Here is a 144,179-nt window from a genome sequence, read left to right as displayed (position 1 = left end):
CCTTCCAAAGTATAATGTAAAACTTGCTCAAATCATCCTAAATGAAGCAATAGAGTACATTGAAGGAAAGAGTAAAGCTTAGTCTGACTGAAAAGCTGATGTATACAGGTTTACTGACAAGCTCTCATGATGTTTCAGTTGTTTTTTTTTTTTTTTTTACAAGACTAGGTTGCCTCATTCTGTCTCAGCACATGCTTCTGGCTATTGAGGGTGAAGCAGAAAACTCAGATTTTTATGGCCAGCTCTGTCACATGCTGATTGATATTTTAGTGATATTGCACATTTACCTGGAAATGGTCTTCCATACTCAATGTTACATTAGATGTCTATTGTCAATCTGAGCGTTGCTGCCTGCTTTGTACTACTCAAAGTGGCTGTGGGAAATCAAGCTTTGGTGTCTAGCTGCGCCGTTCACACACACTTTCAGCCACATATGTATGCAATAGAATGGCTTTTTGTTAGATTCAATGGGTTTGTCTAATCTTCGGGCTGTTTTGCACCAAGAATGTTTTTCAGCGATTTTCCAGTAGCTAGCGTTTTGGAAAGCGCTTGTTTAATGTAATCAAATGGGCTATATCACACTGGAGTGATTCGCTTTTAAAAAGAAACAAACAAGCAAAACAAAAACTACTAAAGCGCTACATGTAACATTTTTGAAGCAATTATGATTCTGTAGAAAGTATTGGAAATCTCTTTTTAGTGTGAAACAGCCCTTACGTCTAAACTTTTGAAAATATTCGATAGCGTCACACAATGGCTGTTAAGCCTTGTACACACCATAGATGATATTCAACCGAAGTGGACAGTCCGGGGGGGGCGCTTCTGCCCTGTGTACAGCAGCCCTGATGCGTTAAGGCTGGAACACACCTTCAGTTTGTGATGAAACGCGGAAAAGCCGCTGTCTCTCAAGGCGAGGCGGCTGTTTCCGCGTCCAGCATGGCGTCACAACGCGGAAAAAAACGCCGCATGCCGCTTAGGCAGAGCGGCGGAATCTGCATTGGGAACGGCGGAATCCGCATTGGAGGCGGCTCCCGCACTCAGTTCACTGGATACATTGCAAAACAGTACTGGTGTGGCTGGGACTGATAGTCCACCAAGATTCAGACTTACACGTGCGCGAGCACAGAGGCAGAGTTTAAATAGCAGTTAGAAGGGTGTCGGCTGACCAGCTGGGTCAGCTGACAAATTCCACTGCTCCTATTGGACCAGCAATTAGGGAGGTCCTGGAAAGGTCCTAGAGTATATATACTGCTGCTTGTTCACTTGCTCTTTGTCTGGCGTGCGATCACATATGTGGGAGCACCCAGATCCGTAGTCAGATCCGCAAGTGTGCCGGGACCAGCTGGAGCTGTAATCCTACACTTAGCTACATTCTGTTGATAGCTAAAGTACTAGTTTGATTGTGATTATTTGTTATGACTTTTGCCTGCCTTGACTACCCTCCTGAACTCTGATCTTGCACCTCGATATTTCTGATACTCTGTTGCCGAACCCCGGCTCATTCCTTGACTCTGCTTCTGCCTCCTGATTCTGTACCCCGATATTTCTGATACCCCGTTGCTGAACCCTGCCTGTACTTTGACTCCGCCTTTGCCTTCTGATCTTGTACTTTATCTGTCCGTGTGTGTACGACCTGGCTTGTCTGACCTCGAGAACCGACCTTACTGTTAGAGGCGGTTCCTCGCTCTGTTAGTGATCCTTCCTCCTGAAGGTTACTTTCAGTCTGTCCTTCCTACTGTCAGTCTGACTCCTCCCGTCTTGGAGAGCTCAGGTCTGCGGAAGGAATCTGTGCAGTACTCCTTGCTGCACTGAGGCCTAGTCCTCAAAGTGTTACTGTTACACCAAACACTACACTCTACTCAGGTGAACAGAGGTTAGCTAGTATATCGGATTATCAGTGATACTGCAGATCACGTATAATCTGGTATACATCTGTATTCCCAGTGATTCTGCAGATCACTGGTAATCAGGTCCTCTCTGTGCTTCACCGATCGTTACAGAACGCCAGACCAAAAATACTGATGGACGCACGAGCTGACCCTCTGTCTGTGCTTGCCACTTCGGTGGATAACATCCATCAAGCACTGGGCCAGCACAAAGCCTTAATTGATGCTCTTAAAGGCTCTGTGCAAACCCTTCAGACGTCAGTTGATTCGGTGCGATCCCCTCCTAGTGATGACATACGTATGCCCGTACCTGATAAGTTTTCCGGCCACAAGTCTGACTTCCGGAATTTTAGGAGTAGAGTGTAGTGTTGGGCGAACATCTAGATGTTCGGGTTCGGGCCGAACAGGCCGAACATGGCCGCGATGTTCGGGTGTTCGACCCGAACTCCGAACATAATGGAAGTCAATGGGGACCCGAACTTTTGTGGTTTGTAAAGCCTCCTTACATGCTACATACCCCAAATTTACAGGGTATGTGCACCTTGGGAGTGGGTACAAGAGGAAAAATTTTTTTAGCAAAAAGAGCTTATAGTTTTTGAGAAAATCGATTTTAAAGTTTCAAAGGGAAAACTGTCTTTTAAATGCGGGAAATGTCTGTTTTCTTTGCACAGGTAACATGCTTTTTGTCGGCATGCAGTCATAAATGTAATACATATAAGAGGTTCCAGGAAAAGGGACCGGTAATGCTAACCCAGCAGCAGCACACGTGATGGAACAGGAGGAGGCGCAGGAGGAGAAGGCCACGCTTTGTGAGACACAACAACCCAGGCCTTGCATGAGGACAAAAAGCGTGCGGATATAGCAGCAATGCTTTTTGCCGCCATGCAGTCATAAATGTAATACAGATGAGAGGTTCAATAAACAGGGACCGGAAACGCTAAACCATCCCAGATGTTCATCGGTCATGTTACTTGGTTGGGGTCCTGGAGTGTTGCGTAGTCGTTTCCAATCCAGGATTGATTCATTTTAATTTGAGTCAGACGGTCTGCATTTTCTGTGGAGAGGCGGATACGCCGATCTGTGACGATGCCTCCGGCAGCACTGAAACAGCGTTCCGACATAACGCTGGCTGCCGGGCAAGCCAGCACCTCTATTGCGTACATTGCCAGTTCGTGCCAGGTGTCTAGCTTCATGCCCGGTTTCAGGTCCAGCGGTGCCAGCCACAAATCCGTCTGTTCCTTTATTCCCCTCCAAATTTCCTCCCCTGTGTGCTGCTTATCCCCAAGGCAGATCAGCTTCAGCAACGCTTGCTGACGCATGCCAACAGCTGTGCTGCACTGCTTCCACGATCCTACTGCTGCTGGTGCTGGGTTAGCATTTCCGGATGAGGTACAGCTTTGAGATGCGTTGGAGGAGAAGGAGTCAGAGAGGTAGGTGCTGCTGTTGTTATCCAGTGGGAGGGACGGCGGTGCAGCTGTTTGCGGCGTGGGCAACACCCGCGCCGTAGCAGGTGAGGAATCGCTGCCAGGCTCCACAAGGTTCACCCAGTGCGCGGTAAGGGAGATGTATCGACCCTGGCCGAACGCACTCGTCCAGGTGTCAGTGGTGAGGTGAACCTTGCAGGCAACGGCATTCTTCAAGCTTCGGGTTATTTAGCTGACCACGTGCTCATGCAACTCAGGCACTGCAGAGCGCGCAAAGTGGTAGCGGCTGGGAACCACGTAACGTGGGATGGCCACTGACATCATGCCCTTGAAGCTGTTTGTCTCCACCACTCGATATGGCAGCATTTCGCAGGCCAGAAGCTTGGCTATGCTGGCTGTTACTGCCACGGCCCGGGGGTCATTTGCTGGCAATTTCCTCTTGTGCTCAAACATCTCCGACACAGACAACTGAACCGTAGCGCTGCACACGGAAGGGCTGTTGGTTGTTGTGTTTGATGAACACTGGGAGACCTCAAGAGCACTACTCCGGAAAGTGACAGTGTCAGCGTCGTCTGATGTTTGTGAATGTTGTGAACCACGCAATGGCTGGGCTACTGCTGCTGCTGAGGCGGGTCTGGTGGTGAGTCTGGTGAACCCAAGGGAGGCAGTGTTGCTGGTACCCTGTCCTGCCGCGTTTGCCCACAGAGTGGGATGTTTGGATAGCATGTGGCGGCTCATGCTGGTGGTGGAGAGGTTGTTAATACTTTTCCCCCTGCTCAGGCGGGTCTTGCACACCTTGCAAATCGCCATGGTAACATCCTCAGTGCAGTCTTCAAAGAAAGCCCAGACTTTAACTGGCTGAGGACTCGGACCTCGTGCGTGATGTGCTGGTGCTGCTTAACCCACTGCTGGACGCTTGAGAGGTCATCCAAGTAATTATCTGGTCCTGTTCTTTTGGATCTGTGAGGGTTGTTGTCCTGGACAACATGGGCAGTATTGAGTGGGTTTTCTTGGGTGCTCCCCTGTGGCCTGTACGTGAACCGTCAGGGGAAACACCTCTTCCCTTGCCCCTCCCTCTTTCACCGGATTTCTTCCTCATTTCACTTATCCTTAAAGTACACGCTGACTGGCAGCAGTACAGTGGCAGTACAGAAATGCTATACAGTGGTGGGTGAGCGGTGTACCACTATTGTCAGCAGCGACACAGAGCACAATGCTATACAGTGGCGGGTGAGCGGTGTACACAGAGTGTCAGTAAACAATGGTATATAGTCTGGCTGAGCGGTGTACACAGAGTGGCAGTAAACACAATGCTATATAGTCTGGCTGAGCGAGCGGTGTACTACTGTTCCCAGCAGACACAGAACAGTAAACAGAATGCTATATAGTGTGGCTGAGCGAGCGGTGTACCACTATTCCCAGCAGACACAGAACAGTGAACAGAATGCTATATAATGTGGCTGAGCGAGGTACACAGAGTGGCAGTAAACAGAATGCTATATAGTGTGGCTGAGCGAGCGGTGTACTACTATTCCCAGCAGACACAGAACAGTAAACAGAATGCTATATAGTGTGGCTGAGCGAGCGGTGTACCACTATTCCCAGCAGACACAGAACAGTAAACAGAATGCTATATAGTGTGGCTGAGCGAGCGGTGTACCACTATTCCCAGCAGACACAGAACAGTAAACAGAATGCTATATAGTGTGGCTGAGCGAGCGGTGTACCACTATTCCCAGCAGACACAGAACAGTGAACAGAATGCTATATAGTGTGGCTGAGCGAGCGGTGTACTACTATTCCCAGCAGGCAGCGACACAATGACAGGGGGGACCCTGGCTAGCGTGGCTGGAGCGCGAACTACCCTGCCTGCCTACCCAAAGCTAAACCCACAGACAAATGGCGGAGATATGACGTGGTTCGGGTATTTATTTACCCGAACCACGTGACAGTTCGGCCAATCAGAGCGCGTTCGGGTCCGAACCACGTGACCCGTTCGGCCAATCACAGCGCTAGCCGAACGTTCGGGGAACGTTCGGCCATGCGCTCTTAGTTCGGCCATGTGGCCGAACGGTTTGGCCGAGCACCGTCAGGTGTTCGGCCGAACTCGAACATCACCCGAACAGGGTGATGTTCTGCAGAACCCGAACAGTGGCGAACACTGTTCGCCCAACACTAGTAGAGTGTTGTCATATTTCGAATTGAGACCCCGATCATCGGGGACTGAGACCCAACGGGTCATTTTTATTAAAACATTGTTAACCGGTGACTCCCAGACCTGGGCATACAATCTGCCTCCCACAGATACAGCTCTGACCTCAGTTGAGGAATGTTTTAAGGCTATGGCCGTGATATACGACGACCCTGACCTTGCGGCAACCTCTGAGCGGAAGCTCAAACTTTTGCGTCAAGGCAGAGGGTCGGTCGAGGATTACGCGGCAGAATTCCGTAGGTGGTCCGTCACCGCTAGATTTGACAACTTTGCCCTGATAGATTACTTCCTGTCTGGGTTATCGGAGGAGGTCTCCGACCTAATGTTAACTGTACCTGAGCCCAAGACAGTTGATCAGGCCATATCATCGGCCATTCGAGTTGATCGCAGGCTACGTCATCAGAGGCAGGCTAGGGGCAGTCACCGTGTCAGGGTGACTTCGTACGCGGCACCATCCGCTACTCCCCTAGTAACACCTTATCCGCCTGTCTCAACCTCTCCGGCCTTGCCTCCGCCCGAACCAATGCAGATTGGTCGAGCGAAACTGCCCGAACAAGCCGGGAAACGAGTCTGCCTAGGAGTAGTGGGGGGTGACACCCTAGGCACGCCATTCTCACCCCAAAAAGAGAAAAGATTGCTTCTCCCCTGTACTATTACATGGGATAATAAGTCTGTAGCCACTGAGGCTTTTATTGATTCGGGCTCAGCGGCTAATTTTATGAACACTGAATTTGCTCAGGAGTTGGGTATTCCTCTCACTCCAGTGAGTCCCCCCATTCAGGTCACGGCAGTAGACGATTCCCCTCTGCAACGGAATCGTTCCCTGTCACAGACACCGCAGGTGAAGGTCACCTTAGGGGTACTGCATGGGGAACATCTACAGTTTTTTGTATTGCATATGTCAACCTCCACTATCATCCTAGGCATGCCGTGGTTACAAGTCCATTCTCCACAAATAGACTGGGCTACGGGTCAGATAACCAGATGGTCCGATCATTGTCACCAGCACTGTTTAGGGAGGGTGACTTTGGGCCAAACCAGGGTTCAGGTGGAGGGGGTTCCTGAACAGTACATGGAATATGCTGACGTATTTTGTCCCAAGGCAGCGGATAAGTTACCCCCACATCGCCCTTTCGACTGTCCCATTGATCTCCGTTCCGGTTGTGTACCTCCCCGGGGTCATTTGTACAATCTGTCAGGGCCCGAAAAATTGGCCATGCAGGAGTACATCCGTGAAAATTTGGCCAAGGGTTTCATTCGCCCGTCCCGGTCCCCTGCTGGAGCAGGGTTCTTTTTTGTCAAAAAGAAAGATGGAGGCCTGCGACCCTGCATCGATTATCGCGGTCTCAACAAGATTACTGTAAAAAATCGCTATCTGTTGCCACTGATAGATGATTTGTTCACTCAGATTACGGATGCTAAAATCTTTTCTAAGCTAGACTTGCGGGGCGCGTACAATCTGGTGCGCATAAGAAGGGGCGATTAGTGGAAAACGGCCTTTAATACACCAGACGGGCATTATGAGTACCTGGTGATGCCCTTCGGGCTATGTAATGCTCCGGCTGTTTTTCAGGAACTCATTAACGAGGTATTCCGGGAGGTGTTGGGGAAATATGTTCTGGTTTATCTTGATGATATTCTTATCTTCTCCAACAACCTCGCTGAACATAGAAACCATGTGAGGTTTGTGTTGAATCAGTTAAGGCAGAACTCGTTATACGCAAAACTTGAGAAGTGCATCTTTGAAGTAACATCTGTCGCTTTCTTGGGGTACATAATCTCCACCACGGGCCTATCTATGGATCCTGCCAAGGTCTCCGCTGTTCTGGAGTGGCCACAACCGGTTGGGTTGAAATCCCTTCAGCGCTTTCTTGGCTTCGCCAACTACTATAGACGGTTTATAAAGGGGTACTCCACGGTCATTGCTCCCCTTACCTGTCTCACTAAGAAGGGGGCAGATACCACCCACTGGTCTCCTGAGGCTTTACAGGCTTTTGCCACCCTGAAGGGCCTATTCTGTTCAGCACCCATCCTCAGACATGTGGATGCCTCTTTCCCATTCATTGTAGAGGTGGATGCCTCGGAGGTTGGGGTGGGGGCTGTGCTGTCTCAGCGGTCAGGCTTGCAGGGTAGATTGCACCCGTGTGCGTATTTCTCTCGCAGGTTCTCCCCTGTAGAGAGGAATTATGATATTGGCAACAGGGAGCTTTTGGCCATCAAGTTGGCTTTCGAGGAATGGCGACATTGGTTAGAAGGAGCTGAGCATACCATCACGGTTTACACCGATCACAAAAACCTAGAGTATATCGAGGGGGCTAAGAGGTTGAGCCCGCGCCAGGCTCGGTGGTCGCTGTTCTTCTCCAGGTTTAGTTTCATTATTACGTACACTCCAGGTAGCAAAAATGTTAAGGCGGATGCGTTATCCAGGTGTTTCGAGTCAAAGACAGCACAGCCCTCCGTTCCAGAGACCATTGTTCCCCAGAGGTTGATACTGGCAGCAACTGGAACTTGGGAGGACTGGAAGGAGACTTTGACTCCCTTTCAGCAGGACATCCCGGAAGGGAAGCCCACAGGGGTTTTGTTTATTCCTCTGCCATTTCGTCTCCAGGTACTGGAGATGTTCCATGCGCATAAGAATGCTGGCCATCCAGGGGCATCTAGAACACAGGATCTGGTGGCCAGATGCGCCTGGTGGCCGTCACTGGCAGCAGATTGCAAGGAATATGTGAAGAGTGTACGATATGTGCCAGGAGCAAACCCTCCCGGCTGGCACCTGTCGGTACCTTACAGCCTTTGCCCACCCCGAGTGAGCCGTGGACCCACCTGTCCATGGATTTTGTGGGTGAGCTTCCCAGATCTGAAGGCATGACAGTCATTTGGGTCATAATTGACCGCTTTAGCAAGATGGCCCACTTTGTGCCATTGAAGGGACTCCCCTCGGCTCAGGAGTTGGCCGAGTTATTTATTACACATGTATTCCGATTGCACGGCATTCCTGAAGACATAGTTTCAGATAGGGGAGTGCAATTTGTTTCCCGATTTTGGAAGGCTTTTTGCCAACTCATGGGCATAAAGCTATCATTCTCGTCTGGTTATCATCCTCAGACAAATGGCCAGACTGAGAGGATAAACCAGTCCTTAGAGCAGTTTTTGAGGTGTTATGTTGCAGAGGCGCAAGACGATTGGGTCAGATTCTTGCCCTTCGCGGAGTTTGCTCAGAATAATTTAAAAAATTCGTCCTCTGGATTTTCCCCCTTTCAGGTAGTGACAGGGAGATCACCCAAATTTTCCCCATTGCCTGTGGTCTCCACTCCGTTCCCAGCCCTGGAGCTCTGGCAAAGGTCATTTATGAACCTTTGGGGGACGGTAAGAAGTAACCTGGAAAAAGCATTTCTGAGTCAGAAGGGTCAAGCTGATAAAAGACGCTCAGTGGAGTGGAGGTTCAGACCAGGAGACTTGGTCTGGGTATCCACACGTCACTTGACCCTGAGACAACCTTCTGATAAACTTGGTCCCAGGTTTGTGGGTCCATTCCCGGTTGTCAGGAAAATTAATGATGTTACATATACCGTTGACCTTTCCACCAGCATGCGGGGAGTAAGGTCTTTCCATGTATCCCTTCTTAAAGAGAACCCGAGGTGGGTTTGAAGAATATTATCTTCATACAGAGGCTGGATCTGCCTATACAGCCCAGCTTCTGTTGCTATCCCAAACCCCCCTAAGGTCCCCCTGCACTCTGCAATCCCTCATAAATCACAGCCACGTTGCTGACAAACAGCTTGTCAGAGCTGGCTGTGTTTATCTCTATAGTGTCAGTCTGCTGCTCTCCCCGCCTCCTGCAGAACTCCAGTCCCCGCCTGCATCCCTTCTCTCCCTGCTGATTGGAGGGAAGGGACAGGGGCAGGGACTGGAGCTATGCAGGAGGCGGGGGAGCAGCTGAGACTGACACTACAGATGTAAACACAGCCTCACAGCATGGCTGTGATTTATGAGGGATTGCAGAGTGCAGGGGGACCTTAGTGGGGTTTGGGATAGCAACAGAGGCTGGGCTGTATAGGCAGATCCAGCCTCTGTATGCAGATAACATTCTTTAAACACACCTCGGGTTCTCTTTAAACCAGCAGTCCAGGTGGGTCCCACTCCTCCTCCTCCTGTATTGGTAGATGCCCAACCCGAATATGAGGTGGAGAAGATTATTGATTCACGTACTGTACAAAACTCGGTACAGTATCTCGTTCATTGGAAAGGGTACGGCATTGAAGAGAGGCAATGGGTACCAGGGAGGCGTATGCATGCGGATGAGTTAAGGAGGGAGTTTCATGCCTTACACCCCGAGAAGCCTGGTAGGAGTTGTCCGGAGTCCACTCCTCGGGGGGGGGGGGGGGGGGGGTACTGTGATGAAACGCGGAAAAGCCGCTGTCTCTCAAGGTGAGGCGGCTGTTTCCGCGTCCAGCATGGCGTCACAACGCGGAAAAAACGCCGCATGCCGCTTAGGCAGAGCGGCGGAATCCGCATTGGGAACGGCGGAATCCGCTTTGGAGGCGGCTCCCGCACTCAGTTCACTGGATACATTGCAAAACAGTACTGGTGTGGCTGGGACTGATAGTCCACCAAGATTCAGACTTACACGTGCGCGAGCACAGAGGCAGAGTTTAAATAGCAGTTAGAAGGGTGTCGGCTGACCAGCTGGGTCAGCTGACAAATTCCACTGCTCCTATTGGACCAGCAATTAGGGAGGTCCTGGAAAGGTCCTAGAGTATATATACTGCTGCTTGTTCACTTGCTCTTTGTCTGGCGTGCGATCACATATGTGGGAGCACCCAGATCCGTAGTCAGATCCGCAAGTGTGCCGGGACCAGCTGGAGCTGTAATCCTACACTTAGCTAGATTCTGTTGATAGCTAAAGTACTAGTTTGATTGTGATTATTTGTTATGACTTTTGCCTGCCTTGACTACCCTCCTGAACTCTGATCTTGCACCTCGATATTTCTGATACTCTGTTGCCGAACCCCGGCTCATTCCTTGACTCTGCTTCTGCCTCCTGATTCTGTACCCCGATATTTCTGATACCCCGTTGCTGAACCCTGCCTGTACTTTGACTCCGCCTTTGCCTTCTGATCTTGTACTTTATCTGTCCGTGTGTGTACGACCTGGCTTGTCTGACCTCGAGAACCGACCTTACTGTTAGAGGCGGTTCCTCGCTCTGTTAGTGATCCTTCCTCCTGAAGGTTACTTTCAGTCTGTCCTTCCTACTGTCAGTCTGACTCCTCCCGTCTTGGAGAGCTCAGGTCTGCGGAAGGAATCTGTGCAGTACTCCTTGCTGCACTGAGGCCTAGTCCTCAAAGTGTTACTGTTACACCAAACACTACACTCTACTCAGGTGAACAGAGGTTAGCTAGGATATCGGATTATCAGTGATACTGCAGATCACGTATAATCTGGTATACATCTGTATTCCCAGTGATTCTGCAGATCACTGGTAATCAGGTCCTCTCTGTGCTTCACCGATCGTTACACAGTTTTAATTAACCAATGATTTTACAGTTTTACCACCTCCATGTAGTATAAGGGTCAACAGATTTTGAATATTATGAGCAGATTGTATAGGTAAACTCTCATACAACATGGTAAAATTAGTTAGTAATTAATCAGTGATTGGCCAATCGAAATTGAAGGTGTGAACCAGGCTTTAGTGAGTGATCATCTCATCTGAGGTCAGGCCAAAACCTTTATTCTTCTCCTTACTCCTCCATTTCCATCCTGCACCAAGCTGTCGTCCGCCTGGGCACCTCCATAGCATCAGGACACATCACTAGCCTCTGGCTAGCTACATGTCTGCATAGAACTCGGCCCCAAACTATCACTTATCATTTTTCATGTCCATTTCCAACAGATTCAATCAATGTGATTGAATCTACCAGAAATAAATTGATACAACATGTCCAATTAATCACATTTTGGCCGATTTTCACCTACAATGGATTATTGAAACTATCGATCAGACAGAGACAGGAATCAGCTCACCGGTATGAATAAAACGTCCATTCTTTATTGTGAAAAATGGAAAACTCAGCAAGAACAGCTCTGCCGTATCGGAGCAAATGATGCCCTGCTTAGTTATTGATCAGACAATGACAAAAACACTTCTGTCGATCAGGGTGCAGGGGAGGACTGGCCCAGGGGGACGGGGGGCAATTGCCCCCCGGGCTGCCCGAATCTTAAGTAATTAGGGCTGGCCGCTGCTATACGCAGCGGCCGCAGACATACCACAGGTGACAGGTTCGCAGTGGGGATCGCAACCTCGCGCGATATTTCCCGGCAAGTTGAAGTATCCAATCAAAGAAGGGGCTGAGGCGGCCGGCCGTGGTGTGCCCTTGTGCGTGGCTGCGCCTGCGGTGGATGTGAGCGGCACAAGGACACAAATAACTTAGGTCCTCTCCGGCCAGGTGGGTTGAAACTGCTTGACTCCGCACCCCCCCTGGAGCCATTGCCGCCCGCAACGTGCTGCTGTGCCTGCGGTGTCATCGGAGTGAGCTGTCTCACTCTTCAGCTTTCTGTGCTGGGGGGGCTGGGGGCCTGGAGCTGTGGCTACGAGTGGCTGGCTGGAGGAGTCGGACACAGTCCTCCCCTGTGCTGCTGTGCCTGAGGTGTCGTCGGAGTGAGCTGTCTCACTCTTCAGCTTTCTGTGCTGGGGGGGCTGGGGGCCTGGAGCTGTGGCTACGAGTGGCTGGCTGGCTGGAGGAGTCGGACACAGTCCTCCCCTGTGCTGCTGTGCCTGAGGTGTCGTCGGAGTGAGCTGTCTCACTCTTCAGCTTTCTGTGCTGGGGGGGCTGGGGGCCTGGAGCTGCGGCTACGAGTGGCTGGCTGGCTGTCCTGGCTGGAGGAGTCGGACACTCTTGGGGCTGGGAGTTGGAGATGCCACCTATAGCTGCTTGCTGCTGTGGAGGAGGAGGAGGTGTAGGACTGAGGAGACAGGAGGATAGAGGAGGTCGGGTCCAGGTTGCCAGAGGAGAAGGTGTTTTTTATAAATTTTGTTTCTGTACTTCTTCTCCCTTCTTGTCACTGAGTTACTCACACTTTGCTGCCTGCCTGCTACTGCTGTCAAATTCAATTCTCTGCCCAGGCCAGTGCCCTCTGAGTTTTTTTTTGTGTGATAATCATCCCCATTCTGACCCTGGCCTGAGGGGAAATGTTTTTTCTTCTTGTGGTGTGATTGGCGGCAGGGGAGGGGGGAGGCAGGCAGTTAGGCACTGTCAAACAGGTAGTTGGAGGGGGGGGGGGAGTAGGTGTCAGACAAGTAGTTTGTATGGTGGGTGGGCAGGAGTGGGGTTAGGCATCACCAGGTAGGTAGGTTTGTGTGTGTGTGTGTGGGGGGGGGGGGGGGGGGGGGTTGTTTAAAGGAGTTATCAGGCATTTTTAATGAAATAAATGCTACTTACCCGGGGCTTCCTCCAGCCCCACGCTCCCAGCATGTCCCTCGCCGCAGCTCTGCAGTCAGCCATTCGCTGCCGCTGCCTCCCAGTCCTTGGCGATAGCACCAGTCCGACCTGGATGTCGGCCTGTACTGCGCCTGTGCGAGCAGCACTGTCAATCACCGCCACTTGGACCGGAGTGTACTGCGCAGGCGCAGTAGTTCTGCGTCTGCAGAGTACGCTCTGGTCCATGTGGCGGTGATTGACAGCGCCGCTTGCACAGGGGCAGTTGGCCTGACGTCATCGCCGGGGGCTGGGAGGCAGCGGCAGTGAACAGCTGACTGCAGAGCTGCGGCAAGGGACATGCTGGGAGCTTGGGGCTGCACGAGCCCTGGGTAAGTAGCACTTATTTTCATTAAAAAAAAAAAAAAGCCTGATAACTCCTTTAAGGTTAGGCATCAGACACAGACAGGTAGATTGTGCGGAGAAATGGGGTTAGGCATCAGGTACATAGTGTGTGTGTGTGTGTGTGGCTGGGGCTGTTAGTCATCACAATTTGAAGATTTGCACACAAGAAAGATATGGCTTTGGGCTGGGGATGCCGTGAAATGGGCCTCTAGTTTGTGTTGTCCCCCCAGGCCAAAAGGTCCCAGTCCTCCCCTGGGTGGGGGGTAGAAAGTTGATCAATGGGGCATATCATTCTATTGTTTTGAACAGGGCAATCCTGCACCTCTATCAATTTTCAGTTGATATCCCTTTGAAACATTAAGATACACAGTAGTCATTCAAAACATAACATACACTAGATGATAGCTTCAAACAATAGAAAACAAACTGTGAGTGAAGGGCAGTATAACCTTAGTCATGGCAGGATCATCCTCCACAACCTAGGCAGGTGCCTTGGGCCTAGTGGGTGTAGCATTTGTAATTTATATGTTATAATGTGTTTGTCTTTCAACAGTTATCAACTGCAAAAGTTTGAACATCCCTCAAACTCCAGACAAAATATTAAGCTGTTGAATTTCTCTAAATCCTGTACACACTTCAAATATTTGTACCCAGCAGCATACATATAAAAAAGTAAAATGTTAGCATTCTGATTAATTAACTATTGGATGGTATATTTAGATGTGTGCCTGGAGATGGCGTTTAAAGGACAGCTAAAGCGAGAGGTATATGGAGGCTGCCATATTTCTTTCCTTTTAAGCAATACTAGTTGCCTGGCTATCCTGTTGATCCTCTGCCTCTAATATATTTAGCCATAGACCCTGAACAAGCATGCAGATCATGTGTTTCTGACATTATTGTCAGATCTAACAAAATTAGCTGCATGCTTGTTTTTGGTGTTATTCGGACACTACTGCAGCCAAAAAGATCAGCAGGGCTGGTATCGTTTAAAAGGAAATAAATATGGCAGCCTCCTTTCTTCTCACTTCAATTGTCCTTTAAAGAAAAAAACATTACACAAATGTGATTACATTGTCATTTTAACTGTTGAGGAAAATGAACACAGAAGATGTATGTATATAAATAATTGTTAAATCCAATTTAAAAAAAAATCAAAGTAGTATGTTTAAATTGAATACGATTATAATTTTGTTATTTTTATTTCAGGGTTAATAAAACATCATTAATCCTGTGGCCATGTCATTAAGGAGTTCCAGTCTTCGATGGTTGATCTTTTTATTAGCACTGTTCAGCACAGTAATCACTGGTCAGCGGCTGAAACAAGCCACATCCCCTATTCTGCGCAATAAGCCCTTCATTGCCATCTGGAACGCGCCGACACAGCAATGTAAAAACAGATATAAGATTGACCTGGACCTCAGTGTCTTTGACATTGTTGCAAATACAAATGAAACCTTGAGTGGGCAAAATGTAACAATATTTTATCATACTCACCTGGGGTATTATCCGTACGTCACTGATGATGGAGAGTCTGTGAATGGGGGCGTACCACAAAATCAAAGCCTAAAAAGACACCTGCTTAAAGCTACAGATGATATTATGAGACTTATACCAAATAAGGATTTCCAAGGCCTGGGAGTCATAGACTGGGAGAACTGGAGACCTCAGTGGGACAGGAATTGGGCAAGTAAAGCCATCTATAGAGATAAGTCGGTTGAATTGGTGAAGAAGCTTCATCCAGACTGGCCCATTGATTTACTCAAGAAAAAAGGCAAAGAAGAGTTTGATGGTGGTGCAAAGAGTTTCATGACTGAGACTGTTCTTATGACTCAACAGGTGAGACCTAATGGCCTCTGGGGTTACTATCTCTTCCCAGATTGCTACAACTATGATTACAAGCAACATCCTGATAAATACACAGGCAAATGTCCGGATGTTGAAATAAAGCGGAATGATTACATTCAGTGGATGTGGAAATACAGCACTGCTCTTTTCCCCTCTATTTATCTAGAAGATGTTCTTCAATCAACCCAAAATGCAAAAAAATATGTCCATCATCGTCTGAAAGAAGCTACAAGAGTTGCTGCAATGTCAAGCAGAACTTATGAACTGCCAATATACGCATACGCAAGACCTTTTTATTCATTTACTCTCCTTCCATTGTCTCAAGTAAGTAAAACAACTACATATGGAAACAGGGTCTTGTGAGGACACACAAGGAACAGATTGCAGGTCTGCCTTTAGAGGGCGGTCTAATCGCCAGGAGCCCAACTTTAGCCATTCAGTACTTACTATATGTATGGCCAATGCTATTTGCAATTTTTCCCCTTATAAATAACGTAACCTACAATATTTAAAGCTTTATGTTCTAATGAGTAGCTTATTGCATAGCAGAGGCTGTTTCACTGCAGCACAAGGAGGCACAGAATGTGTGTTTTGTGTGCCAGGTACCATATGTTGCTGTGCTGTGGAAGGCTGGCATCACGATACGCGCCAGGAAAGAGTTTTACATTTCAGTTCAGTGCTGCATAGCCCCTACCCAAATAAATGTGTTGGATTTCCTGTGTGTGGATACAGAATACACAACAATATTTTTGCATGCAATTTGCTAGCACACTGGCTATGTGCAGTTCTCAAGAGAAAATACAGTAGGGATAATCAATGAGATGCAAATCATTTCTCTTTGCATTCAAATTCCAAGTAAATGTTATGCAGCTTGAACTTCAACCAATAAAAAAATGACAGGACGTTATTCTGATTGGTCCAGTTTCAAGCTGCTTATGATTTACATTAAATTATTAATTGATCATCCCTAAAATATAGCTACAGGACTATTAAATAAAAATATAGCTTTACTAAACACAGTTACCTAAGGGCACTTGATGTATAGTTCTGATAGACGCAAAAACAGCTGGCCTATCATTCCTGTTAGTAGTTTAATATAAAACAACAAAAACAATGATACAAGATTTTACAAAATCTGACTGTTCCTCTTTATTCCCCCCAGGCCCCGCAATGGCTCCTTTAAAACATGACTTTTAGCTAAAGTCAAATTGTCAGACAGGAAGAGACAGGCTTCCTGTGATGTTCCAAATCCCTTCTAGCAGCCTCCCATTCCCTCCTCTTAAGGGGAGTAAATGGGGTGCGGGGAGGAGGGAATAGGCGGGTGATGGAGGGGAGGACATCATAGCAAGCCTTCCTCTTCCTGTCTGACAACTTGACTTAAGCCAAAAGAAGAAGTGATTACGGGGAGCCAGGGGAATGAGGAGAGGAATGAACAATGCATAGAGTTACATGTAGATCCAATACGAATATACCTCTGTGCTTATCATAGGTAGCTTTTCCTCCGGTTAGGTTTCCTTTAAAAATACCAGGCACTGTTTTACACATTTTACGCTACAAGTCTCCCTTCTCATTCAACTGTCCTTATAACAGATGTGCAAATTGGTTTGTACAGCATGGTGGCTCACTCGAAGGAAACCTATGAAATCTCCAATGTTAAGGCTTCAACATTCAGATAATATTTGTGTGCCACTGTATGCAAGTACATTTTATTTATTTAAGTATTTATATAGCGCCGACATATTACGCAGCGCTGTACAGAGTATATTGTCTTGTAACTAACTGTCCTTCAGAGGAGCTCACAATCTAGTCCCTACCATAGTCATATGTCTATGTGTGTATCATGTAGTGTATGTATTGTAGTCTAGGGCCAATTTAGGGGGAAGCCAATTAACTTATCTGTGATGTGGGAGGAAACTGGAGTGCCCGGAGGAAACCCACACAGTCACGGGGAAAACATACAAACTCCTTGCAGATGTTGACCTGGCTGAGATTCTTTCTAACCAGCGTTGCAAGGCAAGAGCGCTAACTACTACGCCACCGTGCTGCACCAAGTACATTCACTTCTTCATAGTTATTATACTAACTGTTCATGGAATCTGTAGAAAATCAATATGCATGATACACTTTTTAAAAAGTATAATTATATCTGACCTGCATAAAATAGAAATGTTCTATTTAATAGTGCCGATATACTACATTTGTTAATGCTATCTATATCTGTTTAATTTATGGCCACTGTCCTAATCCCTCTTTGCTACATAGCAACAATCATAGTTACGCTTGGGAAAACCTTCTCACCTGCAGCAATGTCACATTTCACTATGAATATATTTTATGGCATTCTGAATTGTAACGGAAATCCTATTTCCTTTGTTTCCAGGTTGATTTACTTCATACAATTGGAGAAAGTGCTGCACTAGGGGCAGCAGGAGTAGTGTTGTGGGGAGGCAGTGAATACTCCAGCACACCGGTAAGGTATTAAGCGACTATCTTGGTATTTACTATACCCTGAAGCACAGCTTGAAAAAGCATAGTCAAGCCTAATGGTTTACATTTTACAACTACTGACCATAGGTCTTGTGGTAGCAGAGTGTTCCTAAACACCAGTGAAGGATTTCATAATACTACATGACCAGGAGAATTCTAGAGTACTCACACTTTAGCTTAATCATTGAGTGCAGAAGTGCTGCAGGTAGGAAGAAAGGTGATAGTTTAATGTCTAAATTCCCTCACTGTGGATTAGAGGCATACCTAGAGCTCTGCGGGCCCCCAGCAGAATTGATCTAGCCGGGCCCCCTGCAAAACCCTGACATGCAGGGGTGGAAGCCACAAGCAGATAGACATAGCAGTGCAGGAGGACGTCTCATTCTGGGAAGTCGGTAATGTATCACACCCCACTTTACTCATAACCAGGAGTGGGCCCCACCACAATAGAGTCACACAGGGTATTGTTACATCCATGCTAGGGACTATATACACCTGGTTTAGTACCTGGATTTAGCTAAGCAGCTTTAAACAGGTGTATAACAATAAGGGAGGCCGAGGTTGTGGCTGCACCAGAGCCCTTGAACCTAAGGCGGCTCCACATGGGGCCCTCCCCCAGTCACTGCACTGGTTCTTTATTGGTGCTATAGTAGTAATGATTGATCACCTCTATATGAAATCATAATAGCTGTAATAACAAACGATTCCCATTCCTCTGCTTCAGAGCCGGGACAAGGTCCTCCAGCACCCAAGGCTGAGACACCAAAGTGCGCCCCTCCATCCCTGCCACCCCAGCCGTCACACACTGATTTCTATTAGACTAAGAGGTGCCACAGGGGCCACAACCTCCCCAACACCTTAATATCTAGTTATATGGCTTGCAGTCACTGCCATGTATCCCCTTTTCTTATTTATTTCTGCTTCAAACACAATTAGGAATGACAGCTGAATGAATTGTGTGCCCCCTCCTGCACTGCGCCCTGAGGCTGGAGCCTCTCCAGCCTATGCCTCGGCCCGGCCCTGCTCTGCTTACATCTCTCTCACACATTGAGTGTTCTTGGAAAGCCGGTTTTGGTGGTCTGTATCCTGCAGTTTCTATGCATACAGTGCAGGGTGACAAGGGGTGGGGTCAGAGTACTATTTTCACTGGAGCACATGGTTCTTTAGGTACGTCACCGGCTAGAAAGTACCTTTTGTATAAATATATGTATATATCTAATCCAAGGTTTTCTTATTTTTTTTCAGGGCAACTGCAATGTGGTGAAGAAATATATTGACGGGCCATTTGGACACTACATTGTTAATGTAACTTCAGCTGCTAAACTTTGCAGCAAAGTCTTATGTAGGAAAAATGGGAGGTGTGTCAGAAAGAATCAGAATTCAGATGCATACCTGCACTTAAATCCTAAAAACTTTAAGATAAAATCCCATCTGAATGGTAAAGGCTGGTATGTAACTGGCCACCATGGAAAGGAAGACGTCTTGTACATGAAACACAAGTTTGTATGTCAGTGCTTTGAAGGATGGACCGGGATATTCTGTGAATTCCCAGATTCTAGTGAGTTACAAAGGAAGGCCCCTAGACTAAAGAATGCTGCAGCTATACCATCAATTACTTTGAGCTTTGTGTTTTATATACTTTTTCACACTGGTATTTTCATAATGATTTCCACGTAATAAGCACACTCCCAGTGAAGCTATGGTAGATTATGCCTGCAAAGTTGAAAGGCCAACAGTATAGCTTGTTAACTGAATTTAAAATAAACTGTCATCTATAGCTATCAGGTATTTACCATTATGTGTCTATCAACATTCTTAGAGCATAGTGTACTGGTTAAGGGCTCTGCTTTTGACATGGGAGACCAGGGGTAGAATCCTAGTTAAGGTTGGTACCTATTCAGTAAGGAATTCTCGGTCAAAACTCCCTTACACTGGAGTGAGGACTCTTGAGCGCACCCTTAGTGGCTGCAGCTCTTGAGCGCTTTGAGTCTGACAGGAAAAAAGCACTATACATGTTAGGATTATTTTGTACCCATTTATGAAAGATGGTGTTTGCCAAGTACCCCTTATTGTGAATAACGCCATCTCAAGTACCTCTTGAAACATTTGTTAGGAGCACTCTATATTTGTGCATAACTGCTTTTTAAAACATTGCCTTATGTTTTTAATTAGCTAAAATACTTATTCAGGTATCTCTATGTACAATTTATAATTTTGATCTTTCATTATAATTTTGATTTATGCCAAAATTCACTGTAATAGACTGAATATAATAGATTTCAGTACCCCCCTAAACCCATCCCAAGTTGGGAACCTAGGGTATTGTAGACACTGACATATATACGAGGGTCATCCAGAAAGTAACAGCCATTTTCAATGAATCAATTAAGAAAACATTTTATTTATTTTATTTTAGACACACTGTATATTCTGATTATTATTTATCCACATAACCATCTATTTAAGCACTTATCATTTCTTTTTATGAGGTTTTCAATCCCTTCTTTGTAATAGTATCACAATCCTCTTCTATAGGTTGGAGGACTTGGGGATGGGGAGTTTTATGTGAATGCTGCTGACCAAACAGTTACCTACGTTCTGAAGTGAGGTGCCAAGTGGCGCAGGGAGAGAACAGATTAACATGACAAATGCAAGTTACATTGCACAGAAATAATACCTTGGATGGCAGATAAACGTAAATGGCGGTTACCTTCTGGAGGACCCTCCAGCTGCATAACAATAGCCCCCACAGCCCACATCATCTGTTCTGCTTTTTTATAACTCCTTTTTAAGCTGCGTACCCACCTGGTGATTTTCCCCACGATTTTCCCGATGACCGGCGATTTTCGAACAACGTCGCAAGGTGGGTACAGACGCACAATCGCGAACGTCGCCTAGCGTCGTGCCAATCACGACAGACCGACGCGGGGGATCGGTTCTTTAAGATCCCTGACGACACAGCGCAAAGTACAGCGATCGCGGAAGTCTTGCTTGCGCCGTCGTGTACGTCGAGTGACATTGTGCTTTAACCCGCCGACAGGAAGAGGCATCGCTCACGACCGTCATCAAGGGGACATCGCGGAAGCCGTCGGATGGTGAGTACGAAGCTTTAGAAAGATATTCCTTGATCTTCTGTCCTAGGTATACCTAAGGAATTGCTGTGAGTTGAATTTCCTGTTTCTTTTTCTAGAAGTGTATTACAAATTCAATAAAGCACCACTAACATTATCACAAGCATGGAGCAAATTATTCAAAGAGCATATGAAAAATACACTCCAAAGTGGAGGATCAGGAAGATCAGCTAACAGCAATTTGTTGCTAGGGCAGGAAGTGAGAGAAGTATCCTGATGGAAATACATATAGGAATAAGAAACTAATGTCTTAAGCCATCCCAGTTGCAATCCAAAGTTTAAAAGGACAACTATAGTGAGAGGTATATGGAGGCTGCCGTATTTATTTCCTTTTAAACGATACCAGTTGCCCGGCAGCCCTGCTGATCTCTTAAGCTGTAGTAGTGTCTGAACAACACCAGAAACAAGCATGGAGCTACCGGTAATCTAGTCAGATCTGACAATGTCAGAAACACCTGATCTGCTGCATGCTTGTTCAGGGTCTATGCCTAATAGCATTAGAGGCAGAGGGTCAGCAGGACTGCCTGGCAACTGGTATTGCTTAAAAGGCAGCCTCCATATATCTCTCACTTCAGTTGTCCTTTAAAGTACACCTGAACTGAGAGGTATATGGAGGTTGCCATAATTATTTTTTGTTTAAACAAAACCAATTGCCTGGCCTCCTGCTATTTCCCTGGCTGCAGTAGTAGAGCAAATGTAAATCAGCTTTTGTTATTCTTGATGTATAAAAATAAAATGTGTTTCCAGGATGTCATTCTAGTGTCAAAAAATCTTTTCTTGGAAAGTATCAAATGATATATTGCATAGCTATGAAGTTCCCTCGCAGGGGGTGCCAATGTTACTTTAGAACTATATGAAATCAATAAGTGAATATAACATAAATATAGAAATAAAAATAATGACTAAAACTGTTAAAAGAATAATTATCAAAAAGAGAATGACTGGATAGTACAGAACGGTAACTCAAACAAGGTGGTTAATTGTACATTGGCCAAAAGGGCATATGAAGAATCAAGGCCTAGCAAAGTAATGGAGGAGCAAGAGCTTAGTCATGGGTCTCAAACCATAAATCTGAAGTCCTAGGAATTAATTTATTGATATTATTGATGCAGAAAACTGCAGTAAAGTTGCTGTGCGCACAGCAATTTTACCATTACTGGCACCAGAGGAGCAGGATGTTAACCCATTACCAACACGTTGCCACGGTAACACACACACTGCTAGTTTAATGGGTTAACAGATGGTACTCCCCCAGCACAAGTTACTGTAAAATCCCTGTGTACTCCCTGCATCACAGTGGCACAGTGCTGATCCAGCGCCTGTCAATAGCACCGTGTGGCTCCAGTCACTTTCAGTGTCAAAGAGCAGCCCTAGTCACTGTTGGAATCCCCCATCCAGCTTGGTTATCCCATCAGGCTAACATATGTTTTCTGGGGAGAACAGAAGGCTGTAACTTTTAGCTGCTCTAGAAAAAAAAAACCTTTAGGACTGCTTTTTTCTTTTAATAGTTGTTTCATGAGGTTATAAGCGTTCTGATGTAAAATTCTACCTAACTTGCATCTAAAGAATAGAAACTTAACAGGTTTCAACCATTCCTTTTTTCAAAGGCCTCCAATTTTTTTGGCCACATTTTGCATCGTTTCTAAAAACTTATGAGAAGGCTGATTCTTTGTAAATAGACTGGGCCTGATTTCTGAGAAGGCTGCAAAAGCCCGGGCAGCTGCTCATGGGGGCTGCTGGAAATGGAAAATGGGCTGCTACATATGGAAAAGGAGGTTGCAAATGTGGAGCTACACATGGAAGAGAGGAGATGCTGTCCAAACGAGCTTTACATAAAGGAGAAGGGAAGTTGTACATGGATGTTACACATGAAAGAAGCGGCTGCACATGGTATGGGAGAGCAGCTGCTGCATTAAATAATACATTTGATCTGGGGTGGAAAAGGTATAAATCAAGCGTTGATCACAGGTTTGGCTTTATATAGGAATGTGGGCGATCTTTATTAGCTCAAACCTGAGCAGTTCAATGTGTTTCCAAAAAAACTTCAACTTTCAGTTCTCAATACTGATAATATTAGCAATTCTTACCTTTTCCAAATCCCAAACACAGAACATTTAGGCCCCATTTCTGAAGCAAACCAATGAGTGCACAGAACAATTATTTGTTCTTCCTGTGTGCTTGCTATATGATTCTTGGTCCACAAAGACCCATTTGGTTGCATTCAATAGGAAAGTGATCTGCAAACTTTGCTCTCCAGCTGTTAAGGAACTACAAGTCCCACAGTGCATTGCAGGAGTCTGACAGCCAGAGTCATGATTCATAAAGGCAAATGCATTGTGGGACTTGTAGTTCCTTAATAGCTGGAGAGCCAAGCTTGTAGATCACTAGAATAGGACAATGACGCCAAAAACGCAGCACACAGTCCATCACATCGCACTAGTGGGAGTAGCAATTTGAGCATTCCAGGAGAAAGCCAATGTCATTGTGATTCGCCAATTGCATGCGTTTGGAAAATCGGACTGGAACACAGGCACTGGGAAGAAGGCCTCATTCTTGCTCAGTAGAACTGTATTGTGTTACCATGATTCAGTACAGTAATTTGCTAAGTAGAGGTTTTTATGGTTTCATTAAAATCATTATGCATATGTTATGCTACTACTAGATGTGACATAATGATTTTAACAACGTAGTTAAGCCCTTTACTCAACACATTCCTATAACCAGCAGCAGAAGCATTTTATTCCTTTGTAGTGCTAAACGTCATTCCACACACACATATAAAAGTTTAAAATTTACTACAAATAGTTTTTAATATAACTTAATTACAATATGTAATTACTTTGTTTGATGAGCATTACCGTAATTATACCGTATTATAGGAAAACTTCTAGTTGGAATTCAGTGCGTCATATTTTGCTGTGAAAATGTACCTTGATGGTACCTGCCATAGGACCTTAACTCTGCAGACGTCTAAAGGTCACTAATACAACACTGATCAGTCCCCTTGCAAAAGGTCAGTTTACCCCAAACTGTTTCTGCCTTGAACATATGCTAGCATGTACAGTCCACAGTTCTCTTTCATCTCTTAAAGCAAGTGTTGTGACCTAAAAGAAAAAGTTATATACATACATAAGCCTTCCCAGAAGTAGTAGACCAGGGTCCAGCGGCAAAGAGTGTCCCCATGTCGTCCTTTGTGTCCAGCTGTGTCCTCCTTTGCCCCTGTGGTCCCCGTGTGTGTCTCCCCATGTCCTCCTTTGCCCCTGGGTGTCCTCTTCTATTCCCGTGTGGTCCTCCTGTCCCCCATATGTAAAAACAATTAGCGGCAGCATGTCTAACCCCATCCAGCGGCTCCCGCAGCGAACGCAGAGCTCTCATCTCCGGCGCTGCTCCTCTAGTGTCGGCTTCTGCTGATCGTGTCATCAGCAGAAGCCGTCACTAGGGGAAGTCATGCAGGACATGAGAGTTCTGCGCTCACCGCTGGATGAGGTGAGCCATGCTGCTGCTAATTGTTTTTACACACGGGGAGCGGAGGAGATATGAATGTGCATACTAAACTCTATGCTGGAGTGTTGGCAGTGCTAGTACCTTATAGTAGGTAGACAATTACTGCCTTTTCTCTCCCTCTTTGGGCTTCAAACTTCCTTAGTGTCTTTAATGCCAGTTTTATCTCATATATCACATTTTTCCAACTTCACTTTATCTCATGATTCCGTAACATTTAACACCCATTTAAAAAGTTTAATGTCAACATTTGGCATTATTTTTCACTATTAAGCATATTTGCAAAACTTTGCATGCATGTTCTCAATGGTTTTAATCCATGATTCATTACAACTTTTCATGCATGACAAACGTACTAACACATGCCCCGCCTAAAGCATTGCTAACTGGTAATACACAGATGAGTGGAAAAATAAACATAGGTTCAGCTTGGACTTTTGTTTATTAGATTTAAAGTGATAAAATTATAAAAAATTGTGTGTGCTTTCCCAGAGGTATATTAGCCCTCAGTCCCCCAGGCATAGAAACCAATAAAAAGTGAAGAAAGACTCTGTGAGCACATACACTGCTGCAATGCAGTGGCGGACAGGTATCAGCAGTCTTAGATACAACTACACATTTAAATACAAAGATTTTGAAATAAAAGACTTGGGGTTAGGACTCATAACAACGTCTTTTATAGGCCTTCAGCTGTCTACTGGCTTATACACACCATGCAGTTTTCCCATCAAATGGACGGGTCCACCAATAATTTCTAGCATGCCCAATCTGCTTCCAATCAAGAAAAGGATCGATTTCGTTCAGTACTGATCTCAAACTCGATCCCTTTCTCAATCGGAAACAGATTGGACATGCTGGAAATTATCAATAGACCCACCATTCTGACAGGTAAATTGAATGGTGTGTATAAAGGCTAACTTGTATGTCAGATGGAAAGCCTAAAACAATTCAGGCCTTTCTAATGCCTGATACACAAATCAATTTTCCATCAGATCAACGGGTTGAATCAATAATTTCCAACATGTCCGATCTGCTCCCAATTAAGATCGGAGTTGATTTTGTGCAGTACTGATTTGAAAATTGATCGTGTTCTCGGTCTGGAGCATATGGGACATGTCAGAAATTAGCTATTTGACCCATGGATCTGGCGGTAAATTGCTTTGTGTGTACCAGACATAAAGCAAAACACTATACTACAGCATACTGTTTTCATAGCAATTGTATAGATATACAAACATTTATTCATGGTATCCACCTTTTTTGTACCCGAAAGCATGTGTAGCCAGACATTGCCCCATGAGTTACCCCACTGCTCTTAAACATTGTAACTATTGTGACCGTGCTATGACAAATCTGTGTGTACTCACAAACTGTTCCATCCGTTTCCTTATCCTTGTGGATGCATTATTCTGGTAAACACTGGATAAATATATAACTGTCAGAGCAATAGACCAGATCCTAACATGGATTCACTGCCTGTCTTCACCGACATAGTGACATCATTTCCTCAAGTCCTGCCTACCTACCCCGCTTCCGTAGTGGTAAAGGTGGGTAAGGTTTCGCAACATGGTGTGGGTGGAGAGAGCTTGAGGTTGGCACTGCATCTGTGTTAAAGGATACCGGAAATGACATGTGACATGATGAGATAGACATGTGTATGTGCAGTGCCTAGCACACTAATAACTATGCTGTGTTCCTTTTTTTCTTTCTCTGCCTGAAAGAGTTAAACATCAGGTATGTAAGTGGCTGACTCAGTCCTGACTCAGACAGAAGTGACTACAGTGAGTGTGACCGTCACTGATAAGAAATTCCAACTATAAAACACTTTCCTAGCAGAAAATGGCTTCTGAGAACAGTAAAGAGATAAATAGGGTCAATTGTTCATAACTTTTAGCTCTGGAATACTTCAATTAATGTATCATTGAGCAAAAACAATAAAACAGTTACAACTTAAAAAGTAGATTTAAACAAAATTAAATTGTGGACTATCTTCAAAAGCCATTTTTAGGAGAAGGAAGATAGATACAATCATTTATTTCCTTAGTTTATTTTCGCTTTGGGTGTCCTTTAAGCTCTAGCTGACTGCCATGTCAGACTTGCTCGAAGCTTACTGGCAGGCAGGGGTCGACTCGACGTGAACATGGGGGGACGACGTCCACTCACTTTTTTGGGAGAGTGGACGTCGTCCACCCTAGCACCCTGGAGGGGAGCAGCACAGTGGAGAGGAGCATTGTGCACAGCGTGGGGAAGGGCGGACGTCTCCCCCCCCTTCCCTCACCTTGGGGCTCCTCTTCCTGGCTCTCCCCTCCATAACGATTGCGGCAGTGGCTGGTGGTGATGGCTGGCAGTGGCATCAGTGGGCGGGACTTACCTCCTCCAGTGTTTCGGCGAGTTGACACTGTGCGTGCCGCTGCTCTGGTCTTCACTAGACCAGACTAGCTGCACGCACAGTGTCAACTCGCCGGAACACTGGAGGAGGTAAGTCCCGCCCACTGATGCCACTGCCAGCCATCGCCGCCAGCCACCGCCGCAATCGTTATGGAGGGGAGAGCCAGGAAGAGGAGCCCCAAGGTGAGGGAAGGGGGGGTGGAGACGTCCGCCCTTCCCCGCTGCTCTGCCCAATGCTCCTCTCCACTGCGCTGCTCCCCTCCAGCTGGGGGGACACCTGGCTACATATACTGGGGGCACCTATACACCTGGCTACATATACTGGGCACATATACACCTGGCTATACTGGGGACACCTATACACCTGGCTACATATACTGGGCACATATACACCTGGCTACATATACTGGGGACACCTATACACCTGGCTACATATACTGGGGACACCTATACACCTGGCTACATATACTGGATACATATACACCTGGCTACATATACTGGGGACACCTATAAACCTGGCTACATATACTGGGCACATATACACCTGGCTACATATACTGGGTACCTATACACTTGACTACATATACTGGGCACATATACACCTGGCTACATATACTGGGCACATATACACCTGGCTACATGTACTGGGGACACCTATACACCTGGCTACATATACTGAGGACACCTATACACCTGGCTACATATACTGGGCACATATACACCTGGCTACATATACTGGGGACACCTATACACCTGGCTACATATACTGAGGGCACCTATACACCTGGCTACATATATTGGGCACATATACACCTGGCTACATATACTGGGCACATATACACCTGGCTACATATACTGGGGACACCTATACACCTGGCTACATATACTGGGGACACCTATACACCTGGCTACATATACTAGAGACACCTATACACCTGGCTACATATACTGGGCACATATACATCTGGCTACATATACTGCGGACTCCTATACACCTGGCTATACTGGGGAAACCTATACACCTGGCTATACTGGGGGCACCTATACACCTGGCTACATATACTGGGGACACCTATACACCTCACTACATATACTGGGGACACCTATACACCTGGCTATACTGGGCACACCTGAACACCTGGTTACATATACTAGGGACACCTGGCTATACTGGGGACACCTATAGACCTGGCTACCTATTCTGGGGACATCTATACACTTGGCCACCTATTCTAGGAATATCTATACACCTGACCACCTATTCTAAGGACATCTATACACCTGGCTACCTATTCTGGTGACATCTCTACATCTGGCCATCTATTCTGGGGACAACTATACATGGCTACTTATACTGGGGACACCTATAGACCTGGCTAGCTATACTGGAGGTACCTATTTTGGGGAACTGCTGTCAGATCTGTATTTTTGGGGAACCGCTGATGCCAGATTACATGTATTTTGGGTGTTACGTGTATTTTTGGTGATCCACTACCAGGTTTCACGTATTTTGGGGAACTGCTTTCAGATTATGTGTATGTTGGGGGAACTGGTGCTGCCAGATTGTCTATTTTGGGGGAACCACTGCCATATTACCGGTATCTGTATTTTGGAGGAACCTCTGCCAGATTGTGTATTTTTGGTGAAATGCTGTCAGATTATATCTACTTTTTGGGGATACACTACGACAGAGCTCAAACTTCCCCTGGCAGACCTTTTATACCACTGCTAAGGCCATGTATATTTGGCCCCACCCATGACCACTCCCACGCTATGCTTAACCACGCCCATTTTTTGGGTGGCGCAGAGGTTTTTAGGGTCAGTCCACTCACTTCTTTTTCCAGGACTAGACCCCTGCTGGCAGGGATCACTTCAATATGCATGGAGGTTTGTTTGGTTTAGAAACTTTGGGCTCTCTTCATGTTACCTTTATAAGCTGAGTGGATGTTTAGAAATGGGTGACAAGGACATACATTTTATCTACAGTATTTTTTAATTTGTGTTCTGTAGATTTTCTAATGTATATTTTCGGACTCTCATAGGGAACAAAAACACTTTACCTCATTTGCTCTCCTCGGGGTAGGTGAGAATGACTTCTGGTTCCCCTGAGACCAGAGCCGGGACAAGGTCCTCCAGCACCCAAGGCTGAGACACCAAAGTGCGCCCCTCCATCCCCCCCACCACAGCTGTCACACACTGATTGCTATTAGACTAAGAGGCGCCACAGGGCCCACAACCTCCCCAACACCTTAATCTCTAGTTATCTGGCTTGCAGTCACTGCCATGTATCCCCTTTTCTTATTTCTTTCTGCTTCAAACCCAATTAGGAATGACAGCTGAATGAATTCTGCGCCCCCTCCTACACTGCGCCCTGAGGCTGGAGCCTCTCCAGCCTATGCCTCAGCCCGGCCCTGCCTGAGACATTTGCCCTACTTCCAATTGTCACTCTTCCAATGCTGATTTGTCACTGAAACAAGAAATATGACTAGTTGCTAATTATAGGCAGGAAGCAAAACACTCCTCACTCATAAAGCCCTGGATTAGTTTCCTGTCTCTCAGAGGAGAAGCTGCTCTAAGTTAAGAAAAACTGATAACTAGGGGCATTTCTGTGTACATGAAAAAAGGGTGCAAGGGATTAGCCAATTGTAGAAAATAGGTACATTAACCAATATTCTACTATTTACAGTGCTAATTTTCGACAGTAAAATATTGGCAAATGTTAGCGATTTTTTACTACAGCAAAACCCAACACTACTCTCTCCCCCTTGACGCCTAAACCTAACCATTCCCTCGCCCCAGCCGGTGCAACCCCCCTTTCTGACACCTAACTGTAACCGCCTCCATATCCCCTCCCCCCTTGCAAACCCCCCTTCCTGACATCCAACTTTAACCCTCTTCTCTACGCAAACCCCCTTCCTGACATCTAGAAACCGTAACCAAGAATTGAACTTCATTCCAATCAGTAGCTGATACCCCCTTTCCAATGATAAATCTTTTCCTTTTCACAAACGGATAATCAGGGGGTTCTGTATGGCTGATATTGTGGTGAAACCACTCCCACAGTGTGATGTCAGCGCTTCACAGCACTGAGGTACTGACATCACACTGTGGGAGCCCTCTTGCATTGTGGGAAATAACAGCTGTTTCCAACTGTCGAAAAAACAAGCAACATCCCCTTCCAGTGGCATCACCTACCAGCAGTAAAAATGTCACCATGTGATAAATGTCAGAATGTAAATCAGGGAGAGGAAAGATTTTACAATGGGCAAACACTGACTAAATCATTTATACATTATTGTTGTAAAAATTAAGCACTCTTTTAATTATTTTTACTGGAGTTCCTCTTTAACAGCCTCCCACAAACACACCGTAGAAAATGTAAATACCAGGCACCGCCATAGAGATATTGGTGAATAAAGTAAACTTGGGTGCCAAAGATGCCTGATAAATTGCAGGCACCCGGGGAAACCTTTAGCACCCAAGTTTTATTCACCAATATTTATGTGGATGCCTATGGTGGCTCTGTCTTTGTTATTCCATGTCTCTGTTATTGCTTCAGTGTCATTGCTTTTGTTGATAAATGTTCCGTTCACGTTTTCCCACTGTCAATAATGGTTTCAAATTACAGTTTAACTAGCTCCTTACACTGCCCCCCACCCCATACTCTAGAAGGCTAGTATTATCATTTTGTTGTCTTTATTTCAGCTTTAAAGTGTACCCAAGGCGACATGTCACAGGATGAGACAAACTTGTGTATGTACAGTGCAAAACATTAATAACCAGGCTATTTGTCTTGTTTTATTTTACAAAAGTACTCACTGGAATTGATCTATACAAAGATGCAGGTAGCCAGCCCAACACACACATACACACACACACACACCTGTTTGCACACAATTCTGGCAGCTGGACTGAACAACTGCCAATTCACTAAGTACTTTTGAAAGTAAAGAAAATCCAGAGAATCCTTCACGAGCAGATGGACTAGTCCAAAAACCTGTCAGTTCTGTCAGATTTCTACTACCTACTGTAAGTTACAGCAACATAAGAGTTAAGTAACTTCTAGAACATTTTACTTTGGAAAAAAAATGTACTTTTTATTTATGTGTTTTACATTTTACAATTTTTTGCAGAATTGGTCATTTAACAGGCTAGACTAGATTCATCCAAGATAATTTCAGACCTGTGATTTCATCCTGATTCATCTTCACATAGAAATCTTTCAATCTCTTACTGCTGACTTATTGGAGTGAATGATTCTAAAATGACATCATAGGAGTGGGGTTAAATGAAGAAGGCCCATCGTCATCAATCTTTGTAATAGGTCAACAAGGACAGTAAGCAACAACTGGAATAAAAATCAAACTGCAGTAAAATCTCAGTTCTTATTAAGGCATCAAATTGCTCAAAGGAAAGAAACAGCCATAAAGAAGGCTTGCTCAAACTACAAGTCATATACAAGTCACAGTGCTGAGTCATAACACAGATGACTGCATCTAAAGTTATTTGTATATTTGATTATTTTATTAAATACATCAATGTAAAATTAAAAGCCATTTTTGTTAAAGGGAACCTTAACTGTAAACAAAAAATGAGTTTTACTTACCTGGGGTATCTACCAGCCCTCTGCAGCCATCCTGTGCCCTCACAGTCACTCATGGCTCCTCTGGGGCCCCGTTGCCAGCTAGTTTCGTTTTTTGCCGACTGGGAGTCAGCCGGCCGCCATGCGTACGTTTTTACGCATCCATGCTGGTGCAGGTAGCTATTGCAGACATCAACAAGTACATTTTACGTGTCACGGTTGTAATGTTGTATCACGTAAAAATGTACTTGTTGATGTCTGCAATAGCTTCCTGCACTAGCAGGAATGCGTAAAAGCGTATGCATGGCAGCTGAAACGAAACTAGCTGGCAGCGGGGGACCAGAGGAGCCATGAGTGACTGCGAGGGCACAGGACTGCTGCAGGGGGCTGGTAGATGCTCCAGGTAAGTAAAACTCATTTTTTGTTTACAGTTAAGGTTCCCTTTTCGTACATTTAGGGCATAACTAATTAACTTTTTCTCCTGAGTTTTTTTTGGGCGATTATTTTTCATCTTATCTTTAAAATATATTTTCTGCACTCTGCAATTAAAAAAGAACCATATAGTAGGTGAAAAAGTACTGTCAAAATTATTCTGAGTAATTTCTTGATTGCTCTTGATTTAAAGGGACTTTGAGCTCTGAATAAAAACAAAATTGGTACTCACCTGGGGCTTTCTGCAGCCCACCGTAGGTCGGGAGGTCGCACGGCGTCCATCCGGCTCTTCTCCCAGGGTATGGTCAGAAATGACGTCACCACGCCGGCCGCCTCATCACGATCACGGCGGCCGGCGTGACAGAACGGTGCATGCGCGATTAAACCACACATGCGCCGTACTGTCACGCCAGCCGCCGTGATGCGGCCAACGTGGTGACATCAGACGTGACGTATGAGGAAGAAGGAGCTCGACACTCGGGTCCAGTGTCGCCGGGAGCCGCCGGGCAGCCATTACTAAACAGGCCCTGGGACAAGAGCCGAATGGACGCCGTGGGACCTCCCGACCTACAGTGGGCTGCAGAAAGCACCAGGTGAGTACCAATTTCGTTTTTATTTAGAGCTCAGAGTCCCTTTAAAAGGCATTTTATTGACAAGTTGTAAAAATATCACATGGAAGAAACTCAGGAGAAAAAGTTTATTGCATAGTGTATTAAAGTCTATCTGTACAATCAGCCCTGAGTTTTCTCCAAAGAGATCATTTTTCAACTTTAAAAAAAAATAAAATTACATTTTTATTGGCAAGATTTCTTCATACAAAAACACAGTGAACATTTATAACAACTGCCATGAGTATTTTAACTTCTTGGTACAATAACTATTTTAACTTCGATTTAAAATAACTTTTCAGCACTTTGCAATTCAAAAAGAACCAAAAAGTAGGTGTAAAGGTACTGTTAAAGTTATTTTAAGTATTTTCTAATTTGCTGGTGGCTTAAAAGGCATTGGCCCATATGCAATTAAAGCACCTGCACTGCGCATGCACGGGTGCGCAAGAGAGCAAGCTCCCACATGTGCAGTATGCAGCGGATTTGCCCAAGTCTCCACAGATCGCCAAAGTCTCCACAGTGGCGAAAGTGAGCAGTCTTCGACCTATCGGTCAGAGACTGCAAACGTGGGATCCAGAACTGGAACACGGGCACCGTGAGGAGAACGGAAAGACTCTATAGGACCCAAAACCTTACCTCTCCTTAGGTGAGCATATGTTGTATTTTTAATTTTCGCTGCAGACTTTCTTTAAGTTTTTCTCCTGAGTTTTCTCCTAGGAGATGGAGCCATGATATTTAAAGAGACTCTGAAGCGAGAATAAATCTCGCTTCAGAGCTTATAGTTAGCAGGGGCACGTGTGCCCCTGCTAAACCGCTGCAATAGCACCGCTAAACGGGGGTCCCTTGACCCCCAAACCCCCCACTGCGACACTTGGTCGCAGACTTGGCCGCTCCTGGAGGCAGGGCTAATGGCTGCAGCCCTGCCTCCAGTCGCGTCTATCAATGGCGCATCGCCGCCTCTCCCCCGCCCCTCTCAGTGAAGGAAGACTGAGAGGGGCGGGGGAGAGGCGGAGATACGCGCTGACAGACGTGCGTGGGGCAGGGCTGCGGCGGTTAGCCCTGCCCCAACCAGGAAGCGCTCCCCCGCATTACGGAGGGGATTTGGGGGTGAAGGGACCCCCGTTAAGCCGCGGGATAGCGGCGGTTTAGCAGGGGCACACGTGCCCCTGCTATCTATGAGGTCTGAAGCGAGATTTATTCTCGCTTCAGACTCTCTTTAAACATTTACATGCTAGGGTTAGGTTTAGCTGTTGTAAAATATTGGTGTCATTTATCAATATTTTACTACTGGAATAAGTTCTGTACAATATTACCTTTTGCATGTACGTGGTCATTACGCACTACATACTAACCACCAGGAAACCCCAGCAAAAAATTCACTGCTTTCTGTTGATACATGTAAATTTTCACTACTGATGGAAGCACAGTGGGAACAAGGGGAAAAAAATATTTCAAAAAAAGCTTGTAAAATTGACATTTGCAGGTAATTCCTGTGTTGCGTTACCTTATTTTAACAAAAGGGGACGCAAAAGCAATAAAAGTGGAGACTTATTGCTTCAGAAGTATCTGATGGAAGGGCAGCAGTGCATTACCGCAAGCACCATGCTTGCTTGACGCATGGTGCTTTGGGTAATGGAAGTCTATGGGTGATGCAGTAAGTGTAAACGCCAGAGCACAGTGCGTCATGGTGCGCATGCGTGGACTGTCGGGAATCCCAGTGATGTGCTTCCTGCCCAGCAGGGAGTACGTCACTGAATGGGGCGGTGATATGCATAAGACTGTGTCAGAGCACTCTGCCGCTGGGTCATATGATTGTCATTTTTTTGCGTTGCAGTGGAATGCAGCAGGAGAATTGGATCGCACAGCAAAAATCAAGTGTAGAACTAGCCTCAAAGTTAAGATACAAAACTATTTTCTCTATCGTAAATTTAAGATCGATCTTACAAGGTTTTTTTGAAAAAAATTTTCCCTTTGTTCCCAACATACCTTGTTTTCCTTAAAGAGAAGGTGGGTATTTAAAATCTTAAGAGAACACAGAGTCATATACTGTGCGCTATGACTAGAGATGCGGCGAACTGTTCGCCTGGCGAACATCTCTGGGGCTTTTACTACTTCCGGGTCGCACTGACCCGGAGTAGTACGCCTGCGCTGCCTGGCGGAGCGCGTCCTCAATCGTGCTCCTGTTGCCGGGCACTCTCTGCGCATGAGCCTGACGTCGTTCATGACGTCACGCACACGCGCAGAAAGTGCCCGGCAACAGGAGCGCGATCTAGGACGCGCTCCGCCGGGCAGCGCAGGCGTACTACTCCGGGTCAGTGCGACCCGGAAGTAGTAAAAGCCCCAGAGATTTGGAGATGTTCGCCGGCGAACGGTTTGGGAACCGTTCGCCACATCTCTAGCTATGACATGCCTCTTTGTCTCTGTATTGCCGCGGCAGATTGGTAAAGCGGCGAGTCGTGGGGGGGGGGAGTGCTGGGCAGTGGAAACCCCTAGCTGTAGAGAGGTCGGGTGTCACCCCCCCCACCTGCTGAGAGGGGGCGGGCCATCCTGGCACCACCCCTGAAGACGCCACTTGGCCTACGCTTTTTTTAAAGTGGACCTAAACTAAACTTACATTTTTTTTTCACTTACCTGGGGCTTCTACCAGCCCCCTGCAGCCTTCCTGTGCCTGCACCGTCATTGAATGTTTCTCCGCTCCCCGCAGTGGCTGAGTTTCGTGATAGATTGACTGGCCAATCAATGGCCACTGCGCCTGCATGGCCCTGGCTGCTGTGCGTCCTACACTCCTGCCACCAGAGCGTACTGTGCACAGAAAATGTGAGGTACTTTGTTAATCCTTGTCTACAAATGTAAGAAGTTTTGAATCAGGATACAATTTATTGCTACAAGCTGGTTTGAGGCCCAACCAAAGAACTTTTATATCAACTACTCTGTACCAAGTGCATCAGTCTCAGGGGGGAATACATTGAATAAATGTATTCATAAGACCAGTGGTGTACCTAGGGAGTTTGACACCCGGCGCTGATTATTTAGAGACACCCCTCAAAAAACAACCAAATTTTTTGATGGGAGGGTTGACGGGTTGGGGCGCCAAGCGTGTCGCTGCAAATTTTGGGGGATTTGGGGGGGGGAAAGGAGTCCTCAGGATGTGGCCGGAGCTAACCGTTATGAAACTCTGTACTCTATACAGTGCGCAGAAGATGTCAGTGCCACTGGCTTCTGAAACAGCAGACTGCCCTGCATTATTGATTAATTACTCTGATCAGGATAAATAATCAATAGTCTAGGGCACTCTGGTATTACAGCAGCTACCAGTGGCGTAGCTAGGGAGCTGTGGGCCCCGATGCAAGTTTTACAATGGGGCCCCCCAAGCACTCTATACATAACAATTGATATGGCGTACCAAAACCTGCCAATGGCAACTACATTGGGAGATGTGCAAGAAGGGGATGGGGGAGCAGCTTGGTAATGATTACCAATAATCAAAGTAATCTATAGAAGTGATAATTATGAGCACAGGACCAATAGAGAGCTAATACTGTAGTTGAGGGAGGGCCCTTCTGGGCCCCTCTGGCCCAAGGGCCCCGATGCGGTCGCTACCTCTGCAACCCCTATTGTTACGCCCCTGGCAGCTACAGCACATGGCTACTAATGACAGGCAATTTCTGAAGCACTAAACACATCCTGCCACCGCTCACTGCTAATGTCCCAGCTGCAGCACAGCAATCATTCTGTCTACTCACCCTGCTGCTCTGCACATTCTCTCACTCACACAGGCTGAGTGTAAAGAGCAAGGAGACCCATTGCCCAGGGAACATGAAGGGGAGGGGTGCAACATCTAGTGCAGAAAGTAGTACAGTCCCATGCATTGCCTGCTACTTTTTTCCTAAATGTTGCCCCAACTATGAAAAAAAGGTCCCAAGTGAAATAACAGTGACTGAGCACCACAGCAGCATCCCTAGCTATGGCTACACCCGGAGTTGTGAGCACCTGCACCCTTACGGTAGGTACGCCACTGCATAAGACCTAGTATAATTGTAGAGTACATTTGAAATCGGCGCCGGTAGACTTGGGCGCAGGATACAGCGCTATAAGGCTGATCCTGCTTCTGCACAAGTCCGGGCCGTTTTAATTACTATTCCCCCTCCAGGCCGCCATGGATAGTGGGGGAATGAAATAATTCGGCTTCCAGCGATTGAATTATTCTGTTTTTAAGGAGCCGACGTTACTCACTGAGCGCCGCTATAGACTGATTCCCATTACAGTCTATGGCGGCGCTGGCTGCGCCCAAATCTAACAGCGCTGAAAAGCACTGCTCCGTAATTGTAGGCCTTGTACTCTACTTATATTACAGAAAACACAAGTCAACGAATCAAAGCCTTATTCGAAAATCAGTGACAAGTGGGTTCAGTTATGGTAAGATCAGGATTCTCCAGGTATTGTGCATTGTTATGTAGATACACCAAATGGCATGGCATCATGCATGCAATGGACAGACCAGGAGATGGTAAGCCTGCCTCGCAGAACTATTCCAGATTGCAGATGTAGCAGTCTGCCATCACAACACAACCCACTCACGTGACTTCTACTGTGATATCGGCTCTCCTATTACTAGCCTAGACACAAAACAGGCTGTCACGTGACCCGGCTGCCACGTGACCAGATCTCGTGCCTCCTCTCTCCTCCTGACTCCACATTACGAAGCCGGTGCTGGTGGGGCGTGACGTCACAGCTGTCATATGACTTGCGGCCGCTCGGAACTGTGCAGTAGCAGCCGTTGGGTTCCGGGAGTCGGAGCGGCCGTGTTCAGCAGCAGTATTATCCGGTTCTGTCCCCTCCGCCGCGTCCCTCGGCAGCACCATGCTGGCCCTCATCAACAAGCTGCTGGACTGGTTCAAGTCCCTGTTCTGGAAGGAGGAGATGGAGCTGACGCTGGTCGGGCTGCAGTACTCAGGGAAGACCACCTTCGTCAACGTCATAGCGGTAAAAGGGGGAAGCTGTCCAAGCACAGCGTTTCTACATAACGACAGGGCCTTTCGTGTGTGTCCTGGCCGTGTCATCCCTCCCAGAGGCACCGTGCCCACGCCCTTACCCTTCTCCTGTATGTGTGTGTGTACTCACTGTAGTGGCTGTGCCCGCTCTGCCAGCTTACACCATGCCTGCCACAGCCTGTCTGTGTGATCTGCCTGCCTAGCATAGGACTGACTGAGTCTCCCCCTGTGCATGTTGCCCTTGTACTCTCTGCTCGGGTTTAAATGTACGTTAATCTCCCCTTTTTTTTTTTTTTTTTTTTTTTTTTGCTGACGTCTGCTCTCTGTAACAATTGTGTATTTGCTGGCACAGAGCATCTTACTAATTGCACCTTGCTCCCCCTAGTATCAGGAATACAAATATCAGTCACATCTAGCACAGAGAACATGGCTAGGATGGTGCGCACACTGTTGTGCAAGATTTGTTGCTAGTTTATTTCAGGGGATGCAGCAGGAAACCTCAGGGAAAAGTTCTTGAATTAAAGTACAGTCAGCACAAAGCATTGTGATTGGTCAAATAGTGTGGGCCTTGTTTGCTGCAACCTACGGTATTGTAGCAAAAAAAAAAGTTTCTGTACTGCCAAAAGTATTACTTTTACAAGACTATAAAACCTATTGGAAACCCAACATTGTGAGTGGGTGCTGTTCACCCAATCACGTTAGCTGAATATCCCCTATGAGGTATTCTGCTGGGTTCCTAAAGTAGACTAGCGACCCAGATGGCCTATAGCAATGTGATGTTGAATTGGCACTAGTCTACTTTATGTGAACCAGCAAGAAACCGAGTGGCGTAGCTTAGGGCTCTTTCACATTAGGGCAGACTTTCTGCGTTAACTCAAACGGAAGCCGTTTGCGTTAACCAAGGTAAGATGAAAGTCCATAGACTTTCATTTTACCTTTCACACTCGATGCTGCGTTTTGATGCGTTGCGGTTCCAACGCTCCCGTGCGCAGTTTTTCCTCCAACGCACCTGCGAGCCGGCGTTTTCCGTCGGGTTTAATTACCAGCTACCACCGCTGATTGCGTCGCACCGCAGATACCCGACGACACGCTGCAGGCAGACAACGCGTGCAGGAGAACGGCTCCTGTTCGCGTTGTCTGATGTGAAAGAGCCCTAATAAACTGTGGTCCCCAATGCAAGTTTTACATTGGGAAACCCCCCCCCCCCCCCCCCCCCAAGAACGATATCTATCTATCGAGACGGCACACCAAAACCAATCAAGGACAACCACAGAGTCAGAGGTGTGTGAAGGGAATGGAAAACTGTATTAATGATGATTTCTATAGATACTTTGAATAGTAGTCATTATAACCAGCACAGAACCAATAAAGAGCTAATACGGTGCTTAACGGAATACTATCAATGCCCAAGTGTTCTAAAATTACAATGTACAAATCATGTCTAAGTAACTGTGTAAATATTTTCCTGCTTTTCATGTTAAATATCAGAGGCAAAAGCTTTAATTTGAGTAGGATTTAGCTATATTGGGACAAATCAATTGCAGAAGGGGTGTCTGCTTCAATGCACAGCCAGAGTATTTTTCTCAGAAAGCAAAAACAGTATGAAAAGCTGTGACAAAAGCTGTGAGCTTTCACTCTATCTCTCACACAAGTTTGGCCTGGTGCACACCAGAGGAGTTTTTCTGAGCGTTTTGAGTTTTTAAATCTTCTGCTATGCTGTTATCCTATGTGTCTGTGCACACTTTAGCAATGAGGTTTTGTAAAAAACCCATAGCATTACATTGGGAAGAGCTTTTAGAGGTTTCAAAAGCTCTTCCCAATGTAATGCTATATTTTATTTTTTTTTACACAAAACCTCATTGCTCCAGTGTGCACAGACACATAGGATAACACTGGCAGCAGATTTAAAAACCCAAAACGCTCAGAAAAAACTCCTCTGGTGTGCACCAGGCCTAACACACAGGGTAAACTGATCAAGTGTGAGGGGAATTTCCCTTCTCCTCATGGCTCATTCTGCTGTCAGTTTTGTCAATAAAGTTTGAAAGTATTTTGATAACAGTAAACAAAGAGGTTGCCAGTGAAATGTATACACCAGTACTTAGCAGCTCTTCCCAAACATTTCCTATCTCATTTGAAAGATTGATAGTGTTTCTTTAAGGGTAGACCCTTGGGCCCCCTCTGGCCAAAGTGCCCCGATGCTATCGCAACCTCTGCACCCCCTATTGCTACACCACTGAAGAAACCTTATAGGGAAATTCGGCTAACGTGATTGGGTGGACAGCACCCTCTCGAACTGCTAGGTTTCCTCTAGGTTAAACTATGCCCACACTATTTGCCCAATCACAAAGCTTTGTACTGTGATTGGAGAGCTGATCCCTGTGAGGTTTTCTGCTCAGTCCTTTGAAGTAGACTAGTGACAACTTTATTGCCCTTTAAAATTACTGAAATTAGATTATTTGAACTGGAATTTTGCATGGTACTAAGATTCAGAATGAAGGATTTGACGGCTTAGCTAATTAAAGGATATCTGAATTGTGTGATATGATGGGTGCCATGTCTTTCTTTTTATCCAATACCAGTTGCCTGGCATCCTGCTGATCTCTTTGGCTGCAGTAGTATCTGAATCACACACCTGAAACAAGCATGTCACTAATCCAGTCAGACTTCAAACATCTGATCTGCATGTTTTTTTTTTTTTTGGGGGGGGGGGGGGGGGGGTTTCTTGTTTTTTTTGTTTATAGCTACAAATATTAGAGGCAGAGGATCAGCAGGACAGTCAGTCAATGTGCATTGTGTAAAAAGATATAAATATGGCAGTCTCCATAAACCTCTCACTTTAGGAGTCCTTTAAGGCTGGCTTCACACCAGGACGTTGCGTTTTAGGGGACGTTATGGTCGCATAACGTGCCCCTAACGCAACGCCTGGTGCTCCCTGCTTTGGACGTCAGAGTGAGCCGCGTTATGCAGCTTACTCTGGCGTCCGTGATGCGCACTCTTGGACGCATGCGGCATCACGTGGTCCCGCCGGCCAATCGCCGCACAGAGCGGCCGCTCCAGGAAGTAAACACTGCACGTCACTGAGTGCAGTGAATATTAATTAGCCATGTGCCTGGCCGCTCTCCGCTCCTCCCCAACGTTACTGAGCATGTGCAAACAGTCTAACGCGGCTCTGCCACTTACAAAGTACTGCATGCAGTACGTTATATTATGGCGCAGTGTTACACTGTAATGCAACGGGGGCACTGTGAACAGCCCATTGATTTTTCATTGCTGTGCGGTGGGGTGCGTTACAGGCTGCTCTAACGTGCGCCTGTAACGTCCCACTGTGAAACCAGCCTAAAGCAGTGTTCCCCCAACCCTGTCCTCAAGGCCCACTAACAGTGCATGTTTTGTGGAAATAGAGGTAGTTAATCAGCTCTGCTGAGACACTAATTACCCCTGTGATTGTGTGTGGTTTCCTGCAAAACATGTACTGTTGGCGGGCCTTGAGGACAGGGTTGGGGAACTATGCTTTAACCACTTAAGGACTGGGGCTGTTTTCCCAGTTCTGTGCTGCGTGGGCTCTCGAGCCCACAGCACAGATCGTGTCTGCAGCATGTCGATCAGACCCCCCCCCCTTTTTTTTCCCCACTAGGGGGATGTCCCCCTCTGTAGCGATTCCCCGCCTCCCTGTCCTTCCCTCTCTCCCATCGTTCCTATGGGCGGCACAGGACGGCGATCCGTCCTGCGCCGCCTCTGATAGGCTTCAGCCTATCAGATGCCAGCGATCCCCGGCCAATCAGAGGCTGGGGATCGCTGATCTCCTTTACGGTGCAGTAGCGCCGTATGATGTAAACACGGGATTTCTTCCCCGCGTGTTTACATTTAGCCTGCGAGCTGCGATCGGAGGCTCGCAGGCTGTTCACGGAGACACCCTCTGTGAACTGACATGGAACGTTTCCATGGAAACCCACAAACGACCAGCCGCCGCCTATCGGCGTAAGCTGGTCGTTATGTGGTTAAAGGAAAACTGGAGCGAGGGGGATATGGAGGCTACCATATTTATTTCCTTTTAAATACCAGTTGCCGTACCACCTTATCTATTTGGCTACACTAGTGTCTGAATTACACCAGAAACAAGCATGCAGCTATCTTGTCAGATGTGACAATGTCAGAAACACCTGATCTGCATATGTTTGTTCAGGGGCTATGGCTAAAAGTATTAAGCCTCATACTGATGATCCAATAAGAAATTTCATCCTGTGGACGTCCAAATTGTTTTCGATTGAGTTTGCGTTGAGTACCCAAAACAGATCGGGATCAGACCGGTTGGAAATATATCTAATAGATCTGTCAATCTGACAAATTTGTACCGTGTGTACCCAGCTTTAGAGGCAGAGGGACACTAGGCAGAGGGACACTAGGCAACTGGTATTGCTTAAAAGGAAATTGATGTGGCAGTCTCTCTTCACTTCAGTTGTCCTTTAAGCTGTAAATAGTCCTGTAGAAAGTTCAGATTCAGCCCTTCTAATTATGGTTCCTTTTGGTTTCAAAACTACAGTAAATTTTAAAATCACAACCTGTCTCTGTGAGGGTTAACATTTTTAGATACCTTCGTCAGTAGTGGGAAGCTTCTGTATGGTCCATTGACTACCCAGAGCCTCTTATGCTGGGGATACACGGTACGTTTCTGTACCGTGTATCGACCAGCTGATCCGGCCAGCTGATAATATTCAGCTGGCCCAATCATGCCGCTCGACTCTCGCCCGCTCGATCCCCTCCAGCGGACAATGGCAGGGAATCGAGCGGTGATAAGGAAGCACCGACAGGGGGCGAGCGGCAATCGCTACGAGCGGGGATGCGCTGGCATCGAGCCGCAGGCTCGATCCAGCACCTAAAACGAGCCGTGTATGCCCGGCATTCGAGCCCTTTGTTCCTCCGCAAGACCCTTTTTCTTCAGGCCGTGCTCCCAGTTTAAAATATTGGCTTGAAGATTGAACCATCTCACTGACTTGATTGATATTAAAGTATACCACAGCCAAATAGGAGAAATGGGTGGAGGGGAGAATGGGGGATGGGATATATGGGGAGCTGTTCTGATGATGGCCTCTACTCTCCCTGTTCTTGTCTGTCCTGTATCTAAATGCCCCCTGGCAGTGCTCTGCACATGTCACAATTATATCATGCGCAGACTGGGTGCGCGTGGATTGATGCTTGGCTCCACCGAACCGGAACAGCCTGCTGGGGGTGCATTTAGATACGAAAGGGAGGGGGAGGGGGGAGGAGAACAGGGGGAGCGGTAGCCATCAGGGCAACTCCCTATATGTGCCTGCCACCCCCGTTTTCTCCTATTTGATTCAGCCCTGGTTCCTAAAGAGGCTTCCCCTGTACTCTCATGCAGCCCGGATTCAGAGCTGGCAACCCCTGACAGGTTCCAGGATCATAACAATTCTGTGAGAGCCTTGCGCAGGCACATTTGCAGGTTTGGGCTCAGACAGAAATGGCCAAGCCCGAATGAACTGGGCAGTAGAGGATCCGATCTCGTTCTGCTGTTTCATGCCTGTGCCCAAACGATCTGCAAGTGCGCCTGTGCAGGGCTGTCACAGGATTGTTATGATCCTGGAGCCCAGCGGATTTTCGGGCTCTGCCATTGCCCTACTGATTGAAAGGACACTTTATAAGGTTTTATGCCACTTCCGCCACATTCATTTCTATTGCATGTTGTATTGAAAATGCTAGCATCCAGAATGACTATTCAGATCCCTAGTGGTGATCAAAAACTTACCAGAATTTGCAAATTATGGTTAGGATTTCTGGAGGTTGAAAAATATGTTTTATAGAAGGCTAATTAGATTTGGAAAGTGCTGGTTAATTGACAGTTTATTTATTGATTGGATTTGACAAAGACAAAAGGGGCCAACTTTGTGTCCAGCATGTTAGGTTCCTGTGGTATTCAGTTGTAGGGGGATCAGGTTATTTGAGCACTGCGATCAGCAGGCATCTAATAGATGCCTTTGTTAACTATCGGTGGTCGGGGCGGTTGATGTGGCTAGTAGTTGATCTGCTACTACACAGGGATTCATAATTGTAGCTGATTGTATATGATCGGTTAAAACTAGTGGTCATTTTGGCGCCGAGGTTAGTCTCAGGAACTTTAAGGTTGCCATGTTATTCACTTATGGGGTTCAAGTGGGAATGGGTGCCGGGTAGCGCATAGGAAATTGGTAAATTAAATTACGGATTGTTTTGTAGGTAGTGGCACCACCTGGCGCCCCACTTGTGTGTTGGATACCGCAATACATACTGGTTACAGGTAGTAGGTTAACATCAAAAGGGGATCTGGCAGGTGTGTGCTAAGACTGGAATACTGGTCCCTTTCACAGCCATTGTACTTCCCAGTCTGAGTGCCTCATTCACTTACAGTTAAAGCTTCTGTCTATCTACCCTGTGTACCACCACTCTACTTTTAGTGCTGTCCTAGCTTTTTACACAAGCTGATTATAGTGGAACTGAGATCTTGCACAGAACAGAAAGAAACCATAGAGAAATGCACCCTGTATATATTTAGAAAGTTTAGCCTCTAATTTGTAAACACAGGATGTTAACAATATGTCTGCTTACTTGAAAGCAGGAAATGGACATACTGCAGATTTATTGCAGGATGTGTATCTGCTGTAACAAATACCTTTAGTTTTTATTATGCTGTTTTAGAGCAGAGAGGAAGTTCTCAGTTGAGGTCTGCTTTAATCTGCTGCTTTAATTTATACTTCTGTTTCCTGATCGGCCTAGCCCATTTCAAAGTTCTGCTTTATTTGATGCAAATGCCAGTGGGCCTGAAATTGGCAAATCATATTTTCTTTATTTGCCCTCATATTGTCCAGAACTTGACCATGCCTTTCACTTGTTTGCCTTAGTGCAAGGGTCTCAAACTCACGGCCCGCGGGCCATTTGCGGCCCTCGGTACAATATTTTGTGGCCAGCGCCGGCAAAAGCGTGTGTGTGTTAGTCTTACTGTGCATGTGTGCTCATGACTGCAGTTAGCAAAAACCTAATCTGAATTACACACCTGAAACAAGCATGTGGCTAATCCATTCAAATATACATTTGCCGCTATTGGGTGCCAGGGGATTTAAGTTTGGTGTGAGTATCGGGATAGTGTTCTGCTACCGTAGCCAAACACGCATTTGATGCCAGCAATAGTGGAAAACGGATTTATTGGAAAGTTTTTGGTTACTGTAACTGAACACCTGTCTGGTTCCAACAATCTTAAAGGACACCTGAAGCGAAAATAAACAAATTTAAACTATTGTATCTTCCTTCTCCTAAAAATGACTTTTTTAAGATATTCCACAGTTTTTTATTATGTTTAAATGTACTTTTTTAAGTTTGTTTTTGCTCAATGGCACATTCATTGAAGTATGCCAGAGCTAAAATCTATGAAATATTGATCCTATTTATCTCTCAAAGTGTTTTATAGTTGGAATTTCTTATCAGTGAGGGTCACACTGTGGTCACTTCCTGCCTGAGTCAGGACTGAGTCAGCCACTTACATACCTGATATTGAACTCTTTCAGGCAGAGAAAGGAAAAAAAGGAACACCACATAGTTATTTGTGCTAGGCACTGTACATACACATGTCTATCTCATCATGTCACTTCGGGTATCCTTTAACAGAGTTTGGCTACAACATACATTTTGCGCGAGAGATTGCTTATGCGTATCATTAGGAAAATTGGTACTGAGCATAGTGGTAGGAAGGTTAATGTTGGGCATAGCAAGAACAAGGTTAGTGTTGTAGGAAGGTTAATGTTAGGTGTAGCAGGTATGTCAAACCGGTCCTACGAGGGCCAAGATCCTCACACATTTTTGATACAGCTCAAATGAATTGATGGGTCTGAATCAGGAAAGGTGTGGTCCATCAGGTAGAACACATTCCTTTCTTTCTCAGTCCATCCTAAACACTGGCATGGATCTGGCCCTCCAGGCCTGGAGTTCGACACGTGATGTAGCGGTAGAAGGGTTAGTGTGAAGATGGGGTGCGGGAATGTTAGATGAGTGTTTGGGATGCAACCTTTGAGTTGCAGGCTTTTGGCTAAGTATAGCTGTTTATCCCCTGAAGACGGCAATAGCCGAAACTAGTCGGGACAGGAGCGGGCAATAGAGAAACAGGATCGAGTTGAGGGGCCTGAGTACCACCTTGAGTGGCAAGCGCTATCAGCCAGAGAGGGTCCTAAGTGGATTGGGACCCTCTTAAAGTAAGTGCCTATCCTCGAACTGCCTGTATGTGCTTTTTTTTTTATCCAGAAATAAGTTGTGTATATTCCACTAAAAAGCCTACCTGTTTGCTCTATCTGCACATTGAGTGCATACAGGTGCAGGAGTGGAGAAACATATCAACTATCCAGAAGAGTACAGTAGCGCTGTGTTTTACACACACACACACACACACACACACACACACACACACACACACACACACACACACACACACACACACACACACACACACACACACACACACACACACACACACACACACACACACACACACACACACACACACACACACACACACACACACACACACACACACACACACACACACACACACACACACACACACGTAAAGGTCTCTTATCTGCTACTCTGACCTTAGTCAGTGTCTTACCAATGTGCCTCTTTTTGTATTAGATGTATGTATTCTTGTCCTAATGGATTGCAAGGGCAAGTTTTGCTAAGGTTGGTAATATACATATTTGTCTGATTTCCCTATAATTCAATCACCTTTATTGTATCTGCTGGTCATCTATTGCACCAACCTATCTTAGTATCTGTCTGATCAGCCATGTTTGGAAACTTCCATGTAAAGAGGGCAGAGGTGGTGGGGTATTGATAGCCTCATAGCATTGTACTGCAGTCCTGATGGCATGGCCTAATAGCTTTGTACTGCATTGAGCTTTCATTTCGATTAATGCTCAATTGAATTGCTATTGAAATCTTATCGGAATTGTTTAATGTTGTTATCCACCACTATCTGATTCAATAAGATGAGTATAAATCACACTAGCATATAGGGCCATGATCAACCTATGTATGGCTAGTTTAAAGAGAATCTTTACTGTGAAAGTCTTACATAAATAAACGTACAGCCTGTTCGTAGTCTTCTCCTAGCTCTCTCTGTGACATTTTTGCTGCCCCTGCTGCTTTCTAGGTGATAAAAATACTGTTTTATTCCTTGATTTTGTAAACAATGAAGATGGCCGCCAAACAGGAAATGCATCTACTTGTTTTGGGCTTTGAACTGATCTTTCTGCACTCACAGCTGTTCACAAGGTCACAGACAAGGCTGGCTGTGAGCAGAGACGCTGGCTGTGACTTGTATACACAGCACACACACAGACCCTGCAGGGGGCGTGGGGGAGGTGTGCATAACTTCTCCCTATCACAGCACATTCCTCTCTGGGCTGACAAGGCTCGACAAAGGAAAGAAGATTGGATTTATTACAAAGACAGTGCAACTAGAAACTGCTGCAGTAATCCAGGCCACATTAGAACAGGTATAGGATAGAAGAAATAAGGCTGAACATTTTGTTAGTGTCTCTTTAATGATAGGAGTACACCATGAGTTTTTTTTTTTTTTTTTTTTTTTTTTTTTTTTTTTTTTTGCAGATGGATGGCTTGATAGATTACTCTGATCTGATTTTGATTGTTTTTCTAATCGATTTTCTGATTAGAAGTAAATGGAAAAATGATCGGAAAGTAAATCTGCAAAAAAAAAAAAAAAAAACGAATCTTGTATTGGTAGCATAAGTAAAGCAAAACTATCAGATCCTTTATTGCAAGTTACAGCTTCTTCTGTGTGTGTGTACATATTATTTTTTTTTTTTTTTTTGCTTGCTAATTTGCCTTCATTACTTATACAATCCGCCGAGCGGATCAGTCAAAACCAGCCTTATCAGCCTGCTGACAGACTGTACACACAGGCAAACTGTCATCAGAATGGCTGCCCCACGGGCAGCTCTGACGACCCGTAGTTTGAAGAAACCCGTCGTGTGTACGCACCTTTAAACCTTTAAATACCAGTTGCCTTGCAGTCCTGCTGATCTTTCTGGTCAGTAGTGTCTGAATCACAGACCTGAAACAAGCATGCAGCTAATCTTGTCAGAAACCTCTGATCTGCATGCTTGTTATTGGTCTATGGCTGAAACTATTAGAGGTAATGGGTCAGCAGTACAGGCAGGCAATGTGCATTGTGGAAAAGAAAATGTCAACCTCCATATATCTTTTAAGCCCAATCTACACGATAAGATTCTTTGTATGATTCGATTACGATTCTATTTATGAACCGTTTAAATACATGTCCGATCGGGATTCAATTTACCATTGCAAAACAATGGCAAATCGCATTGAATCGGATTGAATCCTGATCGGACATGTCGGATTTAATCAGATAAATAGAATCGTAATCAAATCACACAAAGAATCGTATCGTGTACATGGGGCTTTACCCCAGGGTTAACTACACACTGGTTTTCACAGTGGCAGGAGAGAAAAACAAGTTATGTTTGCATATTACGTTCATTGAACTTGTACATAGAATGGCATTTTATTAAAATAGGATATCCACTCATCTGATCTTTTAATCAGCTAAAGATCAGACTGCTGTTCTATATTGTTTTATGCTGGGAATACACGATGCGTTTTTGCTGCAGATAGGTTCGATAGATAATTTCTGACATGTCCGATCTCATGTTAGATCGTTTTGTCCCTCGATTTCTGATAGAAGTGAATGGAAAAAAGATAAGAGAATCGAGTGGCAAACGATCGAGCGGAGAATCGAGCGGCAGAAATGCATTGTGTATTCCCAGCATTAGAAAGTAATGGCTTCATAGTTCCTGTTGTATGTTGCAGTGAGAAGGAAATTCTCTTATTTTTGTCCACTGTTTCTTTTTGCATGCTTAAGTGATTGCATGGGCTACGTGAGTCTTTATTCACCATTTACATATCCACTGAATTTGTTTTCCATGTGGTGTCTTTCTGATAGATAAAGACCCTCATCTTATCAGTTTAGCTAGTATTGCAGGGGGCAGTCTTCCACATATCAAGCTAGCTTTATTAATAAAATGTCTAAAGGGAACCTCTTACAATTGTCTCACTAGAGTACTGAAAATAAAGTAATAACTAATTGATATGCACAAATGTGTAATCCATTCAGAATCTTTATCGCCAAGGTCGTGCCCGGAATTGGGCTTGGCACGTACAGGGTACTGATACAGGATATAGATACAGGACAAATCAAGCAGTTAGAAAGGAACACAACATTTGCAGAGAGACAATGTAGCATAAGTTGCAACCCAAAACCATCCAAACAGCCAAAAAAGTCACCTTGAGCTAGTGCGCCGTCTATCTGTGTGTAGAGTGCATCAGTGCCGGCATGGTGTTGTTGTGTGGGGATGGGCAGTTACGTGGAGAGTTCAGAAGGTTGACAGCCAAGGGAAAGAAACTGTTTTTATTCCTTGAGGTCTTGGTGAAGATGAACCAGAGTCTCCAGCTCGAGGGGAGCTGACTAAAGAAGCGATGGCCTGGGTGTGAGGGGTCATGGGTGATCTTTAATGCTCTGGAGTACAGCCTGGAATGGTAAAGGAGGTCCAGAGAGGGAAGGGATCTCCCAATGATCCTCTCCGCTGATCTGATGACTCTCTGCAGTTTGAGTCTGTTGCTGGCAGAGGAGCTGGCATACCAAACCAGGATGGAAGAGCATAGGACAGATTAGATTGTAGCGGAGTATAAGTTTGTCAGACGTTTTTGGGCCATACCAATCTTTTTTTTTAGTTGGCGGAGAAAGAAAAGTCTCTGTTGGGCTTTCCTCTGTGTGGAGGCAGTGTTGGCCTTCCACTTCAGGTCACTAGAGATGGTTGTGCCCAGAAGGCGGACGCTGGGGACTCTTTCCACCTCCTTGCCATCGATGCAGATTGGGGGCGGGGTGGAGGCGCATCTCCTGAAATCAACTATCATATCCACAGTTTTCGCTGTGTTTAGGACCAATCTGTTCTCTCTGCACCATTGACAGACACCTTCAACCTTGTGGCGGTACTCTTTCTCATCATTATTGATGAAGAGACAGACAATGGACGTCAAGTAGGACTGGCACCACTGCAGAAAGTAGTATCAAAGCTCTTTTATTACATCAAACACGGCTCAGCAATGACAGACGCTGTTTCGGGCTATGCCCTTTATCAAACTGCAACAGCCTTAGTGAATACACCAGTGAACAAGCCGTTAAATAACCCACCCCCAATAAAAACACCAACCGGTGTCCTGCTGGGCGGAGCAACAGGCGGACCTGATGGGGAACTACATACAATAATATGCAAAGGTAATCTGAGTTATTTACCTGTCACCTGTGATCTGAGTGGACGCCATTACCACCAGTGTGTAAACTCCATGAGATTTCCTGAATGATAGGAGGGCAGATGGGCGTTACCCAATCTGTATCCTCTAAAGAACGCGCAACGCTACCCGAAGGTCGCAGTCTAATGACGAGGCTAGTTTCACCAAAGGGATGCATCCAATGCGTCTCTACATGCGGATGTCACATCTGGTGAAACCGGAAGTGACTAACTCAAAGAATATCCGCATCAATGGAACGCAAACAAAGCGTATCAATACGCGTACACCACCCCCGACTAATGCGGACGTGGCGTACATACTGACTGCAACAAAGCGTGGTTGCTAAGCGACCAAAAGTACACAATCGCGGCACCAGCCACGTGTATAATCAACCAATGCGCCTGGGTTCAGGGGGCATAAGAAGGTATAATGAGCAACAAGTCAAGGTGTCACAATGCACCACATGAAAAATAAATACAGGGGCTAATGAAAGACCCAAAAGCACTAATGCCATCCACAGGACCCAAAAGCACTGACCGATCACAACATGGTACAAAAATATATGAATAAAAATCGTCTAAAATCCGGATTTATACAGGTAAATGAATCGATACCTCACCCTTAACCAGGTCAGCCACAGTCACACCCAGGGGTATCTAAAAGCAAAAATAAAGAGCATTTATAATTACATATACGTGTATCAGCACATTAATCAATATAAATAGATGAAGCGATGAGTGGGTACACTAAGGTAACAATCCCTACAAGAAATACACTAACGTGGATAGATGCAAAACCCCAAGTCATATTCACGGTTCAAACCCCGCGGTTCTAATGTACCCAATCTCCTGATCCAGGATGCCTCTTTCCGCAATAGTTCTGTTTCCCTGTTCCCTCCCCTCCAATCCGGAGGGACAGAGTCAATGACTGTCACTTTAAGTTGGGACACAGTGTCTCAACGCAGTGAAATGTTCAGAGACCGATTGACCCCTTAATTTGTGTCGTATAGCCGACTTGTGAGATGATATGCGATCTTTTAATCTTTGTGTAGTCATGCCTACATAGGCAAGGCTACATGGGCACTTGAGCATGTAAACGACATAGCTAGAATCGCAAGTGTAACGTCGGTTTAAATAAAACGGGGTGCCCTGGGACGGATGGGTAAACTTGTTACCCTTCAACACCATCCCACACATGACATCCTAGACAGGGAAACATCCAGGCATTTTTCCCGACTACTTTAGTCTGTTTCTTAGGAGTCAATTTATCACGAATCGTCTGCTCTTTTGAACGACATCATTGGTGGATGGCGAAACTCAGAGATCTGAGGAAAAGCATCTGAAAGGATCCGCCAGTGCCTGCGAATGACCCGAGACACAGCATCACTGCAGGCACTTAAAGAGAACCCGAGGTGGGTTTGAAGAATATTATCTGCATACAGAGGCTGGATCTGCCTATACAGCCCAGCCTCTGTTGCTATCCCAAACCCCCCTAAGGTCCCCCTGCACTCTGCAGTCCCTCATAAATCACAGCCACGCTGCTGACAAACAGCTTGTCAGAGCTGGCTGTGTTTATCTCTATAGTGTCAGTCTGCTGCTCTCCCCGCCTCCTGCAGAACTCCAGTCCCCGCCTGCATTCCTTCCCTCCCTGCTAATTGGAGGGAAGGGATGGGGGCAGGGACCGGAGCTATGCAGGAGGCGGGGGTGCAGCTGAGACTGACACTACAGATGTAAACACAGCCTCACAGCACGGCTGTGATTTATGAAGGAATTGCAAAGTGCAGGGGGACCTTAGTGGGGTTTGGGATAGCAACAGAGGCTGGGCTGTATAGGCAGATCCAGCCTCTGTATGCAGATAACATTCTTTAAACACACATCGGGTTCTCTTTAAGGTTGACACAAATGGTAATCGGGGGCCAAACGGTCTCCGTTTGTGCCTAGCACGAGGTAACAATGTAGAGGGTGGATACCCCCTTCTATGAAATTTACTAGACATCTGTTCCCTACGTACTTCACGAGTAGATTTGTCACTGACAATCCTGTCAATTCTACCCAACTGGCTAGATGGAATACTATCTTTAGTTCCAGTTGGGTGGAAACTTGCGTAATGCAATACTGAATTGCGGTCCGAATCCTTGATATACAGGTCAGAAGATAAACGTCCTTCCTCCCTAACAACCAATGTATCCAAAAAGGAAAAGGATTTAACGTCACAATGGGCAGTCAAACGTATGTATGGACATGAGTCATGTAACTGAGAGATAAACTCAAGTAGGGTCGAACGCGGCCCCCTCCAGATGCAAAAAACAGACAATGGACGTGTCGTCAGCGAATTTGATTACTTTTACCGAGTCTGACGTGGATTTGCAGTTATTTGTATACAGAGAGAACAGAAATGGCGACAGGATTCTGCCTTGTGGGGCTCCTGTGTTGGTGGTCCTAGGTTGTGAGGAGATGGTGCCCAGCCTAACAACCTGGGACCTGTTGGTGAGGAAGTCCGTGATTCACAGGCGTAGGGTGGGGTGGACTCCTATTGTAATAGTATTTTGGGGCTGATGGTATTGAATGCTGAGCTGAAGTCCAGTAGGAGGAGCCTGGTCTATCCAGGTGTTCATAGACAAGCTCCAAGCAGATGTTAATGGCATCCTCAGTGGACCTGTTTGCTCTGTACGTGAACTGGTGTGGATCTAGCAGTCTCTATGTGGAGTGCTTAAGGAGGGGGAGCACCATGCTTTCAAAAGCTTTCATGATCACGGATGTAAGTGCCACGGGCCTGAAGTTGTTGAGGTTCCCTGCTTTTTGGGGACAGGGATAATGGTGGACCTCTTGAAGCACGCGGGTACTTTGCCTCCCTGGAGGGAACTTGTGAGGGTGGGAGCAAGCTGGCGAGCGCAAGTTTTCAGGCAGGCTGGTGACACTCCGTCCGGACCAGAGGCTTTCCTAGCATTTAGCCTTAGCAAGTGTTTCAGTACATCCGCCTCCCTCACTGACGGTGGGGGCGGGTTTGGGCCCAGGGCGTCAATGTCAGAGGATTGTGCAGGCGGCTGTGGGAGTCCTGCAGGTGTTGGCTGGTTCTCGAATCTGCAGTAGAAGTCGCTGAGACTCTAGGCCAGCTCAGTGCTGGGTGTAGCATGCTGAGGTGGAGGCTTGCAGTTTGTGGCAGCCTTAGAGAACCCGAGGTGGGTTTGAAAAATGTTATCCCTCATAAATCACAGCCACGCTGCTGACAAACAGCTTATCAGAGCAGGCTGTGTTTATCTCTATAGTGTCAGTCTGCTGCTCTCCCTGCCTCCTGCAGAACTCCAGTCCCCGCCTGCATCCCATCCCTCCCTGCTGATTGGAGGGAAGGGACGGGGGCAGGGACCGGAGCTATGCAGGAGGCGGGGGAGCAGCTGAGACTGACACTACAGATGTAAACACAGCCTCACAGCACGGCTGTGATTTATGAGGGATTGCAGAGTGCAGGGGGACCTTAGTGGGGTTTGGGATAGCAACAGAGGCTGGGCTGTATAGGAAGATCCAGCCTCTGTATGCAGATAACATTCTTTAAACACACCTCTGGTTCTCTTTAAGCCCTTTCCACACAGCTCGTGAGTCCTTTGAGGAGAGGTTCTGTTCCAACTTTTCCGCATAGCACTTCTTTGCGGACTTCAGTTCCCTTTTTAGGTCAGTCCTTGCCCTCTTGTAGTCCTCCTGGTTGCCGGTCTTGTGAGCAGCTTCTTTGCTGCGTCGCAGTTGACAGTCTTTTTGAGAACCACGGTTTATCGTTTGGATATAGTTTGAAGGATTTTGTAGGGATGCAGGAGTTCTCGCAGAAGCCAATGTACGAGGATACATTGTCTGCCCACTCGTCCAGGTTAGGCAATAACAGAGCCTTCCAGTCTGTGCAGTCAAAATAAGCCTGCAGTTGTAGTTTAGCCTCCCTTGACCACACTTTGAAGGATTTGGTGACAGGTTTTGAGGTTTTCAGGCGCCTTTTGTAAGTAGGTATCAGGTGGATGATGCAGTGGTCAGATGAGCCTAGTGCTGCCCACGGAGTCGCTTTGTATGCGTCTTTCAGGACCGTGTAGCAATGGTCGAGGTTGTTTGCATTCCTGGTGGAGCAGGTGATGTGCTGATGGTAGCGGGGCAGCTCAATACGGAGGTTGGCCTTGTTGAAATCCCCCAAGATGATGAACATCGAGTCCGGGAGGGCTGTCTCCCACTGCATGATGGTGTCACTGAGATCACGCAGGGCAGCATTTACCTGTGCATCTGGAGGGATATACACACCCATGAGGACGTAGGAAGAGAACTCCCTGGGCGAGTAGATTGGCCTGCAATTGAGGAGGAGGAGTTCGAGTTCTGGTGTGCATTTCTTGGCCAGTACGGAAGTGTTTGGGCACCAGACAGAGCTGATGTAGAAGCAGATGCCGCCCCCTTTCTTTTTACCAGAGAGAGTGCTGTCACAGTCTGCTCGGATGAGGCTGAAACTTGGGAGCTGGAGGGCACTCTCAGGGATGTCATTCTTAGCAGTATCGGGTATTCCATGAAGCTCTGACTGAGAACCCAAAGAATATGCTCCACCTCCTCAAAAAGGACAGAATGTACAGAATTTAAATGGCTCCCCCGCCCATTGCATCTTTTGCTCAGTTCAGATAAGATTTGTCACATACAGATGGAAACTTGGTCCAGTCGTGGTGGACATCATGGAAAGCCCTATACTAATAATAAAAGTAATGATCAACTTTTACATAGGAATGCTATTAAATCCTTTGTATTATAAAGCTAACTGTAGAGAAAGTACAAAATCTGGTCCTAATAGTTTGAATAATAAAACTAATATCAGGCCAGTATGAAGTAATTAGTGGACAGGGCCTTAAAATGTCTGCTATGAAAAACACATGGGAAAGCACCAACAACCAAATAAGCAATTAAGTCTAGAGTGTGCAGAAAGGATCACAATTGGTATACCACAAGAGGAAGATCTTATAAAATACAGCACCAGTCACAAAAGTTGCAATATAGAAATAAATCCTCCTTTGATTCATACAAAAATGTCATACATAAAAACACTGAAAATCAAGGTTCAATGGAGTAGCACTAATCAGAGTATTAATAGCTGATAATCATAAATAAGAACATATATTATGACCATATTATAAATAGTACAACTATTCCCAATAACAGTAGCAGCTCAATAAATATATTTTCTTTTAGCAGTTTAAATATACCTCTCTAACATCATCCAAAGTATATAACAGCAAGGCTTCCTAATAAAGTGCCAATGCATATAATAGAGAAAGTGAGGTGAAACCATCAGAATAGTAGGACAGTGCTAGGCTGGAAAAACCCGGATAGTGAAGAGGTAAGAAAGCAATAGTGGGAAGAAAAAGTGAAGCATGCTAATCGACTGTGGAGATAGGATGGACACTAAGTGCTAAGATGAAATGTGCACAACCACCACCAACAACAAAGGAAATTAGGATGGAGTAGTAAAAAGTTAGTGAACTGAATGGAGCGCTGTAACTAAACTTCATTACCCAGAATACTCAGTTTAGGAGGGCAACTGATGACGGGCTACTACAGTGCTCCATTCAGTTCCCTGTGCGTGACCGAGCACAGTGACGTGGGATAGTCCCCACCCAATGCAATATGTATAGTAGCGGGCTTCCGCGGAAAGTCTCTAAGCCTGGAAGAAGCCACTTGGCTGCAAATCGCGATGGCGTTTGGATTGCGCTCTGCTCCGCTCACTCCCTGGTAAGCAGCACTCCATTACTGCTCTATTTCACAACTTCTCTCTACTCCATCCTACTTTCCTTGGTTTTTGGCGGTGGTGCACATTTTACCTTAGCACTTTTCAATTTCCATCCTATTTCCACTGTCCACAGTCGTCCATTAGCAGACTTCACTTTTTCTTCCCACTATTGCATTTCTTACTGCTTCACTATCCTGTTTTTTTTTTTTTTTTTTTTTCCAGCCTAGCACTGTTATCATAGTATTCCAATGGTTTCACCTCCCTTTCTCTATTATATGCATTAGCACTTAATTAGGAAGCCTTGCTGTTTTATACTTATACTTTGGATGATGTTGTTATAGAGCTCTATTTGAACTTCTAAAAGAAAATATATTTATTGAGCTGCTACTGTTATTCGAAATGGTTGGACTATTTATAATGTCATGTTCTTTATAATTATCAGCTGTTACTGTATTTTTTTGGACAATAAGACTCACTTTGTCTATCACAAAAGTGGGGGGGAAAAGTCACTGTCTTAGAGTCCAAAGGCAGGAAGTTACTGACTTGAACGCCTACCAATATGAACCTCCAACCTACAGCAACATTGGGGACTCCCTGTACAGTGCTATTGCAGAGGAGGACATGGGGATACAAAAGGGCATAGAGGGCACAAAGAGGACAGAGGCGGACACAGGGGAGACAGAAGATGGACAAGGGGGCATGAAGAACAATGGGGGCATAGTCCACAAGATGCCCCTTCACCATGGATGCACCAGGTTTAGTATTTACTTTTTCCCCTGAGTTTTGTCCTCTAAACCTAGGTGCGTCTTATAGTCAGGAGCGTCTTATAGTCCGAAAAATACGATAATACTCTGATTAGCCTTACTCCATTGCACCATGATTTTAGGTATGACACTTTTTTTTTTGTATGATTAAAGACTGATTTGTTTCTATATTGCAACTATTGTGAGTGGTGCTGTATATTAGAGGATCTTCTTGTTCTTGTTGTTTGAGGACCATGAAATGTATTCAGAATGTGAACCGGCCCTGATTACAATATTTTACTATACCTGAATAAGCTAATTTATATTTTTAATATCAAGAACACATGTTAATTCTATTAGTTCTGTACGAACATTCTACTTAAAGAGGAGCTGTTAGGTATAAGGTCTCAGAGAAAAAAAACACCTTCTGTTATGCGGCCTGCGACCTCCTTAGCAGCCTGGGAATAAAGAGGATTGCTATTCAGCCAACAAAAAAGTAAGATAGATTTTTAACTTCAGTATTGCCTTTTTGGCTTCCTTCCAAACTGTTTAACACAGGAGAATAAATATTTTAAATTGTTTTTTTTTTTTTTTTTTGCCTAACAGTTACTCCTTTAACCTCCCTGGCGGTTTATTTATTTTGCCAGGGAGGCTGCAATGGTGTTTTTTTTTAATTAAAAAAAAAATATTTCATGCAGCCAACTAAAAGTTGGCTGCATGAAAGCCCACTAGAGGGCGCTCCTGAAGCGTACTTTCGATCGCCTCCGGCAATCGAAAGTAACAAGATAGGCCGCTCATTGCGGCCTATCTTGTTTCGCTTTCCTCGTCGCCATGGCGACGAGCGGAGTGACGTCATGGACGTCAGTCGACGTCCTGACGTCAGAGCTGCCCGATCCAGCCCCTAGCGCCGGCCGGAACTGTTTGTTCCGGCTGCGCTGGGCTCGGGCGGCTGGGGGGACCCTCTTTCGCCGCTGCACGCGGCGGATCGCCGCGGAGCGGCGGCGATCGGGCAGCACACGCGGCTGGCAAAGTGCCAGCTGCGTGTGCTGCTTTTTTTCAGAATCAAAATCGGCCCAGCAGGGCCTGAGCGGCGACCTCCGGCGGCATACCCCGAGCTCAGCTCGGGATTACCGCCAAGGAGGTTAAAGAGAATCTGTATTGTTAAAATCGCACAAAAGTAAACATACCAGTGCGTTAGGGGACATCTCCTATTACCCTCTGTCACAATTTCGCTGCTCCCCGCCACATTAAAAGTGGTTAAAAACAGTTTTTAAAAGTTTGTTTATAAACAAACAAAATGACCACCAAAACAGGAAGTAGGTTGATGTACAGTATGTCCACACATAGAAAATACATCCATACACAAGCAGGCTGTATACAGCCTTCCTTTTGAATCTCAAGAGATCATTTGTGTGTTTCTTTCCCCCTGCATCTCTCATGCACTGAAGTTTCAGGCTGCTCTTTTCTTCCTGCAAACAGCTTTGCCCTTGTCTGAATTTCCTCAGTATGTGAAAGCCCAGCCAGCTCAGATGACGATTTATCCAGCTTGTAAAAGATAAGAGAGAAGCTGCCCTAATCTAAATAATACACCGGCAGTGTGCATAGAGGGGCCTGGAAGGGGGAGTTCATAGCAGAACCACAACACTGAAGAACTTGGCAGCCTTCCAGACACAGGCCAACAAGTCTGACAGGGGAAAGATACATTGATTTATTACAGAGACTGTGATAGCAGAAAGTGCTGCAGTAAGCCAGAACACATTAGAATAGCTTTTGGAACTTGTAGGATAATAAAAAACAGGATGCAATTTTTGTTACATAGTCTTTTTTTTAAAGTGGATCAGAGATCAACGTTTACTCATTGCATAATTGTGTTCCTTTCATATGGTTTCTAGGGCATTCCTCAAGCCAAATACTTGTTTTGTTACACTAATTCCCTATAAACTAAACAAGCCTCGCCCACAGCTTTTCACAGTGCCTTGGCACTGTAGCAAGGGCTTATGGGAGCTCAGTCTGGGCAGGAGGCGGTTACTAGCTATTAATTTTAGTGGCAGAGGGGAGGAGGAGAGGCAACTGAAGACACACCTCCCACACCATACACACACCCACCACACCACACCATCTCCAGCCTGTGACAATGTGACAAACCGAACATGGCTGTCCTCATTGTATCACAGGAATAAATAATCATAAACTTTTGAAGCTGTTTTCAGCTAGATATGCTGTGTAAGCTATCTAAACTTTTAGATATGATATATCGAAGTTACTTGTTCTAGTTTAGTTTTTCGGCTTGGATCTGCTTTAAGTAGATATTCTCCTATTAGATATTCATACCATAAATAGAGCCCTTTTTTTATGCTGGGTGTACACTGCTCGTTTTTTATTATCAATCGAGCCGCTGATGGCTCGATTGATAATATCCGACGTGTCCGATCACCATGCCGAATTTATACCGCGCTTGATTAATGGAAGAAACTAAGTGGAGATAGGGAAGTGCCTGCGGGGACGCGCCGGCATAGAGCCAGCGGCTCGATTCCGGCGCACAATTGCACCGTGTATGCCCAGCATTAGAGTTTATAGGGGAGGACAATTGTACTATTAAACATTTTGGAATAGAGGGAATCTTATGATATCTTGAATCTTTAGGCTGGATTCACTGTGTGTGTGTGTGTGTGTGTGTGTGTGTGTGTGTGTGTGTGTGTGTGTGTGTGTGTGTGTGTTTTCAGTGTTCAGTTGCGTTGCAGACTAATACTGTATGTCAACTCCCTACACATACTATCCTATGAGCCTCTTCACAGTACTGTGGTGTAACTGATCACATTATTCTGACTCGCTGCATGCAGGCTTTGTATTAATCTACGCCCAGTCTCCAATGCAATTCACACTCATTAAAACGCAAGTGTTATTCAACTGACTGCTGTGAACCTGACTTAAAAGTACATATTGGTCTAACTGCCAAAATAGTGCGAATTGAGTAGGGAGGCTGGTCTTCTTTGTATAGATTTTTGACAGAAATGACTGTTACTGGTATTTTGTGTAAAAAAAAAAAAATTATTACTTTCTTTGTGGTTTTGCTTTAAAATGACCTTAGAAAGCCATTTTGCAAGATAAGGGTGAAAAACATTTTATGTACATCTAAAGTAAAGAAATACTTTGTGTGTCTTTCAGTCTGGGCAGTTCACAGAAGACATGATTCCGACTGTTGGCTTCAATATGAGAAAAGTTACAAAAGGCAATGTTACCATAAAGGTATTTCTTTTTCTGTATGCTGAATGTTACAATTCTAACCTACTCTACATTTTTTTTTTTTTTTAGTATGTGCTGTTTTAGTGATTTCCTTATGGTGTGTAACTGCTTTTTACATTAGTGAAATTTTGTTGTAGCAGTTAAGAAATTATTGTACTAATCGTACAGGTGGCAAAATAAGTCCCCTCCCCTTCAGGGCTTTGGAGTCGGGGCAATTTTGGGCACCCGGAGTCGGAGTTGGAGTCGTGGTTTCAGAAACTGAGGTGTCTGAGTTGGAAGATTTTTGTACTGACTCCACAGCCCTGCTCCCCCTTTTACTGCTTCAGGGCCAGGCATTGTAAAATCGACAACGCACTTGTGCTTAAACTTGATGCGGTGTAGGTTTTACTGTACCAGCTCTCACATGTGACGCTATCACGGGTCCCCACTGGCACTACACTCTGCTTCCTAACTAATTTCCTTGGCTCCTGACCCTGTGATCACTGAGCCAATTACAGTGATCACAAAGTGGAAAAAAAAAAAAAAAAGGTTCTGGTCCTTAAAGTGAAACTGAACCAAGTAAAATTATTAGGACAGGACACAGAAGAGAAAAAGATTGATGGGTAGACTACACGGGATGTAAGTAGGATGTTGTGTGTTTATTTTGACTTTAAATTTTCAGTTCAGTTTTGGTTTAACCTCCCTGGCGGTAAGCCCGACCTATGCTCGGGCTATCCGCCGTAGGGGATCACATGGTCCCGGGAGGGTTTTTTGAAAAATAGTGTTTTATTTTGTTAAGCTAGCGATTCGCTAGCTAACCATGTGGCCCACGTCCCTCTGGTCCCCACCGATCGCCGCCGTTATACGTACCCCCCTCCCCCCAGGGATCCCGTGATGGCGCAGCCTCCCAATCAGCTTCAGGCTTCGCTGTGGGGAGGGTCGGGACCGTGCATGACGTCAATGACGTCATGTCGATCATCTCAATGGCGACGAGCGAAGCTGAATGGAGAAGCTGCGGCTCTCGCAGGATTACGGACGGGTAAATATAGCCGGCTGCGACCGTGGGGCTCAGAGAGGTGCCGGGGGGCTTGGGACACATAGTTAGCTAGCCTAGTGCTAGCTACAAATAAACATTTTTTATTAAAACATAAATCCCTCCTGTGGACGCAGCCACTGCAACTGTGTACCACCAGGGAGGTTAAGGGACAGATCTGTGTGGTCCCCAATCAGTTAATAAGTACAAATATAGAGGGCTTTGGAGGCTGCCATCTCCCTGAACTAGTGCTAGTTATAGAGAGGCCATCGGCTATTAGCTTTCATTGACCACCCCTAGTGTCAGGTATGGTAAAAGTTTTTAAGTTTGTTTGGATTCCAAGCAAAAGCAATGTGCCGTTGACTTTTTGGCAAAAGGATTGGTGGTCAGTCTTGCTTTGCCTCCAGTGCGGGCATCCCCTTCTTTAAAGTGTGCCTTTGAACGGGAATTTTTTATTTTTACCTCCATAGTTGGAACCTTGTTGGATATTAGACAGTCCTTTTTGTTTATAATGGCATTTGAGCAATTGGATAGAGTGAGATGGCCCGAACAGAAATATGCTTCTGCCTTTTATGGGTAAATAAAGAGCTTATTTACACATCTTAGTGGTGCTGACTCATTTCCTACTTTGATGTCTGTGTACCCCCTAAGGCACTGGGGTAGAGGTTGTGGCACACTGTTACTCCCTTTTACGTGGGTACCTCTCCACCTCTGTGTCAGAACGGCAGCAATTTTGTAGTGGTAGTTGGTCTTCCTCCTCCTCCTCCTCCTCCTCCTCCTCCTCCTCCTCCTCCTCCTCCTCCTCCTCCTCCTCCTTCCTTCCTCCTTACTGCACTGTAGTGGTAGTTGCAGTCTTCCTCCTCCTTCCTTACTGCACTGTAGTGGTAGTAGCAGTAGGGATAACAGTGGTGCCTGGATGAGTGAATCTGTGAATGCATTTGTTTGAACATTTGCACTGTAGTGGTAGTAGCAGTCCTCCTCCATCTTCTTTACTGCACTGTGGTGGTAGTAGCAGTTCCTTCCTTCCTGCTCTGTAGTGGTAGTAGCAGTCCTCCTTCTTTACTGCTCTGTAGTGGTAGTAGCAGTCCTCCTTCTTCTTTACTGCTCTGTAGTGGTAGTAGCAGTCCTCCTTCTTCTTTACTGCTCTGTAGTGGTAGTAGCAGTCCTCCTTCTTCTTTACTGCTCTGTAGTGGTAGTAGCAGTCCTCCTTCTTCTTTACTGCTCTGTAGTGGTAGTAGCAGTCCTCCTTCTTCTTTACTGCTCTGTAGTGGTAGTAGCAGTCCTCCTTCTTCTTTACTGCTCTGTAGTGGTAGTAGCAGTCCTCCTTCTTCTTTACTGCTCTGTAGTGGTAGTAGCAGTCCTCCTTCTTCTTTACTGCTCTGTAGTGGTAGTAGCAGTCCTCCTTCTTCTTTACTGCTCTGTAGTGGTAGTAGCAGTCCTCCTTCTTCTTTACTGCTCTGTAGTGGTAGTAGCAGTCCTCCTTCTTCTTTACTGCTCTGTAGTGGTAGTAGCAGTCCTCCTTCTTCTTTACTGCTCTGTAGTGGTAGTAGCAGTCCTCCTTCTTCTTTACTGCTCTGTAGTGGTAGTTGCAGTCTTTCTCCTCCTTCCTCCCTCCCTCCCTCCCTCCCTCATTTCTCCTTCCTTACTGCACTGTAGTGGTAGTAGCAGTCTTTCTCCTCCTTCCTCCCTCCCTCCCTCCCTCCCTCATTTCTCCTTCCTTACTGCACTGTAGTGGTAGTAGCAGTCTTCCTCCATCTTCTTTACTGCACTGTAGTGGTAGTAGCAATAGGGATAACAGTGGTGCCTGGATGAGTGAATCTGTGAATGCATTTGTTTGAACATTTGCACTGTAGTGGTAGTAGCAGTCCTCCTTCTTTACTGCTCTGTAGTGGTAGTAGCAGTCTTTCTCCTCCTTCCTTCCTCCTTCCTTAATGCACTGTAGTGGTAGTAGCAGTCTTCCTCCATCTTCTTTACTGCACTGTAGTGGTAGTAGCAGTCTTCCTCCATCTTCTTCTTTACTGCACTGTAGTGGTAGTAGCAATAGGGATAACAGTGGTGCCTGGATGAGTGAATCTGTGAATGCATTTGTTTGAACATTTGCACTGTAGTGGTAGTAGCAGTCCTCCTTCTTTACTGCTCTGTAGTGGTAGTTGCAGTCTTCCTCCTCCTTCCTTCCTCCTTCCTTAATGCACTGTAGTGGTAGTTGCAGTCCTCCTCCATCTTCTTTACTGCACTGTAGTGGTAGTAGCAGTCGTCGTCCTCCTTTACTGCACTGTAGTGGTAGTAGCAGTCGTCGTCATCCTTCTTTACTGCACTGTAGTGGTAGTAGCAGTCGTCGTCCTCCTTCTTTACTGCACTGTAGTGGTAGTAGCAGTCGTCCTCCTCCTCCTTCCTTACTGCACTGTAGTGGTAGTAGCAGTCCTCCTCCATCTTCTTTACTGCACTGTAGTGGTAGTAGCAGTCGTCCTCCTCCTCCTTCCTTACTGCACTGTAGTGGTAGTAGCAGTAGGGATAACCGTGGTGCCTGGATGAGTGAATCTGTGAATGCATTTGTTTGAACATTTGCACTGTGGTGGTAGTAGCAGTCCTCCTCCATCTTCTTTACTGCACTGTAGTGGTAGTAGCAGTTCTCCTCCTTCCTTACTGCACTGTAGTGGTAGTAGCAGTTCCTTCTTTCCTGCTCTGTAGTGGTAGTAGCAGTCCTCCTTCTTTACTGCTCTGTAGTGGTAGTAGCAGTCCCCATCCATCTTTTTTACTGCACTGTAGTTGTAGTAGCAGTCGTCCTCCATCTTATTCTTTACTGCACTGTAGTGGTAGTAGCAGTCCTCCTTCTTTACTGCTTGGTAGTAGCAGTCCTCTTTCTTTACTGCTCTGTAGTGGTAGGTGCAGTCTTCTTCCTCCTCCCTTCCTTCCTTCCTCCTTACTGCACTGTAGTGGTAGTTGCAGTCGTCGTCGTCCTCCTCCTCCTCCCTGCACTGTAGTGGTAGTTGCAGTCTTCCTCCTCCTCCTCCTCCTCCTCCTCCCTGCACTGTAATGGTAGTTGCAGTCCTCCTCCTCTTCCCTGCACTGTAGTGGTAGTTGCAGTCTTCCTCCTCCTTCCTTCCTTCCTTCCTCCTTCCTCACTGCACTGTAGTGGTAGTTGCAGTCTTCCTCCTCCCTCCTTCCTTCCTTCCTCCTTCCTCACTGCACTGTAGTGGTAGTTGCAATCTTCCTCCTCCTTCCTTCTTTCCTGCCTTCCTCCTTCCTCACTGCACTGTAGTGGTAGTTGCAGTCTTCCTCCTTCCTTCCTTCCTCCTTCCTCACTGCACTGTAATGGTAGTTGCAGTCTTCCTTCCTTCCTTCCTTCCTTCCTCACTGCACTGTAGTGGTAGTTGCAGTCTTCTTCCTTCCTTCCTTCCTTCCGCACTGTAGTGGTAGTTGCAGTCTTCCTCCTCCTTTCTTCCTTCCTTCCTCACTGCACTGTAGTGGTAGTTGCAGTCTTCCTCCTCTCTTCCTTCCTCCTTCCTCCCTGCACTGTAGTGGTAGTTGCAGTCTTCCTCCTCTCTTCCTTCCTTCCTTCCTTTCTTCCTCACTGCACTGTAGTGGTGGTTGCAGTCTTCCTCCTCCTTCCTTCTTCCTCACTGCACTGTAGTGGTGGTTGCAGTCTTCCTCCTCCTTTCTTTCTTCCTTCCTTCCTCCTTCCTCACTGCACTGTAGTGATAGTTGCAGTCTTCCTCCTCCTTACTTTCTTCCTTCCTCACTGCACTGTAGTGGTGGTTGCAGTCTTCCTCCTCCTTTCTTTCTTCCTTCCTTCCTTCCTTCCTCACTGCACTGTAGTGGTAGTTGCAGTCTTCCTCCTCCTCCTCCTCCCTGCACTGTAGTGGTAGTTGCAGTCCTCCTCCTCCTCCTCCCTGCACTGTAGTGGTAGTTGCAGTCCTCCTCCTCCTCCTCCTCCTCCTCCTCCCTGCACTGTAGTGGTAGTTGCAGTCCTCCTCCTCTTCCCTGCACTGTAGTGGTAGTTGCAGTCTTCCTCCTTCCTTCCTCACTGCACTGTAGTGGTAGTTGCAGTCTTCTTCCTTCCTTCCTTCCTTCCTTCCGCACTGTAGTGGTAGTTGCAGTCTTCCTCCTCCTTTCTTCCTTCCTTCCTCCTTCCTCACTGCACTGTAGTGGTAGTTGCAGTCTTCCTCCTCTCTTCCTTCCTTCCTTCCTTCCTTCCTTCCTCACTGCACTGTAGTGGTGGTTGCAGTCTTCCTCCTCCTTTCTTTCTTCCTTCCTTCCTTCCTTCCTCCTTCCTCACTGCACTGTAGTGGTAGTTGCAGTCTTCCTCCTCCTTTCTTTCTTCCTTCCTTCCTCCTTCCTCACTGCACTGTAGTGGTAGTTGCAGTCTTCCTCCTCCTTTCTTTCTTCCTTCCTTCCTTCCTCCTTCCTCACTGCACTGTAGTGGTAGTTGCAGTCTTCCTCCTCCATTCTTTCTTCCTTCCTTCCTCCTTCCTCACTGCACTGTAGTGGTAGTTGCAGTCTTCCTCCTCCTTTCTTCCTTCCTTCCTCACTGCACTGTAGTGGTAGTTGCAGTCTTCCTCCTCCTTCCTTCCTTCCTTCCTCACTGCACTGTAGTGGTAGTTGCAGTCTTCCTTCCTTCCTTCCTTCCTTCCTCCCTCACTGCACTGTAGTGGTAGTTGCAGTCTTCCTCCTCCATTCTTTCTTCCTTCCTTCCTCCTTCCTCACTGCACTGTAGTGGTAGTTGCAGTCTTCCCCCTCCTTTCTTCCTTCCTTCCTCACTGCACTGTAGTGGTAGTTGCAGTCTTCCTCCTCCTTTCTTTCTTCCTTCCTTCCTCCTTCCTCACTGCACTGTAGTGGTAGTTGCAGTCTTCCTCCTCCTTTCTTTCTTCCTTCCTTCCTTCCTTCCTCCTTCCTCACTGCACTGTAGTGGTAGTTGCAGTCTTCCTCCTCCATTCTTTCTTCCTTCCTTCCTCCTTCCTCACTGCACTGTAGTGATAGTTGCAGTCTTCCTCCTCCTTACTTTCTTCCTTCCTCACTGCACTGTAGTGGTGGTTGCAGTCTTCCTCCTCCATTCTTTCTTCCTTCCTTCCTCCTTCCTCACTGCACTGTAGTGGTAGTTGCAGTCTTCCTCCTCCTTTCTTCCTTCCTTCCTCACTGCACTGTAGTGGTAGTTGCAGTCTTCCTCCTCCTTCCTTCCTTCCTTCCTCACTGCACTGTAGTGGTAGTTGCAGTCTTCCTTCCTTCCTTCCTTCCTTCCTTCCTTCCTTCCTTCCTTCCTTCCTTCCTTCCTTCCTTCCTCCCTCACTGCACTGTAGTGGTAGTTGCAGTCTTCCTCCTCCATTCTTTCTTCCTTCCTTCCTCCTTCCTCACTGCACTGTAGTGGTAGTTGCAGTCTTCCCCCTCCTTTCTTCCTTCCTTCCTCACTGCACTGTAGTGGTAGTTGCAGTCTTCCTCCTCCTTTTTTCCTTCCTTCCTTCCTTCCTTCCTTCCTTCCTTCCTTCCTTCCTTCCTTCCTTCCTTCCTTCCTTCCTCACTGCACTGTAGTGGTAGTTGCAGTCTTCCTCCTTCCTTCCTTCCTTCTTCCTCACTGCACTGTAGTGGTAGTTGCAGTCTTCCTCCTCCTCCTTCCTTCCTCCTTCCTCACTGCACTGTAGTGGTAGTTGCAGTCTTCCTCCTTCCTTCCCTCCTTCCTCACTGCACTGTAGTGGTAGTTGCAGTCTTCCTCCTTCCTTCCCTCCTTCCTCACTGCACTGTAGTGGTAGTTGCAGTCTTCCTCCTTCCTCCTTCCTCACTGCACTGTAGTGGTAGTTGCAGTCTTCCCCCTCCCTTCCTTCCTTCCTCCTTTCTCACTGCACTGTAGTGGTAGTTGCAGTCTTCCTCCCTCCTTCCTTCCTCACTGCACTGTAGTGGTAGTTGCAGTCTTCCTCCTTCCTTCCTTTTTTTTTCCTCCTTCCTCACTGGACTGTAGTGGTAGTTGCAGTCTTCCTTCCTCCCTCCCTCCCTCCCTCCCTCCCTCCCTGCACTGTAGTGGTAGTTGCAGTTTTCTTCCTCCTTCATTCCTCCTTCCTCACTGCCCTGTAGTGGTAGTTGCAGTCTTCCTCCTCCTTCCCTCCTTCCTCACTGCACTGTAGTGGTAGTTGCAGTCTTCCTCCTCTTTTCTTCCTTCCTTCCTTCCTCCTTCCTCACTGCACTGTAGTGGTAGTTGCAGTCTTCCTCCTCCTTCCTTCCTTGCTCCTTCCTCACTGCACTGTAGTGGTAGTTGCAGTCTTCCTCCTCCTTCCTTCCTCACTGCACTGTAGTGGTAGTTGCAGTCTTCTTCCTCCTCCTTCCTTCCTCCTTCCTCACTGCACTGTAGTGGTAGTTGCAGTCTTCCTCCTCCCTTCCTCCTTCCTCACTGCACTGTAGTGATAGTTGCAGTCTTCCTCCTCCTTACTTTCTTCCTTCCTCACTGCACTGTAGTGGTGGTTGCAGTCTTCCTCCTCCATTCTTTCTTCCTTCCTTCCTCCTTCCTCACTGCACTGTAGTGGTAGTTGCAGTCTTCCTCCTCCTTTCTTCCTTCCTTCCTCACTGCACTGTAGTGGTAGTTGCAGTCTTCCTCCTCCTTCCTTCCTTCCTTCCTCACTGCACTGTAGTGGTAGTTGCAGTCTTCCTTCCTTCCTTCCTTCCTTCCTTCCTTCCTTCCTTCCTTCCTTCCTTCCTTCCTTCCTTCCTTCCTTCCTTCCTTCCTTCCTTCCTCCCTCACTGCACTGTAGTGGTAGTTGCAGTCTTCCTCCTCCATTCTTTCTTCCTTCCTTCCTCCTTCCTCACTGCACTGTAGTGGTAGTTGCAGTCTTCCCCCTCCTTTCTTCCTTCCTTCCTCACTGCACTGTAGTGGTAGTTGCAGTCTTCCTCCTCCTTTTTTCCTTCCTTCCTTCCTTCCTTCCTTCCTTCCTTCCTTCCTTCCTTCCTTCCTTCCTTCCTTCCTTCCTCACTGCACTGTAGTGGTAGTTGCAGTCTTCCTCCTCCTTCCTTTCCTCCTTCCTCACTGCACTGTAGCGGTAGTTGCAGTCTTCCTCCTCCCTTCTTTCTTTCCTTCCTCACTGCACTGTAGTGGTAGTTGCAGTCTTCCTCCTTTCTTCCTTCCTTCCTCACTGCACTGTAGTGGTAGTTGCAGTCTTTCTCCTCCTTCCTTAATGCACTGTAGTGGTAGTTGCAGTCTTCCTCCTCCTTTCTTCCTTCCTCACTGCACTGTAGTGGTAGTTGCAGTCTTCCTCCTTCCTTCCTTCTTCCTCACTGCACTGTAGTGGTAGTTGCAGTCTTCCTCCTTCCTTCCTTCCTTCTTCCTCACTGCACTGTAGTGGTAGTTGCAGTCTTCCTCCTTCCTTCCTTCCTTCTTCCTCACTGCACTGTAGTGGTAGTTGCAGTCTTCCTCCTCCTCCTTCCTTCCTCCTTCCTCACTGCACTGTAGTGGTAGTTGCAGTCTTCCTCCTTCCTTCCCTCCTTCCTCACTGCACTGTAGTGGTAGTTGCAGTCTTCCTCCTTCCTTCCCTCCTTCCTCACTGCACTGTAGTGGTAGTTGCAGTCTTCCTCCTTCCTCCTTCCTCACTGCACTGTAGTGGTAGTTGCAGTCTTCCCCCTCCCTTCCTTCCTTCCTCCTTTCTCACTGCACTGTAGTGGTAGTTGCAGTCTTCCTCCCTCCTTCCTTCCTCACTGCACTGTAGTGGTAGTTGCAGTCTTCCTCCTTCCTTCCTTTTTTTTTCCTCCTTCCTCACTGGACTGTAGTGGTAGTTGCAGTCTTCCTTCCTCCCTCCCTCCCTCCCTCCCTCCCTCCCTGCACTGTAGTGGTAGTTGCAGTTTTCTTCCTCCTTCATTCCTCCTTCCTCACTGCCCTGTAGTGGTAGTTGCAGTCTTCCTCCTCCTTCCCTCCTTCCTCACTGCACTGTAGTGGTAGTTGCAGTCTTCCTCCTCTTTTCTTCCTTCCTTCCTTCCTCCTTCCTCACTGCACTGTAGTGGTAGTTGCAGTCTTCCTCCTCCTTCCTTCCTTGCTCCTTCCTCACTGCACTGTAGTGGTAGTTGCAGTCTTCCTCCTCCTTCCTTCCTCACTGCACTGTAGTGGTAGTTGCAGTCTTCTTCCTCCTCCTTCCTTCCTCCTTCCTCACTGCACTGTAGTGGTAGTTGCAGTCTTCCTCCTCCCTTCCTCCTTCCTTACTGCACTGTAGTGGTAGTTACAGTCTTCCTCCTCCCTTCCTCCTTCCTTACTGCACTGTAGTGGTAGTTGCAGTCTTCCTTCCTTCCTCTTTCCTTACTGCACTGTAGTGGTAGTTGCAGTCGTCCTCCTCCTTCCTTTACTGCTCTGTAGTGGTAGGTGCAGTCTTCTTCCTCCTCCTTCCTTCCTCACTGCACTGTAGTGGTAGTTGCAGTCTTCCTCCTCCTTCCTTCCTTCCTTCCTCACTGCACTGTAGTGGTAGTTGCAGTCTTCCTTCCTTCCTCTTTCCTTACTGCACTGTAGTGGTAGTTGCAGTCGTCCTCCTCCTTCCTTTACTGCTCTGTAGTGGTAGGTGCAGTCTTCTTCCTCCTCCTTCCTTCCTCACTGCACTGTAGTGGTAGTTGCAGTCTTCCTCCTCCTTCCTTCCTCACTGCACTGTAGTGGTAGTTGCAGCCTTCCTTCCTCTTTCCTTACTGCACTGTAGTGGTAGTTGCAATCTTCCTCCTCCTCCTTCCTTCCTCCTTCCTTACTGCACTGTAGTGGTAGTTGCAGTCTTCCTTCCTTTCTCTTTCCTTACTGCACTGTAGTGGTAGTTGCAGTCTTCCTCCTCCTTCCTTCCTTCCTTCCTTCCTTCCTTCCTCTTTCCTTACTGCACTGTAGTGGTAGTTACAGTCTTCCTCCTCCCTCCCTTCCTTCCTTCCTTCCTTCCTTCCTTCCTTCCTTCCTTACTGCACTGTAGTGGTAGTTGCAGTCTTCCTCCTTCCCTCCTTCCTTCCTTCCTTCCTCCTTCCTTACTGCACTGTAGTGGTAGTTGCAGTCTTCCTCCTTCCTCCTTCCTTACTGCACTGTAGTGGTAGTTGCAGTCTTCCTTCCTTCCTTCCTTCCTTCCTTCCTTCCTTCCTCTTTCCTTACTGCACTATAGTGGTAGTTATTATTATTATTATTATTATTATTTAGTATTTATATAGCGCCGACATATTACGCAGCGCTGTACAGTGTGTGTGTGTATATGTATGTGTATATATATATATATATATATATATATATATATATATATAATTGTCTTGTCACTAACTGTCCCTCAAAGGAGCTCACAATCTAATCCCTACCATTGCCATATGTGTATATTATGTAGTGTAAGTACTATAGTCTAGGGCCAATTTTTAGGGGAGCCAATTAACTTATCTGTATGTTTTTGGAATGTGGGAGGAAACCGGAGTGCCCGGAGAAAACCCACGCAGACACGGAGAGAACATACAAACTCTTTGCAGATAGTGCCCTGGCTGGGATTTGAGCCAGGGACCCAGCGCTGCAAGGCGAGAGAGCTAACCATTACGCCACCGTGCTGCCCAGTTGCAGTCTTCCTCCTTCCTTACTGCACTGTAGTGGTAGTTGCAGTCTTCCTCCTTCCTTACTGCACTGTAGTGGTAGTTGCAGTCTTCCTCCTTCCTTCCTTCCTTCCTCCTTCCTTACTGCACTGTAGTGGTAGTTGCAGTCTTCCTCCTTCCTTCCTGCACTGTAGTAGTGGTAGTAGCAGTCCTCCTCCATCTTCTTTACTGCACTGTAGTGGTAGTAGCAGTCGTCCTCCTCCATCTTCTTTACTGCACTGTAGTGGTAGTAGCAGTCGTCCTCCTCCATCTTCTTTACTGCACTGTAGTGGCAGTATCAGTCCTCCTCCATCTTCTTTACTGCACTGTAGTGGTAGTAGCAGTAGGGATAACAGTGGTGCCTGGATGAGTGAATCTGTGAATGCATTTGTTTGAACATTTGCATGCAAGTGTGCGAAGGGTTACTGATTTTTGCTAATTTTCTGGCCACACCCACTTCAGCACCTCCCTTTCCTTAACTTATTTAATGTCCTAACTAGAGGCGATGTGCCTGGATATGTTTTTTTTGTTCTGCCTATTTGGTAGATCGCGGCCGCGTCATGTTAGATTTTGCGGCCGGCAGCTGTCAGATTCTGCTGCCGGCCACGGACCAATTAGAAGGCAGAGGAGGAGAGGCGGTACAGCGGAGGACGCCGCAACGCCATAGCTGGGGGCTGCGCTGGGCACAATGCATCAACGCATGCTGCCCCCTTCGCCCGCCGGAATGTTCATTTAGCCGCCCATCTGCACTCTAGGCAGTGCGGCTGAAGGAGGGGAGACCAGGAGGAGCCCCAGACGCCGCCGCTGGAACTGGAGGGAGGTAAGTGACACCTACACCTAACTACGCTACACCTGGCTAATTATCCTGAAGGCCCCTACACCTAACTATACACTATACCTGGCTAACTATCCTGAAGGCACCTACACCTAACTATCCCCTTTACTTTTCACCATATACATGCTGCCATTTGGAGAAATCCTACAAAAACATGGCCTGACATATCATTGCTATGCTGATGACACCCAGCTATATTTGTCATTCAAACCTGGCGTCAGACCCTACTCCACAAATAAACGCATGCTTAGCTGAGCTTCAAAAGTGGATGAATAATAATTGGCTAAAACTTAATGCTGACAAAACTGAGGTTCTTGTTATCGAGGGCCAGGGCTCAACAGCAAAGCAGCCCCAGTCTCAACCAACACCGCTAAGGATAGGGAGCTCAGACCTGAACAACTCACTGTGTGCGCAGCCTGGGAATACTGATTGATGGGAAATTAAGCTTCAGGAATCAAATCTCAGCTGTTGTGAAACATTCCTTCTTTCATCTAAGGAATATTGCAAGGATTAAACACCTAATTCCTTCAGATGATCTTCCAACCCTAGTTCATGCCTTCGTCACATCAATGTTAGACTACTGCAACGTCCTCTACACAGGCCTGCATAAGAAAGACTTACGCCGCCTGCAACTAGTACAGAATGCCGCCGCAAGGCTGTTAACGAGCCAACCCCGCCATTGCCACATAACACCAACCCTGTGCTCACTCCACTGGCTACCGATAAAATGGAGAATTCTGTTTAAGATTAGCTTACTGACATTCAAATCCTTGCACAATCTGGGCCCTGGATACCTGAAGGACTTGCTGCAACTGCATCACACCCCCCACAATCTTAGATCAAAAGGACGTAACCTCTTGGTCACCCCCAGAGTCCACCTCAAAACCTTTGGAGACAGAGCCTTTTGTCATGCTGCCCCTACACTTTGGAACTCCCTGCCACACCCAATCAGGACAGCTCCATCCCTGGAAGCATTGAAGTCTAAACTGAAAACCTACCTCTTCAGTCTGGCATTTATGAACATCGGACTATCTCCTTCGTAACACAACCCAGCCTGCAACCCTGTATTAATCTGAGACACAACTGTGCGCTTTGAGTCCTATGGGAGAAAAGCGCTTTACAAATGTTATGGTATTGTATTGTATTGTATAACTACACTATACCTGGCTACCTATACTGAAGGCACCTACACCTAACTACTCTATACCTGGCTACCTATACTCAAGGCCCCTATACCTAGCTATCTATACTGAAGGCACTTATACCCATCTACCTATACTGACAGCACCTATACATAGCTACCTAAATGTTGGTAGATCTCCTGGACTCGGCAAATTTTACAGTAGCTCGTGAACCGAAAAAGTGTGGGCACCCCTGTTCTATTATATCAAGGTTTACTATACCAGACGTTACTCCCATATACTTATAATGGTGCCTGGCTGGGACCTGGACATGTAGTTCCTATACCTGAATATTTACTATACCAACGTTAACAATAACTAGTTTATATCCCCTCCCCCATTGTTATGTGAAGTTTTTTTTTTTTTTTTTTTTTTGTATCACTCCATGGTTAACTTTGATGCTTACATGAGGGTCCAGTCTAGGCTGCCATAGAATGTAAGGTTTTCTGAAGTGTTTAGATATGGATTACAGTATTTTGTTCTATATCACATACATAACATCAAAACCTGCTTACAGTGTATTTTTAAATGATTTTGTGATCTGTTCTCTAGGTTTGGGATATCGGAGGCCAGCCGCGATTTCGCAGTATGTGGGAGCGCTATTGTAGAGGTGTTAATGCAGTTGTGTAAGTAGTAAGAAGAAGACGAAAAAAACAAAAACTCAAATTTCAATTATTTGCAAATGTAATAATTATAGGTTTGCAGAGGACTGTACAGTATGTTCATCTTGCTGCATAGTAATTGGCTGGAGACACCTAGAACCTGTTCACATAAAAACAAGGTCTGCAGGCTGAGTAATGCTTGTCACTAGATGGAATTTCCTTTTAAAAGGGAATCCGCGCAGTGCAGAAACTATGGAAAGATGCATATCATTTTAAAGCTTTCTTTCTCCTCTTTCCAATGATATATAAACCGCCGCCCTACGCCTTTTAGGTTTCGCTATTTTCGCGATTGAAATTCCCGCGGCCGCGATTTCAATCGCGAAAATAGAGACAACTAAAAGGCGTAGGGTGACGATTTAGGTGTCGCCAGAAAGAGGAGAAAGAGAGCTTTAAAATGATATCCATCTTTCCATAGTTACATTGTATTACACAGGGCGACTTTTTCCTAAAGTCAGCAGCTCCATTCTGCTGAATGGAGCTGCTGACACTGGGGAAAGTGTCGTCCTGTGTAATACAATGTAACTATAGAAAGATGGATATCATTTTAAAGCTCTCTTTCTGGCGACACCTAAATCGTCGCCCTACGCCTTTTAGTTGTCTCTATTTTCGCGATTGAAATTGCGGCCGCGGCAATTTCAATCGCGAAAATAGCTAAAACTAAATGGCGTAGGGCGGCGCTTTATATTTCATTGGAAAGAGGAGAAAGAGAGCTTTAAAATGATCTGCATCTTTCCATAGTTTCTGCACTGCTCGGAGTCCCTTTAAGACCCACCTTGCTCGACAATTAGAGCAAAGTAGTGCTGACCAGCAAGTGAGGGCACTTCACTGCCAATGCTCTGCAGGGGCCTCGGGGGAGCATTAGAAGGGGAGGATGCCTGAGGACCTGCCATTTGGCCCTGAATGGCAGTGGTTCTATAGACTTTTAATAGATATCAAAGTGAAATCTATTTTTTCACAATTAAAGATTTTTATTGAAACAGAGTTGTAGTTGTACAGAAAAGCAAGTATGTTGTGCAATCAGGAAGAAGAGAAAAAAACAGCATCAATAAACTATAGATCATCAACTCAGTTTTGTAATATTTACAACAAATAGAACAAGTTATGCTGAAATATACAAGTATCAGATTTAAGACCTCCAAGTTACAAAAATGTAGATATAACCTTCATACAGCAATATACCAAATCCAGTGCAGCAAAAAAAAAAAAAAAAAAAAAAAAAAAGAGCTGTAGAGTCTACAGAAGGAGAGGAGGCTACAGTTTAGACATCCATAATTTGCTTATATTCATCTGAATATTGGAATTCAAACCACTATGTCCATTGAAAGGTATGTTTCTCAGCTGTATCTTTGATCTGGGAAACCAGTCCCTCCATGACCTTGACATTCTACTTTTCTAAGCCAATCCCTGACCGATGGCGCTTCAGATTTTTTTTTTTTCCAGAACACGGAGATCAGAGCTCTGGCTGCATTTATCACATGAATCTTGAGATTTTTTTTTTTTTTTTTGTACGCCCTAATAGTCTGGCGTGTCATGGAGTAGGATTGTACTGAGAGCAAACACTGGTTTCTCGGTAGTAATACGTTAAATGATTGTGTACCTGGTTCCAGTAGCATTGAATTTTAGGGCATGGCCAGAAAATGTGAAGGAGAGCTGTCTGTAGACCCACATCTCCAGCATAGGTTTGGGGTTGTCGGAAACATTTTGTGTAAAGGTGTGTTTTTTTGTTTTTTTTTTTTTTTTAGGGGTTCTGTACCACCTAGTTAGGTTTGTAGCCCATCTCCTGAGCATTGGCACTCATGGATCCCTTATGGCAAAGGGTGGTTATTTTCTGCCATTGATCGTAATCCAAGGAGGTGTTCAGATCTCTTTCCCATTTTTCCTGAAAATTTAGTTTTCCCATTGCTGGAGGTATAAGAAGTAGTTGATAGATTTGGGAAACTAAATGTCTGGTCACCATTTACAATCCGGTTCTCTAAGTTAGAGAGGGGTGGTTTAGTCCAGTCAATTTTACCTTTTCAGGGAGGTCAGATAATGGCAGATCTGGAATTACTGTACAGTGGCTGGATGGTGTACTGGTTAAGGGCTCTGCCTCTGACACAGGAGACCTGGGTTAGAATCTCAGCTCTGCCTGTTCAGTGAGCGGGCACCTATTCAGTAGGAGACCTTAGACAAGTCTCCCTAACACTGCTACTGCCTATAGAGCGCGTCCTAGTGGCTGCAGCTCTGGCACTTTGAGTCCGCCAGGAGAAAAGCGCAATATAAGTGTTCTGTGTTTGTTTGTTACTGCAGTTGAGATAAGTGGCGGTCATCTCTGAGAGAATTGCTGTCATGCATGGATCTAACCCTATCCTGAGTGAAAAGGTCTTTGATCCTTGGACAGCCCCCATTTGGCCAGTTTTGGAAAAAGGGAATATCTTTGCTGCTAAAAAGTTCACATTATGAATTAGTGGGGAATATCTTTTGCTGCTAAAAAGTTAGTGAGTAAGCTTTAGTGGAGTAAGCTTACCAAAGGAGGACAACAGGAGTGCTGGTGGGAGAGTTCTGCTCATGCATCTTATGGAAGCTAACATTATAGGATTACCGTATCCCATTGCCTCCCTTCACCCCAGAACAGTCTGCCCAACCAAGAGCTGAAGCAGAGTAACCTGCAGCTTCCTTTTCAACCTGAACCCATTTCTTGGGGGGATACAAGATTTGCCCATTCCACCACCTTGCTCAACTGAGATGCACAATGGTATTTCAAGAGGTCGGGTAGGCCCATACCCAGCAGATTCATCTTTACCATAGCAATTCTTCCAAACCATGAAAGACGTTCTTTCTGGCCCCACTTAGAAATATCTGACTGTAAAGCACCACCTATTGGAGTAGAATTTGCTGAAAATAAGTTGTTGAAATCTTGAGGTATATTCACCCCAAGGTATCGCGGGTGATTGTTTACCCAGGTGAAGACAAATGCGCGCTTACAATGAGCTAAGGTGGCTGAATCTAAGGAAATATTTATAGCCTGTGATTTCTGGAAATTTTGAGATTTGATAGATGACCGAACTCCTCAAATCTTCTAAGGTGGTTAGGTATAGAGACCATTGGTTCTTTCAAGTAAAAGCAGGTCATCTGCGAATGCTGCCACAAGATGGTGAGATGAGCCCATCTGTATGCCTTTAATGGATTGGTCAGCTCTAACCGAATTTAAAAAGGGTTCCAGCGTAAGAATATAAACCAAGGGGGAAAGGGGACACCCTTGTCGGGTTCCGTTGGTTATACAGAAAAGCTTAGATAGCAGTCCACTTGCCTTCACACGAGCAGAGGGGTTGGTGCATAGTAAATTTTATTTCCTCATGGAAGAGCCAAGACCTAGGCGTGACAGGGCAGCACGGATATAATCCCATGGCACCCTGTCAATGCCTTTTCTGCATCGGTAGAAAGCATAAAGGAGAGGAACTCCTCTTTCTTTTTTTTTTTTTTTTTTTTTTTTTTTTTTTTTTTTTTTTTTTTTTTTTTTTTTTGCATAGGCCAAAGTACTAATAGTCCTTAGGACATTGTCCTTTGTCCCTCTCCCAGGTATAAAGCCCGATTGATCTGGGTCTAAGTAGTTTGGGATGAATGGGATAAGCCTATTTGCCATGGTTTTATCTAGCAGCTTAGCATCCGCATTGAGCAGAGAAATGGGTCTGTAGTTGGCACATGATCCTGGGTCCTTCCCTGGTTTGTGAATAACTGTTATGTGGGCCTCCAGAAATTGAGGTGAAGGAATAGTTTCTGGGGTCACAGAGTTAAGTGCACCTGTAGTCAAGACATCACCGAATGTTTTGTAATACTGAGATGTCAGGCCATCTGGCCCAGGGGCTTTGCCTGGTTTCAAAGCTTTAACAGCCATAAAAAAACTAATCAGAGCTAATGGGGTTCTTGATTGTCCATTTCAGATTTAGATATCTGAAGAGGCTTAGAATGTTTGGTAAGGTATTCTCTAATCTTAGTTGTCCTGTAAGGGTGTGGTCGTTTTTTGTTTTTTTTTCTGGGTGGGTATTTTGCAGGTTGTATAGAGACAAATATTTCTGGAACTCCTGCACAATCTCCTCTGATCTTATCATTTTTTTGATTACTTTTGGAATCAAAAATGTGTAATATGCCTTTGTTGGCGAAGGGCTTGAGCTAGGGATTTGCTGCTTTTATTTCCGAATTCATAAAAGATCCGTCTACCAGCCATAAATTTACGTTCAGCATCCATAAATGGTAACTTTGTTAGCGACAGTCTGGAAGAACTGACAGCTCGTAAAGTTTGAGGCCAAGGAGTATTAGTGGAGAAGCTCCAATCTAGAAATGTCAGCTAGAATCTTTGCAATATCCTGTTCCCTTTCCCTATTTTAATTTGGCTCCCATTTGAATAAAGTGGCCTCTTACAACAGTTTTATGGGCATCCCATGTAGTTAACTGTGGAGTCTATTCATTTGTATTTCTGTCAAAATAGTCAATCAGTACACTTCTTCTCTCAGTTCTAGCTTTATCAGCCAACAACTGGGGATTGAGTCTCCAAGACCATGTTCTGGAAACATTTGGTGAAATCCTATTAATCTATCTTCAGTGTCTGGCAGTATTGGATTCCTCTCTGGTCTGATTTTTATCAGGTTGGGATCGCTTTTGGTAAAGTCTGGTGACCATCTGCCAGTGTGTGGCTGTCTCTAGTCTGCTCACCAGTCTACATATGTTGAGCTATCCTCCCCTGCAGGTTTTGAGCTTTTATTGAGTAACTAAATGGTGATACCCTAGTATTTATTCAGCTGATGGGATGTTTATTCAGTGACATGTCTACTTGTCATTTTAGGTACATGGTAGATGCAGCAGACTTGGACAAAGTGGAGGCATCTAAATATGAATTGCACAACTTGCTAGATAAACCACAGTTGCACGGAATCCCTGTAAGTAAACATTTTCTACTTTAAACTTGTTTTATTAGTTTCTCCTCATTTTAGATGGAATTTGTTTCTTGACCCTTCAGCAACCTTTCTTCTGATATTATGCAGGAATGGGTTGAAGACTTTGCCATCTAGTGGCAGACAATTTTATGTTTTCAAGACCATTTTCCAGAATAAATTACGATACGTGAGGTTTTTAGCAAATCGGGTTCTCTCAGTTAAAGTGGATCCGAGATAAACTTTTACGCATGGCAGAATTGTGTTCCTTTCATATAGTTTATAGGGCATTCCTCAAGCTAAATACTTGTTTTAATATTCTAATTCCCGATTAAACTAAAGCCTCGCCCACAGCTTTTCAGAGAGCATTGGCACTGTAGCAAGGGCTCATGGGAGCTCAGTCTGGGCAGGAGATTTAAGAGGCAGAGGGGAGGAGGAGAGTGGATTGAGCTGAGGGCTGCAGATGCTATCAGCTTGCCTGTAACAATGTGACAAACAGAACATGGCTGCCCTCATTGTATCACAGCAATAAATGATCATAAACTTTTGAAGCTGTTTGCAGCTAGATTTGCTGTGTAAACTGTCTAAACTTTACATAAGATGTATAGACAAGTTACTGGTTATACTTGCTTTTTCATCTCAGATCCGCTTTAATTTGAAGCATCTAGTTTTAAGAAGTTAAAGGGAACCTGAGGCAAGAGGAATATGGAGGCTGCCATATTTATTTCTTTTTTAGCAATAACAGTAGCCTGGCAGTCTTCCTGATTCTGTTTGTCTAATACGTTTAGCCGTAGACCCTGAACAACAATGCAGCAGATCAAGTACTCTGGCTCTGCTGACTCAGGTTTTACTGATTTAGCAATATGCTTGTTCCAGGGTATTGACTCTGACACTACTTATGCCAGAAGATTAACAGGGTTGCCAGGCAACTGGCAAACTGGCAGTGTTTACAAGGAAATAAATATGGCAGCCTTATCCCTTTCACCTCAGGTTTCCTTTAAGTTCAGCACAGTGTAAAAAAATTTTCTCTCCACTTCAAATCTCCTCCTTTAATGAACAATCCTCTCAGTTAAAGGATACATCCAGGCTAAACGAAAAATCTAAATCCACTTACCTGGGGTTTCCTCCAGCCCCTGGCAGCCGTCCTGTGCCCTCGCCGCAGCTCCGGAGGCTCCCGGTGTCCTCTGCTGCAGAAGCTGACCTCGCCAGGTTGGCTTCTTGTGCGCTCCACTACGCGGGTCACGTGGTCTTGCTGACGTCATCAGGTCTGTACTGCGAAGGCGCTGTACAGACCTGATGATGGCAGCTAGACCAGCTCGAGAATACTCTGTACAAGTTGCTGGGTAAGCTGTCATGTACATGGAAGTGGTAAGATTTTGTAGAATCAAGTTTTGATGGTTGATGGGCAGATTAAGGCTTTAAACCTGTCGGACTAAAGCCTCATACACAACATTTATATGAGGACTGTTGCCTGCAGTAATCAGAATGCATTCCCCCGAATGACCATATCAGACTGCGTTCTGCACTGATGCGTCACTAGCCTGCATGATAGAGCAGTGCTGAGCGGGCAGGGAGAGTGGGAAAACTATGCCCTCAGCCAAGTTGATTATTGCCAGGTTGATCTCTCACTGACTCATCGAGGGGGATCGTGCTGCAGTGGCATTCCCAACCCAGCTGCTTTGGCCACGAACCATCTAGTGTGTGTACTAGGCATGGTGTAGAGCAGTTTCCTGCTGAAAAAAAATGTAACCGCTAATGTTTGTTGCTTCATTACCTTAATAAAAAAAAAAGTAAGCTATTGGCCTGTCTGGAAATTCCTTTTGCCTGGAGTTATATGCTGGTGTCAGGGCAGTCAGTGCTGCTTACATAGCTGTTCAACTGCTGTGGAAGGAACAAGAAGTTTCACTTGCCTGGGGCTTCCCAAAGCCCCTTCAGCCGTCCTGTGCCCTTGCTGGTCCTTGACTATCCTTTGGTGCCCCGCCACGGGTTAGTTTCCTGTCCGCTTGCATCCTTGTTCGCAGTACGGGTTTTCTTTTACTGCGCAAGACGCGCTTTAAGACTGGAACGCGATCAAGAATGCACGCGGCCAGGGGCAGACTCTCGGCCGTAAATGAAAATAACCGGCGGTAAGGCATCGGAGGATAGTTGAGGACAGGCGAGCGCACAGGACGGCTGCAGGGGGCTTGCGGAAGCCCCAGGTAAATTGCACTTTTTTTGTGCTTTTTTTGTTAAGGTCCACTTTAAAAGGCAATAGAGGTGCCTGGCATGCTGTTGTCCATGAGGTTGCAAAGAGTTGGAGTAAACTGAATAGCGACTGAACAACATTTGTTCAATGTGACTATATTACAAAAGTGATGCTCAGTCTGCAAGAAAGAAGATTTTTGTTTTGTATTTTTTCCCCTATTTAAGTAGCCGGTGGTCATACTTGTATAGTGCCTGTTTCCATGCAGAACTGGTATTTTTATGTGGGTTTCATGTGGGTGTTAGTAGGTTGAATGGAGTCAGCCAAAAGACTGCGCTGAACATTTCGGGCATGCCAGACGTCACCATAAGCTGTATTAGGAATTACAACTATAGCGGTGCTCAGATAATTTGGGCAACATCCAGAGACTGAGCCCAAATAATGGTTAATACAGCGTAATTCGGCCACCAGCAGTAGCTGGCAACCAAATTACGTCTTGCCCCAGAGTCCACGGCGTCCTGGAGTGCGAATAGTAATTAAAGCTGCCATGACTTTTGCAGGAGCAGGGTGAGCCGTTTTTCAGCTTCACCCTGTGCCCAGCAAAGCAGGGAGGACAGAGCCCAGCTAGGGAGCAGGCGATGGGACTATGATTCCAGTAAAGCAGGGGATACCACTTTGAGGAGTGGGCACTTCTCGTTCAATACCACTAATACTAGGAATGGTGCATCACACTGAAGCAGGGTACAGTGTAAATGAAAGAAAATAAGGGAGGTAAATAGAATTAAAACAGCAGGCAGTCACATTTACAAGATGGTATAAAACGTACAGGTAAGTACCAATTTTGCTTAAAGAGACTCTGAAGTCTCCCGAAAATGAGGTTTTTACTTTAAAAACCTCATTAACATTAAAGACTCTCTTAAAACGCAGCAGAACCGCGGCTGAAACCCCCCTCAATCACCCCAAACTCGCAGGGGTACACAGCAGGCAAAATCCACGATTTTCTTGGTCGTGGATTTTGCTGCCGCCTCTATGCGTGTCAATCAGCGCGCATCTCCGCCTCTCCTCCGCCCCTCCTCAGTGAAGGAAGACTGAGGGGCGGGGGAAAGGCGACGATCCGGGCTGATTGACGCGCATAGAGGCAGAGCTGCGCTGTCTCTATGCGGAAGGAGCCCGCGATGTACCCCCGTGAGTTTGGGGTGATGGGGTTTTCAGCCACGGTTCTGCGGCGTTTTAAGAGGGGCATTAATGTTAATGAGGTTTTTAGAGTAAAAACCTAATTTTCAGGAGACTGTTGAGTCTAAAGGGAACCAGAGACGTCCGCTGCCTGCAACTACGAGAACCGGCTCCCGACACTGACGTCGTCGGAGCCAGCTACGCAGGAGAAGTGCACCCTCTACTCCTCTCCCCAGTGGCTGCTGGAGAGATGCACAAAGAGCGCACTTCTCCTACGCTAGACTGGCTCCGACTGACGGAAGAGTGGGGAGCCAGTTCTCGTAGCTGTGGGCGGCGTGGGAGCGATCCGTGCGTATGGGGCTGGAGGAAGTCCCAGGTCTATATAAAATCTTTTCTTTATTTCATCTCTGGTTCTTTAAGCTATGCAAATTAGATTCAATCGTAGTTTTTGTAAAATAAATTGATGAAAATATAAAAGCACTAGTGTATGGGTATCCTTATGATTAGACATTCTTGACCTAGGTAGTGAGAAAAAAATGGATTGAGAAAAGTAACCGCCATTTAAAAAGACTCTGAAGTCTCTTAACCACTTGAGGACCCACCCTTTACCCCTCCTTAAGGACCAGCGCTGTTGTAGCTGATCTGTGCTGGGTGGGCTCTGCAGCCCCCAGCACAGATCAGCGTGCAGGCAGAGCGACCAGATCGCCCCCCTTTTTTCCCCACTAGGGGGATGATGTGCTGGGGGGGTCTGATCGCTCCTGCCTGCCGGGTGTTGCGGGGGGGGGGGGGGCACCTCAAAGCCCCCCTCCGCGGCGAAATCCTCCCCCTCCCTCTCCTACCTGGCCCCCCCCCTGGTAAGCCGGGCTGCACAGGACGCTATCCGTCCTGTGCAGCCAGTGACAGGCTGTCTCCTGTCACATGGCAGCGATCCCCGGCCGCTGATTGGCCGGGGATCGCCGATCTGCCTTACGGCGCTGCTGCGCAGCAGCGCCGTACAATGTAAACAAAGCGGATTATTTCCGCTTGTGTTTACATTTAGCCTGCGAGCCGCCATCGGCGGCCCGCAGGCTATTCACGGAGCCCCCCACCGTGATTTGACAGGAAGCAGCCGCTCGCGCGAGCGGCTGCTTCCTGATTAATCAGCCTGCAGCTGCCTGGCGACGCAGTACTGCGTCGCTGGTCCTGCAGCTGCCACTTTGCCGACGCACGGTATAAGCGTGCGGTCGGCAAGTGGTTAAAAATCAGCTTTTTACTTCAAAAACCTGTTTCTTATCCCTGCCCTACCTAAAACGCTGCATCCCCTGTGGCTGTAATCTAACTCAATCCCCCTAAACTCCCCTGGGGCAATCCGGGCAGCGTTTCCGTGAGAGGCTGAGCTTTCAGCTGCAGCTCTGCCTCTCAGTGCGTCTGTCAGCCCGGATCGCTGCCTCTTCCCCGCCCCTTTGTCTTCCTTCACTGAGAGGGATGGGTGAGGCGGAGATCCGCCGCTGATGGACGCGAATGGAGGCAGCAAAATCCCTGACCAAGAAAGTCGTGGATTTTGCGGGGGGGGGGGGGCGGTTTAGGGGGGATTTAGTTAGATTACAGCCGCAGGGATGCAGCATTTTAGTTAGGGCAGGGATAAGAAACAGTTTTTTGAAGTGAAAAAGAGGATTTTTGAGACTTTAGTGTCTCTTTACATTTTATTTTGGAGAACTTTCACATGTATTGCAAAAGTATTTTCCTGTTGAGGATATTTTAAATTGCAGTGCTATTTCTAATCACCAGATGGAGATATTTCAACAGAATGTGCAAGCTATTACCAGATCTGTATTGACCATGCATGGTCAGAGGGGTATTCAGGATTTGTTTCTGCCATTTCAATACTGTGGGGTTTTTTTTTTTTTTAATAGTAAAATTGCTTTTCTTTTTATTAGGTTTTAGTACTTGGGAACAAAAGAGATCTTGCAGGCGCTTTGGATGAAAAACAGCTAATTGAAAAACTGTGAGTAAACACATGAATGTAATGTTGCAGTAAGGGGTGTGAGCAGCCCCAAGGTCCTGTGTAACAGTGGTAAATGAAGGAAGCGACGATGAAAGACGCAGGCTGTGTACAGGAAACCATCATGCTTTATGGTTTTTATATTGAATCCATCTAACCTAATTGTCTATAGAAAAAGATGGCTATTGGCAAAATATATAGTACTGTATCGGAGTTCTTAGAGACCAGTATTTAGTTGCTTGATATACAGTATATGATCCAGAGCTCAGTAACTCCACCCAGAAGCCAGGGATATGATTGACAATATGCAGCAGCCAAAAAAGCCAGTCTGGCTTTCAGTCCCGTTCCTCTCCTGTCTACATATTGCTTCGACAGCCCAACATCTTGCAGCATGTCCAAACAATTTTTTGGTCCGACTGGGTATGCTCTTGGCGGCACGGACAGGGCTGTGGAGTCAGTACAAAAATTTTCCAACTCCTCAGTTTATGAAACCACTGACTCAGACTCCGGGTACCCAAAATGGCGCTGACTCCTTAGTCTAATACTTGCCAGCGGAGCAGTGCTTTTCAGCGCTGCTAGATTTGGGCGCAGCCATAGACTACTATAGGAATCACTCCTATTGAAGCGCTCAGTGAGTAACGTCGGCTCTGTCAGAAGACGGAGCCGAGGTTGCTTACAAACATAATAATTCGGCCTCCAGCAATCACTGGAAGCCGAATGATTTCATTCCCCCACTATCCATGGCGGCCTGGAGGGGGAATGGTAATTAAATCGGCCTGGACTTGTGCAGAAGCAGGGTCAGCTATATACCGCTGTATCCTGCGCCCAAGTCTACCGGTGCCGATTTCAAATGTACTCCTTGCCAGGGCTGTGGATTTTGTACAAAAATCACCCGACTCTGACTCCACAGCCCTGGGCACGGATCCGATAGTAGTGTTGGATGATCGGTCGGCTGCCAAGTCGAGAGATTTATGGCCACCTTTAGTTTACAATACATAAACGAACACCATATCAGTAAATCTTAAAATGCTAGTACATTGGATTAATTCTAGTCCCCATTTTTAAAACCTTTTAATCACTTATTCATGTTAAGTACTCTAGGCTGGGTGCACACTTCAGCTGTGCGAATAGCAAAAGTTTTGCTAAAATTTTACTGCATTGCATTTTTTGGCGCAGTTTTCAATTTTTGAAGTGTTTGCATGCCTTTTTAATGTATAGTATTAAAATACATATAAAGTTTTTCAAACGTACGTGTGTGTATGTAAAAAGCTGCACACAGTAACTGTGGAAACACAAATGAACGCAAAAAAGTTGCCAAATTGTAAGTGGTTCATAGCAAAGCATTGCGTGTGCAGCTCTCTGTAGACAATGCAAATCGTCAAAACAACCAGTGTCTCCCAGCAGGGCCGGGCAGAGGCTGAAGAGGCTCCAGCCTCAGGGCGCAGTGTAGGAGGGGGCGCACAATTCATTCAGCTGTCATTCCTAATTGTGATTGAAGCAGAAAGAAATAAGAAGAGGGCATACATAGCAGTGACTGCAAGCCAGATAACTAGAGATTAAGGTGTTGGGGGCCCCGGGGCCCCCAACAATCAGTGTGTGACAGCTGGGGTGGGAGGGATGGAGGGGCGCACTTTGCTGTCTCAGCCTTGGGTGCTGAAGGACCTTGTCCCGGCTCTGTCTCCCAGTGTGAGCCCAGGCATCTGGAGGACTGATGCTGCTAGTATTGTAGCATTGTGCTGCCCAACCCTGGATAGGACACTGTAAACTTCTAACTTAGAAACCACTATGATCTGTGTTCTATCCAGATAGACAACCAAATACACACAAGCCCTTTGCTTCTCATAGAACGTCCTTCTCACTCTCAACCCTTCAGCCAATATCAAATCTTCCTGGAAATGTCATGATTTTGCTGAATGAGTCATGCTACCAAATGCAAGACAATTGCCTTCTGCTTCAGTCACCAGACATGAATTCTTGATTTGCATTGCTCATTTTTCAGGCAGCTTTTTAGTGCAAATGAAAAGGTGAAATATTATGGATGGCTTGATATTTCAACTCGATTGGATGGACTTTGTGATACTTACTTGTTATATACCTTTACTTTGTTCAAGAAACTAAAGAAATTCAATACATTTCTGCTCCTTTAACACATTCAAAATGTTGTCTTCTGTAGAAACCTTTCGGCAATTCAAGATCGAGAAATTTGTTGCTATTCTATTTCTTGCAAGGAGAAAGATAATATAGGTAATGTTTTTATTTTATGAATCCTTTTTATTTCTTACCCTTATGACTGGTTCTAAGTAAATGGTCACATGCTGATGAGTATATTAGTTTATCCTGTTTGCTGCTTGTGTTTGACAACAATTTTAGTAAAAGGTGTGGCTGCGTAATCGGTGCAGTTTTTAACAAGGAACAGGTAAACGTAGTGGTGAATGTGTGTGTTACATGTCACAAGCAACATTTTTGTTTCTGGTACTCTGAAGGTGTTCAACCATTGCAAGCCTGGCAGCAAAGAGTGTGCTGCTGTCAACTTGTCACACGATTACTGACAAATGTCTTAGTATTCCTATAAAGTTAGATTAGCCTGCAAGCTTATGGTGAACCAGAACTCCTAGGAGTGTGTAAGGGGCTACAAAGGACAAAAAAAAACCCTCTTACTAAAATGTTATGCAAAGCAGAAGGTATTAGTTTGAAAATTAGCTCATGATGTCTCCCGCAATGTGTTACAGATTACCCAGCAAGCTATTCCTATAATAATTCCTATGGACCTGATGCAGAGACCGCTTTTTTTCAGTGCAGTGAAAATAGGGACATGCTCATCTCTATTACAATGGAAGAACTGTTAAATGACAGTATTTCTTACAGAGGTGCTGATCAGCAAGATCTGGTAGATCCAAATAAGCGTGTTTGGGTAGGTCTGGTCAGGACTGCTGAAGGCAAGTACAGCCTTTACTGGTGGATTATGTAATCACAATTAGGGATGGGCTTGCGAGTAGTTTACTACTGTAATACATGATTAAAATGAGGCTTAAGGTGCGTACACACGTCTTTTTGCAAACGACCGGACGTTTGGACGTCTGAGCGACCGGTCATTTGGACGTCAAATCGGCCATGTGTACGAACGGTCGTTCAGCTGATAAGACCGGTTTTGATGGATACGCTTGGTCGTTTGGAAAAATCTGACGTGTGTATGTACCTTTAATTGCCTCAGCTGTGTGGCTTGGAGAGAGGGGATTACTTACCCACAAGTCCGCTGTCTTCTATGCGTTCTAAACGTCTTGCACGTGTCCTATTGGAAGTGTTGTAAGACTCACTACTGCACCTTCTCCTCCTAGCTTGAAAGAGGAAGTGCGTGGTAGTGAGTCTTGCAACGCATCCAATAAGACACGTGCAAGACGTTTGGAATGCATAGAAGACAGCGGACTTGTGGGTAAGTAACACCCTCTCTCTCCCAGCCACACAGCTGAGGCAATTAAGCCTCATTTTAATCACGAATTTGAGTAGTGAACTACTCGTGAGCCCATCCCTGATCACGAGATGTAAAGCTGCACGGTGTTCCTCAGGTTGTCAGAGCACCTCATTCATGTGTCAGGGCTCGTTTCCACTAGTGCGGTGCGGAATCGCCTGCATTCCACCGCGGACAAAATCGCATGCGGGTGCGATTCCGCATGCGTTTTTGCCGCGATTTCGCATGCGATTCCGCATAGGTAAGGCTGTATGTGATTTTAACCATGTCACTGCCTGAGTGAAATAACATTAATACCTATGCGAAATCGCATGCGATTTCGCGTCAAAAAACGCATGGTCACCCCGCATGCGATTTCCCTATTAGTTACATTAGCGGCGATTCGCGCACATTCCTTCTGCACGCGAAATCTGACGGCCGTGCAGATTTCTGCCGCACCAAAAACGCTGCCGCAGCCGCACAAGTGGAAACAGCCCCATCCACTTACATTACCTATGCGAATCCGCGTACAGTGCCCGCATGCGGATTCGCTATAGTGGAAACGAGCCCTCAGGGCTAGTGCACACCAAAATCGCTGTTGCAATTGCTAGCAATTTGCAATAGCGATTTTGTGAATTTTTTTTTTTTTTTTTTTGTTATTGCTCATTCATTTGAGCTGAATCACTCCAACAAATGCTACATGCAGCGTGTTTTGCAATTTTTAAGAAATATCACAATGCTGCTGTGGGAACATTGTCATAGGGTTTCAGTAGCCAAGTGCTTTTTAAAGCGCTGGCAATCTGAAAAGTGCTCAGAAGCGCTCCTGGTGTGCACCAGCCCTCACAGAAACAGCAGCTGAGGCCAGAGTCAAACAGATCAGTTGTTTAGAACGTTTTTTTTTTTTTTGTTTTGTTTTGTTTTTCCCCCAATTGCCAGATTTAATTAAAACCTGTATATACTGGACTATTTCTGTGTATATGGTATAGTCCTCTTTACTTAGTAAAATCTGTTACGCTTGTGGCTGATTAAGCCTGATGCGGCTTAGCTTTTACTACACCAGCTCCCACCCCAATTGCATCTGTGCACAGCTGCTTAACAGCAACGTTCTGTGTACCCCTCAGGAGCCAGTTTCAGTGCCCCAGCATGTCCAGTTGATCAACTTTGGGTCTAAATCCATCAACCATTTGATCAAAACAATAGATTAGATGGGCAGCAAATTTTTTATTGATGGGGGGGCCGGAGCAATGGTTGATTAATGGAACAAAGTGATGCATTGTATGGAACAGTGCAACACTACCGTTGGACATTCAGTGGATTCAGCATGATATGTATTGAAATTCGATGTGCTGTGTGAGGTAGAAATTGGTCCTTCATATTCTGGTCAGAAAGGGATTGGTTGTTTTGTCGCATCACCACTAGCCTTGATGTCTTAGTAAATTACCCTGGCTTGATAGTGGGTTATGTTCCTATACACTTGCAAATGTGCCATGTTTCTGCAGCTTGGATCTGGAAAACCTTAATATTGTAAACCATGTTAAGTAATTCCAAAGTCATTTTACCCACCACTTTAAGAACTGACCTGAGCGGGATATGGAGGCTGCCATATTTATTTTAAAATGCAAATTATTTGGCTGTCTTATTGATGCTCTGACTCTAATACTTTTAGTCATAGACCCTGAACAAGCATGCAGATCAGATGTTTGATTTAACTTTGACTGCAGTTGCTGCATGCTTGTTTTAGGTGTGTCATTCAGACACTACTGAAGCCATAAAGATCAGCAGGGCTGCCAGGCAACTGGTATGGTTTTAAAGGAAATGGCAGCCTCCATATCCCCCTCAGGTCAGTTGTCCTTTTCATACAGACATGTCATGTTAGCGTAGCAATGTCGACAAAGTAGGAAAGACCTTCAACGTGTATGTAAAATAACTCATTGTCATCATTTGTAACCCACATATTGGCATTTAACACTGCATGCTCAGTGTGCTGTCAAAGTGCTTCTTGCAATGGCTAGCAGATGGCAACTGTCTGCCCAGATGAACATGTGAGATATGGTTGACAACCCATCACCCATGCTGAACACTTGCAACTGCCTTGTGGATGGGAGCAGTTGATTGGTGGATGGGCTGCTGTTGGGTCTCTGTGAAAGAGCCCTCCCCTACCCTTGTACAAAGGACAATTCCAGTTCCCATTGCACTAGCTTCCTAACTTAAGTTGCGTACACACGTCAGATAAAAGTCTTTGGAAAATGAAAGATCACAGACCAATTTTACCCCCTTTCATGTAGTATGAGAGCCATACTCTACACAGTCTATTCTAAGGAGCTGAACTCCCCATCAGATAAAAATCTTTGCAAGATACTGCACGCAAAGACCGCTGTACACATGCAACAGATCAGTATCTGCAAAATATCTGTTCCTGCAAAAGATCCATTCCTGCAAAACGCATTCATAATCTATCTGCAGATCTCATACACGCCTTGTTTAACGGACAATTATCTGTAGGTCAGATCCACCAGGTTGGATCTTCAGATCGGCAGATATTTGTCTGATCTGCAGATGAATGTCCATTAAACAAGGTGTGTATGGGATCTGCAGATATCATAGACTATGAATGCATTTTGCAGGAATGGATCTTTGGCAGGAACAGATCTTTTGCAGATACTGATCTGTTGAATGTGTACAGCATCTGTGTGTGCAGCATCTTGCAAAGATTTTTTTCTGATGTGGAGTTCAGCTCCATAGAATAGACTGTGTAGAGTATGGCTCTCATACTATATGAAAGGGGGTGAAATTGGTCTGTGATGATTCATTTTCCAAAGACTTTTATCTGACGTGTGTACCCACCTTTAGTCTTGTATGTTAAGTATACATCAGACTGTTTTCGGTTTCCAGCACAACCAAATCCATGCTTGCATTTGGATCACTTTAGTCACAAATTAACTTACTAATATGTTTGGAGTGTAGGAGGAGACCACAAAAACATGGCCCATGTTAATCATTTAGGAATTTGTTCTTTGTAGACTTTGCATTTGTTTTCTGTACTTAAGTGCTTTTGTTTTTGTTTTTTTAGACATCACATTGCAGTGGCTTATTCAGCATTCCAAGTCCAGGCATTACTGAAGTCTCCACCACCTGAATCCTCTTTCCCAGAGTCCTTTCCATTCTGCCCTTCAGTCCTAGCAGGAGGGGGAATGAAGAAGCTAAGCTGCTACTGGAATTCACACCTCATTCCGAGCAGTTTGTACAAACTTACCAACTTCTATTTTCCACTTCAGCAAGAAATCAAAAACGTGGTTTGCTCATCTTGTATACGTCCAAACCTTTTAGCACTTATGGATTTTCAGGGCAGTGTTACAACTATAAATGGATTACTCATGCATCTGAATTCTGGCATCTTGTTCTCTTCTCCTTACTGATCAGGAAGTAGTGTGATCATTCATATTCTCTGTTGCCAGTGCAACCTTTTTTCTTTTTCTTGTGTATTTACTACTCAGCAAAGCCATGATGCTACGCCACCGTTACCCTTCCTTGTAGTGGATTTTTTATGTATCGCCTATTTATAAGCTTTACATGATGTTGTTCCACTCTAGCAAATCTATACCTGTTATTTGTATTTTTTCCCCATACAGAACATCTTGCGCTATATGAAAACAATGGCAAGTTCAACTTGAATGTGTATGTGTTTGCCTTGGGTACTTTTTAATTGAGTTGCTGTAAATATTAATATAACTCATCAGGGTTGCCTTAAATGTGTTATGCATAATGGTGTGTGTCTGCCAAAGGTATTTTCTTGAGATTTTCAATCATTGGGAGTAATACTAGATTGTTTACAGGCTACAATTTGTGTTATTTACACATTTCTATGGTGATTTATAACCATCCTGAAAGTACTGCATGCAGAATGTTCAATGATGCTACTTTTATACCCTTCTCTCTGTCAGAAGGTGGTCGCTAAAAATCTGCATCTGAGTTGTCGTCGTCGTCCTGTTGCATCTCCTTTTTTTTTTTTTTTTTTTTTTTTTTTATTACAGGAACTCCACACTTGGTAGCTGTCTGGTGTAAATGCAATTTTTTGAGCGTCCACTTGGTTAACCATTTTATTGAGGCCTTCAAATTTAAGTGTAAATATTGCTATATGAGGCACTGGTTATTTCTATAATTTGAAACCAATTTGCCACTATTATGGAAAAGCACTTTAGACCTCTTTCTCCCCCCTCGTTTTCTATGCATTGATCTAAAACTCACATTGATCATGGACGTCCAGTCTGCGTATTATGTTTGGCACCCATGGTATAGTACAGTATGTTGAAGTAATGAAAATGATTGTCTGAGCCTATATTAACTTGCTGCTCTATAACGACCTGGCCCAGAGCTCTGAACTCGACTCCATTTTACTATGGGAATAAATTATGATGAACCTAAGGAACATTGTTTGTCCATGCATGTTAGCCGCTATTACTTGTTACATTTGAATGAACTTTGTTTCAATAAAAAGATGGACAGTTTTCTGTGATCCTAACTTGCAATTATTTATTTGTACTGTAATTTGTAATGAGGGATACACCAAAGCTCCTGTGAAATTGAATTAAGAGAATTGACAAAGTCTGAGTCGGAGAATGTACATCACAACACAAGCAGGTAAGGCTTTCCATGCATCAGACAAGATAAGACAAATAACATTTATAGTGCGCTTTTCTCCTGGCGGACTCAAAGCGCCAGAGCAGCAGCCACTAGGGCGCGCTCTATTGGCAGTAGCATTGTTAGGGAGACTTGCCCAAGGTCTCCTACTGAATAGGTGCTGGCTTACTGAACAGGCAGAGCCGAGATTCGAACCCTGGTCTCCTGTGTCAGAGGCAGAGACCTTAACCATTACACCAGCCAGCCAGGCACTGGTCTCTCTTACGGCTGCTTTCTAAAAGTGAAAGTGCAACCCTGGAGTGTCTTGCAAAAGAATAAGTTAGAGCAGTAATGGCTAACCTTGGCACTCCAACTGTAGTAGAACTACAAGTCCCATGAGGCATTGCAATACTCTCACAGCTCTAAGCATAACTTGGGGAGGCAAAGGCATGATGGGATTTGTAGTTTTTGTCACAGCTGGAGTGCCAAGGTTAGCCATCACTGAGTTAGATGCTCACCAATGAAGAAGGCAAGCTATGGATCCCATAGTGCCTTCCCTGTCCTTCCTCCATGTCCTCGTTACCCAGCTTTCCCCTGTTGCCGCCTTTGTGCGTCCTCTGAAGCACTTGCGTCCCAGACATCCATACTGCGCATGCACAAGACCAGTATTGATCTTCTTGTCTTCAGAAGTACTCAGGACACCAGTGCTTCCAAAGGCAGCCTGAGGAGGGCCGAAGACTTAATTGACCTAGAGGTGCATTCATATTAGCGGGGGGACCAAGGGCATGGAGAGAGAACAGGGAAGGCTTTATGGGATCAAAGACTTCCCTCTCCTTACGCAAGTGTCTAACTACAGGATTGCTTTAAAGGACCACTATCACAACAAACTGTAACATTTACAATGCATACATATAAGATGTACATTCGGCCCAGAGTAAAAAGTGCATGGTGTTAAAAAAAAAAAAAATTCTCCCAAGTCACTTACAGTATATAGTTTTAAATCTGACATATTTGGGGCTAGTCCATTTCCTCATTGGGGATTCTCAGTATTTCCTTTTATTTTTTTTACAAAAGTAATGCCTGAAAATGATCTATACAAAGATACCAGCAGGCCTCACTGCTCTTTCACACGCTATTTTGGAAGTTGCAAGTTTGCTTTTGGGGTTTTATTTTTTTGTAAGTGACCATGACATAAGGGAGGAAAAAAGCAATTTAAAGAGCTTTCATCATATGCACAGTTGTCCTAGAAATACAATCTGTAGGTGCCTCCAAAAAGTAGGCCTTTTTAGATTCCTTTGTGTAACCAGCCATTGGGAGCAAAACAGTAGGCAACTTATTAAATTAATTACCCACCTATTTGCCCCTCGGGGTGCTGCTTTCGTGATCTAGAACATTAACGTGTTAATACAAAACTATTACTGAGCGCTTTTTTTTTTATTTTTTTTTTATTTTTTTTTTACTACACTACCCAGTTTATGAAGCATTGATTATCATTCTTAAAACGTGAGGTTTTAAAAGAAAATGTATTTACCATAAAGATTCATGTAGGACTGTAACAGTGCAAAGCACCTTTCCTGTAGTGGGCTTAGCACATCTTCTAGTGAAGCAGAAATACTTTTATGCTTAGGTAATATGCACATACTGAATTCATTCCATTATCTTAAAAGATTCTGGACAACACATGTAGCTGAAGTGTTACAACCTGAAGAAAATACCATTGCAAACATAATATGAACAATTCTAGCAGATTGTAAACCTGTATTATATAAATTGGGTGAATTAAAATGTTATAACACAAGGTCATAATCTTTCCCCAATGTAGCTGTAGAAGCCACATAATTAAAGCGTACCTTTTATCTTTTGCAGGTCTATTTTTCTTGTTCAAGTTGGGTTAATGCATTAGATGAACCTGGTGAACAGGCTCATAGGAAGCCATGGGTCTGTTTCTGCATTTCTGCTGCCATCTGCACTGGGAAATTGTCCAGCAGGGGGACCTAGTTTGAACATAGCTTTTGTTAGGACTGGATAACACGGATGCTTTTGTGGCGTTTCAGATGCAAGGTTTTTTGGAATTTACTGCTGTCCTGTTCAAGTGAATGGGAGCGTTTAGGACTAGCTTTTGCAGGCTTTCATGAAAGCGGAAATCCGTGTAGGGACCCAAACCTCTAGACTTGAAAGCTTCCCAAAAGCCTTTAAAAGCTAGCGTTTAAACGCGGCGCCGAGCAAAAGCTCTGCAGACGTCTGTGTGAACCAGCCCCTACTTGTTCACGCCCTTCATCATTTTATCATTCTGTTAATTAGACTTTACAAACTATATTGATCTTAGAATATCCTTACCTACAGAACTTTAACAAGTGAGAGGAATATGGAAGCTGCCATTCATTTTCTTTTAAAATGCTAGTTGCCTGGCAGCCCTGCTGATCTATTTGGCTGCGGTAGTGTTTGAGCAACACCAGAAGCAAGCATGCAGCTAATCTTGTCAGATCTCACAATGTAGGAAACTCTTAGCCTGCATTGTTCTGCATCTATGGCTAAAGGATTACAAGCAGAGGATCATTACACATATTACACTACTTTCTCCAGCCCTGTTCAGGCTCATCGGGCCCTCGCTGTCCTCCTGGATTCTCAACACTTTTGCCCGGTAGTTCGGCGAGTCAGGGGGAACTGTGCATGCTCGCCCGCACACATGCCCTGTGTTGTGCTCCCATCACTGAGTGCGTGGGCGAACTGCTCCTGCGCCGACTGGCTAAATTGTGGAAAACCCTGAAGGAGGACAGGGAGGGACTGAAGAGAATGAACTTTTTTTTTTTTACTTTACATCTCAGGTACAGTTTAAAAGGAAGTAAATATGGCAGCCTCCATATCCCTCTCACTTCAGTTGTCCTTTAAATACAGGTACAAAAAACTAAATCTGTGAATCTTTGGTAGGGATGGTGAATGAGATGCAGTTAAGTACACGCTGATGCAGTTTTTTCTTTTTATGCCAGTTCTGTGCAGCTTAAGGCCTCTTGCACACTGCAACTGATTCCGATTCAGATTCCGCTTTTTAATCAGTTTTTACATCCGATTCAGATTCCGATTTTCAGTTTGCTCCCTGCACACTGCAAATCGGAATCTGAATCGGATGTAAAAACTGATTAAAAAGCGGAATCTGAATCGCTTGCAGTGTGCAAGAGACCTTATAATGGCAAAAGAAAGAGGGATTCTGCTACACCAATGGCTGGGTGAAAAAGTCTCCATTTATTGTAACATCAGTGGATACACAATGTTCAAAAAAGTTCACGCGTATCGGAGCTCATGGCTCCTTAATCATAGCTTAAGCTATGATTAAGGAGCCATGAGCTCCGATGTGTGAGCTTTTTTGAACATTGTGTATCCACTGATGTTACAATAAATGGAGACTTCCCCCCCCCCCCCCCCCCCCCCCCGTCCCCACCCATCGGTGTAGCGGAATCCCTCTTTCTTGAATTCTCTGGATTGCTGACTCCCTTTTGGCATTTGTGTGGTTGGTGGTAGTGGGTCCATTGCTGTTTATGTCCGCTTTATAATAGACCAGTCAAATGCTGCAGCTTTTGATTGGTCAGTTTTCAAGTTTCATATATTTGCACCAGTTTGAAACTTGCCCTGTTCCTGGGTTCCTGGCTAAGGAAGTCCTGCATATATTGACAGTCAACATTAAAATATTTGGGGGGTTTTATAGCTAACTAGTGCTTTGGACCCTCAGAAAATTGAGGCAATGTGGGGGATAAGACATTAGGGGTATAGTAAGGACTAGTAGATGACCACACTCTGGAGAACATACAGATGTCTTTTAACAAAAAAGCCATCCAAAGTCCAGGTACACTTTACATAAAGAAGTGGTCATCTTTGGTTCTTATGTTATAAACTGTGCAGAAGGCAGTTATTTGTACTTACACTGAGCTACCAATGATATATGTTGCCTTTTTGGCTTGTGTGGATTTCTGCACTTGCCTTACTAAATGGGAATAATTTCTGAATGCAATATTGGCAGTGGGTCATTGTTAATGATTAGATCTGTTCAAGAACCTGTGATGAAGCACGGTTTTTAAATTAACAGCACAAAATTTGTCTTTGATTACCCTTACAGCTTTTGTGTTGTAAAAATAAAGTGGTAAGTTTTGCAATTGATCATTGATTTGTTAAATTTTCTGCCTCATGTAAGCTTTATAAATGTAATATTTTTTTCTATGCATATGTATGTTAAACATTGCAATAAAATAGAACAGAAATGTAATGCGTGTTCTTTGGAGCAAATCCACGCCATACATCTTGTACTCCAAATGCATTAGGTTAAGTTCACCGTGGAATGGTGAGACGTAATAGAGGTATTTTAATGCACAGAATCTCGCTGCATTTGTAAGTCTATGCAGCGTTCAGTGCGATCCAAGGGACACCAGCCCTGCAATGTAATGGGTTTCAGCATAAAACGTGTGCGTTAACCGTGGCAGTGAAGCATATGTTTTACTCACTCGCATGATGTGTGACTTTGCATTCTTGTTTTCTACAAGCAACGCAGCTCCCACTGTGAACCTATCCTAAAGCTGGGTGCACATGGTACAATTTTTCATCAGGTTGATGGATTTATTAGATCAGAATCCAATTGGAAATTCTATGTTGCGATTGATTTTGGGTACTTCATGCAAAATCGATTGAGACGTCTACACATTATGCAATTTCTTAACAGATCACTGGTTGATCTGATGGAAAATTGTATCGTGTGTATGAGGCTTTAGATGTATACCAACTAATCTTTAGAAGTGACTAGAGATCAGTACTGGCCACCATCTTTACGCGTATAGTGACTTGTTAGTCTGCTATTGTTCTGATCTTTTTATGACCCTTCAATTAGGAAATGGGCACATATACCGGCTTACTTGCCAGTCAAACTACAGTGGTTTGCAAAAGTATTCGGCCTCCTTGAAGTGTTGCACATTTTGTCACATTACTGCCACAAACCTAAATCAATTTTATTGGAATTCCAGGTGCAAAACCAATACAAAGTGGTGTACATGTGAGAAGTGGAATGAAAATCATACATGATTCCAAACATTTTCTTACAAATGAATAACTGCGAAGTGGGGTGTGCATAATTATTCAGCCCCCTTTGGTCTGAGTGCAGTCAGTTGCCAATAGAGAACCGGAGAGCGCACAACACACTGGCTATAAAAACCGGACGTTCTACCCCACTTCCTATGCTTTTTCTAGTGGCCATTATGGATGGGGACCACATGGGCCCAGCGTTCACAGAGTGGAGCAGCAGGGATTTCATGCTGGAGCTCTTTGGCAGCAACATGTCTGATAACGAGGAGGTGAGGCCTTCTCCCCACATAGTAGTAGGTGAACAACATGAAGGAGAGAATTCCCAGGTATGAGTAAAAAATGACTGGATCCATGGTCCCAACTGCAGTCTCTGTATCCACGTATGGTCTCCACACGTCCACCTGTCTCTAACAATGACCCCAGAGCTTCTGCTGACCTCCCAGACCCCAGGTATTTACAGGTTGTTATGTCTTTAAGAAACCGGATCCGGACTGCAACCGTGTTCATACCGCACGGAAAACGGATGCAAACGGACCGGATCCGGACCTGATCCGGATAGGAACCGTACGGATTAGGTCCGGATCCGGTGCGGTCCGGACATCCGTTCCGGTTTTTACAAAACTGCAAGTGTGAATGGGGCCTAAGTAATGACAGCTGCAAAAAGGTTGCAATGTATGTATATAAATATTGGTTTATTAAAAAAAAAAAACACACGCACCAAAGAATAAGGGTGTTCCCAACACATACACTGCATTGTGGATCTGTATAATATAGTAACAAGTACGGTTCCACAACTCACCTACTGCACAACACATTTTTATAACGTCCAAAAATAGTATAGATAGTGCCTTGTGCAATCTAATAATTGTGATGCCTTAGTAAAAAAAATCCCTGGTGAATCAAAATTTACCTGGTGGAAATATATATAGATAAATAGATAGCAGGGCGCACTTGACAGGTGGAACGTGAAGAATATGCATGGCCAGGGAAAAGGAAACTAACCTGCAGCGGAGACTGGAGGACACTTGTGGACCTGCGAGGGCACAGGACGGCTGCTCAGGGCTTTGGGAAGCCATAGGTAAGTGAAATGTTGTTTCTTTGCCAGGGACCATTCCAGGTGAATTTGTGTTAGACTAAGATTAGGTTTTACTCCCCTTCACCCAGTGAATATGCATAAAGTGTCCATTACTTGGGCCTGTCCATGTGTACTGTCAGGGCCGGAGCTACCATAGGAAAAAATGGGCAATTGCCCCAGAGCCTGTAGGGGCCCCCAAGGTGTCCCTCCCCCATCTTAACTGTTGCTCCACAGGGACTCTGCAGAGTCTAAGTTGGGAGGTGATTGGGGGAGGGTCAGCAGCCAGCTCTTGGGCCCAGGAGGAAAATTTGGCTGCAACAAAGGGCCTCTAATGATGATTTTTGGTTGGGGGGGCCCCCAGGCTAATTTTGCCCTAGGGCCCAATTGTTACTTGAACCGGCCCTGTGTACTGTCTATTGCATTTTCACAACATTCAAACCTGATCTGTAAGGTTTTTTTCACACAGCATGTGTTCAACAGTTCATCAGTTCATCCAATGCATGGTACATATCTGCATCAGACTCCAGTAGTAAAGTGTATCCAAATAATGCATACAGTGCTGCTCCAGCTGGGTCCAATGCATTTGGGAGCAATCCTAATAAAATGCTTACAGCTTGCAGTATAAGTTCACATACTGTCATATTATGCCCAGTATATATATATATATAGATAGATATAGAGATAGATAGATAGATATAGAGATATAGATATAGAGATATATAGATATAGATACCTTCACTCTGCTGTGTTCGCACCCACCATTTGCTGTGCTGTATGTAGCGTGTTGATCTGCCCCTTTGGTGCCCACAGGTTGTCTGGATATTCTGGGAAACTAGCGAGACCTATGTCACACTTTCAAAGGATAATGCTTTTACTACCAAAGGCCCTTTAATTGTATTTTATCCAATAAAAAAAAATACGTGAATGGCCCTGTATTAGTAGCGCATGTGGGTGACACAGGTTGCTTTGTCTGGGGTAAAAAAAAAAAAGATCAGAAATGGCTCCGTCCATTAAACAGTGGCCTGTTGCCATTCCTGAAAGGAAGGATTTATTCATAATGTCTAGAAAATCGTAGCTGGCTGCAGTCTGAACTGGAAATGCAATTAAAATAATATTTTATTATAAGATGAATTGTGTATAAATGACATATGCAATATCATTTTTCTAAATTCAATTGAAGCTACACTCCTCTACAGGCTTTGTGTAGATGGATGTTTTTCTGCAGTTCAATCACCATTTAACCATTGGTTTCCGTGGGATGTATTCCCTGAAAGCTGGGGAAACTGGTATGTGCAGAGAGCACACAGCAATTTTCCCGGTATGACTGAGGGCTGGAACCCACAAGAGCGATTTTTTGAGTGTTGAGGGAGCGCCTTGAATTGCTAGCGCTTTCCCTAAACGCTCTGCCAATGTAAGGAAATGTAACAAATTCCACAGTAGCGATTGTGATTAGCAAAATCACAATCGCAGGACATGCAGCATTTTGAAAGCGTTTGCGCTTCAATGTAATGTACTGAAGAGCTGGCAAATCGCTCCTGAATCTCTACACATAGCGATTTGAGTGTGATTGCAAACTGTAAATAAAATTGATATATTGAAAGGACCAATCAGAATTAAAATCACTAATCGCAAATCGCTACACAATCGCTGCCAAAAAAGCGTACACTTTTTAAAATTGATCCTAAAAGCGCCGGAAAACACTCATGAAATCGCTTACAAATCACTTATTAAAAACTCTAGCGATTTGTAGTGGGTTCCAGGCCTGACAGTCGGTGAGGTAGTATGCATTGCGCACTTAGCTCAATCTGTGTTGCATATTTGATGTGAAAGTTACTGGTCACCATGCATACACATTTGAGTTACCTACAATGTGTGTAACTTCACCATCGGCAGCACCGATAAAACAGCTGTGCGCTCTCTGCGCACAACCGTTTTACTGGCTATTAGTGAATACAACCCAATGTACCTTTTCTGCAAGTCAACTGCAGTTTAAAGGAATTTACCTTTTCTACATGTCCACAGACCGCTTCAGATTGAGTTAATTCAATCAGAAAGAGACCTGAAATCAAAACCCTATCTACAAAAGTCCTAAAGGTCCAAGTACATAGCCACTTTAGCAATGCCTAGGCACTTTTTTTACCAGCTTCCATGACTGCTGCTACTAGGGCTAAGTCCTCTTTTCCACAGAGAAGTTGATAGGCAGTGCAATGCCTCTCAAGCTTTCACAACTGATTGCTGCTGCCCAGCAGCTGCTTGCTGAGCACACAGTTCAACTGTGTGGAAAAGAGGCCTTACTGAACCACAGTGGCTTGCACCTGTATTTATGAACACCATATGCAGCTAAATAATCTGCCCACTGTTCACAATGATACAACACTACAGCACACCTTAAAGGGACTCCAAGCACCTCTCATGGGCATGCCTTTAACCACTTGATGCCCCACCCTTTACCCCCCCTTAAGGACCAGCGTGGTTATTAGTGATCTGTGCTGGGTGGGCTCTACAGCCCCCAGCACAGATCAGGGTGCAGGCAGAGAGATCAGATTGCCCCCCTTTTTTCCCCCCTATGGGGATGATGTGCAGGGGGGGTCTGATCTCTTCTGCCTGCGTGTGGCTGGCGGGGGGGGGCACCTCAAAGCCCCCCTCCGCGGCAAAATTCCCCCCTCCCTCTCCTACCTGTCCCCTCCCCGGTGATCCGGGCTGCACAGGACGCTATCCGTCCTGTGCAGCCAGTGACAGGACGTCCCCTGTCACATGGCGGCGATCCCCGGCCGCTGATTGGCCGGGGATCGCCGATCTGCCTTACGGCGCTGCTGCGCAGCAGCGCCGTACAAATGTAAACAAAGCGGATTATTTCCGCTTGTGTTTATATTTAGCCTGCGAGCCGCCATCGGCAGCCCGCAGGCTATTCACGGAGCCCCCCGCCGTGATTTGACAGGAAGCAGCCGCTCGCGCGAGCGGCTGCTTCCTGATTAATCAGCCTGCAGCTGGCGACGCAGTACTGCGTCGCTGGTCCTGCAGCTGCCACTTTGCCGACGCACGGTATAAGCGTGCAGTCGGCAAGTGGTTAAGCCAGACGACTTCCAACAAAGTCGTGCTATGACCCCTCTGGAGGAGCCTCTTGCAATAGCCATGCCTGTCACTTCCTCATCCTGCTTCATTCAGTGATGCACTTCTCTAACAGAGAAGACAGTGGTGACCCGGAAGTTATAACATAGCCAAGATGGCAGCCACGATTTTTAAATTGAAATCGAACGAAAACTATTTGGTGTAGGACAGTGATTTAAACATCAAATGAAAGAGGAGAGCACAAGCTACAGAAAGGTATGCATCTTTAAGTACTTTGCTGTACTGGATGGAGTCTTAAACTCATGCCTATGAGAGGTGTTTCGCAGTCCCTTTAACCACTTGCCGACCGCACGTGTATACCGTGCGTCGGCAAAGTGGCAGCTGCAGGACCAGCGACGCAGTACTGCGTCGCCAGCTGCAGGCTGATTAATCAGGAAGCAGCCGCTCGCGCGAGCGGCTGCTTCCTGTCAATTCACGGCGGGGGGCTCCGTGAATAGCCTGCGGGCCGCCGATGGCGGCTCGCAGGCTAAATGTAAACACAAGCGGAAATAATCCGCTTTGTTTACATTGTACGGCGCTGCTGCGCAGCAGCGCCGTAAGGCAGATCGGCGATCCCCGGCCAATCAGCGGCCGGGGATCGCCGCCATGTGACAGGGGACGTCCTGTCACAGGCTGCACAGGACGGATAGCGTCCTGTGCAGCCCGGATCACCAGGGGGCCAGGTAGGAGAGGGGGGAAGCGGAATTTCGCCGCGGAGGGGGGCTTTGAGGTGCCCCCCCCCGCCAGCCACACGCAGGCAGGAGAGATCGGACCCCCCCCAGCACATCATCCCCCTAGTGGGGAAAAAAGGGGGGTGATCTGATCTCTCTGCCTGGTGTTTGATCTGTGCTGGGGGCTGTAGAGCCCACCCAGCACAGATCACAGAATTCAATGCTGGTCCTCAAGTGGTTAAGGTAAGGGGCCCACTACAAGCGGTTTTGAGATTATGGAAACCCCTTGTGATTTACAAATTGCAAAGTACCACAATTTCACACGTGATTACTGTAATGTTTGTGACTTGGTCCAGCAGCCATTAAATCTCTCCATGATTGTTCCAAAAATGCTGCATGCAGCACTTTGCAAATGATCTGTGATTGCAACACCGCAGGTGCAGCAACTCTCATAGGGCTTCATGATTGCTGACAGCTGGGATTAGAAAGTACTTCTGGAAGCACCCTTGTGGACCCCAGTCTTAAAGGGAAACAGGAGACGACCTGCAAGAGAAAATGCATAGATACTTGGGACTTCTTCCTCCAGCCCCATGCCAGCTGATCAGTCCCTCAGCATCCTCCGCTGCTTCCATTCTCGGCTATTAGTCCCACTAAGTAATGCAAGTCGGAGTTCAGTGCACGTGTGGCCCGGCTGAGCGCACCCGCCCACCCCATTGTGCTCTTGTGGCTGGGAGTGTACTGCGCTTGCGCTGTACTACTGCACAGGCACAGAACACTCCCAGCCACGGGAGCATGCTTGGCTGGACTGCGCCTGTGCCAACTGACTCACTTGCCGGGACCCATAGCAGAGAATGGAGACAGAGGAGGAGGACTCAGAGGGACTAATCAGCCTGCATGGGCAAGGTAGGAGCCCCAGGTATGTATACATTTTCTTTTACAGATCGTCTCTGGTACACTTTAACCGGGTCTATTGAACCATACCAGCAACTGACATAAGTGTATTTTTTATCATTCGGTTTACAGGTGCTTTTAGGTGAGGCTCACACTTGTGAAATTTGTGCACATTTTTCTGCAGTGTGAACATGCATCAGAACTGACAACTCATGCACATCAATGGGCTCGTTGACATTGGATGCAAATTTTTGCATGCAGAAGAAAAAAAACCTGCCAGCCTGTTGCCTTTTTTCGGACACTGCAAATAGCCTTCTATACGTAGAAGAAAAAAAAATTATCTCTAGAGTCTTCTTATTGATCAGCATTGTATAGATGGCTATTAGCCTTCTATTTTATTTTAGAGTTCTAGACACTTGCATTGACATAAGGAAACAGGAGTGTGCCCAACTGTTTTTAAAAGACTACCTCTTGTTTTTCTTATGTATGATGATGTGTAATACTAAACTGTTTTTAGATTTATTTATTCACTGTTTTGGAGTATCTCCTCCCTCACACTGTCTACTCCCTTTTGAGGGCCAGTGTGATAAGAGCTTGCTTGTCCATGATTATTTTTGATTGGAGAGCAACCACCTATCAGGTCACCACATACCCTAGCGAAGATGTATCTTCACAAGTGATTGAGGCCTCTTTTCCATGGGCAGTTGATAGGCAGTGAAATGCCTCTCAAACTCTCACAACTGCTCACTGCTGTCTGGTAACTACTTGCTGAGCACACAGTTCAAACAGTTACCAGGCAACAGCAAGCAGTTGTGAGCGGTTTACAGGCTTTTCACTGCCTATCAACTGCACATGTGAAAGGGCCCTTAGGCCTCATCACAGTGGGACGTTAAAGTCGCACGTTATAAAAATGTATAACGCAGACTAACGCACAGCAATACAAAGTCTCAAACTCTCATAACTGCTTGCTGAGCACACAGTTCAACAGTTCGTGGAGAAGAGGCCTAAGGAGAGAGCGATAAAAAGAATGAATATGAATTAGTGCTTATTGGCTGTGTGGTTAGACTGTTATCAAACCAAATATTGCAAGTTAATGTGCTTCCATACAACTCTTTCATGGAGTTATTTTATTAAATGCACTGTACTGAATACATTTGTTGTTTAAAACAATCAATATAAAGATAATATAATTCATTGTTCGAGAAGTGACATATAAAACCTCATTCACACGCACAATTCAGCTCAGTTCCCACTTGAGCGGATGCAAAACAGGCTGATGACCGCTGTCCATTTTGCATCCGCTCAGCATCTGCCCGTCCGAAGCAATCGCCACTTACATGTCCCGCTGCTACTCTGTGCCTCTGTACTCAGCCCAGGGGCTGGCAGAAGCTTGGGGCTCACCACAGGCTCATTAGACCAATTCTCCCTAGCAACAGAGAGAATTCTCATTTGACTACCATGAACCAATGAAAATTCTCCCTAGTGCTGAGGATTCCCATTGGTTTTATGCAGACCAGTGGAGAACCCCATGCTTCTGCCAGCCATCAGACTGTGTACAGGAAGCGAATAGCAGCGGACATGTAGACTAGGGCAAATACATTACCCCCCAATGGCCAATCCCTGCCTGGGATTATCGTAGACTGCACAGAAGTGTGATGCACTTACTGCAATGGATCTGTGGATTTGTTGCAGAGTGACAAGTGTAATTTATAAAATAGCTGTTCACTGTTAGTTTAGCGATGTCTGTTATCCATTCAAGTGGGAATGCAGTCTTACTGTTGGGAGGCAGGGACTGGGACTCAACCCCTTAGGTGACAGTTTGGTGCTGGAACAGTACAGATGTGTCACTAGCCTAAGCAATGTGTTCTGTTGCTACGGAGGAAGGCTTGGTTCACATATAAAGCTATACATTCTTGGTCCTGTCAGTTTTGCATCAGTTTTCTATCAGTTTTACCTGACTGGACTGGAAATGTACGCCTTTTATGTGTGAACGCAACCATAGAAAACTGACAGGACTGGACTGGAAATGTACACCTTTTATGTGTGATCACACCCATAGAAACACTGATTCCAGCTGTCAAAAACTGACAGAACTGGACACCTTTTTTTGTGAACCAGCCTGAAGGAGTAGGGGCAAACAGCATGGTACATGATGGAGCAGGCCGGATGAGTAAGAGAACAATGCTATTGGCCAATGCATCAAGGAGGATACGGGACCACTGTACACACTCTAGGTCAGTGATGGCTAACCTTGGCACTCCAGCTGTGACAAAACTACAAATCCCATCATGCCTCTGCCTCTCCAAGTTATGCTTAGAGCTGTCAGAGTATTGCAATGCCTCATGGGACTTGTAGTTCCACCACAGCTGGAGTGCCAAGGTTAGCCATTACTGCTCTAGATTTTAAACAGGCAGCCCTGACCAGCCGCTTCAGATGAAAGCCATATAGCATTTGTACAAGGCTTAACTCACAGAACATCTAATTTCGATTGTGCTTTTAATCACATTTTAGTTGAAAATATGGCATTCTGTTTTGCTGGCCATATATATTTTGTTGGCCATTCATTTGTCAATTGGAGGGGCAGTTTCTGAAAAATCTTACCAGGAAGTGGGCAGTCCTATAGAATAGTTTCAATATGAGGGCTGATTCACGCTGCAAGAGCTTTTTAAAGTGACACTGAAGCAAATTTTAAAATAAAAAACAGATACTCACCTAAGGCGAGGGAAGGTTCTGGGTACTATAGAACCTTCCTGTTCTCCTGCCGGTCTCTGCGTTCCCCCGAAGGCTCCCCCGTTAGCAGACCTCGACCAATTGGTCATGGACTGCTCTCTTCCGGGTTGGGGAGACTTCGGCAGTCTTCAGAAGACGGGCCGCTCCATACTGTGCACGTGCGACCACCCTCTCTGGTGCACTCATGCGTGAGCTGTGCAGAGCCGCTGGTCTTCAGGAGCCCAAGTGCTTATGAAAATTGCTGAAATCTCCTGTGGCGGGAGGTTCAAACAGAGCAGCCAGCGGGGAACGTGGAGACCGGCAGGAGAATGGGAAGGCTCTACAGGACCCAGAGCCTTCCCACTTCTGTTGTTTTTATTTTAAAAGCACTAGGTTAATGAAAGTCAATGGAGTTGATGACACAGTAGCGATTACGATTTCCTGGCATTGCAATCGCAGAGACTGCAGCATTTTTGGAGTGTGCGCACTTCAATACAAAGTATAGGATTGCTGCAAAAATGCTTTTCAGTTCCTGTGCAAAGTGGTTTTGTGGCGCTTTTCCTACCAAACCTATGGAAATCACAAATTGCTATGGCATTTCTCTACAAATCGCTTGCATTTAAGAGACACTGAAAGGGAAAAAGTGCCCCTATGGGGTACTTACCTCATGAGAGGAAAGCCTCTGGATCCTAATGAAGCTTCCTCATCCTCTTGATCCTCGGGTATCCAGCGCTGTCAGCCCTCGAAGTAGGGGCTTCAGCATGCGGTAATATTTACCGATCGGCTCGCACCTGCGCAAATAGCGTATCCTATTTCTGCCGGAGCCCAATTAGAAGCTTGTACTGCGCCTGCGCAGGAGTGTGGACAGGTAAATATTGCTGCATGCTTTTTTATGGCTGTCTGCGCTGGATCCAGGAGGTTGAAGAGGACGGGGAAGCCTCATTAGGATCCAGAGTCTTTCCCTTCCCTAGGTAAGTACCTCCCCAGGGGCACTTTTTTTTTTCCTTACAGGATCCCTTTAACTGCAAAACTGCCAGATATCGCTCTGAAAAATACAAAAAAAAATTGCTTCCAAAAGCGCTGTGATTGTAATAACAATTTGCTCTTTCTAGTGGTCTCAGCCCTTATACTGCATAGATTTGGTAAATCTGTACTATGAATTGTATAGTGTATGGCCTTCCGAATAAAAAAAAAAAAAAAGATCTGGTCCTGATGCAATTCAGCAGGTAAAAGTTTATATTTTGCAATAAAAACGTCATGACTTAGCATGTAGGAAACATGACTTGATAGATAACAAAGTCTGTATACAGAAAAGCTTTTTGGTCTGTCCAAGAGGTCCTATGTATTGTGCACTGGTGTTCCTCAGTATCTAGAACATTGGATACAAAACGTACATTGTTGCATACTTCTCTTTTCACATTTTTATAAAAAAAATATATATATAACCTTGGCATCGTTAGGTGAGTTTGTCAATTTAATTGGGTCCCTCGTTGCCCCCATAGTCCTTGAAGTAAAAACAGTGGTTTAGTTTTTAAAAACATTACTAATAATACCATTAAAGTGAACTGCAGAATACAAGCATCCCCACACGTCTAAGCATAGCGTATCCGCAGCAGCACCTTGGACAGCAGGTCGTGATAGAAGCTCAGGAATATCCAGCCTGGTAAATACATGAGGGTTACCAGCCCCATAAAATTCAGAGGGTAGTGAGAATAATCCCAGGAACAGGCGTTACAGGTGCGCAGCCCTAACCCCCAGGAGAACTCCCAGGTGTAGGCGAAGAGGATGTAGACGGGCAGCCTCCTCCAAACAGCCCATCCTCTGCTGTAGCTCAGGTAGAAGTAGAGCTTGTCCACCACTAGGCTGCAGCTGCCGTACATGAAGAAGGACCACAGGGACGTGTGACCGCTCAGGGGGCTGCCCGGCTTCTCCAGCAGGTTGAAGATGGAGGTGAAGAAGACCTCGTCCAGGAAGCCGTGCATGCCGAAGAAGAGGAAGCGCAGCAGCAGCGGGAGCCGCTGGCCGCCGTCTGCAGTGCGGGGCTGCTGTGGCGAGTCCAGGCTGGGCTGCTCATACTGCAGCCGCAGGAAGCTCTGCAGGAACACTTGCGAGAAGTAGACAGCCAGCCCATACTGCAGCCCCAGCTCTGCCGCCGCACTGACCGGCCGCTCCTGGGGGCAGCTCTGCAGCAGCGTTTTCCGGAGCAGGATCTGCAGGCCCACGAACACCGAGGGGTAGAAGACAAAGTGGAACGCCAAGCCATTGTCCGGGAAGCTCTTCCTCTGCAGGTAGATCTTCTCCAGGGCCAGGTGGGCGAGGGCATGCAGCAGGCAGCGGTATGGAGACGAGAAGCCCAGCAGGCTGTAGTCCTGGCTATGGGGGAAGCGCCGGACACAGGAGCTCAGTACATCCAGGGTCAGGCCGTGCATGCCATAGAAATACAGCCTCATCCACACGGGCAGGGGCTGGCTGATTGCCACCGATGGAGCCTTCACACGGGCTCTGCTAAGCTGTCTCTTCCAGGCCCCTTGATTCCTGCCCATCTTGCAGACTGCCAGCTGTCAGAGCCGCATAGTGGTACCCCAGATTCTGGTCCAAACGGCTGGCACCGCATCCATCGCCCCTCCTTGCGTGCACTGTACTTGTCATAAAAACAAGCCAGCACTCTCCCACCCCATTTACCTCAAACCCCTTTCTCCTCATACAAGGAGTCTTTTGTGCTTTGTATTACAAATATCTGTGCAGCCAATCAGTGCTTGTTGCTGCTTTGCCCAATATCATATTGCACATCTTTTACTTATAGGACAGTGTACATTTACTTCCTCACTGGTTGCAATGTGCATATGGGACACAACTCATTAGTGACAATTCCAGGATGATGCACCTGCTAAATAATTATTATTGCTGTAACAGTATCAGAGTACTGCTAGAAATGCAGGTATGTTGGCCATACTCAATAAAGGGCATCACATGAAACGGAAGATTGTCAGGAAATGTCACTTCTAGAATATCTTTGGAAAATATTTCAATGGAGAGAGATAGTGATTAGGCATAAATACATATTTTTTAAAAATTTTAGATAAAGAGCCATATAATGCTTGCTAAATACAGCAGGTGTGATCTGAGCACCCTCAGGGATCCCTAGCTGCAATACATACTGGACTTTACAGCTTGGCTGAATGCACATGTTTGCACTTGCGATTAGTAGGTGGAGTGCCTAATAGATATGCATGGTTCAAGTAGGTAGATTCAGTGCAAGAAGACTGGACACTGTCACTAGTAGTACAGTAGTGGAGGTTTGGTAGAAGGTTATCAGCAACAAGCTGGTGGATTGGGCACTAGATGCTGGAGCTGGAGTGAAGAGAGCAAAAGGTGAATATCAGTTAAGGTGGCCACTAATGGTCCAATTTCTAGCGAAAAATCGTTAGAGCAATCAGAAATTCTGATCGGAGCAAAAATCGTTCACTACACTATCAACAAACCAATCTTTGCTTCCTATCCATCACAACCAACAAGAAAAATCCAGATTTTAGTTTGACAAAAATCCAATCGGACGACTATTTTTATAATCGTTCATGATTGATTGTGCCCTCAACTGAGATGGTTTACAACCAATCCGATCTGAATTTCTGATCGCTTAAACGATTTTTTGCTAGAAATTGGACCTTTAGTGGCCACCTTTAGGCTATGTTCACAGTGGGTACTGTGGGTACTGAACGGAACGGGAAAGTTGCGCCGAACATTATCCAAAAGTGGCTTTACATACAGTGAAGCATACAGTCAATGCAAAGTATGCTTCACTGTTTACCTGTGCATTTTGTGGTAACACACTGCATGAAGTGTGTAGGGATGCTGCGTGCAGTTATACTGCGTTACAATGTGGTCGTTATGCTGCACTGCAACGCACCACTGTGAATGTAGCCTCAGGGCTGGGACCCACTAATGCACTTTTGGCCACATTTTTGGATCCCCATAAATCGCTGGCGATTTCCAAAAATGCTTTGCCAATGTAAGTGAATTGAGATGAACAAACTGGAGCGATTACGATTAGGGTAATCACAGGACATGCAGCATTTTGGGATCGTTTGTGCTCCAATGTAAAATATGCGAGCACTGTGAAGATGCAGAGGTGCCCAGCAGCATGGCCCCCATGGGAAGGGGGGGCGCGGGGGACATGAGGCATAGTAGAACGTGCGGCACAAGATGCGGAGGTGGCGGACATCTAAGGTCTGACAGCCAGGATCAGAATCGTGAGATGCAGAAGTGGTGAGCACTTTTTCCCCCTTCCTTTTGCAAATTGCATAAAGTTCGGCCTGCTAGCTCATCAGTCTCAATGATGCCATTGCCCAGGCAACCCTAAACGCATTTTTGGAAGTGTGTAACTACCTTATATTAAATTAGGGAGCAGTGACTATTTGATTAATTATCTGGAGGCATGTCACTACTTGTTTGGGGGGGCGCAATCTCAGTGTTTGCCATGGGCGCTACATTGCCCAGATACGCCTCTGCATACACATCGCTGTTCACCTGTCCCGCTGCCACCGCTGCTTGGTTCCTTCTAAACAGCCCAGAGGCCAGCAAAAACATGGGGCTCTCCATAGGCTGCAGCAGGCCAATTCTCCTTATCACAGGAGTGTCAAACTCGAATACAAAGTGGGCTGAAACTGAATACTGGGACCTAGTCGTGGGCCAACCTCAATGTCTACTGGCCACCCCCCTCCCTTATAAATCCCCTGGTGTCTAATGGCTCTCCTCCAACCCTTATGCTGTTCCCGGTTGTCTAGTGGCCCCACTCCAACCCTTATATGGTTCCCTGGTGTCTAACGGCCCCCCTCCAACCCCTACACAGTTCCTCTGTGTCTAGTGATCTTCCCTCTCCTATACTGTTCCCAGGTGTCTAGTGGCCCCCACCTTCCCCTATACAATTCCCTAGTGTTTAGTTTTTCCCCCTACTTCCACCATATGGTTTCCCTGGCGATCTAGGCTTCACTCCCAATATAGCTTCCCTGGTTATTTAGAGTGGGCCAAACATAATGCAAAGTGGGAGAACAACTTGGGGCCATATTTAATGGCTCTGAAGGCCAGATTTGGCCCACGGGCCAGAGTTTGACATGTCTGCCCTAGAAACGGAGAATTTTCATTGGTCCAACATGAACCAATGATAATTTTCCCTGTTGCTGATGAATCCCATTGTTTTTTTTGCAGCCCAGAGGAGATCCCCATGCTAATACCGGCCACCGGGCTGTTTAGAAGGGACCGAGCAGCAGCGATGGGCACTTGGGCAGTGGGATACGCGAATATCACATCACGGTGGTGATCGAAACGGACAGTGTCTGTGCTCATATGCTTTCACTGGACACATTTTCCTGTCTAGTCAACGTGCTAAGTTGGGAGTTTGCGCTGCATTTTGCATTCCGTAACTAACGGATCCGTGTTTTGTAACTAGTGGAAGCGGATGCTATTTTTAACATAGGATCCGCTTTCTGCGTTTAAGCGGAGCTTAAAAAAACGCCCCGAACAGGTAGGTTTTTTTTTTTTAGCAAATGTGAACTGGCCTTAAGGAAATGCTATATACTTTATTACTAGTGATGTAGCGAACATCAACTTTTCGGGTTCGTGAACTGGCTATTCGCAGCGAGCTCCATAGACTTAAATGGCAGGCGATTGGCCACCAACTTTAGTGGCAAGGACAGTGGGTACAAGAAGAAAAAAAAATTCATAAAGAGCTTATAGTTTTTAAGAAAATCGAATTTAAAGTTCTCGTTCTGAGAGTGAGAAATGTTTCAGCGGTCGTCGACTTTAGCTGTTAAAGTGGACCCAAATTAAAAACACAAGATTTCAAAAATAAAACCTATTTTCTAACTTATAATAAATAGCAGCCTTTTTTCAGCTGCATGATGACAAATATAAAATATTTTACATTTATTGGAGGAACCCCTCCCTTCCCTTCTCAAAACTATAATGTCTTTTCGATTTTTTTTTTCACTGCCACCCTTAACCTCCTGAGCGTTACACTGCTCAGGAGGTTTTACAGTTTTATAGTCCCCCATGAATAATGTAAAACCTTTAGCTAGCACTAGGCTAGCTAGTATATGTGGCCAGCACCCCCCGATCCAGCCAGTTAATACATTACCCAGCCTGGATCCAGCGATCAACGCATCCTCCTGGAGAGGAGAGGTCTGAGTTCCCTGCTGGAGTTATTGATTAAGTGAGACAAGCTAGCGCTTCTCCTAGCTGTGCATGGGCAGAACAGGACACAAGGTGGTGGGGGGAGCGCAGAACAAATGGGGAGGAGGACTGGGAGATGCCGGGATAGTGCAGGACAAACGGGGAGGGGGGGGGAGGACACACTGGTGGCAGAGGGGGACATACTGGTGACAGAAAGGGACACACTGGGGGCAGAGGAGGACACACGCTTTCTGTAGGAGTAATTGACTTCCTCATTTTCGTATACTAGTACTGCAACCCATGCTTAATTTGGATGACAGGAAGTCATAGATAACACAGGTCAAAGAAAAAGCATAGATTATGCAAAGGGTATATTGTTTACTATATGAAGAAAACAGTACTTATGACTACAATACATTAATGAAACAGTATTATTTTTGTATTTTTTCTGTATTTTATTACGTTAATCTTGAACATTTCTGATTTACAAAAACATTTGCACTTTATTTGTAGACTATTAGCATATTATGAAGGCAGAGTTGCTTAATGTTAACATTGTGTACTTTTGCATATGCCAAGTTTGTGAGGTTGATAATTTCATCAGCACTTTATGTTGACATTTTTGCATTAGAAAACAACATTGTTGCCACAAAAAAATGACAACAATAATAAAAAAAAATTACAACCCACAAACAATTATTTTCTCTGGCTATAGTTTTGTATTTGGATACACAACACATAATTGATGCCTATTATTCACAAATATTGTGCAATGTATGTGAAATTGAACCATCTTTTTTAAAAATATCTATTGCTTCATTCCTTACTGTCTTAATATTAGGTACAAATATATCACTGTATATTTTAAGGTATAGCCCTAAGAAACACATATTTGAGGAAAAAAACAGGGAACTGCAAAATGATAAAACTATATAGAATTACATTTATATGAATATGCCTCTTACCTTGAGGCTAGGTTCACACTGGGACGTTGTGTGTTGTGACGCAACGTTAAAGTCGCAAGACAGCATTATACCGCAAGGCAAAAAGGTTAGCACATTAATGCTGCGTTACTGTCGATTAAAGTAGGTACAGTAGAAAAGTATGCATTCCTGTGCATTTAGAGGTAACGCACTGCAGCAGTGTGTTACTATAACGCAGGGGTGTCAAACTCAAATACAAAGTGGACCAAAATTGTACACTAGGACCTAGTCGCGGGCCAACCTCAATGTCTACTGGCCACCTTCCTCCCTTATAAAGTTTCCAGGTGTCTTATGGCCCCCCTCCAACCTATATACAGTTCCCTGGTGTCTACTGGTCCTCCCTTCCCTATACAGTTCCCTGGTGTCTAGAGGCCTCCACCCTCCCCCATACAGTTCCCTAGTGTTTAATGCTTTCCCCCTACCTCCGCCATATGGCTACCCTGTTGTTCTAGGTCTTTGCCTCCAATATACCTTCCTGGGTGATCTAGAGTGGGCCAAATATAATGCAAAGTGGGGAAACCACTTGAGGGCCAAATTTAATGGCTCTGAGGGCCAGATTTGGCCACCGGGCCGGAGTTTGACATGTATGCTATAACGCTACACATTACAATGCGACACTAATGTCGCACTGAGAAATTGTCCCATAGGCTTATCATTGCAGTACGATAAGCTGCTTTATAAGACTTTATACCGCAGCTCCACAATGTCCCACTGTGAACCTAGCCTGAAATAGTCATCCAGGTATATCCAAAAAACTTCTCACGATGTGCACGCATGTCGTGTATAGAGGGTCCAAAACTGCTTCTTTCTCACCCTTTCCTGCAGCATAGGATGCACCCAGTGCCAATTTTCCCTTCTCCTGCTTTTTGCCACAGCAGCAGCTCCAGTCATCAAGATGGTCAAAGCACAGATCTCCATAATGACCAGGAAATGTCATCTCCTCAATCTCTCACTCTCTATCTCTATCTCTATATCACACAAAACTCCTTACAACAACCTACTCAGTATAGCTGGTCAGTTGTGTAGGCCGCTTTAAAATGTTCAGATTGCCAAACACACATGCAACCCCCCCCCCCAAAGAAAAACAAACAAACAATCGAATGGGCCCAACAGAATTTAAACCGCAATCGCTGGTAAAAAGCTTACACTTTTTTTTTTTTGCTACAAAAATCACCGGAAATTGCTCATAAAATATCTTATGAAACACTTGCATAAATCGCTAGAAAATGCAATTTGGGATTCCTAGCGGGTTCCAGTTGTTTATGTTTATAAATAGGGCAATGGGATAGGTTATTTTATGGATAGGATTACAAGGTTAGGATTAGGTGGTGTCAGGTAGGGGAAAAAAAAGCTAAAAACAGCATTTTTGCTACTGGACACATGGTGCAATTCTGAAGTAATGAAAACTTACTTTTTCATACCTCTTGTTTCTCTTATGCCAGTTTCACACTGCCAACCATCATTATGGGAGCGATGAGTGCGATGATCACATCGTACCGCAACGCTAAAAACAGCCTTCAGGGTTTAATGCGGTCATGGTTGGTAATCTCCCTTCTGGCTGTCTTCTTTTATCTTTAGAGCTGCAAAAACAGTAAGGATTAAGCAAATGAAAGGGGCTACATGGCAAAACTGCCATTGAAAACAGCGCTAGTGAACTAAGCAGCAAAAGCCCCAGAGTGGAATCCTGTCCCTCCACCTGTGTCTCTCATAGAAGCATTTGCCCCACCAGCACACACAGGTTTCTATCTGTATGTGCTGGTGGGGCAAATGCTTCTCTGAGAGACACAGCAGATATGGCACTTTCCAAGACACTTGCCAGTAAGCGATGAGTGATGTGCAGGAACTGGTGGCCACAGAACACTCAAGCCTGGTACACACATCCAATTTAGATTAGCCAATGGTTGGCAGTTTTGGTCAGCTGTTTTGCCAGCAGCCAAGTGGCCCAAGTCACTTAGTACTGCTCATATGCTGGCCTGGTGGCGCATGCCCTTGATTGTGTTCTGTGCATGCGTGGGTATAAGGCTTGACATAGTTTGCATGCTCAGACCGCGGGAGGGCATTCAAGGACACACGCCACCGGGCCAGTACATGAACAGTACTGTGCAACTTGGCTGCGGTAGCGGAGGACTGGGAGGACAGCGAGGGACATACAAGCCTACAGCAGCTAAAAGAAGCCCAGGTAAGTAAAACAACAGTCGTTCATTTTAGCTCTGGTATCCTTTAAGGGTAACATTTTGGTGGAGTAGGCAATTAATCCACAAGTGTATTTTTAACATGTGTAAGGATTTCAATGTGCCCACTGGGAAGCTATGCAGACATATAAAGAATGTGCAAACTCCATGCTGATAGTGTCCTGATTAGGATTCAAACTAGCGCTGGCATGGCTGAAAATCACTTTTCCGCCATACTGTTCAATTGTTTTCAGTTTGTAATGTTGACCATATGGAATGCAGTTTGTCAGCGTAATCAATCTCACCACATTTTCAGTATTTACGGGAAGGGATTACAGAAACAATACATTCCAAGGTACATCAAGACTATTGGTCCTTTAGGACAAATGTGTTGGTAAGATTGTACAGCGATTGTACAGTCACAATGTAGACAAATAATCTTTAGTTTCAGTCATCTTTAAGGTTTCCATGACATTCATACACTGGTTTGAAGCCTCTGACATTGAAACACAGTGACGATCCATGCACTGGGTTTCTCCCATTCACTGACATGTGAGAGCAGTGGCCTAGATTTAAGTCATGCTAAATCCAGGCACTCCCTTGCTCTCCTTTTGGGGAATAAGGAGTGTTAAAGCTTACTCTTTAATGAAACTAGGCCAATAGCTCTGCTCAGAAGATTACCAAGGAAAGCATTGACTATATCCTAGCAATTGATTCCAGGCATGAAGATATTCTGGGGTCTGATTACTTTCATTTTAATCTACCCATTGTAGCTTAGTAACAGCAAGACACATTTTCCTTGAATCACTTGAATCAAGAGTGATAGAAATGGGTTACAGAAAAACAGCTGTCAAAAAGATAAGGGAGTACACTTATTGGATTGTTAATATTTGAAAGGGAGGGGATTCAAATGAATTTGACTGCATTTGAATGTCCAGCATTGATGTGCCTCTAATGCTGGGAATACATGATGCATTTTTTCGGTCGATTTACCTTTCGATCATGTTTCGATTCACTTTTCCGCTCGATTCTCTTATCTTTTCTTATCAATTTCCATGCACTTCTATCATAAATCGAGTGGTAAAACGATTGGAAGTGAGATCGGACATGTTGGAGATTTTCTATTGAATCATCTATCTGCCTAAAAAACGCATGGTGTATTCCCAGCATTATGCCTGGTACACACCATGCAATATCCCTTCAGATAGATGGGTCGAGTTGATTATTACGAACAGGGACAGGTCTGATCTGATTTCTGGTCGTTTTTCGGATCAATTTCATGTAGAAGTGATAGGAAAATCGATGAATTAATCGATTCAACCCGTAACTATGATAGGAAATTGCATGGTGTGTATCAGGCATTAGGTACTGGAACTTTGTACTGTAAACAGCTAGAAGTTAATTTGGGACAATAGAGTGATTTCTAATTAGCCCCTATGAGTGCATCTTATAATATTAATAAATATTAATAAAGTAGAACAGAGGATTGTTTAAAGGAGAACTCCAAGGTCTGATAAATCCAATGATCCAACGTATTATATCAGTTATTGCAATCACATTTTGAATACCATTTTCATCCTTATTTGAAACAGAATTTTCTTCTCCTGTTCCTCTTTACAGTATACAAACAATGACCATCAGTTTCTCCAAGGCAGAGGTCAGCCATTCTGTTGTCTCTATACCTTCCCCCAATCCAGCAACCCATTTAATGCATTTATTAGATTACTTGCAGTTCATTAAAATTCGAGTTACTGTTTTTTTTGTTACAAGTTATAGACTCTGCGTTAAAATGTTAAATATTGGTACTTATCTCTCCTGCTGATATCCAGGCACCTGCTCACTTAATCACTGAATATATATATATATATATATATATATATATATATATATATATATATATATATATATATATATATATATATGCTTCAGGAATCAAATCTCAGCTGTTGTGAAACATTCCTTCTTTCACCTAAGGAACACTGCAAGGATTAAACACCTCATACTTCCAGCGAATCTTCCATCCCTAGTTCATGCCTTCATCAGATCAAGACTTGACTACTGCAATGTTCTCTATACAGGCCTTCCAAACAAAGACCTGCACTACCTGCAATTAGTACAGAATGCCACTGCAATGCCTTTATCTAGCCAACACCAACCCTTCAATCACTCCTCTGGCTACCGATCTAACTAGACTAATTTAAAAAAACAATGACACAGAGGCCTTATGCACCTAGATCCATCAATAAAAACATGAAGTGCACATATAAATAGTGCTATATGAAAACTTAGAGCATGAGCAGCTGAGCCTGAATCTGTCAACGCAGTGTAAATTCCCACTAGGGGTGAGCTCTCTGAATTGGAACAGTTCCGATTTCCGCATCTCAGAATTTGGCAGTTCTGAGTAAGAACACAAAAACTGGAAATTGCTCTGTTCCGAGTTCCGCATTCTGTTCTTCCATTGAAATCAATAGCGCTGATTTTCAGTTACCAAAGCCCTCGTACATGCTATTGTCACCAAATTCCTCACGTATGTTAGGGAGATTAGTTGTAACATTGTAAAAAAAAAAAAACAAATTGAAAAATTTGATTTTAAAGTATCAGAGGAAAATAGGGTAAAATGACTCTTTGCTGCTGTGGTACAATGTACTGCATTCCGAGTTCTATATACACATTGTATACATTTCATAAAAATGGACAGCGTGTGGTTCACCCTCCTCAGCCTCCTTAACCTCTTGTCACCCATGCATGCTGGTACAGCCAGAATTCGGAGCCCGGACCACATCGGGCTCCGCAACCCTGAGTTATACCAGCCTGCATGGTCCATGGTATGGGGGGGGCTCTGGAAGAGAGGAGTGGCAATGCCTCCCCTTCTCCCCCAAAGAACTTGGCCACTCCGTGGACAAGGGGCTTATCCCTACCTCTAAAACCTAGGAGGAGTACGTACTTCCACAGTCTTTTGCCCGTCAACCTTTAGCTCGCACATGACTCCACTTTTTATGGTAAGCATAGCTGTATTGCTGGCAATTTTTTTTAAATAAATGTTATCATGTTATTATGCCATGTTAAATGTTATCATGCCATGTGTTGCATATTGTCTTCTTTTTTTTACCTACCCCCAATGCCTGTGGGTTTAGGCTGGGGGGGGGGGGGTAATGGCATCTGGGGGTCCTTTTTAACAATGGGAAACCCAGATTTCCACCCGCTTCCCAAGGGAGTCCAACCACAATATTCTTGAAAATGATCCCATGCCAATATCCTCTAGGCCTTGAGTCACCAGCTCCTCTTGCGACGAACACCCTTGGCTGAACAGAATAGGCAGCCTCTGCTTCTATATTGCAGCTTCTGAGAACATGAAAATTGGCTGCAGAAACACACATTTTTGGCAAAACAATGAGTCAGTCTACGTCCATAGTGACTTCATCGAGATTGCCACTGGTTATTCCCAGTCTCCAAAGGCCATGCTTGAGCATGCTTAGACAGTTTTGTATAGACAAACTCCGTGTTGTGCTGAAAATATGTGTTTCTGAAGCGAAGTTTCATGTTACCAGCAGCTGTAATACAGAGGCAGATTCTCACTGTGCCATTCAGTGCCATTTGTTTGTTGGGCGAAGAGCTGGTGACTTGGGCCCTAGAGGATAATAATCCAATAATCCAAACATTTATATAGCGCTTTTCTCCTGTCGGACTCAAAGCGCTCAAGAGCTGCAGCCACTGGGACGCGCTCAGGAGGCCACCCTGCAGTGTTAGGGAGTCTTGCCTTGAACTCCTTACTGAATAGGTACTGACCCTAGCCAGGATTCGAACCCTGGTCTCCTATGTCAAAGGCAGAGATATTGGTGCGGGACCATTTCCAAGGATATAGGTACTGATTAAGATAAAACACCCTGGCACTGTTGATAAATTTAGTTATTAAAGTCAATAGGAACTGTAAAAAAAAAAAAAAAAAAATCAGCCAGATACCTAAGAAGAGGGAAGGCTCTGGGTCCTGTAGAGCCTTCCAGCTCCTCTCACGGTTCCCGTGTTTTAGCGCTGGCTCCTCCGGTAGCAGTATTTGACCAAATTGTTCAAATACTGCTTTCTGCTGCAGAAAGAGGCTTCAGTTATCTTCGGGAGCCCAAGTGCTCAGAAGACAGGCAGCTGCGTACTGCGCTCTCTCGCGCACACTCAGGTGCAGTATGGAGCCACTTGTCTTCGGGAGCACTCGGACTTCTGAAGACCCTTCAAGCAGGGGAGCTGATATTTAACCACTTCGCCATATCTGGACGCATATATCCGTCCAGATAGGCAGTGGTGCTGCAGCCGTGTGGTGCGCGCGATCGGGCGCGCGCCCGCGCGCAGCCCCCGCTGCCCCCCCGATCAGTGAATGGGAATATAATTCCCATTCACCGATCTAAGTCCCCGGCAGAAATACCGACGCTTTCTCATCAGAGAGCGTGGTATTTCTGCCCCCAGGAAACTTCTTCTCTTCATTTTAGTTCCTAGATGCGACATCGTTCGCATCTAGGAATTTTTTGAATGTGGCCATCTTGTGGCCAAATAGTAAACTGCACCCACATACCTGTATTGAATAAAAAAATATATTATATTACATCTAAAATTGGCTATTTACCTCCCAAACTAAAATTACCCAAATACATTTTTGTATTAAAAAAAAAAATAAAAAAAATTACAATTAAAAAAAAAAAACTACATAAATAGTTACCTAAGGGTCTGAACTTTTTAAATATACATGTCAAGAGAGTATCTTATGAAATTTTTTAAAATTATAAGCTTGTAAATAGTGATGGACGCAAATTGAAAAAATGCACCTTTATTTCTAAATAAAATATCGGCGCCATAAATTGTGATAGGGATGTAATTTAAATGGTGTAATAAGCGGGACAAATGGGCACATAAAATGCATGGGTTTTAATTACTGTAGCATGTATTAATTTTAAACTATAATGGCCAAAAACTGAGAAATAATGATTTTTTTCCATTTCTATCTTAATCTTCCTGTTAAAATGTATTTACAGTAAAGTGGCTCTTAGCAAAATGTACTACCTAAAGAAAGCCTAATTAGTGGCGGAAAAAACGAGATATAGATCAATTAATTTTGATAAGTAGCGATAAAGTTATTAGCGAATGAATGGGAGGTGAACATTGCTCGGATGCATAAGATTTTCGAAGCTGTAGGCTGAAGTGGTTAAATGAGGGGACCGTGAGAGGAACGGGAAGGTGCTATAGGACCCAGAGCCCTCAATCTCCTTAGGTAAGTATCTAGCTGATTTTTTTTTTTTTTACAGTTTTCATTGACTTTAAGTTAATGCAATATTTTGTGAATCAAGAACTGGCATTTTAAACAGCAGTAGCAACATTTTATTTCTGTCTATTTAGTCTCTCTACCGCTATATTCTATAGGAAGTAGGTTGTGCGGCCTCCTTCTCCTTCTAGGTGCTCATCAGTAATGTTAGTCTGTGGGTGCTGGTGGCACTCGATGCAACTAGTTTGGTGAAGCTCCAAAGGTAATAACAGGTGCATGGGAGGAGAGGAGGCTAGTGATGTTCATGTTCATGAGAACTCACAGAGCGGCATGAGATCGGTTTGATCAGGTGACAGTCTTATAAGGCATTGATTTGATGTCATGATGATGTGCTTAAGTAAAAAGTTGTCATAGCAAATTAAAGCTTTGGAAATCTTTCCACTGACCCGACTGGTCACATGCTTCTACGTGTGTTCTTTTAGACACATGCACCCTGTAGGATAGCGTGGAACAGCAAGCAGAGCAGCACTGAACTAGCCATCAGTAGTTCTGCTGTGTTTTGTTATATTTTATTTCTCTCTTTTCTCTTCTCAGAACATTTCTTGCGTGAGGAGAAAACTGACTGCTAGCAACATTCTTCTTATTATTAATATTATTTCTGAAATAAGTATAACATTTCCAGGTCAGAAGATCTCTCAAGCCAATTTCTAAACCAAGATCATCAATCTTTTCAGTCTGTGCCTTGCCCAACTGCACTCAACAGCAGGATGGCACTGAGCCAAGCACTAGCTCCACCCACCGAGTTTATTAGCTCCTTCACTGAGCTGCCTCAGATCATGTGATTACATGTTTAAAGCAGAGTTTTAATAGCTCCACCCACAGAATTTATTAGCTCCTTCACCAAGCTACCTCAGATCATGTGACTACAAAAGCAGAGTTTTAAATTGCAGGAGCCTATTTGGTCTGCATATACCATATGATAGCTAAGTAACCAGTGGTCAGTGCCTTGAGGTAGGCCTAGGGACAGTTTTTTACTCAATGTTGTTTTGAGTTACACTATTTTTTGCTTCTTATTAAAATATATTTATATATTATTAAATTAAGCTTCTGTACAAAGCAAAACACTGTTTATAAAAAGGAAACCACACAGAAGTAATTTTTTTTATCTGTCAATTTCTATATGTATTTATTTGATATAAATAAAAAATGAATGTGTTTTTATTAATAACTGTGAACATCTTGTATTTGTCAGATTCTCTAAGGAAAACACATGGCATGTTCAACCGATATCCTTTGGATGGTATGAGTATTTTATTTGCTAAGCAATAATAAATGCATGATCCTCCGTACTATGTGTAGACAATATGGCCGGGTAGAAATACCAGCAACAGAATAATAAGCTACTTCATTCAATGAACACATTCAATGGCCTAATCAATTAATTATGATTATTCAGTGTTCCACTTGAATAATAAATACTCTTCTCAAATCAATTAGTAAATGCACCGTCCCAGTCAATGCGTGCATGATGTTTTTTACTGATGAATTGAGGTCCCACTGCAAAATAATGTATATGACTGATTTCCAAACAGTAAAAAAAGTATAAATTTTGTAGTGTTGCACAAAGCACACAGAAATAGCCATATTTAACCAATGAAGGTTCTGGAAGGTCTTAAAGAAAACCTGTAGTGAGAGGAATATGGAGACTGCCATATAAAAAAATGGTAGGAATGTTGTAATTTAGAAAACAGGAGTATAGCTGCCAGCCTCCATATCCTTTACAATAAAGGTTTGACATGTGAGAGAAAAGGTGATCTGTCCCCAGGAAAGCTCGCTCTGGTTTTTTGTCCCTTTGCTTTGTCTCCAGGTCCCTTTCACCTCAGATGACAGTGATGTGTTTTGGAAGGGTCCTCTGGTGTCTGTCTGCACCGTAGCTTCTTTTCATGATGTTAGTAATGGAATAGCTGATGCTTCGATGCTGCAAAGACTGTAATGTCTATACATAATCTGCTTGTGCATCCTTAGTTTTTTGTGTGTGTATATATATGTGTGTGTATATATATAATACTAGCAACCTCCTAGAAGAGGTGTAAAAGTGATAGAATACTTGATGGAGGCACCCAAAAAGGTGTAAAATAATTGAAAACTGTTTAAAAGGAGAGGTAGTGTTGGCTTACCTCTCTTTGAAGATACACACCAGGCATGTACAGTGGAATATTTTAAATTTGTTTGCACAAACAACACAAAGATAATGTGTTTCGCAGAGCTGTCCCGCTTCTTCAGGTCTATGATGGTAAAGTGCCAACGGTTGAGGTTGTGTTCGGCACAAGCTCCTCTATATCTCTAGGAAGCCAACCCTGCACAGGGGAAACGGAGCACAGTAGAGTGGACAATAAAAAGGCAACATTATAATGGAAGCACAGTTGCATGGGGCACTAAAGGGGATCACAGTTGCATGGGGCACTAAAGGGGAACACTGCACAAAAAGCACAGTAGTGGGGACACTATAAGGGAGAACAGTAGTGGGGACGTCAAAAAGGAGCACAGTAGCATGAGGCGCTAGAGGGGGAACTAGAGAGGAAGCAGTACTGGGGCAGCAGTATAAAGAGAGCAATATAGCAGGGGCACAATGTTGAAAATGTTGAGAAATGTAGTGCTGACAGTGAAGGAAAAAATGTACATTGCACTTTGGTGTATAACTGCAGTCCAGTGTCCATACTATGCTTTAACAGAAAGCATTAGCATCTGGACTGGACCATAATGGACTGGAAGAAGGTGGCCGGATTCTGATGAACTCTCAGAACATCCCAGATCTCCATTTGGTTTGCTGTTTGCTAGGATTAGATTCGTTTTCTGACTGCTTTGTAAATGCTTTCCATCTTACTAGAAATGGTCTATAAAATGCTAACTTTCCAGCGTTTATACAAATTTAATTTAGCAGTAAATGCCTTTGGTTGCCCAATTCCTAGCCGCATACAAGTTGCAATACATTTGCATGCAAGCCTGAAAAATTAGCCTCTCAACTTTCTATACGACTTGTCAGTGTTCATCTGTGAGATGCAAATCATTTTGAGCTTATGTAAGTTACATGATATGCATACTTATGGCACTTTGAATTGGACCCGTCAATTGCAGTAGCTGATGATTTAGATCAAATTCCGAGCTTCATAAGTTTGCATAAAGTTACCATAAAAATGGGCAAGATCCAATTCACTTTTTCTACAAATTTCCTCCTAGGTAATTATTTTCACATCTTATCATTAACCCATTCAGGTTCCGTCGTTTTCACGTGAGAAATGTTCACCTCCCATTCATTAGCCTATAACTTTATCACTACTTATCACAATGCACTGATCTATATCTTGTTTTTTCCGCCACCAATTAGGCTTTCTTTGGGGGGTACATTTTGCTAAGAGCCACTTTACTGTAAATGCATTTAAACAGGAAGAATAAGAAAAAAATGGAAAAATTCATTATTTCTCAGTTTTCAGCCATTATAGTTTTAAAATAATACATGCCTCCATAATTAAAACTCACGTATTGTATTTGCCCATATGTCCCGGTTATTACACCGTTAAAATTATGTCCCTATCACAATGTATGGCAACAATATTTTATTTGGAAATAAAGGTGCATTTTTTCCATTTTGCATCTATCACTATTTACAAGTTTAAAATAAAAAAAATATAGAAATATTTCATCTTTACATTGATATTTAAAAAGTTTAGACCCTTAGGTAAATATTTACATTTTTTTTTATTGTAATGGTTTTTTTTTTATAGTAAACATTTTATTTGGGTACTTTTGGGAGGGTGGGAGGTAAACAATAGATTTATAATGTAAATGTGTGTTAATTTTTTTTTTTTCAGGTGTAGTATTACTTTTTGGCCACAAGATGGCGGCCATGAGTTTGTTTACATGACGTCACTCTAAGCGTAGCACGCGCTTAGAGTGACACATCGGGAAGGGAACGGCCAGAAAAGGCGCAGCTTCCGAGAGAAGTTGTCGCTTTTTCAGTGGGGGAGAGGAATCAGTGATCGGGCTCCATAGCCCGATACATTGATTCCTTGGCTACCGAATCCGCGGCCGGGAGTGCGCGTGCACGCGCACGATTGGCCGCGGGAGCGCGCATGGTTCCTGGACGTAGAAACTACGTCCAGGAACCAAAATAGGTTAATGCCCTTTAAGCTACCAGCAAGCAAGAAAATGCTCAGAATAATTTTGTCAGTATTTTTTCACCTAGTTTTATGTTATTGCAGAGTGCTGGCTGAAAACATTTTTTAAATGGAAGAAGAAAATGAACTCCTAGGAGAACACTTAGAAGAAAAAGTGATGGGATCTACCCCGTGGCCTTAATTCATAAAGCATTACCGCATGCGGTAATGCTGAAAACAGCAGACTTTCCTGAGCACTTAGCAATGTGTCAATTCATAAAGGCTGTTACGGCATGAAAAGCTGACATTACCGAGCAGTGAGGTAAATTACCGACTTTGCTGTAATTACCTCCAACACATGTCAGTAAATTGTCAGCAAATGTCAATTCATAAAACCTTCAACAAGCGTAAGCCTTTGACGATAGTTACCAACACCTCTGGTGAGGTCTTAACAAGTTACCAACACCTCTGGTGAGGTGTTAACAATGTAAAGTGCAGGGAGCCAAAGTCTGTGTGAGTCATCTGTGCGAGTCATCTGTGCAGGCAGGGAAAGTCTGTGAGTGGTCTGTGTGAGTCATCTGTGCGAGTCATCTGTGCAGGCAGGGAAAGTCTGTGTGAGTCATCTGTGCAGGCAGGGAAAGTCTGTGTGAGTCATCTGTGTCAGTCATCTGTGCAGGCAGGAAAAGTCTGTGTGAGTCATCTGTGTGAGTCGTCTGTGCAGGGCAAAAGAGCAATATCGCCACACTGCTCTACTCTACTGCTCAATGGGCTGCAGTAATTTACCGACCTTCAACGGCAGCTGGGGAAATCTTTATGAATTAGCACACAGACCGGGAAAATACAGAGATCGGTATTTTCCCGAGAAGATTTTTTTTATCGCACTGCTTTTTATGAATCGAGGCCAATGTGTTATTAGCATCTCAATGAACAGTGCTCCTACTTACCGAGCACTTTTGGTAAGCAGCTGAAATAACCCTCCTAGGATACTTAGCCTTAAGGTGGTATACATTATTGATTATTTTCTGTTAATTTCATTGATGATGTTGGTTTAGATTTCTAAATGCTGAAAAAATTGCATTGTATTTAAAGGGGAAAAAAGTGTTCACCAAATGAAAGAAAATATTGTTCTGTATTGTCTGCTGTGTGAAAGGAACAAAGTCACAGAGCCTTAAGGCTTCAACCTCTACAATAAAAACTACTGATTAATTATTCACCATAGCCTGAACGAACAATACCTTGCCCCACTCTTTAATCAAAATTTGTGCTTGTTAACTTCATGGGCTGTGTATTTACTGCTCTATAAAGTGTGTTCACTTTTCTAGGAGTGTGAGTTTTTGCTTCTTTGTAAATATTTTGCAAGCTACTTTATATATGCTAATGGGACATAAAAAAGGGCCACTTTGGGAAGAAGATAGAATCAGGTAATTGTATTGTCAGGAGGATTTATGGTTTGACTCCATCAGTGGGCTGTAGAAATATACCGTTTGTTTCTATGCTTTATTAAATTCCACTATGTCTAAAATGATTGTTTAGATGACATACCCCATTAAGCTGCAGGATTGGCACTTCCACAGGGGCAAATTGAGCAGCGCAATAGCCCAGGGACTTGAGCCAGCTAAGGGGCATCCCCAAGGCCTCCCCCTAACTGTATAGTGCTACCTGGGGCTCCGATAGAGTATTCAGCAGCAGACAGCACCCCCCTGTCTGTCCAGCATGCTTTTCATCATGCCTTGCAGGCACCTCTTCTCAGTGACCCGGTGGTATGTTACATGTGCTGAGTCACTGAGAATAGGCGCCAGCAGGGATGAAAACAGAAACCCATAGACAAATGGAGGAGTTTGTTGGCCAGATAAGAAAGGCGCTCCACTGCTAAATACTCTGCAGCAGACTCTGGGAACCACTATACACTTTGGGGAGGGGGGAGACCTGGGGAGGGGGTGTTCACTAGCCCAGGACCCCATTGTGCCTAGAACCAGCCCTGGTATGCTGGATTTTCCAGGGTGGGTAAAATATAATTTGCAATTGAAGTTTCAGAAACATGGGTCAGAAGAAACACCTGCATGGTATCCTCTATATGAGTTACCTGATGCATCCCGGAACTACCTTCCTTAGGTATACAGAATGGAACCTGGGAAGAAAGGCAGGGCAATGCGTATTGTTTAAAAGGAAATAAATATGTCAGCCTCCACGTGTCTTTTACTTCAGGTTCCCTTTAAGCATATATGCTGAAAATGAATAATCTTTACATGTGAATTAGCTAACATCATGCTGCAATTTATATATTGTAACTTCTACATTATTATTATTCAGTATTTATATAGCGCCGACATATTACGCAGCGCTGTACAGTCTATATATATATATATATATATATATATATATATATTGTCTTGCCGCTAACTGTCCCTCAAAGGAGCTCACAATCTAATCCCTACCATTACCATATGTCTATATTATGTAGTGTAAGTACTGTAGTCTAGGGCCAATTTTAGGGGGAGCCAATTAACTTATCCGTATGTTTTTGGAATGTGGGAGGAAACCGGAGTGCCCGGAGGAAACCCACGCAGACACGGAGAGAACATACAAACTCTTTGCAGATAGTGCCCTGGCTGGGATTCGAACCAGGGACCCAGCGCTGCAAGGCGAGAGAGCTAACCACTACGCCACCGTGCTGCCCAAATTATAAAATTACATTATAAAGATAGCCTTCTTAAATATGTATTTAGTTTACATGAAAATTAATACACTCCACCATTATGGACCCAATTCAATTAACTTTTCTCCTGGGTTTTCTCACAAAAAATGTTTTGTTTTTTTTAATTTATAAACAACATTTTCAGCACCTAGCAAGTGAGAACATACAAAAAAGCTTGTAAAAAAGGGTGTGTGTGTGGGGGGGGGGGGCGTTGTAGGTTCATGGAGGGCAAAGTCTAGGGTGTCAGAACATCTGTGCCTATAGGCTCCTGTGATGTAAATCTGGGCCTGAGTGCCTATGTCTATTCTAACATAATCCACCAGGCCTGGAACGTGAAATGAAGAGACCAAGTTAGTGGTAGGGGATTGATTCAGTAAGTGGTATCTGAAGCATTGAGGTGTCTGCACACCAAGTGTAGTCTACTTTTAGCATACTATGTGTAGTGCACTGTAACAGTATTTATCTCCATTGGTGTTTGTTCTTTTTTGTTACATAACAACATGAAATTAAAATGCATTTTTATTTGGATATGATGTAATGGACTGAACAATGTACTCCAGATTGTTGAAGTGAAATAAAAATAAAGAACCACGTAAATACTAAAAGGGTGCATATGTATTCATCTCTTTTTCTATGAAACACCTAAATAAGACCTGGTCCAGCCAATTAACTTCAGAAGAAGCATAATTACTTGGCTAAGGTTCACCTGTGTCAATAAAAGAGTCCCATCATATGTCACATGATGACTGTATAAATAGACCTGTTCTGAAAGGCCCCTGACATTGTGATGACACTAAGCAAGCAACAGACAAAGCAAAAAAAGAGAAAGAAGCAAACCAAACAGGCCAGAGAACAAGTACATACCCGTAGGGATGGGATTCACAACGGCATTTGATCGCAAGCAGTGAACTTACACCCTATAATGCCTGACTTGACTTCTGACAGAAAATGACATAATAATAGAACAATCTATACAAATAGTATAAAATAACATCAGTTACACGAAGTGCTGAAATGTGGCGAAGGTCTTGTTTTTCTAGAATTTGCAATACTTTACTCTTTACTCATATTTACAAACATTTGGTACTCTACAGAGATTTTCTTAGATTTGGTACTCTACGGACATTCACAGTGGTTTGGTACCTATATGCAACCTCTGCTACAGACCCCTACTGGCAGCATATTTCAGGATTCCTTACTGCTATGTGACTTGAAATGTGACTTGTTTTAGCAAAGAGCTAAGCTAAGGTGGCTCTACATAATAGAAAAATAATAAACCTACAGAAAGATCAGCTTGATAATGTAAATTGACATGAAAATGTTCTCCTCCTTGGCAGCGAAAGATCTTTTATTTAATTGCCCCTTTCCAAAAACTGAACACTACAGTTGGAACTGTTTTACTTTTAGGCCAACATGCAATGTGTCCTGATCTTGAAACTGTTGTTGGCTGGTCGCTGGTCTGTGTACTGTATGAAGCAGAGGTTAAAAACATTTTTGATGATTGCACTGATTACATTTAAAGTCTATCTAAAGTTATAAATCAATAAATTATAATGTTCTTACACTATATTCAATGTTATGGAAATATTATATTTTTGTTAAGAATCTAAAAATATCTAATATAAAAAAATATATATTTTACTGAATGTGAGACTCAGGCCTACACTGTACCATGCAATGGCTGTGCCTAATGTCCCTTCTTCAAATCTCTGACTGTCGCTAGCTTGCAGCAGTTAATTATGTTTGAACTACTAATTGACCATAACTTATTTAGTCATGTGATCAGGCTACTGCAGATAGAAATGGATTGTTGTTCTTATTATGTTAGCATAAGATGTAAGCAGATACATTTTGCAAATGACCCAACTCAGAGTACTGCAGGTAATACATTGACTTACCGGAGCTGGAAGATAACGTCGGCAGCACGGCATCAGCTTGCAGCGCTGGGTCCCCAGTTCAAATCCTAGCCAGGGCACTGTTTGCATGGAGTTTGCATGTTCTCCCTGTGTCTATGGGGGTTTCCTCTGGGCACTCTGGTTTCCTTCCATATTCCAGATAGGTTAATTGGCTTCCCCTAAATTGGCCCTAGACTATTATTCATACATAGACATATGCCTATGTGAGGGATTAGAATGTAGGCCCCTCTGGTGGACAGTTAAGTAACAAGACAATATATATTCTGTGCAGCGTTGCAGAAGATGTTGGCACTATATAAATACTAAATAATAATAATAAACAGGCAGCAGAAGACTGTGGTGTAATGTAACTCAGTGAGAGAAGAAGACCCAGAAGTTAGATACATACAATATTCATGTATACTTGTGCTGGGTGTCAACTGAGCTCTGTTGCTGTCCACCTCGTTATTATTATCTCCATCTTTGAGTGGGAGGTGGCTAAACGTCACAATTAACAACATATAATATTTTAGTCCACCAATACATCATAATGTAACACCTTCAGGTGCCGGAATCTGTACACAAATGGCTTTGGAGTTGCTGGTATGAAAGAGTCAGATTAAACTGCCACTGTGGGTGATTCTTGAGTTTGTTATCAAAAGCTGTCTCACTAGGAGACTGGAAAGGGCCTAAATATTGGCTGATGTGTGTTAATTTAGGTGTGTGTATGTGGGAAAAAAGGAAATATAATTATTTATTGCATTTATAAAGCACCAACATATTATGCAGTACTGTACCACAGAAAAAATGTGGTTAGCATACACGATAGGACATGCAAGGAACACAGAACCAGAACAAGAAATATGATCATGTGATGGGGTTGAATGTCTAGTTCTAGTCTGTGAGAGGGGTGTCCGACAGTAAGGGTACATGATCAAGCTGGACACACTAGGGGAGAGGGCCCTGCACAGAGACACATTAGGTGCATATGTTAAGAGCTCAGCAGGGTCTCAATGGGAAAAAGGCTGAGCCTAGTATCAAAACAACAGTAAGCACTGGTGTTCCCAGCGTGTGCAGGACTGCTTCATGTGGTGCTGTTGTGTGATATGTGTGGGAGTGACAGGGCACAGCTTGTTACTTGCCACTCGCCTGCACAGAATAGTCACATGGTACCAGTATATACAGCTCAAGTTCCCCTCCTGCAGAGAATGGTCACATGGTGGCAAGATGTCCAGCTCAACTTCCCCTCCTGCAGAGAATAGTCACGTGGTGCCAGGATGCCCAGCTAAAGTTCCCCTCCTGCATACAATGGTTCCATTGGGTCAGGGTGCCCAGCTCAAGTCCCCCTCCTGCAGAGAATGGTCACATGGTGCCAGGATGTCCAGTTCAAGTCCCCCTCCTGCAGACAATAGTTCCATTGTGCCAGGATGCCCAGCTCAAGTTCCCCTCCTGCAGAGAATGGTCACATGGTGCCAGGATGTCCAGTTCAAGTCCCCCTCCTGCAGACAATGGTTCCATTGTGCCAGGATGCCCAGCTCAAATCCCCCTCCTGCTGAAAATGGTCACATGGTGCCAGGATGCCCAGCTCAAGTTCCCTTCCTTGCAGCCCTGCTCTCTGGATGCCTCAAGCCCTCCTCCCATGTACACCCAAAGCGATTGCAGAGGACAACAGATTGGATGGATAGCCATTGTACACGTGTGTATCTTGCTGTAGCCTCCCTGACCAATCAATCACATTTCAGGAAGTTAATTGGAACAGTAGATCACCCAAAAGATTGGTTGCAAATCTCCTAAGTTGTATACAGTGTTACCTTGCAAGTACCTTGTGGGTAAGATTATTTTTATTTTTTAATAATAAAGATGATAGCAACACTCTTAGAACCAAAAATAAAATGTGTGCCTACATAATAAATGTAATGATAAAACACATTTATATAGCAAAGTAGAATTAACAATCTATTTATTGTAAGCCAATATATCCTATGCCAGAGAGCCACGGTCAGCGGAACAAAAAAAGCCCTGTAAACATTTGCATTGTGGTTTGTCAATAGGATGGTCACTGAAATATTAAGCTCAGTCATTGCTTTTAGGAAATGAAAGGGCTATTATGAAAACAAAGATGTGACCCTTACCGCTCCATAACTAGCATCATATTCATTTCCTTGGGAGGTTGTAATGAGATCTCTGCCAGTGACTAGTCCACAGTCCTTTGAAAGTTTTACATGTTACACAAAAGAATTCCCAGGAGGGCTGTAGAAAGAAGTGTATGATATAAAAGATCAACAAAGATAGTGCTGTAGCTATTTACTGAATAAACTAGACAGGAAAAGTGAGCCGTCACAGGCAGAGCAGGGACAAGGTCCTCCAGCACCCAAGGCTGAGACACCAAAATGCGCCCCTCCATCCCTCCCACCTCAGCCGTCACACACTGATTGCTATTAGACTAAGAGGGCCACTGGGCCCACAACCTCCCCAACACCTTAATATCTAGTTATCTGGCTTGCAGTCACTGCTATGTATCCCCTTTTCTTATTTCTTTCTGCTTCATACACAATTAGGAATGACAGCTGAATGAATTGTGCGCCCCCTCCTACACTGCGCCCTGAGGCTGGAGCCTCTCCAGCCTATGCCTCGGCCCGGCCCTGGTCACAGGGATCATAGCCTTTCCTAGATGTATTAAAAACAAGCAATAAATAAGCCTTTTAATTTCACTACCAGACCAGAGCACTTTTCACCGCTCATTCACTTCTCATTAACTTGCATAGACGAATATCTACGCCCTTGGAGCAATAAGGAAGCAAGATACCCCTAATGTATAGGTAGTCCCTGGTTAACTAACAAGATAGGGACTGTAAAGTCGGAACGCTGTGCCATCTCTGTCCCCTTTGCCTCCTATGTGCCCCCCTTTGCAACCAATGTCCCCCCTCTGTGCCTCTCTGTCTCTCCCTGTGCCTGTTTGTCCCCTTCAGTGCCTTTGTCCCCCCTCTGTGCCTGTTTGTCCCCCCGTGCCTATTTGGCCCCCTTTGAGCCTTTCTTTGCCTCTCTATGTTCCTCAGTTTGTACCCGCCTCTGTTTGTACCTCCCTCTGCCTCTGTTTGTACCCCCTGCGCCTCTGTTTGTACCGCTTTGTGCCTCTATACCCCTCTGTGCCTCTTTTTGCACCCCATGTACCTCTGTACCCCCTCTGTGCATCTGTACCCCTTCTGTGCCTCTGTTTGCACCCCCTGTGCCTCTGTACCCCCTCTTTGCCTCCGTTGGTACCCTCTCTGTGCCTCTTTTTGTGCCCCCTGTGGCTCTGTGCTTACGTTTGTACCCCCTCTGTGCCACTGTTTGTACTCCCTGTGCCTCTGTTTGTACCCTCTCTGTTCTCCTGTGCCCCCTCTGTGCCTCCATTTGTACCCCCTCTGTGCTTTTGTTTGTACCCCCTCTGTGCCTCTGCTTTCCCCCCTTCCCCCGTGCCTTTGCCCCACCTTTTGCCCCTCTCTGTTCCTCCATTTGTACCCGCCTCTGTTTGTACATCCCTGTGCCTCTGTTTGTAGCCCTCTGTGCCTCTAAACCCCCTTTGTGCCTCTTTTTGCACCCCCTGTGCCTCTGTACCCTTTCTGTGCCTCCATTTTTACCCCCTCTGTGCATCTGTACCCCTTTTGTGCCTCTGTTTGCAGCCCCTGTGCCTCTGTACCCCCTCTGTGCCTCTGTTTGTACCCACTGTGCCTCTATTTGTACCCCTGCACCTCTGTACCACCTCCCTGCTTCCGTTGGTACCCTCTCTAGGCCTTTTTTGTGCCCCCTGTGACTCCGTTTGTACCCCCTCTGTGCCACTGTTTGTACTCCCATACCTCCCAACATTTGAAGATGTGAAAGAGGGACACATAAGCCACGCCCCCTGTGAGGCCTTAAGCCACACCCCTGCTTTTGCAGGAGGGTGACAATGGGAGGAATGAGTTTGCGGAGGAGGGTGCCAGTGGGTGGGAGAGGGTGGAAAGGGGGGTGCCAGTGGGTGGGGGAGGAAGGTGCCAGTGGGTAGGAGGAGGGTGTTAGTGGAAAGTGGAGGGTGCCAGTGGGCAGAGAGGAGGGTGCCAGTGAGCAGGGAGGAGGGTGAACCTGGGTGGGGAGGAGGGTGCCAGTGGGTAGGAGGAGGGTACCTGTGGGTTGAAAGGAGGGTGACACTGGGTGGGGAGGAGGGTGCCAGTGGGTAGGAGGAGGGTGTCAGTGGGTAGGACAAGGGTGACACTGGGTGGGGAGGAGGGTGCCAGTGGGTGGAAAGGAGGGTGCCACTGGGTGGGGGAGAAAGGTGCCAGTGGGTAGGAGTAGGGTGACACTGGGTGGGGAGGAGGGTGACAATGCATACCTCCCAACATTTCAATGTCCCAAAACGGGACAATTAGGCCACACCCCTGGCCACGCCCCCAACCCCCTAGTCACGCCCACCCCAGGGGAAAAAAAAGTTTTGTTTTTTTTTAAATAATTTTGTTATTAAATTACTCCCAAATGGGAGGGTGCCGGGGTGGTGGTGGTGAGGAGGAGGAGGGGGGTGGCCAGGCAGAGAGAGGGGGGAAAAAAAGCCGATCGAGGCACCAGCCCGCCCGGTATGCGGCATGTATGGCCGCCGCCGCCATCATTATCCTTCTCCCTCCCTCCTAATGTGTCCCCTTCCCCCCGCACAGTAATATGGGCAGCGGAGCGGGCAGTGAGTCTTACCACTGCCTCTCCGCTGCGTACCGGGATCTCCTCTGATCTTCTCGCTTCCTGTGACGTCACAGGAAGCGAGAAGATCAGAGGAGATCCCGGTACGCAGCGGAGAGGCAGTGGTAAGACTCACTGCCCGCTCCGCTGCCCATATTACTGTGTGGGGGGGAAGGGGACACTGGGGGACACATTAGGAGGGAGGGAGGGAGAAATAAATAGCGGCGGCAATCCATCCCGCATGCAGATCCCCGGGGCTGGTGCCTCGATCAATTTTTTTCCTTCTCTCTGCCCAGCGGCCGGGACAGAAGGGGGGCAGCGCGGGATGGCGGGAGGGGCCCCCCAAATCGCTACAGTCCCGATCAAATCGGGACTGTTGGGGACTATGCAATGGGTGGGGAGGAGGGTACCTGTGGGTGGAAAGGAGGGTGCCACTGGGTGGGGGAGGAAGGTGCCAGTGGGTAGGAGGAGGGTGACACTGGGTGGGGAGGAGGGTACCTGTGGGTGGAAAGGAGGGTGCCACTGGGTGGGGGAGAAAGGTGCCAGTGGGTAGGAGGAGGGTGACACTGGGTGGGGAGGAGGGTGCCAGTCAGCAAAAAAGAGGGTGCCAGTTGGTGGGGAGGAGGGTGGATGGATTGCGGTAAGAGGACCTACCGCTCCGCTGCGCACACACTGCCTACAGGGGGGGGGGGGACACATTCAAAGCAGGTGGGGGCATTCATAGGAAGGGAGGGAGGAATAAAGCAGGCTCCCACATCCCTTATTGGCGCGGCTGGCGCCTCGATCATTTCTGTCATCTCTTCTCTCCCCAGCCAACCGGGCTTCCCGGGATAGCGGGAGAGCCCCCCGAAATCAGGAGAATCTCGACCAATCCGGGACGATTGGGGGGCATGTGTACTCCCTGTGTCTCTGTTTGTACCCCCTCTGTTCTCCTATGCCCCCGCTGTGCCTCCGTTTTTACCCCCTCTGTGCCTCCGCTTTTCCCCCTTCCCCGTGCATCTAATTGTCCCCTCTGGACTCACCTTCCAGCCCGAGTCCAGCGAAGTCCGTCTAGCCACTCCTGCTCCCTCTAGCGTACAGCATCGCTTTGCTTCCTGTATGTCATGTGACATACTGGAACCTGTATGTCACATGACATACAGGAAGCAAGTGATGCTGTACGCTAGAGGGAGCAGGTGGCGGGGAGAGGAGGACAGACAGCGTTGGACTTGGTTCGGAGGTGAGTCCAACACTGCTGCGGGGATACACGCCGGCACTCGGGGGAAGTTTGAAGCCACTTCTTCAAACTTCCCCCACACGGAACTGACGTAATTGTGACAGGATTGGGCCGATTGTAATGGCGGGTCGTTTGTAAGTCGGGGACTACCTGTATTTGTAAGCAACATGCATTTTATACAGATTGTAAACTGCATTAAGCAGAGCCCTCTCCTAATGTTTGCTGGTGTGTGTGTGTGTGTGTGTGTGTGTGTGTGTGTGTGTGTGTGTGTGTGTGTGTGTGTGTGTGTGTGTGTGTGTGTGTGTGTGTGTGTGTGTACCTATGGGGAAGCAGCCTTCGTAAATGTGGGGGCCCTAGCGGGGAGGGGGCTCAGGCTTCTTCATTCCCTCCTCCACCAGAGCGCCAGTAGTGATAGAGCTTACCTATTCCAGTCTATGGTCCATCCTGCACTCTTGATGCAACCACTAGGTGTCGTCTGACTTCTCTCATTCTCCGCACGTCAGAGTATTTCAGACAGAAAGGAGGCAGAGGACACCTTGCCGGCGTGCAGAAGGAACCACATGCTGGAAGAGGGGTTTCCTTTTTTTTTGCTAAAAAGTTACTTACCTAAGAAGAGGAAAGCTGTCATTTAGTGAATTAAGTCCATAGAGTGATGTTTCATCATAGATGTGGCCTAGGTCATTTGGTGCCATTTAATTCCTAAGTGCCATTTATTACAAAGTGCTTTGCAACAGCTTACCAAGAATTTACCAAGAATTCACCCAGGAATTCAAACAGGATTCAACAGCCAAAGGACTCTGCTGGAAACTACTACTCTGCATCCACAACTGCCTCCAATGCTGTTGCTCAAAATGCCACTGCTGGACATATGTTGCACTACCAAGTAGACTCTTTATGTACACAGGTTTGCTTGCACTAACTGCATACTCATATAAACTGTTTAGGAGTTGGAAATTTCCTGCTGATAATCATTGACACTTACCATGTTTACTGCACTTTTTCTTATGTTCTGCCTGTCTGCAAACATCTACAAGTTGCATTGCAATATGCATCCTCCCAGTGTACCTCACTCCATATTCATTTCATCTGCTCTGCTTTGCTCACCTTACTTAGCTTCTCATGAACTGTTAGCTCTCCTGAAATCTCTCTCTCCCTCCAGCAGCTCAAAAACCTCACAAACATTTAAATCCCATTCACATTTGCTTACTCTCTCCCTCCTACTCTTACTTGCTGCTGGTGATATATCGCCTAACCCTGGGCCACAGCCTGCTGCCAGACAAGCATCCCCTGCTGACCCGCTTCACAGCTCTCTGTCCACAAACAACTTCAACACCCATCCTCGCCCCAACCTCATTTCCATCCATCCCACTCACAAGCACATGCTCCCCCTACCCTGCGGTCTCTGGAATGCCAGATCCGTCCGCAATAAACTTACAGAGGTCCACAACCTCTTCCTCTCCAAATCCCTCACCATCCTCGCACTCACTGAGACATGGCTCACCCCCTCTGACTCTGCCGCAGAGGCTGCCCTCTCATACGGGGGGCTTCACCTCAGTCACACCCCCAGACCAGACAACAGGACCGGGGGAGGGGTGGGTCTGCTCCTCTCCCCATCCTGCACATTCCGTGTCCTCACTCCACCTTCCTCCCTACAATTCACATCATTTGAGGCCCACACTATCCGCCTCTACAATCCCCTCCCAGCCATTGTTGCAGTCTTATACCGCCCTCCGGGCTCCACACGACAATTTCTCGACAACCTTGCCTCCTGGCTCCCACACATCCTCTCCTCTGACCTCCCCACCATCATCCTCGGGGATTTCAATATACCCATCAATGAACCCAAGAACTCTGTTGCGACCCGGCTACTCACCATAGCCAACTCACATGGCCTAGTACAACACACCAACGCCCCCACTCACACTGCACGTCACACTCTCGACCTTATATTCACTAAATCCACCACCATTGCAGACCTCGACATCGCACCATTTCCACCCTCAGACCATTACCTTCTCGCCTTCAACCTCCTCACGGAAGGCACCTCCAAACTACCAGCCCACCCACCTGGTCGATGGCAGCGAGACCTACGCAAGCTCAACCCTGGCATCCTTGCTGACTCCCTCCATGGCCTATCCTCCACTCTCCCCACCCTAACCTGTCCTAATCTTGCTGCAGCTCAGTATCACCAAATTCTCTCATCAGCCCTAGAGAAAGCTGCTCCACCAATATTCCGCCGCAACCGACCCCCTAACCCCCAGCCCTGGCGCACTACCCATACTCGCAACCTCCAGAGGGAAACACGCGCCACTGAACGAAAATGGCGGAAAACTCGACTAAACCAGGATTTCCTACAGTACAAGACTAACCTGCAGCAGTTCCACACTGCCCTTGCTCATGCGAAGCAGGAATACTTTACCAAGCTCATCGGAGCACAAGCTTCCAATCCCCGGCGTCTTTTTAGCACCTTCAACTCCCTGCTTAAACCCACCCCCCAACCTTCTGTTTCCTCCCTCTCTGCCACAGATTTAGCCACCCACTTCACCAACAAAATAGTCTCCATCCGTCAGGAAATATCCAATCTTCAATCTTCACCTCCCACCTGCTCACAACCTACTCCTTCTCCACCCTATCCTCCCCTCACCTCCTTCACTCCTACTACCACTGAGGAGGTCAACCACCTACTGCAGACTTTCCATACCACTACCTCCCCCCTTGACCCTATCCCTTCTGATCTACTTCAGCCTCACTTCACGGATCTGGCCCCAGTCCTCACTACCATGTTTAACCTCTCCCTATCCACAGGCACCTTCCCCTCAGACTTCAAGCAGGCCACTGTACTGCCTCTGCTCAAGAAACCCTCCCTCGACCCCTCGCTACCCTCCAACTACCGCCCGATCTCCCTCCTCCCCTTCGCCTCAAAACTCCTTGAGCGTCTGGTTCACAAACGCCTGACCCAGTACCTCAATGCCAACTCACTACTAGACCCACTGCAATCTGGATTTCGGCCTGCCCACTCAACCGAAACGGCTCTCACCAAAGTGGTCAATGACCTTGCCTTAGCTAAAGCTGAAGGTAAATACACCATTCTCCTCCTGCTTGACCTTTCAGCAGCTTTTGATACAGTAGATCATCCCCTACTCCTCCAGTCCCTCCAATCCATGGGCATTCACGATCTCGCCCTGACCTGGCTTTCATCCTACCTCTCCAACCGCTCCTTCACGACCTCCTTCAATGAGTCCTCGTCCACCCCCAACCACCTCTCAGTGGGAGTCCCCCAAGGCTCGGTCCTTGGCCCCCTACTGTTCTCCCTATACACATCCTCCATTGGCAAGGTTATCTCCTCCATGGGTTTTAACTATCATCTGTATGCAGATGACACCCAAATCTATCTCCACACCCCTGACATATCCACCACTACCATGGACAAGGTCTCCTCCTGCCTATCTGCCATCTCCTCCTGGATGTCCGCTAGGTTCCTAAAACTAAATCTAGACAAAACGGAATTTATGATCTTCCCACCCCGGTCATCCCTGGACCTCCCAGATGTGCAGGTCACTGTTAACCACACTACTATTCACCCTACCTCTCAAGCCCGCTGTCTGGGTGTCACCCTGGACTCCGCACTCTCCTTCACTCCCCACATCCAAAACCTCACAAAGTCCTGCAACTTCCACCTTCGTAACATCTGTAAGATTCGCCCTTTCCTGACCCCTGCCACCACCAAACTCCTCATCCATGCCCTCATAATTTCCCGCCTCGACTACTGCAATGCCCTTCTGTCTGGACTCCCTAAGACCCGAATAGCCCCACTGCAGTCCATCATGAATGCGGCTGCCAGAATTATCCACTCCTCCCATCGCTCCACCAGGGCGGCTCCCCTCCGTGAATCCCTCCACTGGCTTCCTATCCAGCCCAGAATCAGATTCAAGATATTGTGTCTGACCTACAAATCCATCCACAAAACCTGTCCAACCTACATTTCTGATCTTACTCAGAGATACACACCAAGCCGCTCACTCCGCTCCTCCAATGAACTTCGCCTGACCGTCCCCCGCATCACCCAGTCCCATGCACGCCTCCAAGACTTCTCAAGAGCCGCTCCGACACTATGGAACTCCCTACCTCCACCCATTAGGGCAGCCCCCTCCTTCAACACCTTCAAGAAGGCCCTCAAAACTCACCTTTTCACTCTTGCCTACCACCCCTCACAATTGCTCTAAACCCACAGCCGAACTCTGGTCCCCTACCTCTCGTGTCCCTACCTCTCCCTCTAGATTGTAAGCCTTTGGGCAGGGTCCTCACTCCTTTTGTGTCCTACCTGATCATGCACCTCTATTACTGTGCACCCATGCTATTCATCTGAGTGAACCTAACTTGCCTAACTCCATGCTCCCATCCAGTGACTGACTAAGCATTACCTTGTACTCATACTGTGCTGTGTGATCTGGTTTTCTTGTATTCCTGTATTGTCATATTGCTGTTTGTCACCCCTAAATATTGTCTGTAACCTAAATTAATGTCCAGCGCTGCGTAATATGTTGGCGCTTTATAAATACAACAAATAAATAAATAAATAAAATAAATAAAAATAGTAGATCAGTTTTTCATTAGGTAAACCTCAAATTGTTTTCTTTCAATTTGCCATGCAGTAAACTGTGGTACCCTACCCTATATAATATGTGTACAGAGTTCTGCAGCTTACTGCAGGGATTTTTCATCAACACCACTGTGAGATCCAGGAACAGCTTATTAGCAGTAATTGTTTCTGTTTGTTAAGCAACAGAACATTTGGGGGAGAGGCTGGGTGGTTGTTTTATTGTACAATGAGAACATGTAAATAAAATGTCACTGTTAAAAAAGGGACATTTTGATTTTTTTATTATGTAAAATTAACATTGATGGGCATCATTTATTTATTTCAGTTATTTTTTTTTTGTGGTGTTCACATTTGTAAGCCTCCTTGAATGACAGGGAATAGTACAAATAGTGCTGAATGCTGGAAATAATACTATGCACAGTGAAAGTACATGCTGCTATATAAAGAGAGACTATTCTGATGATAATTTCATATTGTCAGATTTCGTTTTTACTTTATGTGCATATATATTACGTAGTTTTAAGTCACTTATGTGTGTAAAAACATGCTAAGGAAAGCCACAAAACACAGGTGGAGCAGGAATACTTTAGCCCTTAACATGCTAAAAGTCTTGAAACATTCAGTGTTGTACCTCAGTTCCTTGCTGAGCCTTACATCAGATGCAACAGCTACATGGCATCACTCCAAGTCCTAAGCTATTCATCCCCTTCTACCCCGCAGTTTGTTCTTTGGGTCTTTTTGTACTCTACCCCAGCAACTGTTGTTGTGATGAGACAAGTCAAGTTACAGCACAAGTGGATGAGTGCTTTCATTAAGATTCAGCTAGCATATGAACTCAGAGTAAGGACACTAAATTCTGTATTCTTAGCCTGTTCATAACGCATGTGATAAATTCAGCATACAATACTGGTTAATGCTACTAGAACATTATATATATAGGAAATAAATACATAAATGGTAATAGTAACAGTCATGATGTTATTTAGTTGTCATGGGAGCCAACTAAAGCACTCTCAGCTTGCAGCGTTGATTTCCTCGCACAACTAAAACTTAAAAGAAATATGTGTACAGTGGTTTGCAAAAGTATTCAGCCCCCTTGAAGTTTTCCACATTTTGTCGCATTACTGCCACAAACATGAATCAATGTTATTGGAATTCCACGTGAAAGACCAATACAAAGTGGTGTACATGTGAGAAGTGGAATGAAAATCATACATGATTCCAATTTTTTTTTACAAATAAATAACTGCAAAGTGGGGTGTGCGTAATTATTCAGCCCCTTTGGTCTGAATGCAGTCAGTTGCCCATAGATATTGCCTGGTGAGTGCTAATGACTAAATAGAGTGCACCTGTGTGTAATCTGTCAGTACAAATACAGCTGCTCTGTGAGGGCCTCAGAGGTTGTCTAAGAGAATATTGTAAGCAACAACACCATGAAGTCCAAAGAACACACCAGACAGGTGTGCCCGTTACCCCCGTCCTGGCTGTTACCCCCTCAGGCTACCTGGAGGACACCTATTGGAGTCCTGGCTGCAGCCATCTGTTTTTGGGGGGAAGAAAAAAAACGCAAACAGATCAAAAACGTTTGCCAGGATCACAGACCGCAGGCTCCGTTCTGCAAACGGGCCTAGTGTGGACCTAGCCTTAGTAACAATTTATTTTTGTTTTCAAATCATACTTCCTCCCCCCTCCCATCAAGCTAACAATATCTTTTCCAGGATGGCCACTGAGCCCGTGAGTGACTGCAGCTTTATTTGCCAGAGCTCCTAGCCTGTCACCTTTCCCCAAGGACCTGTTTCCACCACGTCCAAATCCAGGCCAAATCTGCAGTGTTTCCCTGCAGGCAAGAGGGGCAGGGAAATGTTCCTTTCTCTTTAATGGATGGCCATCCGAATCACACTGCCGTGCAAATCTGGTGGGCTCGCTTCAGTGTTCTGCAGCATGCACCTGGATCCCTATAGCCATGCTTAGCGTTACAGGCTGTGGCTTCACAGCAGAACAGGAGCTGCGGCTGTCCATCTGACTATAAATAGAGAGATGCAGTAGCTTATTGAAGAGGTATTCTTCCCTAGGGCACTTGCCAGTCACCAGTATTATTCCCATAGAATACTTGATATCTCCAGTGAGATTCTGTCTGTCCGGTGGAGATAAGAGGGAGTAACCTGCTGAGAAAGGGTTTATAAAGGGTTTATAATGGTGTGGAGTAGTGATGCTCAAATACCCCTTTTTAAAATTCGAGTTTGGTCGAATTCGAATAGTAAATTATTCGAGGTCAGTCGAATATTCGAGTCGAATAATTTTTACTATTCGATTCGACCTCGGACTTCGAGCTCACTATTCGAGTCGGTATTCGAGCTCACTATTCGAGCTGACTATTCGAATTGGCCTTAAATAGCTTCCAACACTTGTTTTGAGGGTGAATGATGCAAGAAACATCTTTTTTTCCAAGTAACAACAGCAAGTGATTATGTGGGGATGTTCCTTTAAAAAAAAATGTGGAAAGAGAAGTTGTGTCCTAAATTTTGTTCAGTAGTGTTACTGTATATACTTGTTCTTCTTCTTCTTTATCGTTCTTCTTCTTCTTCTAGATCTTCTTCTTCTATATCTTCTTCTTCTTCTTCTTCATCTTCTTCTTCTTCTTCTTCATCATCTTCTTCTTCTTCTTCTTCTTCTTCATCATCTTCTTCTTCTTCTTCTTCATCATCTTCTTCTTCTTCTTCATCTTCTTCTTCTTCTTCATCATCTTCTTCTTCTTCTTCATCATCTTCTTCTTCTTCTTCTTCATCATCTTCTTCTTCATCTTCTTCATCTTCTTCTTCATCTTCATCTTCTTCTTCTTCTTCATCTTCATCTTCTTCATCTTCTTCTTCTTCATCTTCTTCTTCATCTTCTTCTTCTTCTTCTTCATCTTCTTCTTCTTCTTCATCTTCTTCTTCTTCTTCTTCATCTTCTTCTTCTTCATCTTCTTCTTCTTCATCTTCTTCATCTTCTTCTTCTTCTTCTTCATCTTCTTCTTCTTCATCTTCTTCTTCTTCATCTTCTTCATCTTCTTCTTCTTTTTCATCTTCTTCTTCATCATCTTCTTCATCTTCTTCTTCTTCATCTTCTTCATCTTCTTCTTCTTTATCTTCTTCTTCTTTTTCATCTTCTTCTTCATCATCTTCACGTATTTCTCTTTTCAATTTTTTTTTAAAGAAATGCAGCTATTTTTGAGCGTAACAAATAGCTGGTGGGCGCACGCATGTTGGAAGCGCCATTGTATGTGCTCCCTGGCAGTGGAAACACAAAGACAGCAGGAGGTAAATTCAGCAGCAGGAGGAGGAGGATGAGTGTGTGGCAGCAGGCAGTCAATGAGGCAGGCAGCTCGCCGTGACATAATAGCCCTGGTACCTAGCGGTGATACCAGGGCTGTAAATAAACACAACAGGAGGTCCCAGACAGCGGTCGTGCAGCCCACATTGTGTCCAATACACAACTGGGACAACACAGTTTTCAACCCGGGCACCTCAGAAAAATTAAACCTTTTTTTTTTTTTTAATGGTTTGTTTGGTTTTGGTTTTGCAACCAATATAGCTATTGTTTGACGTAATAGCTGGTGGCAGAGTGGCAGCAGAAGGTAATTCTGTGTACCCTGGCAGTGGGAAACACAGACAGACAGCAACAGCAGCAGGAGGAATGGAGGAGTAATGTGAGCAGCTATTGTTTGACGTAATAGCTGGTGGCAGAGTGGCAGCAGAAGGTAAATCATCTGTGTAGTGTACCCTGGCAGTGGGAAACACAGACAGACAGCAGCAGCAGCAGCAGGAGGAGGTATGGAGGAGCAGTGTGAGTGTGGCAGCAGGTAGGCAGCGTGACATAATAGCCCTGGTACCTAGCGGTGATACCAGGGCTGTAAATAAACACAACAGGAGGTCCCAGACAGCGGTCGTGCAGCCCACATTGTGTCCAATACACAACTGGGACAACACAGTTTTCAACCCGGGCACCTCAGAAAAATTAAACCTTTTTTTTTTTTTTTTAATGGTTTTTTGGTTTTTGGTTTTACAACCAATATAGCTATTGTTTGACGTAATAGCTGGTGGCAGAGTGGCAGCAGAAGAAGGTAATTCTGTGTACCCTGGCAGTGGGAAACACAGACAGACAGCAGCAGCAGGAGGAGGAATGGAGGAGTAGGCGAGCAGCTATTGTTTGACGTAATAGCTGGTGGCAGAGTGGCAGCAGAAGGTAAATCATCTGTGTACCCTGGCAGTGGGAAACACAGACAGACAGCAGCAGCAGCAGCAGGAGGAGGTATGGAGGAGCAGTGTGAGTGTGGCAGCAGGTAGGCAGCGTGACATAATAGCCCTGGTACCTAGCGGTGATACCAGGGCTGTAAATAAACACAACAGGAGGTCCCAGACAGCGGTCGTGCAGCCCACATTGTATCCAATACACAACTGGGACAACACAGTTTTCAACCCGGGCACCTCAGAAAAATTAAACCTTTTTTTTTTTTTTTAATGGTTTTTTGGTTTTTGGTTTTACAACCAATATAGCTATTGTTTGACGTAATAGCTGGTGGCAGAGTGGCAGCAGAAGAAGGTAATTCTGTGTACCCTGGCAGTGGGAAACACAGACAGACAGCAGAAGGGCAGTACACAGCAGCCCACTGTAGGTGTAAAATGTGTGGCTGCAGGCGACGTAATAGTCAAAGTGAACCAGGCTGGCTTAGTGAGCAGGAGCCAGGAGGTGGTAAAGGGTGGTAAGGCACATTAACGATGGTTCCGGCAGCCAGTTCATGTCCCCCTCTCGCCGACAACAGGGGCCAGGAACTCGCCTTCCACCCACGCCTGGTTCATCTTGAGAAACGTCAGTCTGTCCACAGACTTGTGAGACAGACGTGAGCGTTTCTCGGTGACCACGCCACCAGCTGCACTGAAGCAGCGCTCGGACAGCACGCTGGAAGGGGGGCAGGACAGCACTTCCAGGGCGTACTGCGCCAGCTCGCTCCAGATCTCCATGCGCTTGACCCAATACTCCATGGGATCAACAGGGGCATCGCTGTCAAGCCCGCTGTACGACCCCATGTAGTCAGCCACCATGCGGGTCAGGCGCTGGCTGTGACCGGAGGAGGATGCTGCTGCATGCATCTCCTCTCTAGTCACTGCTGCCGGAGCCTCTACAGTCCTGTAGAGCTCGTGGCTGAGAGACAGCAGGTCTGTGGGGCGCTTGCTGCTGCTGGATGCAGGCACCTGCTGCTGCCTCTGTGCTGGCTGCTGGACAGTGGGGGTGGAAGGCTGGGGGAAGGCTTCCTCCAAGCGCTCAACAAGGGCCTGCTGCAAGCTCCTTATTTGTTGCGCTGGGTCTCCTCCTGCAGGCGGCAGGAACTGGCTCAACTTCCCCTTGAGGCGTGGGTCCAACATCATGCTGATCCAGATCTCCTCCCTCTGCTTCATCTGGATCACCCTGGGGTCCCTGCGCAGGCACGTCAGCATGTGCGCTGCCATTGGGAAGAGGCGGGCCACGTCTGCTGGCACATCGACGTCAGTGCTGTCCTCATCCTCCTCCTCTGCCGCCTCATCCTCTCTCCACCCCCGCACCAACTCAGCTGCGCTGTGCTGATCCCCCTCATCAGCAGCCAGGTCAGGGACCTCCACCAAGTCCTCCTCCTCCTCCCCCTCAGAGGTGGACTGCGCAGCTGGTTGCCGCTCCTGCTGGTCCAAGGCTGCCGCTCCCTGTTCCAGCAAAGCATCGAGGGCCCTGTTCAGCAGAGAAACCAGGGGCACCCACTCGCAGACCATAGCATGGTCCCTGCTCACCATGTTTGTGGCCTGCAGGAAGGGAGCCAGCACAAAGCACACCTGCTGCATGTGCCTCCAGTCATCATCGGGGACGATGGACGGGATGTTGCTGGTCTTGTCCCTTCTCTGAGCTGCGGAAACAGTGGCCAGGGCAAG

At 45.5% G+C, this 144,179-nt stretch overlaps 3 protein-coding genes across 3 annotated transcripts; 2 read left to right on the top strand and 1 right to left on the bottom strand.

Moving 5' to 3' along the window:
* Positions 1 to 14,578: 14,578 nt before the first annotated feature.
* LOC137562303 (hyaluronidase-1-like) lies at positions 14,579 to 19,357 on the top strand. The gene is made up of 3 exons (XM_068273636.1): positions 14,579 to 15,511; positions 17,568 to 17,657; positions 18,917 to 19,357. The coding sequence occupies exons 1-3, from the start codon at positions 14,579 to 14,581 to the stop codon at positions 19,346 to 19,348; spliced, it is 1,455 nt and encodes a 484-aa protein (XP_068129737.1). The 3' UTR covers positions 19,349 to 19,357.
* Positions 19,358 to 36,981: 17,624 nt separating this feature from the next.
* On the top strand, positions 36,982 to 90,809 carry LOC137563662 (ADP-ribosylation factor-like protein 8B-A). The gene is made up of 7 exons (XM_068276374.1): positions 36,982 to 37,296; positions 59,318 to 59,398; positions 72,507 to 72,580; positions 77,436 to 77,529; positions 82,795 to 82,862; positions 85,033 to 85,103; positions 89,375 to 90,809. Exons 1-7 carry the CDS (start codon positions 37,174 to 37,176, stop codon positions 89,422 to 89,424), a joined length of 561 nt encoding a protein of 186 aa, XP_068132475.1. The 5' UTR covers positions 36,982 to 37,173; the 3' UTR covers positions 89,425 to 90,809.
* Positions 90,810 to 102,885: 12,076 nt separating this feature from the next.
* On the bottom strand, positions 102,886 to 107,099 carry TMEM229A (transmembrane protein 229A). The gene has a single exon (XM_068276373.1). The coding sequence runs from the start codon at positions 106,977 to 106,979 to the stop codon at positions 106,029 to 106,031; it is 951 nt and encodes a 316-aa protein (XP_068132474.1). The 5' UTR covers positions 106,980 to 107,099; the 3' UTR covers positions 102,886 to 106,028.
* Between the last annotated feature and the right edge of the window lie 37,080 nt (positions 107,100 to 144,179).

This window comes from Hyperolius riggenbachi, chromosome 3 (genome assembly GCF_040937935.1).
Source record: "Hyperolius riggenbachi isolate aHypRig1 chromosome 3, aHypRig1.pri, whole genome shotgun sequence".
NCBI lineage: Eukaryota > Metazoa > Chordata > Amphibia > Anura > Hyperoliidae > Hyperolius > Hyperolius riggenbachi.
Note: the sequence above shows the minus strand (reverse complement) of the source record. Positions and strands in the feature narration are given on the sequence as shown.

Excerpts from the sequence above, each read along its gene's own strand:
- LOC137562303 (XM_068273636.1), top strand. The coding sequence starts at position 14,579 with ATGTCATTAAGGAGTTCCAGTCTTCGATGGTTGATCTTTTTATTAGCA. Across the intron at positions 15,512-17,567 it reads CTCTCCTTCCATTGTCTCAA|GTTGATTTACTTCATACAAT; the intron begins GTAAGTAAAACA and ends CTTTGTTTCCAG. Across the intron at positions 17,658-18,916 it reads GTGAATACTCCAGCACACCG|GGCAACTGCAATGTGGTGAA; the intron begins GTAAGGTATTAA and ends ATTTTTTTTCAG.
- LOC137563662 (XM_068276374.1), top strand. The coding sequence starts at position 37,174 with ATGCTGGCCCTCATCAACAAGCTGCTGGACTGGTTCAAGTCCCTGTTC. Across the intron at positions 77,530-82,794 it reads CACAGTTGCACGGAATCCCT|GTTTTAGTACTTGGGAACAA; the intron begins GTAAGTAAACAT and ends TCTTTTTATTAG. Across the intron at positions 85,104-89,374 it reads CAAGGAGAAAGATAATATAG|ACATCACATTGCAGTGGCTT; the intron begins GTAATGTTTTTA and ends TTGTTTTTTTAG.
- TMEM229A (XM_068276373.1), bottom strand. The coding sequence starts at position 106,979 with ATGGGCAGGAATCAAGGGGCCTGGAAGAGACAGCTTAGCAGAGCCCGT.